Genomic DNA, 144,179 nt, shown 5'->3' on the forward strand with positions numbered 1-144,179 from the left:
CCTCCCTATCTCCCACTCTCTCCCCCCTCTATCCCTCCCTATCTCCCACTCTCCCTCTCTCTCTCCCTATTGCCCACTCTCTCCCTCCCTACTTCCCCATCTCCTCTCCCTATCTCCCTCTTACTCCCTCCCTATCTCCCACTCCCTCCCTCCCTATCTCCCACTCCCTCCCTCCTTCCCTATCTCCCACTCCCTCCGTCCCCATCTCCCACTCCCTCTCTCCCTCCTATCTCCCACTCCCCCCCCCCTCTCTCCGTCAGGGCTCATTCTCTCGTTCTCCCGCCAGTTTCGCCCTCATGCATATTCATGTGTGTGTCCATGGGCAACAGAGGGTTGCCACGGGAGACATCAGCGCCAGAGCATGACTAGCCATCTCAGTTTGTCCTTACATCTCTTCCGCTCATCCCTCCTCTCTCTCTCTCTCTCTCTCTCTCTCTCTCTCTCTCTCTCTCTCTCTCTCTCTCTCTCTCTTACATCTCTTCTTTCCCTCTTTGGGCAATCCCACCATTCATTTCTCACATATCACTCCTTATGTAACCTCGCCGCTCTCCTGTCTGTCTTCAGTGTCGCATCAGTGTCTCAGTGTGCTTGCATGTGTGCAATATCCAGAAAATTCAGAAGATACAAGAAATTGTTGATATGATGACAGGACAAGTAGGCCTATAGAGCTATGTATATACAGTATATAACAGAAAATCATTTTACTGGAATTAAGCCGTTAAGACGAGTATAAAACGCAAAAAGCTACATTTTAGCACAATGTACTCTAATAACCAATTGAGAGGGTCTATTGATGTGTGTGTAACACTCTCTACTCTAGAACAGTGTTTCCCAAACCTTTTAGCTTGATTGATTGATTGATCGATTCAAAACTTTATTAGAAGTTTGATAGACTCTGTTGTGCAACCGTCCTGGGGATTGCGGGTGGGGGAGGTGGGATAGGGGATGGGTTTTTTCACTCCCATAATGCATTGATATTATGTTTATGACAAGATATATGCACCTGAGACTGTCTACCCGCCTCTGGGCTCCTTCCTCTTTAAAAACGAATACAAAGATTTGAAAAGAAGAAGTTTTCATAGGAAAATGTACAGTTTCATGACAGTACAGTTCAGTGGTACAAGGTCAACTAAAAGGACACACCCCAAAAAGACCCTTTTTTGAACTCGTAACCAGGGGCGTCACAAGGGGTAGGAAAGTGGGACTGAGTTACTGGGGCCCAAGGTGGAGGGGCCCTAATAACTTTATCTATTGAAAAATAGCAGATATACAAGCTCACAGCGCGGCACCGAGTGCCGCGCTGCGAGCTTGTAGATCTGCTATTTTTGAAAAGTTGTGAAAATCTTTGAATATATGTATTTTTTACACAAGCGAACATTTCTAACTCAAATTTTGCTTCTGGGGGTCCCTGGAACTAAATATTTTGAGATCGGGGTCCGTGGCCAAATACATATCATCTTGGGGGTCCTTGACATAGGTTTCTTGCACACATTTTCACGATTTTTCAAAAATAGCATGCCGCGCTGTGAGCTTGTATATCTGCTATTTTTCAATAGTTATCATTCATGGGGGGCCTGCAGTGAATCCTTGTACCCAGGGCCCAGAATTTGGTGTGACGCCCCTGCTCATAACATTGAATGACAGACAGATAGAACACAGTACTGTATACTGTATGCAGAAGATATAATTAAAAAAGAAAGGAAACAAAAACAGTTGTAAAACACAATGCAAAATAAATGGTATTTAGAATATAAGGTCAGGGGAGGGTAAGGATTGGCTTTGTTTTCATTTACCAGTTTCGTGTAGCAGCAGCCTCTAAGTGGCTTTTCAGTGACATTTTTAAGGAAGGAAGGGATTTACACTCCTTTAAGGCCTTCGGTAGGGCGTTCCACATTTAGCGGCATAGCATGCAAGAGAAGCACATTTTATCCTTTTTTTTTAAACTGTTTCCCTTCTCTCTTTTACAGGGACAGTCTTCATGATGTTTCCACCTGCTTTTTTGCCTTTATTATTTTGTTGATTGACTAACATGATTTTTGTACTATTTACACTTCATATTTGGCATTTTGCCCTTATTATGTACTGTCATGTTTTTAAAATTTTGAATAACATGGTATTTGTGCACAGATGTATGGAACTTTGTTCTCTTGAGAGCACCTATCACCTTAAAAATGTGATGTCATAATGTTGGTGCGTCCTGATTGGTCCACCATAGGTCTGTCAGCCTTTAAAAAGTATCTCTCACACTCTGTACAAAAGTTTGCCTGATGAAGTTTAAATACCGAAACGTTGCATCCCTTTATTAAATTCCCTTTTTGCATTTGAAGACAGTGTGCGTGGAGTTTTTTGCCTTTTCAGTTCACCGACCATTGTTTGGTCTCTCCTCGACAGCACCTGTCGCTGTAGGTGTGCATAAGCCTTTCGTTTCATTTACCCTTTTTTTTTCACCAAATCTGGGTTGGACGTGATCTGTGGAGCTGCCTCTGGTTTTATAAATGGGGACATCCTTGAAGTTTTGGAAGTATTTTGTCAGATGTGGTTATCTTGGTGGTATAGCATATCTTGTACACCATGCCCATTGCAAGATGCTGCAAGCTCAAGACCCAAACGATAAATGAGATGCTCTGATGTCACTGTGATGTCAGGGGAACCAGAATGGGTTTGCCGCTCTGACATCACACTCTGGCTTCACTGTGATGTCACACTAACAGTAACAGAATCCCTTTTATGCCCAAACTGTAAATGGAATTCCCTGATGTCATCAATATTAAGCCCATATCTAACATGACTTCATATGGGAATGCCCATATATGGAGGCCACATCACCTTTCCCCTCACCGCAAAGGAGCTCTCTCCACATGCACCCTGCTCAGGCCAATTCTATCCCATCTCAAGTTTCTTCTTTTTTTATCTCCTCTCTTTTCCCGTCCTCCTCTCAGGAAATGAGCGACTGAGCGAGGGAGGGAGGGAGGGAGGGAGAGAAAAGAAAGTGAGAAATAATGTGTCCTAACGTCTAATTATCAGTGGTGAAAAAGGTACTCCCATTTTTTACTTAAGTAAAAGTATCAATAGCCTACTGCCATGTAGAATATAGGTTACTCTGTTACAAGTAAAAGTCTGGTATTCAAAATGTACTTGAGTAAAAGTACAAAAGTATTTATGCAAAAAGTATTCATTACGCAGAATGTTTTCAAATGTTTAAAATGTATAAAAAATCTTTTGAAAATAGCAGATCTATAAGCTCACTATGTATCGTGACGCATTGTGAGCTTGTAGATCGGCTATTTTCAAATTGCTGAAATGTATACAGAGCTGAAGTTAATGTGTGTTTTGTAATAATATTACAAAATAAAGTAACGCGTAGCTAAAGTTGTCAAATAGTGGAGTAAAAGTATAATATACTGTCTATGCCTCTGAGATGTAGTGGAGTAAAAGTATTGAAAATCAGAAATACTCCAGTGAAGTAAAAAGACTACCTCAAAATATTACTTAAGTACAGTACTTGACAGGGACGTGTTGGCCATTGGGAAAAGCGGGACAACTCCCGAACGGCCGGTTCATTCCCGGCCGGTCCAGGCCGGCCATTAGAAAAAAATTAAAAATAAAATGTCGGCCTTTGTTCCATTTTGGGGTCTGGGTGGCCAACAAAGTAAATCGTCACTGTCGGGCAGTAACCTCGTATCTCCAAGTTTCAAATTTGTAATTTTTTTCGCAAAGCAAAGCCCTGCTTCATTATACAAGGCACTCTCACGTGCGAGGCGTTGTGTGCTTGTAGATCGGCTGTTTTCACTAGTTTAAATCATTTTTAAAATGATAAATACAAAACTAACGGTTTTGGACATACAAGGTTTCCACCCGACAACGACGAAATAGAACTCATGTTATTGGCCCACTTGTCATGATCTGAAATGGCAAAGTAGCAGCAGCAGCGCTATAGAGAGATCTCTCTCTATAGCGTGCAATGAGGGCCTCTCCAACTCTTTTTCCCGGGCTGAATCAGGGGCCCAGCACGTCCCTGGTACTTGAGTTAATGTACTTGGCTACTTTATCCACTGCTAACGTCTAATTATCACAGCTGATGTTCACGCTACACGCACCCAAGATGCTTTTTTGATACACGCTGTTTACACACACAGAATGAACAGTGGGCCTGGAGGAGGACTGGCATTCATTACAGCGATAGATCAATAGGCTCATTCACCTGTCACCACATGCAGGCCTGCAGGTGGTCTATAACAGTGGTTCTCAACCTTTTCAGGCCACAACCCCCAAAATAATCATATTTTAACTGGGGACCCGACCCCCCCAACCTGACGAGCGCTAAGAGTTGAGACATTACATTTTGTATAACACGGTTCTATTGTGAAAATAGCAGATCTACATGCTCACCTTGAGCATTTAGATCGGCTATTTTCACGATTACTGCCTCTGATATTTGACAATTTGGCCAATGTTCAATTTGTCATTTTAGAGGTATTAAAAAGTGTTTAAATTGTCACTTTAGAAATGTGCAGAACTTATAAACTTTATGTTGGTTTGTTTACTGTTGAGTGAGAAAACAATGTTGCACATTAAGTTAATCATCTGGAGCCCCCCCTGGGGGTCCCGACCCACAGGTTGAGAACCACTGGTCTATGGTAGGAACTAGAAGGAGAGATCATGGGGTCACTCACACAGGGATATCTCGTTCTTTCGAACGACCGTCATTTCGACAAAGGAGCGTCGGGAGGGTTAGCGACTCACCCCACGGAGGTTAGGTTTAAGGTAAGGGTTAGAGCTGGGTGTCGAACAGATGACACGTAGTAACAGTGAAACGCTCCCCACTCATCCTCCGGGGAGCATGAAATAAGCTCTGCACGTTTTGTGGCAATCCACCTGTTCAATATCTTGTGTGCAAGCGGAGATTTGGGGCTAAGGGTGGCACTAGACTAGAGTCCCCCAAAGTCTCTGCAAGGCCACGGAGGCAAGGCCACGGAGGTCACCAAAATGATAGGGTTCATCCTCGGGGGACAATGAAGGTGCATGCATAGCAAATTCAATGGCAATCCAGCCACTGCTGGTTTGAGATATCTTGTACGGGACCAAATTGTTGGGCGGCTGGACAGGACAGACATCGGCATCCAATCTTTGAATGTATTACTGTATAAGCGCTGTGTTTACAAGTACACTATTTCATGGATTTTATTGTTCATGGATGTCAAATGGTTGTAGTGTCAAATGTGATATGCATGCCCAGCATGATTACTGTAGAGTTTTTTCCCCAATGAGAACGCCCTACCACACCCATGTGCTAAACCTGAAAATGTTTGGGCAAAGAAATACAATATTCATTCATTCATTCATATAACAGGAGGACTGCGTTTCTCTCTGTTCCAAATGCTGAGAGTGCACTGAGAAGAACAATAGATAGATAGATAGATAGATAGATAGATAGATAGATAGATAGATACCTTTATTATCCCAAGGGGGAAACTCAGTTGCCCAATGGTAGCACAGCAGTATACAGTTATATACAAAGTTACAGAGAAGTAAGAAAAAGGTAGGAAGAAACAAGAAGAGTACTGTAACAGTAAAGAGAAGGTGCATCAAGAGAGGGGGGGCGAATAATATATAAATATAAATATATACATATACATAAAGTGTCTTAGGGCACAACTATCAAAATAGTACAGTGTCCACGGAGATCCAGAGTCCAAAGAGACCATAGCAGTCAATGCTAGTTAGTGCAACAAGTATCTCACTGTCATTGTTAAACAAAGCAAAATACTCAGAAACTACTAACACAACCTACTAGTGCAATGTCAAAAATCAGTGCGAAAAAAAACAAAAAACAGCTCAAAGAAGAAGAAACTAGGAAGCGTGTCACGGCCAGACGCACATGAGCACCCTCCCTGGAAGGTCCTTAGAGGTCGAAGTCAATACAGCTAAAGTTCCGTCATACTAGGTTAGGAAGGAAGTCCTTGTCAATCGTCCGTTACGTCTCGTTGTACAGCTTAAGGGCAGCCGGTACAAAAGACTTTCCTAGTCTCTCGCATCTCCGTCCTGGGTAGGTAAAACGGTCGTTTCCTCTCTTACTCCAGTAACTGATGATCTCCAGATGGAGGGGGTGGGAGGAGTTCTCCAAGATGGAATCCAGCTTCCTAGCCATTCGCACCCTGGTTACTTCCTCCACCCCCTGCAAAGAGTAATAACAATAACATTCTGCAAATATATTGAACATGAGTTGTGACGTGTTGAACGTGACATCCTGTAAAATGGGAGGTCTAGACTCTTTCTAAAATTGAAGAGATCATCTCTGGAGTGACTGTTATTACAATATTAGCCACTCGGTTGAATCTTAGTGCCAGACAGTGAGCCTTCAGTCCTGAATTATGACCCGGAATGAACTTTTCCAGGGGCGCAAAAACTTTGACTCTTGTCGCGCAAGAAAACGTCGTCGTCCGGACGCATGGGCGCTAATGACCCTGTCTCTATGGTAGACTAATGGATGAGCCACCCGTGGCTGTGGGGTCTCTTAATCATTAAGATGGAAAAAATAAGACAGGAGGAGATGAGAGAAGAGACTGAGGGAGAACACGTGGGAAGGAAAGGAGGGGGCGGCAGGCAACCATGACGATCACCTCGATTCATACGACGAATCCAGTTCACTGGCTTTACTTAGAGCAGGGGTCTTCAACAGGGGGTCCGGGACCCCTAGGGGGTCCTCAGAGTTACTACAGGGGGTCCTCCAAATCTGTGTGTGATAAGAACATTATTTTTTCTACACTAACCACTTGAACCCTAGTATCCCTATTGGGTAGTGAAAAGAAAAGCAGACTACGTATCGACGGTTCAAGTCGTTCAATGTCGAAAAATATACAATAAACCAACAACCCACACTGATGATTGCTGTCAAACAATATAAGCTGTCTCAGAAATCTATGAAAATGTTTAATCTGCAACACAATTTTATACAATACGTAGTGGGGGTCCCTGCTTTATCTCTCTCCCAGCTAAGGGGTCCCTGGCCTGAAAACGTCCCTGACTTAGAGAGATGAAGAGAGAGGGATAGGGGAGGGGAGGCTTATGGCAAAATGAGCCTTAGAAAAGTGAATAAAGAGAGTGTAGAAGGAATGGAAGCTGCCGTAAGTCAATGTGACACATCCCTAATTACTTGTGGTAATGAGTTAGAAAGGGAGGCCGGAGAGGAGCTGGGAGGAAGGGAACAGTAGGATTTTACTTTTTCTTTTTTTCATCCACCCATATGTTCAGATGATATAAGGCTTATACTCTCGGCTCAGGACAATATGGCACAGATCCCGTTCAAACAGAGGGAGCATTGACCCCTATATGTGTTGGTGCACAAGTGAGTGAGAGTGAGTGTGTGTGGAACGCACACACACACGCACACACACACACACACACACACACACACGCACACGCACACGCACACGCACACACACACACACACACACACACACACACACACACACAAACACGCACACACACGCACACATGCACACACACTCCTTTTCATCTCCTCTTGTCTATTTCCATGCCTCCCCAACCCGCACACACCTGTCAAACGCCATTTGTCCGCCATGGCTACCGCGAAGCTGACCCAGTTTCCATGGTGACAGGGATGGGAGGAGGGCTTGTTGCCGTTCCAAAGGACAGGAGGACAGTCCTTCATCTCATGGAGAGAAGTACAGAGGGCAGAGACTTATCTGACACGGAGAGGAGAGGAGTGGAAAACTAACTTCTTTCCCCAAACGAAAGATGTCTGAAGAAGACGAGTGGGAAAACGACTGCATAAATAAGTGATGAGTTAGCAGATGAAAAGAGGAGATTTATGACTGCAAACATATATATATATACCGGTATATATATATATATATATATATATGTGTCAGTCAGTTTGGGTTACTCAGTGAGATTGGGGTAAGAAGGTGTTTAATTTAGGAGAACATTTTGGAGCAAGAGGGTGAAATCATGAGGGAAACGTTGTCCTATGGGCACAAGTACTTTTAAAACAACATTCTCCTGTGTCTGTACACCTTCTGCTCATTATCAAGTCTGCCAACCCACCCCACCCCAATCTCATCCCATCCCACTCCCAGCCCAGCCCAGCCCACCCTATCCTGTCCTGTCCCAGCCTCGTGCCATGGACACAGCAGGAGTGAATGAATAATGTTGCTTATACTGGTGTTGTTTATTGTGTATTGTTTATTAAGGATCCCCATTAGTCTACAGTACACTGTAGTGGCGACTATTCTTCCTGGGGTCCAGGCAAAAAAATAAATAATAATAATAATAAAAAAATATATATCACAATACACCTCATGAAATGTAGACTTGAGCATGGTCAATGTTAGTGAAATAAACACTAAATTAGAGAACAAAATGTATATTAAAAGTAAAATAAGAATAAAGAAATCTGGTTTGTCTGTCTGAAAATATCAATAATATCAACCTATAATCTTATCAAATTTCCTGTCCCGTCTGATTATTGCTTCCTTAAGTTTCTCGACTACTTTCGTGCACAGAAAGTAGCTGATCTATTATAAGCTCACAACGTGTGGCGATGTTCTCTTGAGCATCAGCAGAGGAACGTCTTCCATTTATCTTGACAGATAACGGGTAGCACTAGCAGCCATTTGTGATCTGATTGTAATAATGTTTGTGTGCATATGGTCTGTGCGTTCACTCTATGACTTATAATTGTGTTGACCCGCATGTACATGGAGAGAGAGAGAGAGAGAGAGAGAGAGAGAGAGAGAGAGAGAGAGAGCAGAAAGGAGAAGAGGAAAGGAATCAGTGAAGGTGACAGGGATTTTCACTTCAAACGTAGACAGAATCACCGGCCAGATTAAAGCACAACGGGAATCAAAGACCATCAGGTGGTAGGCAATACACAGGTGTCCTCTGTACAGTACTGTGTGTGTGTGTGTGTGTGTGTGTGCGTGCGTGCGTGCGTGCGTGCGTGCGTGCGTGCGTGCGTGTGTGTGAGTGAGTGAACAAGAGAGAGAGAGAACCCATCTATTTTCATCTCTCTCATCTCTCCACTCTTCTCTTCTAGAGGCTGTGTTGATGGTTCTTTTGATCTGTGTGCAGAGCTACAGAGAAACTGAGAGATTGAGCACCAAATTGCTTTACCTTTTGGGCATAAAATCAGTTTGTCTCTACCGTACTGTGCAGTATGTATGATTCTCCATCTAAATAAAGTGCATTTAAGACGATATATAGACCTTCATTAATACTCGTGAGGAAATTCAGGTGTTAAACAGAAACATCAGTACAAATGAAATACAGGAGTTGAGAGATAAGAAGAAGGTGAAATAAAACATAGACTCAGACTTTGACACTAGAATTACCATACTGTTTATTCAGTATATTATATTAGTAAAGCCAGCCTTCAACAGTTGGTATCTGGATGACATTTATGCAAATGTTAGTTAATCTTAACAGGCATCTGTCAAGGTGCTGCAGTAGCCCATGTGCAAATGAGTCAAGCAGTCTGTCAAGTCAAGTCAAGTCAATTTTATTTTTAGAGCACATTTAAAAACCACCAGGGTCGACCAAAGTGCTGCACAACATACAAAAAACAATAGAAAAATATGCAATGTTACAGATAAAATACAGTGCAAAAAACAACAATGTTACACAGGTAAAACCTGTCAGTATAGCCTAAGCTTTCTAAAGAGCAGAACATAACAGAATAGAACAGGCTTGGTTGTGGAGCCTGATGGCTACTGGCGGGCACAAAGGCCTGTTCAATTCACTTTATTTTGTGCAGGGAGACGATGAGTTTCTGTGGCTGAATGTGCTCTCCTCAGGAGGGGTTCATCAGGATCGTGTCCAGATTCCTCTGTAACCACAACTACTGAGCCAGCATCCTACCAGCTTGTTCAGTTTGTTGGCATGCCATGTGTTGATGTTAGCCCCATAAAATAAGAGGACAATGGCTACTACAGACTGCTGGAACATCTTTATGGAGTAAAATAAATGAATGATGGGGATCATGCTGTGAAACATTTATGAAAAAAGACACGCAAGAGAACTATTCTGTTCACTTCACCTCTTTCTATGAACGCATGCACGCACACACACACAAGCATGCACACACTCACGCACGCACGCACGCACGCACTCACGCACGCACGCATGCATGCACGCACGCACGCACGCACGCACGCACACACACACACACACACACACACACACACAGAGCGACATCAACCCCACCCCCATTTAGAGTACTTTTCAACCTCTCTGTCCAGCTCAATAATTCCCAGCTATCGATTCGCTGGCCAGAGGAGATAGCGTGGAAAAATGGATGGAGAGAAGTGGAAAGGGAGATGTAGTGAAAGAGAAGAGAGAGTAGTGTGAAGGGTGGGGGGTGATGGGGTGGGGGGCTTGGGGGAATATTCAAGATGAATTGATAAACATGAGGTTGGGAAAAGTGAAGAGAATTGGATGAGCCGGAGGTGCGGACCAAAGGGGATATTTAGTTTTGCGTCTGCTCTTCCTCCTTGTCAAATACCGGTATATTGCATTATTTGGACAATATTGCACTGCAGAAAGTAGTTGTGAAAGAAATGACAGTTAACATTAACCATTATGACCCTAAAAAGTATATCTCTCTTTTAGAGAGACTGCAAATAAAGCCAAGGTGTTAGTGAGTAGCTGTAGCTTCCTACACCATCAAAAGGCACTTTGAAAGTCTGACAAGAAGAGGTCTGACAGACTCAAAGCCAGCCCACAGCCGTGTCGAAAGACAATTTTCTGAGAGTCAACCGTTTAAAACACAGACACAAAGTTGAAGCATGTCTACTGTAAGACTGCAGGTTTGACAGGCTTGCTTGAATGGCAGTATACGAAAGACATTGCTGATGAAAAGTGGAGATGTGAGATACTGTAGAATAGATAGATCTTTATTGATCCCACACATTCAGTTGTCATGGCAGTACCACTGTATGAAACACCGGACAGATACAGACAAATATATGATAAGAATAAGAATAAATCATAAACACAATTGTCAACAGGCAATAATGTACATGGAATAGGAACGGTCCATTGAATGAATAGGTGAAAGGATTTATATAGTGCCTTTATCCAAGGCACTTTACATAGATTGTGCATTGCATTCACCCATTCACACACACACATTCATACACCGATGGCAGAGGAAACCATGCAAGGCACCAACCTGCACATCGGGAGCAAGGGGTTCAGAGTCTTGCTCATGGATACTTCGACACTAACTCTGGGGGGAGCCCGGGATCGAACTGGGAACCTCGCGGTTGCCATCCGTCCACTCTACCGGCCACTCTACTACCCCTGAGCCAATGCCGCCGTTTGTCACCAACTGTCAAACAAGGAGGAGGACGACGTGTGATAGTTGGTCTGGGGCTATTTTGCAGAATCCAGAGAGTGACTGGCACCCTGAACCAAAAGCGCTACCATAACTATCATGCCATACAATACCCTATGGTCCATGCCTGCTGTAGTTGGCCAGGGGTTCTTCCTACAGGCAAGAAAATGACCCAAAACATAAATCCAGGCTATGTTGGAACTAAAGAATAAGACTTAAATCCAATGCTGAGCTGGGATGAGCTGGACTAAAGGGTGAATGCAAAGCAACCTACAGCCTACGAGTGCAGCACATACAGTACTGTAGATATTGTGGGAATGTCTGTAACAGTGCTGGGAAGAACATTCCCAACAATACTTGATTTCCAGACAGTGTAGAAAGAATGCCACAGGCATGTCTGGCTGTCATGCTGTATCTACAAATGGTTGCTACTTTGACGACACCAAAGTAGTTCATTTCAAAATAATAGAGAGAGACATTTCTCGATTGTGATCACACCTGTAATGGCTGTGTGGGGAGGCAGGAACCTCCTGCCAGACGGCAAGCCTCCTCCATCAGAGGACGTGTGAATTTGAAACACGTTCCTTCTGTTTGAATGAGAGAGGTGATCATGACAGCAGGGATGCCTGGAGCTAGATGAGCTTACAGGGGGATTCTATTCACGTATATTTTACAGTACATGTCAGGGACGTGCAGAGAATGTTAGAGAGGCAGGGGCTGAAATTTCTCGAATGTGAAAATGTCGAAAATAGCAGACCTGTCCTGAAAGCATGCGCATCACAACTGGCTGGTGTGTTCACGGATATCTTTAATCAATCCCCTCGTGAGAGCAAGGTCCCATCCTGCTTTAAATCGTCAATAATAGTGGCGATTACCAAGAAAGGCAAGGTGACTGGGTTGAATGATTGGAGGCCGGTTGCACTTACGCCAATAGTGAGCAAATGCTGTCAGGAAGATGATCTATGTCAAATTGCCACCCACACTAGACCCACTGCAATTTGCCTATCGTCGGAACGATGCCATTGCCACATCTCTACACACGACCCTCTCACACCTTGAGGAGAAGAAATCATATGTGAGAATACTGTTTATTGACTACAGCTTAGTGTTCAATACCATAGCTCCCCTCAAATTAGACACCAAGTTGAAGAGTCTGGGTCAAAATTCAAGCCTTTGCGGCTGGATCCTCAACTTTCTGACACAAAGACGTCAAGTGGTGAAGATGGGAAAAATGACCTCTCCCCCTCTGACTCTCAGGACAGCACTCTCAGCACTCTACTCCCTGTACACCCACGACTGCGTGGCCCTGTTCAGCTCCAACCAAGTGATCAAGTTTGCGGACGACACCACAGTCATAGGCCTGATCACCCACGATGATGAAACAGCCTACAGGAGAGAAGTGGAGAATCTGGAAGCATGGTGCCAGGAGAACAACCTATCTCTCAATGTGGACAAAACAAAAGAGATTATCTTTGATTACAGGAGGCCTCCCAAGAGTCCACTCACGGAAAACGACTTCGTAGTCTCAAAGCTACTAGCAGCAACAGACTGCAAAAGAGCTTCTTTTCACAAACAATCAGGCACATGAACAAACTGTTAAAGACGAGAACGGTCCAGGGCAAAAGAAATCGCTAGGCCCCCCCCAACCCACTCGTCCCTTCCATGCACTACTATGCTCGAGCCACTGTGAAGTTGTTTACAAAAAGTTACAGTAGCTACTATGGGAAAATAATGCCATTGGTGTATAACATACACCAAACTTTATGCACATGTACAGCTGAGGATGCTTTTTTTCATTCTCTTTGCTCTTTTGCCTTTTGCACTCTCTTTCTTTCCTACGTCATTATTACTTATTATTTTTATCTTTAGATGTGTTGTTTTCTGTTGTTCTGCTTTATTTTATATATACCACTACATTGTCTGTAAGGAAGCCGAACAAGAATAAGTTTTACTCATTTTACTACTTACTTATGTACGGTACCTGTACAAAAGACGTAACAATAAAGTACAACCTTGAACCTTGAACCATATAGTGAAAACTGCATTCGTGGTCTGGAGAAGGCATTTTTTACAGACGGATAAAAGGGCAGGCGCTCAAGCTCCCTTTGATTGTCTATGTGTACATGCGTCTGTGTGAGAAACCAGAACGTGAGCGGAATTTTGCTTGTGTACTGGTTACTGATGCCAGGTAATTTGTAGACCTGGCATCCTATAGGCGTATTGTTTCAATGTACATCTTTTTTTACATTATAGTGTTTAGACTGATGATGATCCTAGATGACTAGTATGTTGATGTCTTACCTCGTGCTGTCCTTGCTTACTGTACCGGTAGGTCGCTCTTGATGAAGAGCATCTGGCTTCTGCTAAATGCCTACATTTTCCATTTAAATTGTACCGAAACCTACTGGTCAGTGGGTGTCTGTTCAGTTGATAGGGGGGCTGTAGCTCAGGATGTGGAGAGCCATTGTGGGACCCTGAGGGACCCTGGTGCGATCCCTGACTTTGTGTCTCCTTGAGTGTCCTTCAGCAAGAGGGGGCGAAAGCAGCTCGAGGTAAGTAGAGTGGCCGCTTGGGAAACGGAAGGTTCCCAATTAGATCCCGAGCTCCCCCGGAGTGTCAGAGTGTCCTTGAGCAAGACACTGAATCCCTAATTGCTCCCTATGAGCAGGTTGGTGCCTTGCATGGTTTCCTCTGCCGTGTGTGAATGGGCGGGTCAATGTAACGTGTTTGGATAAAGGTGCTGTATAAATGCACCATTTATCATGACATGCTTTCATAGTTTTCTCCACTGAATGTAACACACATTGTAAAGCTCTTTGGATGAAGATGCGATAAAACTCAGACATCATTTGGATGCTCTCATGGTCAGGCCATTGTTTTAGCTGTGCTATAGCCTATATACTGTAGGATCTCTTTCGTAACCCCGCTCTGTGACAGAACTTTGTCTGCGGTCAAGTCATCCACATCCCACACTGATTACATCACAGCCCCGACACTTCCATGGGTGAGTGTGTGTGTGTGTGTGTGTGTGTGTGTGGGGAGGGTTTGCATACTGTGTATATACGTCTTGTCTTGGAAGTTAGATGGATAGACAGACACAGCAGTAAAATGCTCAGTGTCATCCATTTGTAACTCCAAGAGTGTACAAAATGTACATTCTCAGATGAACTCAGATCATTTTATTGCGTAGAGGGTTCTGTGGATGAAGGGGATGAGAGGCGATGCACAGGCTCTTTGGACTGTTGACATTTACTTTGCATGGCACATTGGAAGTGGAGAGCGCAAAGTGACTGTAGGTGGATAGGAAGATCTAATGCAAGTAAACACACACACATGTGCACGCACGCGTGTTACGTAAGTACATAAATACTTTCCCCGGGTGAACCTCTAAAGGGTTTTCCCTGTTGGCACTTCTGACAGTCATAACAACCAATCGCTCCACTCAACCAGACAGCGATCATGGATGGAACAAAAACAGGGCTGTTGTCCTCCCACTCCGTCCCCTGGCCCTGACCCCCCTGGCCCTCCACTCACGCCCACGCGCCACTCATCGCAACGCAACCGCACAAGAGTGCGTGAACTCCATTTGACACCCACTCACTCCGGCAGTATTGTGCAATGCTAAAAGTCAAAAGTAGCTCGCGAAAGTGTCTCTTTGTAGCCTACTTGGTGCAAGGTGGTGCCCATGTAGATACACGTACACGTTCACAAACACGCGCGTGCACACATACACACACACACACACACACACACACACACCAATATATTTGCGCAAGCTGAAAAGTGTCTGCTTCAGTGCAGGTTGTCATAGCAACACCTTCAGCAGCGTGCTTGCACTTTGGCATCATTGAGCATGACAGCTAGAATACTCTTTGAGCGCACACGCACCAACACACAAGCGCGTGCGCACGCACGCACACACACGTTTACTTGTGAGGATATTTTAGGATGGTGATTTATGCTTTACTGTTTTTTTGTTTTGATTTTTACTGCAAAGCTATAATAGCTGCTGAATACCAGTCTGACCATTTTGAGCCATTTTCTTTACTTTATTTGTATTTGCCATGTGAGTGACTAGCAAAATTGTCCTCACAATGTACGTATATTTTATCAAATTCAGCTATACTTTTGACCCTCACTAGTAATACAAGTAGACTGGCACACACACAAACACACACACACACACACACACACACACACACACACACACACACACACACACACACACACACACACACACACACACACACACACACACACACACACACACACACACACACACACACACATGCACGTGCACATGCAAATGGCCTACATTAAAGATTCATGCTCAGTCATTTGAATGTATTTATGTGATGGTATTGCTGTTATATAGAAACTAGACCAGGTCAACCTGGTTGTGCCAGACCCCCTGTCTGTCATCATAATTTATGACATCATGCCTTTTATAGGCATGTCATCATCATGTCATCATCATATATACCCTTTATATAGAAAAGGGACAGACCGACATTTGCTTATGTAGGCCTACCCATTTCATGGGTCTGGCAATAACAATACTGCAGATCACACTGTTGTGTCCTTTAAATAAATAGTGCTCTCTGCTGGTGAAACACTGTAAGTACACCATGCAGGTAACAACGGCCAGGCCTCATTCACAAAGATTGTTCAGCACCATGGACAGTGACATACAAAGCAGCTGTAATGCGCACACATAGCCACTAGAGGGAGACACACTCACTGGTTAGAGTTAAATCAGTGTCTCTGTGTATTTTTGTACACACTATATAAACCATAGATTGCATGCACTTTTATGAATGAATGGTTGCCATGTGATTCATCATCAAAGCGGGATGTGAACCACATCCCCACGCAGGGGTACTTACCCCCTTGAATTATTCAATGAATACATCATAATTGTATTGCTTAAAGGAGTAGTTCACCCCCCCAAATGACTTTTTTTCTATTGATTACTCACAGCATGGAGACAATAATTCAAACACTATTTCAATAATATTTTTTATTTTTTGTTGCATTCCTAAGACAATAATGTTTTACAATAAATGTACCCCCATTGATTCCGGATGGGGACTCAAATGCATTCAGGTCCCCATCCAGAATCAGTGGGGGTAAATATACTAGAATCATTTTTTTAACAAACAAACATACATACATACAAGTCTCCATGCTGTGAGTAATCAATAGAAAAAGTCATTTTGGGGGTGAACTACTCCTTTAATGTATGAAATACGTGTTTCTCATAATCAGACTGCATGTGCTCTAGCTAATATATAGCCTATAGGTTTCATTGATATTAAAGATTAGCCTAATTCATTATCATAATCCTGTAAATTAAAAAACACATGGCAATGATCACTCAATGATAGGGATATAAAGAAGTTAAAGAACCTTAGACAACAAAGCTTTTCGTTCAAGTTTTGTTTTTGTATATGAATATACATAGACACAGCAACTCTCTAGTCTAAAACAAACAACTGCAACTATGGAGATTATTCTGTGCTGTGATATCTACATGTATGTATACATTTTTATAGAACTGTGTTGAATAGCTCTTTAGTAAACAGAAAGTGCATTTTCCGGTCAGGAACCCAACTTCATCCAGTCAGGAAAGAGAACTCATACAGGATACAGTCATGTGAAAATTGGAAGATATGAAACCAAAATGAGAAGTCAAACATTGGAACATAAGCTGATGAAATGATATTGGTGCGGTTCTCTTTCCTGATTGGATGGAATTTGTATGAAGTTTAACCTTTAAAACAGGGGTCTTCAACGTTTTCAGGCCAAGGACCCCTTAGTTGAGAGAGAGATGAAGCAGGGACCCCCACAATCTGTTCATAGATTCCATATACTGTAGTTTCATTGTTTGACAGCACAATCATCAGTGTATTTTGGATTCATGTCAATTTGTGTTTTCATATATTGTAACCACTTGAACCTTCAATACTTAATAAACTTGACCTTTCACTCGTACTTATGTCTGCCCTTTTTCCCCTCTACACCATGGCTCTTTGCCCAAAATAGCAGATATACAAGCTCGCGAGGCGTTGTGAGCTTGTAGATCTGCTATTTTTGGATAAAGTTCTCAGAATATGGACGCTAAGTGGTTTATATAAAAAAGGAGAAAAAAGTTTCTATCACTCAAAGATTTGGAGGACCCCCTGTAGTAACTCTGATGACCCCCTAGGGGTCCCGGACCCCCTGTTGAAGACCCCTGCTTTAAACAATAAACTTTTTGTTTTAACCACCCACCCACACACACACACACTCACCATCAAAAGACAATCAACATCATTGTACAGACGAATACTCCAAATGTAAAAGTTGTATCCCTCACGATTATAAGCATATTGTGAGGATAATATAAGTTATTTTACTTTTTTCAGCAATTTTCTTTTAAAGGCGATGCATCACAATGCCTTGTGAACTTATGTATCAGCTATTTCCACTCTTTTTGAAAATAAGTTGAAAATTAAGTTGTTAAAACTAGGAAAAGACAACCCTTATATGGCTTAAGTGGCACAATATGCAAAATTCCAGACGATATCTTAGACCCATAATCACGATATACGTATAAATACTGACCATGCAACCCCTTGTACCATGGAGGTATTTTAAATCTACTCAGTGGTGAAAACCACAACATCATCCTTGGTATTTAAAATGACCAAAAGAACTTTTGGTCATTTTATCGTCTAATAAGGCTTTTGGGAACACCCTGAACAGTTTTTAATTTGCTTCATTCAGTATTTAGATATTAGATGTACATGTTATCCACCTCCACGACCTTTCCCCCTACACACCCATTCTAACTTCAAACTCCATTTTAACCATAATAGATTAATTCGAAACACCTATTTTTTATACCCTCCTAATATGTGAGCAGGCCGTGTTTTTTCAATAACTGTTTTCAATTCTTTTTAATATTTTTTGGGGAAAATACAATAAAACTAATATTAAAGATAGTTGAAAAAACACGGCCTGCTCACATATTAGGATGGTATTATGAGTCACCGGAAAAATAATAGGTGTTTTGAATGAATCTATCATGGTTAAAATGTAGTTAGTTACAAAGAGTGTACGGGGAAAGTAACATGTACATCAAATATCTAAATACTGAAGCAAATTAAAATCTGTTCAGGGTATTCATAAAAGCCTGATTAGACAATAATATGACCAAAAGTTTTTTTTTTAAGTGAAACATCCCTTTAAAGCCTCGATCAGAGTCGGCTCAGCGGTGGAAGGCTATCCACCGCGGTGTAGTCTTCTTGAGTCATGAAACTACAACGTTATGTCATTCCTCGCGGTGAAGAGCTTTCCACCGCGAGTCCCGACACTTCTCTCTGTTTTTACTTTCAGACAGATAGGCTCTTCACCCCGTTCACTGATTGGTCGATCTAGACCAGTCAGTCACGGTGAATAGGACTCCACCGTGACGGACTATGATGGCCTTTACTTATTTTCTGACTTGAGGTGGAAAGCTTTCTACCTCAAATTTGCGGTGGATAGCTCTTCACTGCAGACTCTGATCGAGGCTTAAGCCTCTATTAGGTTGAGTAGTGCAGAGTAGTCAAACCTTTATGCATTTAATTATACACACTTCAGTATCATTTTCACTTTTATGTCCGATAGTTAAGTCACAAATGACTATAGTGTATGTAGGCCCACCACAAAATGCCTAAAGTTGTCTTTGAACCTTCAACATGGTGTGTAGTGCATTGGTTTTCAACCTTGTCTGGATCAGGGCCCACTTGAAAATCTCTAAAGCGTTCCAGGCCCACCGACTGCCGTGTTATTTTCAGAGCATGTTTACTTGAATGACAAATATTAGCTGGGTCATTTATGGCACTTCTGTGACCACGAGAGCGAAGGTCCGTTTCTCAATGGATTTGTCATCTAGGAGGGTTATTAAAAAAAAATGTCCAGGGTGTATTTTTCAAAATGGTGGGGAAAATGTTTGACAATAGGGTAATTTTCAGTCTCATTCACTTACAAAGAAATGGACCCACAAAACGATGGTTTAGTGATGAGTCATCAATTTTCACAGTCTTTTGGGGTCCGTTTTTTGCACAAGGAATGTTTTTCATGCAAAACAAATGCTTGCAATGGATTCAGAATAATTAAAAACCCCTAGTTTGACCCCTCACATCCCACTTAAAGCAGATCTTTTCAGAGTCATTTTTTCCTTTATAGTGTAGGCCTATCTAGTAATAGTAAGTGAATGAGACTGAAAATTACCCTAGCTGTCAAACATTTTCCCCGCCATTTTAAAAAATACACCCCGGCCAAATTTGTTTAATAACCCTCCTAGATGACAAATCCATTGAGAAACGGACCTTCGCTCTCGTGGTCACAGAAGTATCGGATTTCCCCCAACTATATAGTGTTCCAGCTTGGATCAGTGGAACCTTAATGTAGTATACTTTAAGTTCCTATTCATGGGTATCACAATTAAATCACAATTTCCAAGGTGTTGAAGAAGAAAATATCATGCCGTTTCTAGTAATGTTATGTTATCAATTATCCCTACAACTAATTGACAGCGATTATTTTTCGATTACTTTTAGGCAACTCCGCGATAGAATCACATTTACACTGCTTCTAAAGACTCCACCTTTTGCACAAAAATCGCGCATTTTTACCCGAATGTTCTTAGCTGCTTCTCCTGAAGCTATGGTATTTGCACGATGTACACTTTGTACAAAAGTAATGTGTAAGTTTACTGAGCATATCTTTCCCGGAAGTTCTCCGACGCAATTTTCGTCACGAAAGTATCAGGTTACAGTTTGCTTCAAGCCTCAAGCAGCGACGCAGCGAGACTGCCCCCCCCCCCCCCCCCCCTTCCTCCGAGAGAGAGGGAGAGGGAGGGAGGGAGACAGTGAGCTGGAATATAGGCTACCCCTCTCCCACTACTTACATTGCGCGTGGAATGGATCCAAGTACAACATTAACCTCTATGCTGGATGTGTGAATCACCTAAAAACAGCGATGGTTGACGAGACACACGTGTGTTTGTGTAGTCCGTTAATAACAAGCATGGTACGTTGGTAGCGATACTTTTGTACTTTTACTTGAGACCTGAAGTTGGGAAGTGTTACCGAATATGTGTCGTGTTTCTATGCGAGTCTAGAACGTAACTCGACAAGTGTTATCCTTATGCATAGATTAAAAGCTGCCATTTCATTTGCCTTGATGTTGAAAGTGAACAGGTAACGTGTGAAATCAGTGGTGGACATTTTAGACTGAAATCAAAGTATCAATGAGCAGAGTGAGACCAGCACAACAGAACAGAGTAGCTCAAACGGGACCAATAGTTTGTCAATAGACAGTGTCCACTCTCTTGCTGTAGCCTCGCGTAACCCATGAGTCCCTGCATGGGCTATAGTGCGCACACATGACAGATTTGGTGAGAGGCTGATAGCCTATTCATTCACTTCACCTATATACCCAGACAGTACAGCGACATAACGCCGATACCTACTCAACCTCTGTAACAAAGGAGGTTTGCTCATTGGGATGATGCATTTGCGACGTCGCTTGCCACACGGCACGGATATTTTTTAATTTTCAACATGTTACACCCATAGAGTTATAATAAGTCGGTTACACCACGGACAACCGCTTTTCGCTTGCGTCGCGTGTGTGAGTGAGTGAATGAGTGAGTGTGCGTTCATGCCTCGGAGATAGAGAGAGCACAGATACAGACAGCGTCTATAAAGCTGCGTGAGTATGATGTTTTAAGCATTGTTTCCCAAGTACTGTGTGGGTCTCGACCCACGGGTGGCTCGCGAAATGGGACTGTGTGTGTGTGCCAATGTTGTGTATTGTAACTGCGTCTTCTATTGCAAACAGTGCGAAACTCTTCAATCAATCAATCAGTCTACATACAACAACCTCGCAAATTTGCCTACAGCCCCCCCACCCCCACCCCCACACCACTCAAAAGTCCTCAATTCAACATATAGGCTACGTCAGTAAAAGTACAAAAGTATTGACTGTCAGCCCAGACTACACTGGACACCTTACACAATTGTTCCTGTTTCCTGAGTTATTGGTGTCCGACCAAGTGTGCCTTTTTGTTCATGATAGATATTGACAATAAGGTATTGAAAACATTTTTATCTGAATTAAAACCTAAACCCTTATGTTGATCAAATATAGAGCAGTCCTGCCTGAGCGCCCCTAAACCCCTTATGTTGATCAAATATAGAGCAGTCCTGCCTGAGCGCCCACAGGGCGCGAAGCCTTTCTAGTAACAATTATTTGGGGGCCCACTTGCAATATTATCACGGCTCCGAAACACACAGTTAAATCGTAGAGAACATTCAGCTGACAGAAGAGGTATGTAATGCTTTCTAGTTCACTGTTTCACCTCCAGTGGTCCAAATGGATCCTTTACGGGTCTGTAATAAATCCATGGCCTAAATGCATATCAAATTGGGCGTCCTTGAAATAAAAAAAAAGGTTGAGAATCACTGAACTAAACTATACTGGAAAGTGGAAACCCCAATCTACGCCACAAAATCCTCAGTTATTATTTCACTCAAAGAAAGTGTACAAATGGCACCAAAATGCTATTTGGTGCCATTTTTACACTCTGAGTTATAGACCCATAAAGGATCCAAACCTGGTCCCTGGAGCTGACGTTGAGAGACAGTGTTCTAGTCTATACAAGTATTCCCAGGGTGAGTGTCATTTGGAAATGGATTGATGCTGCGCGTCCGTCCCAGCTTGTGACATGAGGTCAGCTACGTTCTTCTCCAGGTCATCGATGCGCGTCCCCATCTCATCTAGTGTCAATGTTAGGGAACAGTTTGCAGGAGAGACATGGGGTCACACAAAGACACACATCAGTGGTTCTCAAGGTGATGGTGTGGCCAGGGACCCTATTATTCCTTGAGGGTCTTCCATTGGGCCAAAAGGAACCAAGTTTCATGACAGTAAACAGTTCACTGGTACACGGTCAACTAAAAGGAAATTCAGTAGGTTTATTTCCAAGGAGATCCTTCTCTTTAACTTTAACTCATAACATTGAATGACAGACAGAACCCAGTAGACTACTATGCAGTAGATAGATATCATAGCATCAGATAAAACAACAATGAAAAATAAAAGGTATTTACAAAGAAGGGTCAGGGGGAGGGTAAGGTGGTTAGGCTAGGTTTATTTGGTTCCAAGTTTTATTTGGTCCATTTGTACACTCCCAGAGTAATGGGGGACCAAGAAATTTAAAGGTTTGAGACCCACAGTTTGACACAAATCATCCAGAGTCAATTATATTGGTCTTTTACACAAGGCTACTTGAGAAGAACATGTACTGTAGGCCTACATACTACCATTTTGCAGTATTGAAGAGATTCTTTACAATACTTCATAGTGCATATTGATATGATATCTCATGACTACAGCATGTATCAAGAGTTTAGTTAGGACTGTCACTGTGAGAACCTCATTCACAAATGTAGTGACACTGAAGGATATTGTTTGATAGTAACTTATTGGAGATTGTTTGGAATCTTCCTTGCAGTCGCTGCATCGTTTCTTCCATCTAAAGAGATAAAACAGAGCAGCAAGTGAATAGTTTGTTCAGAAATGTGTTTGTCTTGTGGCAATGTAAAATGTTTGTTTATTATGTTGACCGTTCAACCTACTTTTTCCGTCAAGTCTTTAGCTGCCGTGGATTCTGTGTTTGACATCTTTTCTCGATTATGGACGCCTTTCTTCTAAACGGTTTCACGAATCAAAACCTCGAGTCGAAACCTCTTCTGAAAGTCAAATGAATGAATGCTAAATGTGTCTACACCTGATAGAGATTGCAGAAAGTCCCATATGGTGGTGACTGGTGATCAAACTTTTCTGACTACAGACAGACTAGCCTACAACTTTGCTTCTTGGCTACATTAACCCTTTGCAAAGTTTTATGAAGATCCCTATAAACTTTATAATCCACATTTATTTGGTCATCTATGCATTCATTTAGAATGATCAAAGTTTTAGATTGTGGGCTAAATATTTCTGTAATTACATATTTTATATTGTGGAACCATAATCCTACACACTATTTAATATTAGCTAACAATACTACAATTAATTACTACTACGACTACTACTACAATAAAATAATACAATTATAGCCTATATAATTATAGATTTATAATATATGATATTAAATACATTATCGTCCTTCAATTACTTCAAAGCAAATAATAATAATAGACTTAATGTTCAAAGCTCATCACCCTCATCAAACAGGTTTACTTTAGGACCCTGTTCGATGGGAGTTTTACATCCCATGGCGCGGGGGACCGTCCGTCATACCGTTGGTTGCCAGGCAACAGCTCACGATCGACAGCGTGACCAGCGTTTGCCTGACAACCAACCAGCCAATCCCTGTCCGAACATCCATTCGGTCTATGGGAAGTATAGTCAAGTGACTTCCTCGTTGACGTAGCAGGAAGTGTTGTTAGTGTCCACTCTTCAGTCAAAAATAAATGATCAGAATTAGACACACAGAAAGAACATTGCAGAGACCAGATTTCTATTTAATCTCGGTACTTTTGAGACATTAATGCGTTTTAATGCCTCCCAGAACGCTTGGATCTTCTGTTTGGCTTTGCAAACGAATTCACCATCCAGCCTTTTTTTTACAAAACAATTAAATGAGACAATGGAATGTGTCTTCTAGAAGCTGGTATGTTGTGTTATTAATCATCGGGGCGGGGGTGTTGCAACTTGCATTTCGTTACGATCCGTCCGTCCGTCCATTCATTCATTCTGGGGTTTATTGTCTCGTTTATTGTCCTCTACTGTTACAGTAACTATATTAACCCCGGCTGTGATCTTGCAGAGACGTGGGTTTGTGATGGCGTGGCGTGGGTCTGTGGACATCAGCAGACACTGAGTGGAACGACCACTCTGTGCCATCATAAATGCTTTGATCACAATTAACATAATTATGGGGTTTAGGACCAACTGAACCCATAGATCTTTAACAGAGGACATCATATCTAAATCCTGCCAAAGAAAGCATCCCTCATCCATCCATCCATCTTCAACCGCTTATCCGGACTCGGGTCGCGGGGGTAACAGTTCCAGCTGAGATTTCCAGTGTTCCCTCTCCTGAGCAACTTTAATCTTTAGCCAAAAAGAGAGACTGGGGTCGCCATGGAAGATGAGGTGTTTGAGCAGATGCTGGATGTGTTCAACTGGATGGTGTCGTGGATCGCCGCTGGTGCCATGGTGTTCGGAGGAGTGGTGCCTTACATCCCCCAGTACAGGGACATCCGCAGGACGCAGAATGCTGAGGGCTTCTCCATCTACGTGTGTCTAGTTCTCCTGGTGGCCAACATACTGAGAATACTGTTCAGGTAATTATCAGGACAAAAGTTGTTTTCCTGTGTTATTACCTTGACATTTTTGCAAAGGACACCCACTGAAATCCTAGGTGTTTATTTAACTTTGAGAATATACTGTTCAATATCAGTCAGTTACAACAATGGATAAATGAATTGCAGTTACTTTGAATGAAAATACAAAATGACAATCATAATTCAAGGGAAATTCATTCCCATCAATTCTTTAAAACTTTTCATATCGAGGTCCATTATTTATTGGGCATTTGAGCCACAGAACATCATTCAATGAGATTTAGCCTCTCAGACCCAACATGTAAAATATGTTGAAATGTCTCGTCTGGTCCAAAAATAACCAAAACAAAGGTATCTGTGGCAAGTTGAAAGCTTACTCTACTTAGTGGACGCAGTCTGGGCCCTAAACACAAGCCTAAAGTACATTCCTAGGGCGAAATGACGCTGGAGACACTACTTCTTCTAGTTTTTGAGCGGTGGTCACAGCGCTCCTATACGTGGCCGTGTGTGTGGGTATGCGTGTCTGTAGCCTGCAGTAACCTTTTCTGACCACACATGTTAAGGGAGGGGCGCTGTTGTTCAGACTCACATTCACACACACACACACACACACACTCACGCACGCACGCACGCACACACACACACACACACACACACACACACACACACACACACACACACACACACACACACACACACACACACAGCCTCCACCGCTCAGTTCACACGAGTGTGATTTTTATTATTTGTCCTCGCCATCATGGCGCAGCTGCCAACTCACTACTGCCGTGCAAGTCAGAGGACCACATTAACAGAATTAGTCTCACTGGGTGTTATTCGGCTCTGTGACGTTGGATGCACTTTTTCGTAAAAACAGTCTTCAACCATGAAGAGTGTCTCCATCCCGTAGATACTTTTTCATTTTGCCCTAGAAATGTATTTTAGGCGTGTGGTGGGGGGCCCAGGCCCCAGACTGCGTCCACAAAGTAGAGTAAGCTCTCAACTCGCCACAGATACCTTTGTTTTGGTGAGAAGCAAACAGTTTTATTTTTGGACCAGACAAGAGTGAGTGCAGGCTTGGGACCCGCCACAGCGGATGGTTCCCAACATAGCGTTAAGATTTGGTTTCATTTTACACTCTCAAAAGTTAAAGATCTAAGGGTCCATTTGGTTACTACTAACTCTCCATAATTTAGCTGGGGACCACCTGGAACCCCCTCAAGGACCACTTGTGGTCCCCGGACCACTGGTAGAGAACCACTGCTCTAAAATGATACCAATACGCACACACACATGCACACACTTATGTGCACACACACGCATGCACACACACACGCATGCACACACGCACACACACACACACACACACACACACACACACACACACACACACACACACACACACACACACACACACACACACACACACACAAACACACACACAAAACACACACACACACACACACACACACTCATACACACACACTCACACACACACGCGCACACACATCTAGAGTTGCAACACTAACCATTGACAGCCCATATATCCAAACAGAAAAGTCCTATCTGATTGTATTAAACAGCGTTAAACTCGCCAACTCCTGCACGGAATCTATTGACGGAAAGTAGCTCATGTCTATGGTGGACTTTTATGAAACAAAACCTTGGCAAATATACAAAGAGGATAATCCAAGCTTTCCATACAGCTGCAATGTTGCAGAGTTTAACGTTATCAGATAGGACTTTTCCATTTGGATGCATGGGCTGTCAAGGGTTGGTATTGCAACTCTAGATTCCAGATATTAAAATAGGATCTAATCTAAGAGTTGCTTGAGGCTAGATCTTGTCCAAGTTGGATCCACATAATGGATGAATGGTGTTGAGAGGAAGTGAGCAGAAAGGGTTTTGGGATGAGCCCTGGGCCAGCTATCAAGTTTCTGAGTTTGACCCATTAAGGGCACCAAATGTGCATGCATCCTCCTCCCAAAAAGATCAGAAGAAAGAACTAAAGAAGCACTCCGAAAATGAGTAAAAACGAAGAAGAAAATGTTGATGTATTTACTGTATTTACAGACACAATGATATTTTCAGGTCGCATGCATGTTTGCACAGGTCATTTACAGTATTCCTTATGTGGACAATATTGCTATGTTTGTGTCATACACTCATCAGCAGTATAGTCTTGAAAAAAGAAAGTATTGATAGTGATACATTTTCTTTGAAAACGTGGTAGTTTATTCTTGAATGCTGCAATCTATACGATTTTCGTGCATGCGATCCGAAGCTGTCTCCCCCACGTGGGAAACTACCAAACATCTGCTACTACACCAAGATGGAATACCCGCTTGCTCAGGGGAGAGTGCGGCGGTCAGCTTCAGGCAGTGCTACTTGACAACCAATAGGTCTAAGTTATGTACGCTACCGTACAGATTGGTTCAAATAAAAATGTATTTACTAAAATAAGTTCCAGATTGCAGCTTTTAAATTCGTCTTGTTTTGTTTTTGTTCCAGGTTTGGACGTTACTTTGAGACACCTCTGCTCTGGCAGAGCATCATAATGATTGCTACCATGCTGGTGATGCTCTCTCTCTGCACGGATGTCCGCGTGGCCACGGAACTCAACACCAAACGCCGCTCGTTCACAGGTCAGAATCCATCTCCAAGCCATCTTTATGGTTATAGGGAGGTAGTCAGATAATGTTCACTGGGGCATTCACAGCTTTGTGTGTGTGTGTGTGTGTGTGTGTGTGTGTGTGTGTGTGTGTGTGTGTGTGTGTGTGTGTGTGTGTGTGTGTGTGTGTGTGTGTGTGTGTGTGTGTGTGTGTGTGTGTGTGTGTGTGTGTGTGTGTGTGTGTGTGTGTGTGTGTGTGTGTGTGGGGGGGGGGGGTGAGAATGAGCAATGCATACATGGGCATGGGCGCTGGTAGTAGTACTTAGCATGTTGTGAAATTGCCCCTTCTCCCAATGCCCCTCACATACTTATTTCCAAGTAGACATAGGGTTACATATCAGTTTTCTGGTTCGTACCTGGTATAGACTGCTCTAAGATTCTAAGGCACTACACAATTCAGTACTAGAACCAGTAAGACTCCCTAAGCGACCGTCAAAATGTCATGTACTGCATGTTCTGCCAGACAACTGATGGCTGTGGGCGGCTCTGTGCATATACAACATTATTTATCTGAGAAGGATCTACTGTCGGTAGGTGCTTTGTTTCAAAAACTGTCTCAATTTAGTTTCACCGAGTTGACACACATTTAAAATTAATTTAGTTCCCACATAGATAGAGAGTTTTGGAGAATAAAGGAGGACTGTATTTTGGGTTTGTATACAATAATGGTGTGAAAGACAATTAACTTATAAACGACAACATATTAACTGGTAAGGTATCTATGCCAGGTGGAATAAAACCTAAAATATGATCTTGATTTTATTGTAACAAACACCCTTCATTGGTTGAGCCATCATTATGGCCTATCTTATCCCAGAATACTTGTGGGAGTCATTTGAAATGGAGACAGATTGTCCAAAGACAGAAGCTGTTTCCACAGTCTAAACCTTTCCAGTGGTTCTGCCAAAGTTAACCGGACGGATGCTTCCAGTTACTGTACCACTCCTGCTTCCATTTCAGAAGCTGAATGACTTGCATGCTTAGTTCCTCTTTCGCACAAACAACTGTGTTCTATGACAAATATGCAATATTTTCACTCAAGTGTGCTGTTTAGGACCCACAGGTTCCTCTTTCAGCGTTCTTAAAGGTACTGCTGAGCTTATCATTATAGTTCAGCTGCACAATAACAAACTTGTACAAAGATAGACTATAGATAAAAGGTCAGGGAGATGTGGACAAATATCTTTGACCAAATAACTTGATATTCATATTGTGATGATATTGTGCATGAAACAAAATATATATATTTACACAATGAGAGTTTTGATAAATAGCGGTAATCATCAGTACAGTAATTGCCTAAAAAGTGGGTGAAGGCTTCACTGATATAACAATAACGCTATAATTGATACATTGTCCAGCAGCCCTAATAGAAAAGTCCCATAGTGGCTTGAGGTTGTAAGTGTAGCCTGTATTATCACTGACTGTGGTGTGTGTGTTGTAGTTAGTTACACGTCTTAGCATTCTGTCATGGTACAGGAGAGGTTTGAATGACCAACTGGCTATGCTTGGCGTCTTCTAAATCAGTGTTTCTCAAACGTTCAAATTTCAAGGTCTCCCCTTTACTCTGACAGCGTACAAATGTAACCAAATGAACCCGTTAGGTTCCATGTGTATGCTGTCAGAGTTACATACTTGTATGGGTCAATTTAGACCCCCATAACGGAACCCACAGAGTCCCTGGAATCCACTTTGAGAACCACTGCTCTAAATGAACCAGAGAGAGCTAATGAGGACAGATGGAAATAGAGGACATGACAATGGATGCTATTGTCCATCAGACCAGACCAGTGTCAGATGCTCCATAGACTCCATGCAGTGGTAACTTGTGTTACTTACTTCATAAAGATGTTACAGTATCTTTGTTGTTGTGTCTACTTCCAAAGTGTTTACAGCAGGGGCCTTCAGGCCTCGGACCCCGGCTTAATAATTGAGAGCGAGACAAAGCAGGGACCCCCCCGGCCCCCACAACCTGTTCATAGATTCCATATAGTTTCATCTTTTGACAGCACAATCATCTGTGTATTTTGGATTCATAGTCCGGGAAAAATGGGGGTGAACGTGGATTCGCCTGTAAAAGTTTTTTTCTCAACTGATTCTTGTAGCTTGGGGTCACCTCTTAAGGATTCAAGAGGATGACCAGTGATATCCATTGAGCATTTTTTATTATTAACCCCTTAATGCCTGAAACATGGGCTCCCATTGTCTTTCTATACAGGAGGAAAATACCCAGAAAAAGATTATTTTTCGGGGTATTTAAGGAGGATCTGAGGGGTCTAACTAGGGGTTTGTCATGATGCTGAATCCATTGCAGGCATTTGTTTTGCACAAAAAACATTCCGTGGGCTAGAAATAGCCTCAGAAAACAATACACGTATGGGTGCGTATTCATGTTAGTCGGAGGCCTTAGGGTTTTTTTTCTTGTGCTAATCAGTCTAAAAGTGCAAAATTTTACACAGATGTAGCTCAGGGCATGCTCTAATGATTTAGCTAGGTCGGCGACCTTCGGGGTCACCACAACACCCACAAAACTCTGAAAAGTGATGACTCATCACTTTTCATCACTAAAGTCGATGGGAGCCCAACTTGATTTGGCCGCTGTGGCGACCCCGAATGTCGCAGACTCGGGCGCCCTAGCTAAATCATTAGAGCAAGCCCTGAGCTACATCTGTGCAAAATCTAGCACTTTTAGACTGATTAGCACGAGAAAAAAAACCCTAAGGCCTCCGACTAACATAAATACTCACCCATACGTGTATTGTTTTCTGAGGCTATTTCTAGCCCACGGAATGTTTTTTGTGCAAAACAAATGCCTGCAATGGATTCAGCATCATGACAAACCCCTAGTTAGACCCCTCAGATCCTCCTTTAATACCCCGAAAAATAATCCTTTTCTGGGTATTTTCCTCCTGTATAGAAAGTCAATGTTTCAGGCATTAAGGGGTTAATAATAAAAAATGCTCAATGGATATCACTGGTCATCCTCTTGAATCCTTAAGAGGTGACCCCAAGCTACAAGAATCAGTTGAGAAAAAAACTTTTACCGACGAAACCACGTTCAGCCAAAAATCACCGTTTTTTTCCCGGACTATCATGTCAATATGGACGCTAGGGATCAAGTGGTTAATATAAAAAAGGAGAAAAAAAAGTTTCTATCACACAAAGATTTGGAGGACCCCCTGTAGTAACTCTGAGGACCCCCTAGGGGTCCCGGACCCCCTCTTGAAGACCCCTGGTTTACAGGAAATGTAAAAGTGGACCCTTACAGGACTTTGCTGTGTTGTCTCTCTGGTCCAATGTTATTACCTAAGTACTGTAACTGATTGGGAGAGTGAGACAGAGAGGTATGTTTACGTTTGGTAACACTTTCTATGAAGCCCATGTCTATCATGCTTTATATTTACAATGCATTATAATCTGCTCATAACAAAGTGCAATTAGTTATACATGTTTTTACACTAATCATAACATATTTGATATTGACAGTTTCTAATGACACTCAATATTACTATAAAACTATACACTATCACAACGAAAAACTGAGTGATCAGAAATTATGAAATATTTTCATAATATATATCTGTGGAACTCAGTCAAACACAACGTAATTCTGTAACTCCTATAGTAGAAGTGTTTGTCGGGATGTAAGGTCCCCAGTTCAAATATGATTGATTATGTTGGGGGGTTGCGGCCTGAAAAGGTTGAGAACCAATGCAATAAAGCATTGAGTACTTTTGGGTGCTTAGTTATAACTGTAAGTATAGTGTTAGAAGCGTATGATAATGCATTTATATGACCGGCTTGTAATTCATTATAAAATGCTTTACAATGTGTTGATGATTGTTATAAAGCATTGTGAGTATTTCATTATGAGTGCTTAACAGAGATAGACTCTGGCTGATACCGATGATAAGCGTCTCTGACCAACCTACTTTTAAAGGAGCTATAGTCAACTTTTTCTTGAAAAACGGATGCTAAAATGAAAATAATGTTTCGAAAATATTTTATAAAAATATAAGCTTCATATATGTGTTTCTATTCAAAAATGACCACAAAAAGCGTAAAATAATAATAAAATAATCATTTTGGCCATTGTCAGACCAACACTTTGTTTACATTCTAGTCTATAGACTAGAACAAAGTGTCGGCCCTACAATGAAAAAGTTGACTATAGCTCCTTTAATTATACAGTTTTATTAGCAGATTATAATGTATAATACCTGTAGTATTGCATTATAGACATGGGCTTCATAGAAACGTTATCATACTGTCTGGGATACAGTTCCTACCCCATCTACTCACTCATTCCACTCTACTGGCCTCATGGGGTCTTTTGAACTTTGCCTCTTTGAGGTTTTTTATAGCCACTCATAGTAATAGTGGACAGAGAACTGAGGAAACCGGCTCAGAGTTCTATACTTTGAAGACTGAAGACTTTGTGTGACCGTTTGCTATGTATGCTTTTGCCTTAGTGGGGATTAATCTGACTTAAGACTTACATAAGTAGACGAAGAGGTATTACAAAATCAACCTCCCTAGTCACTAAGGCAAGCCTGGCACGTCACGTTCGGACACGGCATGGATTGGTTTGGGTCAGGGACGTGCAGAGAATGTTAGAGCGGCAGGGGCTGACATTTCGAAAAGGGACAAAATATCGAAAATAGCCGACCGCCAAGCTCACAATGCATCGCAGCGCGACACTTTGAGCTTGGAGGTCTGCTATTTTCGATATTTTGGTGCTTGATACCACCATGAAATTAGCATAATCAATTTCTTTCACCATAGTAAAAACTGCATTCCTGGTCTGGAGAGGGCACTTTTTTACAGACTGATAAAAGGGCTGGGGCTCAAGCCCCCTTTGATGTCTATGTGTGCACGTGCCTGGTTTGGGTGTTCCAAATGAGAAACCAAGCTTTCTGTCTGTCTCTTTTCCCCTTCCCTCTTATTCTGTTCTCTTGTTTGTGTCTGTAGTGACAGACATTAAGGACGAGGAGATCAAAGTCCCTAAGAGGCTCTTTCTGGGTATGTACGATACTCAACTCTGTCGACCACCAAAACATCAGTTGTTGTTCACCTCCGCCTCTCATCTGTTCTCCTATCTGCATGACCCCAAGTGTGGTTCTTCCTCTGCCCAATCAGGTCTAATAACTGAGGACTAACATTGTCCCTCCTTCATGCATTTATCAACCCTGCATCCGTTTCAACTGCATGTAAACCCTGGCATGGTATCAACGGTGTATGCGATGCATTCATTCTTTCATCGTAGTGTTATTGCATCTGATTTACTCAATGCATGTTACCCCAAGAAATAAAATAACAATGAATAAATAAGCTCTATATACGTTGTTGTATGGCAAATAGCAAAGATGGCATATCTGCAAGCTCACAATGCGAAGCTTTTAGATATGCTAATATTTTATTTTTTGAAATGTTCTGACATTGTTGAAAACCTTTGAAAGATATAATAACTTTTGAAACAAATTATATTAATCCCAAAATAGGAATGCCTGGGTGAAAACTGTAAAAATAATCATTCCATACACTGCTTGCCCTATATTGGGGTGATTTGCATGTATTGTACTGTTTGTGCATAACTCTGTCATTCTGAGGTGGGACATTTACATTATGCATCGCACAGCAGTGTTGCTTTTCACCTTTTCAGATAGATCTATTTTGGATTACTGTCTGCAAGTGTTTGTACTTGTATTTTAGTTTAGTAGTTACTAACCACTTATCGTGCGTAATGCACTCACTCCCACTTACAGTATGTAGCTCGAAAAATAAATGATAACGTGTACTGCCTTTTGTCGCTTTAAAAAAATCTATTGTGAAATAGTGCATTGTTACTGCCTAATTTGCTTGCTTATTATCTGAACAGCCGCGGAGTGTGGAATGTGTACTTATCTCATACCAGCTTGCTGTTGTGTTAATGTGCCTGTAACGTGTGCTGATTTATATTCCTACTGTTTGTCCCGTGGCAGTAACTGTCTTTGCTTTAATGCATTCTTCTAACTCTTACGTGTTTTCATTGTGGCTTTGTTTGCACTACACTTAGTCTGAACTCAATACTTGCTTGCCCTATGTCTGTTCTGTGTAGTAAAGGGTGTCGCCATTCAGATGTCACTGAATGGCGTAATGCGGTGTTTGTGCCAGGGACCCCATTAGAGAACATTTTGTCAAAAGAAATAGAAAATAGCAGATCTACAGGCTCACAAAGCGTTGCACCGTGAACCACTAAATGTTTAAACTGTACTTAATTTAGCTGGGGACCCCCTGGAACACCCTCAAAGACCCCTGGGGGTCCCCGGACCTCACTTGGAGAACCAGGGGCTTAATGTGTCAATATTATCACCATACTGTATCAAATAGCTAAACATAAACTCCTGCACATTGTCTTCCTCACTTGCATGGAGAAAACCTTTATTTTGACGTTTCGATCGCATCCGACCTTCACCAAAACATTGTCTAAATAAAGGGTCTATAAGCATGTGACTAAGACAGTGACTGTGCAGGACTTTATTTTTATACATGAACGGCAGCCCATCTCCTCTTCCACAATCTTTGAACGCTCCAGAGACAGTCTGTACTGTAATTCTACCCCATGTTCCACCCGGTAAAAGTTGAGAAGAGGATACTGAAGATGGCAGCTTCCTCTTTCTGAAATGTGCGAAGTACATAAAGAGTCAAATCAAAAATATATTTGTGAATGACATTTCTGCAAGGCAGCAGCAAGCTAGCTAGCCTTCCCCTAATTTGTTTTCCACACAGAGTTATTTACGCCACCGCCCATGCGAAACGGAACAGGAGAAATTAGGGAATATCCAACATTTGAAAACTGCGGGAACCAATATGGCTTTTTTGAGAGACTACTTATTCCTCATGTTATAGCCTTCATATTTCCTGATAAATGTTGATAAGATTTATATTTAGTTTAATATTCAACCGTAATATTCAACCGTAGACTGATCCATCTATAATATAGAAGGTTTTAAAATAATATTATTATCTTAAAACCTTCTCGTCACAAGGGTTTAAGAGGGGATTAAGCTAACTTTAAAGTGAGTCAACAGTTGTTTTCTATGCTCTATTTACTAGCTACTAGCTTGCTGTGATGATACACTCCACCTCATTCACAGTGACATTTGCACAGGGTGGGAATTTAAACAAACTTTGCACACTTTTGGTCCACTGCAACCTTTTTTTTGATTTTTTGTTTTGGGGATTTTATGCCTTTATTGATAGGACAGTAGACTGACGGGAAATGGGGAGAGAGATGGGGAGTGACACACGGCAAAGGTCGTCCGGATTGGGAATCGAACCGGCGACACCGCCAGGCATCCATGCCTATGTGGCAATACCTAAGTGGTATGCCTGGACCAGTAGGAACAGCTCTCATGTGGCTAACAGCCACTAGATGGTGTTAGTAGACAACATTTACATGATGTGAAGTAGTTTGCTACATGGCTTGCACATGGATCTGATGTGATTTTAATATGCTTTAAATGGGTTTAATTGAATGGTTTGATGGTTTCATATTCATATTTTTCATAGTGCATAATATTGCCGAGAATGCCGACCCAGAAATAGTCTAGAAAGGAATTTCAAGAAGAGGAGAGTTTGGCCCCCAGTTGGTTTCATTTATCCATTTGTCTCTGAGAGTCTACAAATGGAACCAAAATGTACCCGTCCCTTATGGGAGTGGTTCTCAAACTATTTCATGTCAAGGACCCCCAAATTGACACTTATTAGCCTGCGGACCCCCATTTGAAAAGATAAGCCAGGGACCCCCATAAGAGAATATTTGTACAACTCGAGCAGTGATTCTCCTGGCCTGCCCCAATTCTAAAGCTCTCCACCCAGTGGCAAGGGCTGCTGGCTGTTAAGCTCATCCCCCCAGGGGTAGGTTCATCAATCACTGAGCTCTGGTGAGGCTCATTACGATTGACAGAAAACCATTTCCTTTAATTGCAGCTTTACTGCTCTGCGATCTTACAATTGAAATCATGACAGAAGCCAGACAAGATGTTGTCTGTTACTGATGGTGATGCTTGACAGTGGTCAGTTGGAGGTGCTGGGTGAAGAAGCTGGAGATGTGGATAACGGTGGATTACTGTCATTCACCGAAAGCTCTTGAAAATCGTTTTGTATTATTTGAGCGAAACGGGCATCTTACAGCAAAACGGGCATCTTACAGCAAAGTATAGATTAGGCCTTTCTGGGATGCATTGACCAACAGTGATTGAAATTGGATCCTAGAATAGGTCTGTTTACTTAAATTAATTGTCCATCATATGCTGTTCATACAAAAGGTTTTTGGCGCATCAGCCCTCTCAGTGTATACAATTTATCCCCATTTCAATGGGGCCATTTCAAAGGGGGCCGGACGGCCAAAAACGTTTTGTATGGAATGGCATACACAGTATGATTGACTATTAAATGAAGTAAACAGACCTTTTGTGAGTTTGATCCTTTCCTTTTTATAAATGTTTACAGTATACTTGGACAATGCACCAGGCAATTGGAGCACAGTGGAATACACACACATTGAAATGAGACACTACAAAATAGAAGGAGATTTCAGTAGGCTAAAATGAACACCAGTTAGTGTTGTGTAGAGCATGCTGTTCTCAATGTGTAGTCCAATGTGTAGTCCGAGGACCCTTGGGGTCCTTGAAGGGGTTCCAGGGGCCAGGGCATCCCCAGCTGTATGATTGATAGTTAGGAACCAAATGTACCCTTACAGGTCTGTAACTCAGAGAGTATGCAATTACAATTATACAGTTAGTTAAATGAACTACAGTGAATGATCTACAGTGTACTGTAGATTGGATTTTCTTAAATGAAATGGATGCATAATGGCCATATTAAACTGGGGATCCTTGAAATGAAAAAGGTTGAGAATGTCTGGTATTCATTCATTCAATCTTTAAAACTTTATTTCAGACCCAGGGAGATCATTTTATAATGAACGATTTACTTTTCGAGCAAGTGGGCATGACCTTTGGGCAAGTAGAATATGACCTGTACTTGCCCGATGGACAAGTGCCTCTGAGGCCTTAGCGTAAACCCCTGTCATTATAAGCCCCCCCTGTATCATCATTATAAGTCGTCTGATGCTGCCTTGTCTGTAGCGACACCAAAGGTGGGCAGTATATTACAGAGCAGCTGTGCATATTAGAGTTTGTCCAAATGTACTGTGACAAAAATAACCCCTTTCTTTACCCTTTCACTTCCTACTATTAAGGGCACCCATGTTTGTCAGCATGTCTGCATCTGGGCCTGTATGTGTCTTTGACTGTTGACTTGACTCATTGTGTGCTCTGTCATCCATCACAAATTCACAGGTGGATCCACTGCCTTAGAGGCGTACCTTAGCATCATTATAACGACAGGTGGGCCACATCAGCCATAATTACAGGTTGTCTGCTCTGGAAAATCTGCCCATTATGTGCCATTAAAGGTACTTACTGTGGTGTGGGAATAGGACTTCTTTAAAATACTTATTTCTGTGTGTAATACAGTACATTCAAGATTCCATAGCTTTGGGCCGATATTGGGCATACACCAGTAACACCCACCAACCTACTGTATGAACTTGATTGCATTTCAAAATGAGGCATTTCACACTGCATTTCACGGGACAGCTGTGCTGCATCTCGTTTTGAAGAACAAGTATGGTTATAACATGGAGCAGTCCTGTCCACCAAGGCATTTTCTTGTGTTTTGTTTTCTTCCCCAACTGGAAACACAAGGCGCTCCTCTAAAACGTACATTTTTCAACTCTCGTCTCTGCGACCGCATAAAAACACCAGACGTCCACGGCTCAGCACAGAATAGATGCCCAGTACCTGCTGCTGGCATTTCTAGAAACACAGTGCTCCCATTAACTATACTAGAAGCTGGGCCGCCCTTCGGGCGGCCCAGCGTCTAGTCGGCGACCTGGCCAACTCGGAACAATGTAAATAGGGAATGAATGCCCCGCCCTTTAATGCAAACCCCATTATACCTGTTTTTACCTGGTCATAGGACCCGTTTTGACCATCTGTCTGCCTGTGTCCATTTATGCCCATATATGGAGATATTTGTATCTGTCTGTCTGTCTGTCGGCGTCCATTTTATGTCCATATATGGAGATCACTGCAGTTATAGTTCTGGGTCCATTTTATGCCCATGCATATATGGAGATATCTGTCTATCTGCGTCCATTTTATGCCCATATATGGAGTATCTGTCTGTGCCTCCAACTGTGTTGCAGACACAGTGCCGGTTCCCCCTTTAATGCAAACCTCATTATACCTGTTGTCATAGGACCCGTTTTGAACATCTGTTTGCCTGTGTCCATTTATGCCCATATATGGAGATATCTGTATCTGTCTGTCTGTCTGTCTGTCTGTCGGCGTCCATTTTATGTCCATATATGGAGATCACTGCAGTTATAGTTCTGGGTCCATTTTATGCCCATATATGGAGATATCTGTCTATCTGCGTCCATTTTATGCCCATATATGGAGTATCTGTCTGTGCCTCCAACTGTGTTGCAGACACAGTGCCGGTTCCCCCTTTAATGCAAACCTCATTATACCTGTTGTCATAGGACCCGTTTTGAACATCTGTTTGCCTGTGTCCATTTATGCCCATATATGGAGATATCTGTATCTGTCTGTCTGTCTGTCTGTCGGCGTCCATTTTATGTCCATATATGGAGATCACTGCAGTTATAGTTCTGGGTCCATTTTATGCCCATATATGGAGATATCTGTCTATCTGCGTCCATTTTATGCCCATATATGGAGTATCTGTCTGTGCCTCCAATCTGTCTGTCTGTCTGTCTGTCTGTCGGCGTCCATTTTATGTCCATATATGGAGATCACTGCAGTTATAGTTCTGGGTCCATTTTATGCCCATATATGGAGATATCTGTCTATCTGCGTCCATTTTATGCCCATATATGGAGTATCTGTCTGTGCCTCCAACTGTGTTGCAGACACAGTGCCGGTTCCCCCTTTAATGCAAACCTCATTATACCTGTTGTCATAGGACCCGTTTTGAACATCTGTTTGCCTGTGTCCATTTATGCCCATATATGGAGATATCTGTATCTGTCTGTCTGTCTGTCTGTCGGCGTCCATTTTATGTCCATATATGGAGATCACTGCAGTTATAGTTCTGGGTCCATTTTATGCCCATATATGGAGATATCTGTCTATCTGCGTCCATTTTATGCCCATATATGGAGTATCTGTCTGTGCCTCCAATCTGTCTGTCTGTCTGTCTGTCTGTCTGTCGGCGTCCATTTTATGTCCATATATGGAGATCACTGCAGTTATAGTTCTGGGTCCATTTTATGCCCATATATGGAGATATCTGTCTATCTGCGTCCATTTTATGCCCATATATGGAGTATCTGTCTGTGCCTCCAACTGTGTTGCAGACACAGTGCCGGTTCCCCCTTTAATGCAAACCTCATTATACCTGTTGTCATAGGACCCGTTTTGAACATCTGTTTGCCTGTGTCCATTTATGCCCATATATGGAGATATCTGTATCTGTCTGTCTGTCTGTCTGTCGGCGTCCATTTTATGTCCATATATGGAGATCACTGCAGTTATAGTTCTGGGTCCATTTTATGCCCATATATGGAGATATCTGTCTATCTGCGTCCATTTTATGCCCATATATGGAGTATCTGTCTGTGCCTCCAACTGTGTTGCAGACACAGTGCCGGTTCCCCCTTTAATGCAAACCTCATTATACCTGTTGTCATAGGACCCGTTTTGAACATCTGTTTGCCTGTGTCCATTTATGCCCATATATGGAGATATCTGTATCTGTCTGTCTGCGTCCATTTTATGCCCATATATGGAGATCTTTGACCATCTGTTTGCCTCTGTCCATTTATGTCCATATATGGAGATATCTGGCTATCTGCGTCCATTTTATGCCCATATATGGATATATGGAGATCACTGCAGTTATAGTTCTGGGTCCATTTTATGCCCATATATGGAGATATCTGTCTATGGAGAACGCGCGTGCCCGTGGGACGAACGGTTCTCGAGATACGCGGATTACCTACATACATACACACTCACAGATATTTTTTGTTGACTCATGTGGCGTACGTGATGTCAGAGCCTTTTATGAAGTGATGTCACAATGAGTCAGAGCTTTCGCCGATTTCCTCAGAAACAGCCTGATGTCAACAATCAACCCCGCATAAGGAGATTCCGAACGTTTCGCGCCGGTTCGGGAAAACCGCGCGTCGGGTCGGGTCGAGACCCGGCACTGCACTCCGTGCCGCGGCGGGGAACGCGCGTGCCGAATCTGAAGCCGGTGGGACGAACGGTTCTCGAGATACGCGGATTACAAACACACACACACGCAGAGACTTCTCGCATTTATAGATAGATATATACAGTATATAATATATATATATATATATATATATATATATATATATATAAAAAAACAACCCTGCCCTTAACACCTCCATGTACTTTATATGGAAGACTTTTGGCTTGAAGTTTTATCAGAATAAGCTGCTTATTATTCTGTTAGAGGTATATAAGTGAAATGTCCATACTGTATAGACACAGGACTTGGAACTTCTTTCTAACTTTCTGCTGCTGTTAGATACTTGTTACCTCTGCCAAGAAGGTAACGTTTTCACCCATCTGTCTGTCCTCTGTGTGTCTGTGAGCAGGATATCTCCTATATACAGTATATCTATAGATTTTCACAACACTCTGTGGAAAGGTTGGTCCTGGGCCATGGAAGAACCGATTCACTTTTAGCTGAATCTCCCTGTCACTAAAATGATCTGACGTTAGAATAACACATACTTTGATGAGAGTTTTATCTTGGGCACAGGAAGCACTAATTATAATATTAACCACTTCTTGAGCCCTGTTTTATTCTGCATCATATGATGATGTATTGGTGTGGCATTGTGAGAGTCCCTTAGTTTGGCTATTTTCTCTATTTTGGAAAACAGCAAAACAACAAAATACTTTGAAAACAGGAATATCTTGGATCCAGGCAGGACTGATTAACTGGTCAAAAGCGTCATGAAGTTTTATTCAAGGTCTGTTGACTTCTAGTACTATATACACAGTTAATTTTTCCAGTGGGTGGGAGCATCAATTGCTCTCTGTATTTAAAGAAGAATGGATTTGCAGTTGCTTTCATACCAGTTGCTGACATTGCAGAGACAAAAGTAAACGCTTGTGAAATGTGCCAGCCATCCTTTACAAACGGCATCACAGGCCTCAGTGCCTCTAACATCAGGTCTGTACGTCTGATGTGGGAGCAGACATGAGAACATAACCTCAGACGGTCTAATGTCTTCATTCAGGCACAGCCACCAGCCTGACCTAATATTAAGCTTACTGAACACATTCAATAATATGTAAACAAAGTGTCGGCCCTACAATGAAAAGGTTGACTATAGCTCCTTTAAGCTTACTGAACACATTCAATAAGCTTAACAAAGATAACATTTTGAAGGCCAAAGAGAATAGTAATTGCATAAGAAAAAGTGACTTTGTACCTTATACCTTATATACTATATACAGTATGTATAATTTATTTATTTTTAACATTATATCGTCACTGTCGGGCAGAAACCTTGTATCTCCAAGTTTCAAATGTGTACGTTTTTCGAACGGTCTTGGTCTTGGACATACAAGGTTTCCACCCGACAACGGCGATATACATGTCAATAATTTCAAAGGGCCATGGGCGGTGCTGGGATGCATCGATTGGTTGATATGAGAGAAGAATATACCGTATATTAAAAAAGCATGCTGCTCCCTGATTGATTTTCCCTCCGTGCACATCTCTGGGTCGCTGTAATCTCAGGACCCTGGATAGCTCCTCTATTAGCCTCCCTCTGATTCCCTCCGCAGCACTGCCATTACCCTCTCACCATGCTGTCCGCCAGAAAGCTCTCTGCGCAATCACAAAATCACTAAGACATCACTTCTCTAGGCAATGTGTTTATGGCTAAAACCCCTTTGTATTATATTTAGTCTGCATCACTCCTAAACAGCTGTAATTCTCTTTGAAGGTAATATATCCCCTTTTTTGAAGAATCATAAAGTTTGTGTATAACAAGTTAACGATTTTAACTGCTAACATGGCTCAATGTGAAAATGGGCAATTTGTTTATTAGTAACACAGTATCCTAGGGATGGGACGATATGTGATATTATCGTTTATCGTGATGAAAAACAATCACGATAATTGTATTGTGGAGATATAATTAATCGTGATATCGTTCTCCGTCATGCACTGGGATCAATTCACCTTTTATTTGCCAAGCTGCATATCCGGTACCACTTAAACCCTCTATAATTGGTAAAAGGTACTTATATACAGTCTCTATCAAATGTCCTTGCCAAAAAATAGCCGATCTACAAGCTCACACCACTTATAGATCGTCTATTTTGATTATCGTGATAATATCGTAAATCGTGATTTCTTTTGTCACAATAATCGTGGTATGAAAGTTTCATATCATTGTCCCATCCCTACAGTATCCATAACACTTTGCTTGAGTGCAACTATCAGAAAACAGTGTTGTGTCAACACTTTTCAACAGACTCGTTTTTTGTCGAGCATCACTTTTCGAAAGGCTCATGCGACAACCGATGAAGTACTGTACAAATTAGCCTTAATTATGGTACAGAGGCACATTGGCAATCAATTATTTTTTTCTGTTATGTTCATTCTTTATTCTGTGCCCTTGGGGAGAACATATGCTGCTGTGCTCTGTTTTTGTAGAAAATCTTTGCTGTCGATGCAGCTCTTTCTCCCTAGGGATTACTGGAGACCTGGCTTAGACCTTGAGACCTGACCTGGTCATACATGGAACATTCAAATCCCTGTTCCTGGTGTTTTTTCTGTTCAATAAATGTATATGTCAAGTATTTTTCTTTACGCCAAAAGCCCCTGAAGGATACAATTCGATACCCTTTTCAATATGGGGAGATGCCAAGAAAAAAATACCAGGATTCTCACGAGCAAGCTTCAAAAAGATATTAACACATTCATTGCCGGGCATTAATTAATTAACAACCGCTACCTCTGCAAGCATTTTTACAGATTTTACCTTATCTTTTGAGGTCCACAATTCCTTTTTCCAACATGGATGTAAACAAAGGTTGTGGACAGACCCATCTCTCTCCTTTCCACCGGAAAAATAACATTGTAACTGCTATTTTCTGTTCTAAAGTTATGGGCAGTTTTTGGTGAAAGTGACCAATGCTTGTTTTCACCAACATCAGATTTCTCTAAATATGATAACATTACAGTCAATGGGGTGGAGTTTTTTAGATTACATCATTTCTGGTTGTATTATTCTTCTAGAGTCCTGGGATATCTCGCAGTTTGCGGAAGAGCGCCCTCGGAATAACTGGAAACATGCTGGGACAGTGAGACTTGACAGTGGGATGTGGATCCCCAATGCTCATTATACACAATAACGATTGCTTTGCATACAGCTCAGCATCTGTTTTACATTCTCTCCTGTTCTTTATGGACAAACAAGCTCTCATGTTTGAAACATTCGAGAATGAAGCTTGTTGGCCCAAACACGAAAATCCACCTGTTTCCTTTCTTCTCCTCCCAAAATGTGTTCTGGCTCTCCCGTTGAGTGACAGGCGGCAAACGATTATACCAACCGCCTCCGCGACATTACAACTTATTCTCGCCAAAGTTGGCAGGGAACAGTAGGTAAATAAACCAAATGCATTCTGTTACTCTGACCCGTCTGCCTACACGATGTGCCACAGCTCCGTTTGACGGAGAGCAGAGCTGTGCACAGGACGCCTGGGCACCACCACGTGGGCCCTTTGTAAGCAGCACTGGGGTGCTCCCACACAATGACCAAGCCTCTGGGTTGGGAGAGGGAGATGAGGGTATCACAGTGGTAGTACTGTGATAAACACAGCTTAGTACTCCATGTGGAGTATAATGGGCCTGTTATTGTAACCCCTGTTTGAAACCGGCCTCTTATTGCACACCGTGTTAGGCCTTATTCCCCTGCCCAACCCTCTCGCTTTCTTTTCATACCAGTACTGTAACTCTTTCAGTGTTTCTGATGTGGGGGCAAAGCCCAGTGATTCTCAACCAGTTTGATATGCATTAGGGCACGGTCGACCCCCTTTTGATATGATTAGGGATCCCAATTTACACTGTGAAGTCCTCAGTGACTCTCTGAGAGTGTACAAATGGAACCAAATAGACCACTAAGGGTCCATTTGGTTTCATTTGTACACTCACAGAGTTTCAGACCCGTAAGGGTCAATTTGGTTCCTCCTAACTATCAATCATATACCTCTGGAACCCCTTCAAGGATTCCCAGTCGTTCTCTGGACCTCACGATGACAACCAGTGCCATAGATATCTTCTCATCTGTGAGATCCAATACCTGATGATGTTTGATTTAAGAAGATAACACAGAACCATACGTTTGATAGGCAACATCATATAAACAAGCCTTGTGTGTGTAGGAAGCTTTATCATTCGTTTGTGGCCAGGTTGGCGTTTGACACAGTTTCTACTGTCACCAATCCTTGCTTTTTCTCGGTGCCAGGCTGTTATCAGTAGAGGCCAGGCATCCTCCACACAGGGGTTACTGTACCCTCCTTGTACAGCTGCCAGAATGGGGGGGGTCCACAGCTGCCAGGGCCCTTGAGAACTGAAAAAATGATGAACTGAGTCATGAAAGGGATTTAGACGACATTCCATAGCGATGGTCCCGCTCAACAGAAATAGACCGGTAACAACCGGTGGGAATGAATCAGCGCTGACAACTTCTGGCGATAGGAATCTCTTTTATGGTATTACTCACATAAAATGTGTCTCTGACAACACAGTTAACCCATTTAGGCCTAGAATTATTGAGTGCTTTAACCAGTGAAAAATAGCAGATATACAAGCTCACAGCGCGGCACCGAGTGCCGCGCTGCGAGCTTGTAGATCTGCTATTTTTGAAAAAGTCGTGAAAATGTGTGCAAATCTTTGAATATATGTATTTTCAAAGTGAACGTTTGTAACTCAAATTTTGCTTCTGGGTGGTCCCTGGAACTAGATATTTTTAAATGGGGGTCCGTGGCCAAATAAATATCATTTTGGGTGTCCTTCACATGAAAAGGTATGAGAACCACTGACATAGTAGTCTCTCAAGAACAGACTAAATGAGCTCCAGTTAAAGTGAAAAGGACCTTTTCTTTGACGATGGCTGGCCAGATTGCTGACATAGAAATGTAGGTTTTTTCAAAAAACCTTACAAGGATTCAAAAGACACTTATAGAATCGGGTCAAAATTCTAATTTTCGCGATGTTTCAAAAATAGCAGATCTACAAGCTCGCAGGGCGGCACTCGGTGCCGCGCTGTGAGCTTGTATATCTGCTATTTTTCAATAGTTAAAGCATAAAATAATGAATGGGTTAAAATAGGAAACTGGAGACGGGCTCATCACGGCTAGTTACCGCTCTATATCACGGGGACGCAACAATTAAACATTTATAACAGCATGTGCTGTTACACATGTCATGAACCCCATGACACATTATTAAACCCAATTAACATCCCCTTGCACGCACTAACTAAATAATAAAGCGCAATAAAACATAACGGACACACACTGCTGAGAAATCCCTGTGCAGCCAACTAAACAGCCTGGAAGGCTAAGATATTGTTATTGTTAGACTGGTTAAAACCTCCGTTCTGCAGGAACATCCATTATAGTGGCTTATCCAGTTCATGCTCCGACCACGTAACCGTGACCTGCGGGCAAACAAATACACACAAAAAATCAATATAGCTAAGTATCGTGATACTTTTCTCAATACTGTATCTGTCTGTTAACTTCTTCGGTGCCATATTTAAAGTGGGACCTCTTATATTGCCGGTTCGCCAACAAAGGGTTAAAAAAATAGTGTGCACGCTGGTGCACACATTCGTGCACAGATCATGCACTATGCATGTGCATGCTTTTCACAGCTTTCAAACAAAAAAATCCGCTTGGAAATCCGTTCAGGCATTCAGGAGAAGGCAGCCCTTATGTTTTCTTCAAATGTAAACAAACATGGCTGCCATGTTTGAAAGATGGGGTTGGTATGGGGGTTAAACATGCAATTTCGCGATCGCGATCATGGCTAGTACACTGTTGGAGGTCCAAATGTTTTTTTTTATTTTTTTTAAAAAGACGTCCAGAAGACGTCTGGCAGGGAGGTCCATAGTTAAAAAGACGTTTTTATTATAGAAAACGTCTTTTTTGGCAGGGTATGAGTTAAAGCAGTGTTTCTCAAACTTTCACATTTCAAGGTCTCCCCCTTAATTAACTCTGACAGTGTACAAATGGAACCAAATGGACCCGTTAGGGTTCATTTGGTTCCATTTGTACACTGTCAGAGTTACAGACTTGTACTGTATGCCTGGGTCAATTTAGACCCCCCTAAAGGAACCCACAGAGTCCCTGGAATCCACTTTGAGAACCACTGTGTTAAAGGACCATTTCCAACTTCATAATTCACTAATGGACATTTTAAGATGGCACCATCAGTGATGTCATTACGTGCGCATCCCGCATCAAAAACTCATTCAAGTCACCCAGGGACCCATTCATGTCATGGTCCTGGGGTCCCGGGGATGCGCCTCCATTGGAGTCCATGTTAAAATAATTTACCGGGTCGCGGTAAAAGAAAAACATTTTAATATTCCACAGACACCACCATTGTTCATGGGTGAAAGCATCCTACTTTACCCTACGTTAACACAAATAAAATCCACGTAGAAAGTCTTAAACGGGCGATAGAAACATCAATGTTTTGATTGCACCGACGTCCGACGCCATTTTGCGCGCCCAAATTCATTAGGGGCACATGTTTTAGTAGTTTTAGTAGTTCTAAGTTCAAACATTAGCCAAATTGTAAAATAAATATAAGAAATAGGCAAACATTTTGAAAATAGCTGGTCTACAAGCTCACAGCGCTCGAAAACATTGTATTGAGGACTCATAAAACTTTTCTGGGATCCATTTGAATGACCACCTGTGGGTCCCGGGACCCATTACATTGAAAACCTAGTAACATCACTGCACCATTTCTGTCTACTTGTTCTGTGTCTCAGATAGGGCTGTAGACCGTTCAGAATGTTTTATTCCAGAAAGACCACACTGGCTTCTAGTTCTGACTAACATTCCAGGAAGCGAAAGGACGTAGTTTCTATTCGCTTGGAATCCCCATTGATGATGTCATTGGTAGGCAGCTTTCTGATCTATCCCACCAATGATAAGCAGAGTAAGTAGATGAAAATGGTGCTACAATGAGCATTAGTGGGGCTCAATTTCAGGAAGATAAGTTTGAAAATGGTATTTCATGGAAGTAAATCTTGCTCAACTAATACTATATTTAAATTGTGTATGTCTATCCAGGGGGTATGCAGTAGGTTGTATTTTCAGTTCTATTCGTGGCCCAGTTTGCCTACTTGGTAGTGTTTGCTGCCCAGCCACTGACCACTTAGAGCAGCACTGTGTCACTTTTTTAATGAATAAATTTAAAATGTGTCCAATCTGCATTTTGTCTATAGATCTGCTCTTCTATTGAGCCATTTAGATCGTGTCAAAGGTCATGTCTCACCTAGACACGGGATCTGACACGAATTTTGACCTGATTGATCCCCCGGCCGTGAGCAAGCAGGTCGGCTCTATTAGCTCAAAGGTACACAGCAACTCATACAGCTGTCACAATTAGTACATACTCGTCTAATCGCAAATTGTTTGAGGTAATGGTTTTGCATAATCGCCATAATCCTTTCCATGTTGAAAAATGTTCATATATTTTCAAACATTCAAAACAGTGGAAATAGCAGATCTACAAGCTCATCGCGATGCGTTGTGAGCTTGTGGATTGGCTATTTCCGCTATCGATATTTTTGAAGTATAAAGTTGTCAAATATGTCTGTAATTTATTTTAATATTTAGGTTATGTGTCATAATTGCCATGTGCAACTTCAAAGCCTAAAAACCAAACAGAAATGTAATTGTCAATGACAATTATTTGAGTGACAATTAATTGTCATGTAAAATGTCATAATCGTGACAGCTCTAGTGACCGTTTTTCAGAATGTTTATATTATTGTTCAATCAATACATTTTGTTCTGGCTTGGATTGATGGAACCAACGTAGTTTGCATTGTATCATCAAGCATCTATACTGGACCAATTGGTGGCAAACCTAAACCAGAATGTTTAGCTACATATTCTCACAAACACCTCTCACAAACATAGCCACCACGTCGAACAAACAGGAAAATGTACAACTGTCCACATTTTAAACATGCCACTCTTTGAACCGCATTTATTTCAATTTAACAAAATTCGCCTTACGCATAGCAGCCACTCCTGACGGAGTGATCCAAAGTTGACCGGCGACGCGATTTACGTCACAAATGGGCGTAAACACAACGCACTCCCAACTGCCTGCTAGCAGAGATGGAGCAAGGGGGAGGGGGCAGTTCGAGAGAGCACCATCACGCTGTTCTGCTTCACACCAAACACTACACAGGGACACACACTGCCATTGGAATATGATAGGAATAGCGTGTTTTAAACCTTCAACTTTACCCTTTCTGCAATGACAACCTTAAAAATGCAGCTTACAGCAGAAAAATGACTTATTTAAGCCACGCGTGTGTGTCAGTTCTCCATGTTCTCAACAAAACATTGCTTCCCTCCATAAAGAGTAGATTATGCATGCGATGTTTGACCAGACACGCGTGTGTGTTTGTGTAGTCCGTTAACAAGCATGGTATGTTGGTAGCGATACTTTTGTACTTTTACTTGATACCTAACGTTGGGAAGTGTTACCGAATAGAGAGAGAGAGAGAAAGAGCGCGAGAGAGAGAATCGTATTTCAGAGAGAGAGTTCAACTTCTGACGTAATTCTGGAGAGCAGATCTGCAAGCTCACAACGCCTCGCGCAAGACGCACATCGAGATGTTATCTGCGTGAAGATCAGCTGATGTGTGTTTGTCTCCCGTTCTGTCCAAGCAAGAGAGTGAAAGTTTTTTTTTCTCTCTCTCTTTTTTTTTCAAGCCGCTGCCTGCTGTGAGTGCCGTGCTGTCAACATAAAACGAGCTGCATATCCTCTGTGTTGCTAAAGCTCCCCTATAAATCACATGTTTGTGCAAGAAAGAAAAGATTGTAAATCTGTTGATCCAAATGAAGACTGAGACTGTACAGCAGCAGCTCTGCAATGAAGCGCAAAGTAGGCTACGCTGTAAAACAATAGGGTGAAGTCAGGTAAATTGGGACACTTTTTGGAAGCGCAAAGTATAGGGTGAAGCAGGGCCGTGCAGCCCATACAGGCAAAATAGGCAGCCGCCTGGGGCCCCCTCACAGCCTGGGGGCCTCATGAGATTATTATTATTATTTTATTTTTAACCAACATGGCCATCAGGGGGCCCCAGTTGAGCTCTCAACTGTGAGACAGAGAACAGTTGAAGTGAGGGTGAGGGTTAACATTAGCTCATTAGAATCTGAAAAGAAGTCAGGTAATTTGGTCCGCTTTTTGGTAATTGGCCTAGGAAACTAAGAAAAAGCAATGTGTGATACTGAATTTGTTTTTATGATTAATAAGGACTGTTGTCAACATGTTTAAGTTAAATTTATGTAATAAAATAAATTCGTTTTGATCCTACAGCTTTTGAAACAGCTGTCACACATTTTCTTGATTAGCAGTTTTCAGGTAATTTGGGCTGCCATATCAGCTGAAATGACGGGCACTGTTACGATGTTAATATTATGGGCTCATTGGGCTGTATGCAGACAAATACATTTACTGCACCCATCATTTAGCTTGTCAGAGTGGTCGTTGGAGCGCCTCAGTGCTGCTGCAGAAGTCACGTGCAACTTCTTCCAGAGAGATTGATTGATTGATTGCATAGGAAATAAATGAGTCAACTGTAACTCCATCAGGTGCTTTTGTTTTACATGCTGCTAGGAATACACCATGGAACAGTGGTTCTGTTCATATCAGGAACCCTCAAATTTTTTCTAACACATTTTTGGACACTGTTCCTACACATTTTGCCCAGTAGCTAGATAGATACATACATAGATAGACAGACAGACACATAGATACATAGATATAGAACTCTGGCGGTGTGGTTCACTTCAAAATCTACATTAGTGGCATTTACCTGTCGCTCTTGCGCATTAACATCATACCTTATTTTAACACACCAAGCCAACACAGAGCAAGCTTTCCTGTACCTGAGGGGTTTGAATAGTAATAAAGTAAATGTCATGTTTTCAAAATGCATAACTTAGAGGGGAGATTCATAATAATTACGGTCAGCCTAATGGTGGTGCTATAACAGCCCACTTCACATTTTGCCCTATAACTCTTTAACCATAGGTCGGAAAATCAAAATGTATTTTCCCCAGGATTCCTTGGGTCATGACACATGTCCCCACATAGGCCACACCCATTTGCATCAGGATAGATTTTCCGCCATTTTAAATTTTCTTCAAAACACACTTTTTGCTCCTTTTCGACATATTTCCTCCAAATCTCACCAAAATCGGTACACATGTTCTCTGGACCCATGCAATAAACATATTCAAGCGACAATTTTCATAGTCCATATTGTTCACCTGTAATATGCTTCCAAAGTTAGTGGGAGGGGCCTATTTATCAGAAAAGGCCACAAATCACAAACAAAACATCCAGTCAAGACTAAATTCGAATCACATGTCAAGGGTTGTATGCTCAACGAATTCCCAGAAGCAGGGCGTGCCACAAATGCACAAAATGCAACCGTTTCATGCCAAAACATGATTTTTGGGGGAGCAATCCTCCCAAAATGAAAGTTTGCTTATTTTGCTGACGCAAACATATTTCTCACATAAGCATATACTATACACTGTATATGCTTATGTTTCTCCATTAGCATATATGCTTATGTTTCTCTGGCAGTGTGAAAGGACTGACAGATACAGATCTCCATATATGCCCATATCAGTTGGAACACTGCTGCAATTTAGCTGTGAGCGCCCGCGAAGCGGGCGCGATCTCTAGACGTGAGCGGCCCGAAGGGCCGCGAACTTCTAGTATCTTTGTCAACACATGATGAAATGATTCAATCAGTTGATGTTGTTCGCACTTAAGTGTGAAGGACATTTTAGTTGCAGATGCCCATATAAAAGGAATTTGCTCGAATGCCGGAGCCAGGGGCTGAATTACCTTCAGAAAGTTATTCACTTTACTTAATCGTGGGATTTGTTGACCTTGTCCATCGCAAAGCCTTCCATTCACTTCAATACCACAAAGACTCTCTCTTGCAACTCCAACCAAACAAAAGCGAAAGCTTTAGAATAATTTCCGTTATTCAATGACCTTGGTTTGGAGGAGATTAGCACGCATGCACCAGATAAATGTCAGGATGTCTCACCAGCAGTCTGCTAATGAAACAATATCCCCATGGATCAGAAGCGCAAATGTCCTAAAGCCTTTCAATTGCTTTTGCTTTTGATATATTACCCACCCTGTAATATCACAGGACATTGTATAACTAGATTTTAATTAAACATATTTCAGTGGTGAGGTAAATTGAAGCTGTAGTTTGAACAATGCCCTTTCCCTTGGTTTAATCTCTTTAAAAACCCATGTCTCCTATTAGCTGTCATGTATGTGCTTGTAAGGAGAGCAGTTTCCAGATGTGTGTTCGTGATAAGGAGAAGCTCATTTAACACGATTAAATGAATTGCATCTGGAGCACTGTACGAGTCCCTAAGATACAGCAGAGCGGTAACGTGATTAGATTTTCTTGATTTATTCTACTCGGTCCCCTTTTTCCTATTGGACCAGCAGGAATACATGTGCTGCCCCAGGAGGAGCCTAAAGATATCTAAGAGGGAAGTGTGTCATGGTAAATGGTGAATTTGTTATCGTGCCTTTTATCAAAGTGCTTTACAATGTGCATTACATTTCACACATTAATCCCATTTAGGCCTGGGATTATTGAATGCTTTAACTATTGAAAAATATCTACAAGCTCACAGCGCGCCGCGCTGCGAGCTTGTAGATCTGCTATTTTTGAAAAGTCGTGAAAATTCCAGCAAATCTTTGAATGTATGTATTTTTAAAGCGAACGTTTGTAACTAAAATTTTGCTTCTTAGGGGGTCCCTGGAACGAAATGTTTTGAGATGGGGGTCCGTGGCCAAATTCATATCATTTTGGGGGTCCGTCACATGAAAACCACTGACATAGCAGTCTCTCGAGAACTAGCATCGGAAACCCAGACTTTTATTTTGGCGATAGGAAGAAAAATAATACTCGAGAACAGACTAACTGAGCTCCAGTTAAGTGAAAAGGACCTTTTCTTTGACGATGGCTTGCCAGATTGCTGACATAGAAACATAGATTTTTCCAAAAACCTTAGAAGGATTCAAATGACACTTATAGAATCGGGTAAAAATTCTAATGTTCACGATTTTTCAAAAATAGCAGATCTACAAGCTCGCAGCGCGCGCTGTGAGCTTGTATATCTGCTATTTTTCAGTAGTTAAAGCATAAAATAATAACACACAATAATGTGTACCCGTTCTGAATGGGTTAACACATTAACACAGACCACGGAGGACACCATGTATGGCACTGTCCTGCTCATCGGGAGCAGTTAGCAGTTCATTGTCTTGCTCAAGGACACTTCCGCAGTAACACAGGGGGAGTCGGGGATCGAACGGGGGAACCTTCTGATTCTCGAGTGGCCCATCTACCTCCTGAGCCACTGCCACCCCTGGATGAAATATTGAAATTTAAATTCATGGAAAGTAGTGCATTTAAAAGGCTCCCTAAATTCAACAGAGTAGACTTTACCATCTGTCCAAAGTACTATGGAATATTAAAGGACAACTTATTTTTTTTTACAACATGGGTTTTAGATTGTAATTAGAGAAAATAAAACAAGTCTTAAAATGTTTTAATTTAATGTTGATTTCTTTGGGTGGGGACATGCATACAAGTGGCTAAATATGTCTTTTTAGACACAATAAGCCGATGTGACTTATGGGAGCTAGTAGTGTTACTGTAAACAGTATTAAGGAAATCACTGGCTTATTGTGTCAATGAAAGTAAATGAAAACATTTTAACGCCCATCTTTTCTTTTCTCCGCACGGATCATGCACGCCATTGCACCACGTGTGTGCACGCTGTTCATAGCTTTCATTCATGATATAGCAGCCATTATGTTTTCTTCAAATGTAAACACACATGGCTGTTTGAAAGATGGGGTTGGTATGGTATATAATTTTTTTTATTTTTTTCTCAAAAACGGCCCAACACTTGGGAAACTCGGGCCAGGCAGCCTGGACATATGGGATAACTCGGGGAAACTCGTGTTAAAATTAACAACATCTTATCCAGCAAACCTTTCCATTGCTCCTCCACTCTCACAAGAGACGAGACACGAGTTGCCATTGCATTTTGCACTGCACTCTGTTATTTGAACTGAAGCCTATCTTACAATTAATAAATGTCTTAATTGAAAGTTGATGCATTTTTCATACTTGCTATGTAGCTTATTGTAAGTATCGGGTATTGGGAAATATCACAATTAATATATCGGATTGGATCGAAATTGGAAAAAAAACCTGTATTGGTGCATCCCTAATCTGTGCCTCTCACTCTCTCTGCCTCAAGACTTTGACTGGAACCACTTCTGGTCGTGGAGTCGCTTCGTGGACTACCTGCAGTGCGTGCTGACCTTCACGCTGCTGGCGGCCTACGTCACCTACCTGCTGCTGGACTCGGCGCTGTTCGTGGAGAGCCTGGGCTTCCTGGCCGTGTTCACCGAGGCCATGCTGGGCACGCCGCAGCTCTACTGCAATTACCAGAACAAGTCCACCGAGGGCATGAGGTAACCCACCCACTCGCTATTATTGAATCCGTAGGAGACGGTGGGGGAAGGAGCGCTTCTTTTCGCTTCACCAGCGTCGGCAGGTTATAGCTAGTCACCAGCGTCAGGGTTACTGAGGTTAGGCATAGAGGTTAACGTTCAGGTGGTCACCTGCGCGGTCCAAGTGACCACAGCCGAGCGCTCCAGACCTCCACTCCAGCCAAATGAGCCAATCACAAGCCGCGCCTTCTAATTTATTCAATCCCGTCTCCTACGGATTCAATTATCGCCACCCACTCTATATATAACCATTAAAGTTGGGGTGCCATGATATTTTCCATCAGGTATTATGACTATACTTGTAGGAAGAGGAAGAAAGAAAAAAAATAGCAGATCTACAAGGTTGCAGAGCGGCACTCAGCTGAGGTGTCCCGCGTTGCGTTTGTCAAATTTACCAGAATTGATTCAGCAGATTTTTGGAGCCACTTCCTACTCTTGACTTAAGGGGAACCCACACTGGACGCGGAGGCGGCGCGGAGGCGGCGCGTCAAAACATACGGCCCCGTTATTTTCAATGAACTAACCCACACCGGCGGCGTCAGACGCGCGCAGTCGCGGCTCTGCCGCGTCGTCTGCCGCGCCGATACACCACTGTTCTATTTATCCAGCGTTGCCGCGCGTTGAACATGTTCTCCCATGGTTCTCCCCACCGGGGAAATGGAAGTACTGTTTGGCAGCGCGCCGCATCCAGTTGGGGTTACCGTGCGGCACTTCATGTGCGTCGATACCGCGGCGCGACGCTGCGCAGCCGTTCGCGTCCAGTGTGTGCTCCCCTTGAGTGTGTCCGGTGTCCATTGTCCCTATGCAGCACGAACAGCTGCAATGCCCCTGGGTGAAATCTGTGTTTTCAATCTCTCTTTGTTCATAAGCCCCCTTCAATTGATTATTGAGGTATTTCAGTCTAGAGCCATTTTTCTCTTTCAGTGCTTGTTATTTTCTGTAATATTCCATTCTATGATCTCCTGTTGTTGCATCCTCATGCTGTGATGGATAACCTAGTCTAGACATAAAAGGCCTCTTTTGACTCGTTATGAATGGAAAAAACTGCAAAACACTTTAATTTCCTCCTCCAGATGAACAAGAAGTTGTTTTCGCGCCGTAATCTTGCTCGAACATTACATTCTCGTTATCGCTGCCATTATTCATTGATTCGCCAGAGCTGCTTCTGTCGTTGTCAACGGAGGGTCATGCGAGGTTCTGGTTATTGCTTGACTCTGAGTTATGGGTTAATATGACGCACATACACGCACACGTTCACACAACAAAACAGGGCGTTTAGCGATTCGGAGCGCAGGTTGTTAGGAGTAGGGCTGTCACGATTATGACATTTTACATGACGATTAATTGTCACTCAAATAATTGCGATTAGCGATTTAATTGTGGATTTGTTGTTGACAATTACATTTCTGTTTGGCTTTTAGGCTTTGAAGTTGCACATGGCAGATATGACACATAACTTAATATACAAAGAAATTACTGACATATTTGACAACTTTATACTTAAAAAAGAACATTGATAGTGGAAATAGCTGATCTACAAGCTCACAACGCGTCGCGATGCGACGCGTTGTGAGCTTGCAGATCTGCTATTTCCACTACTTTTGACTTTTAAAAAAATATATGAAGATCTTTCAACATGGAAACGATTATGGCGATTATGTCAAATAATCACGATTAGACGATTATGTAATAATTGTGACAGCCCTAGTTAGGAGGTAAAAGGAAAACGATTCCAACTCCCAGCCTGTGTTGGTATTATTACCCATCATCCAGCTGCTCTCCTGAACAAACAAGCCACCTTTCACCTGACCAGCAGTCTGCAATTAATCAGGTCCAGTTAGCCTCTGCTCTATGTAAAACCTGTTGGCCCTGGCTCTGTTTTAACCCATTCAGAACGGGCACGCATTATTGCGTATTATTATCTTATGCTTTGACTATTACAAATGAGCAGATCTGCAAGCTCACAGCGCGGCAACGAGCTTGTAGATCTGCTAGGTTTAAAAAAAAAAAAACGTGTTTCTACGTCAGTGGTTCTCAAACTCTTTCATGTCAAGGACCCCTAGAATGATATGTATTTGGTCACCGTCTCTAAATATTTGGTATCAGGGACCCCCCAGAAGCAAAGATTTGAGTTACAAATGTTCACTTTAAAAATGAGATATTCATAGATTTGCACACATTTTCATGATTTAAAAAAAAATAGCAGATCTACAAGCTCGCAGCGCGGCACTCGGTGCCACGCTGTGAGCTTGTATTTATCTGCTATTTTTCAATAGTTAAAGCATTAAATAATTACTCTAGGCCTACGTGGATTAATGACCTGCCTCTGACAGGTCACCCGATCCCCAAGTTTTCATCCCATAGATTGGGATGAAATCAGCAGCAAATCATCCCATAGATCTGGGCCAGTTGGGCCCAAGCGCCCCAGCTAGATGGGGCGTTTGGTTGATATCTGCCCATAGATCAGACTGTTTGGGCGTTTGGTTGATATCTGCCCATAGATCAGACTGTTTGGGGCAAACCAGCTTTTGTAGGGGGTCACGTGACCGAAAATGTCACATTGTTTTAGCGCTGGTTCGAATCTGGGAAGGGGAAAAGAATAATAATAATGACATTATTTAAATGTACTTTTCTCCATGGTAAATATATGATAAGGTTATATGAATATGGGCATTGTATGGCTCAACAGTTTAAAGTTTGTTACAGTTGCTATGGCAACCATAACAACGTGATTTCTTTTTGTTTATGTTTCTTTAAATTAATTCCCCTCCAATCCACAAAATGCAGCTTCTGGGTGATTCCCCCACGGGATAAATAAAGGAATCTATCTATCAATCAATCAATCAATCAATCAATCAATCAATCAATCAAGTTTATACAACACAGCTTTTTTTTTTTTGTAATCTTTTTCGAACTTGTTAGAGTCTGTTTAGACACTTCTCTTAGTATATGAAGGAGCATGGTAGTCTACTGGTTGAGACGCTTGACCTGCAATCCTTCTACTTTTCCGCAGGGCAGAGGTTCAATTCCCAGAAGGGGTTGTGAATGGAACATAATTATTTGAGCACATGGTTTCCACATTCGCTTTTTTTTGCTCAAAGGGGCTTTTCTAAATATATGTTATATAAATATTCGTCCATAATACGGTTTTATATAGGTTTTACACTAAACAACCACTCGGATATTCATGATTATTCTGTCCAAAGAAATCACAATTTACAATATTATCGCGATAATCCTATCCTAACATCCATTATCCTGGGGCGGAACATTAAACATGCTAATTTAATTGTTTTATTGGCTATATAGACTATTCTATATCACCCCTAGCCCATTGGTTCTCAAAGTGGGGTCCGGGGACCCCCAGGGGTCCTTCAGGGAGTTCCAGGGGATCCCCAGCTAAATGATAGTTAGGAACCAAATGGACCCTTATGGGTCTGTAACTCAGAGAGTGTAACTCAGCTAGCCTACACTCTCCGAGTTCAATTAATATTGATTTTACAATAATTAATGGGGTCATAGAGATTAAATGGGGGGTCCGTACCCTAATGGAAAGGCAAACTGGGGGTCCTTGAAATTAAAATGGTTGGGAAAATCGGCTGAAAAATCTTCTCTTGTGTGTGTCTCCGGCATATCTTTTCAAATGAGGGACGACGGGCCAATAAGTGTCAATTTGGGGGTTCTTGACATGAAATGGTTTGAGAACCACTGATGTACTGTACAGGTACATAAGATTAAAACCTATTTTGGTTTGGCTTCCTTCAAACAATGCAACAGCACCAGATTTGAACCAGCTTCCACATAGGGTCTCATTGCAAAAGGCCCCCCCTCAAATCCTGACCTAGAGTTTCATTTGCTTTTTTAAGATCGAAGGGGTCAAATCACGATTTCGGGGTCTAAAAAAATACCCTATTTCAACTGCGTAAGCTGAATTAAACATTTTCCCAGATAAAAGACACTTATTCTGACACGCTTTTTGACGCTGAATCCAATGAACCCGGTCTTGTCTCTCTACGACACTCCTAACTCTAAAGGTCAAGGAAAAAGGTCGCTTATGGCTCCAAAATGGGCCTTTTGGCCTTAAAATCAATAAAATATTCAAATAAAATCTGGCTGTTTCAGGCAGGACACGCCTTTCATATTTGAAGTATGCCCGATCCAATGGAATGGGTTTCGGGAATCTCCGACAATTTTAACCCTTTCCTATTGCGAAAAAGACACGAAATTTGCACGCCATGAACACGATTACACATTTTCTCGGATAAAGGACACTTATTCCGACTTACTTTTTGACGGCAAGTCCGTTGGTGCTGGTGCCGTTGTTTGAAAATATTTCGGTCCGTTTCTAACACTTCTAGAAGGGCTAGCTCGGGTTCTAGGGGTCGTAGAGACAAAAGGGTAACAGATTATTGATCTGCTCACCGAGGCGGACGCATTGATGTGTGTGTCATTTCTGAGCGACCCCTAGGGGGCTAACCCTAATTCCAACTAGGGGTATGTTTTACTCCGTACACGAATGTCGTAGAGAGATGATAGACACATCAGCGTGTTCGTATCGCAGAGACGAACAAGCCTATATAACTCTCCTCGCACACAAACACTCCTGTGAGTTGATTGGTAACTTTGGTTTGCTGGCCAAAGGGCTCTAAGGGGTATACACTCTATGACCCTTGTGAAATTGGAGATCCCAGGGATAAGAATGTCGTAGAGGGACATATGAGATATCAAAATGTTCGTCTCGGAAAGCACTACAACATATCTCAAAACGGAGTTCTGATATCTTATCGTCTCTGAGTTATTAAGGCTAAAAGGCTAACCCTAGGCTAACTAGGGTTGGCTTTTATTCACGAACCAATGCATCTCATGGGCTCATCTTTTAGTATGTTTTAGAGCGCATTGAGACGCACGCTTTGATATGTGTTTCGTTTCGTTGCGACATTCGCTGTGCGACGCTAGGGTTAGCATTCTTTTAATTACTATAAAATCACAATAGGATATTCGCCTTACTAATTTCAACCTTAGGGCTAAAATTACGTGTAGTTTTGGATAAAAAATATATCGGAACACCTACTGACCTGGAACTGCCTGAAACACACCAGGAAGTGGCTATTTGAGGCACTTCCGGTTGTTATAAAGACATAAGACTGGTACCATTCAACTCTGCGTCGCAAAATTAGTCTAGGGGAGTGGTAAAATTCCAGGGTTACTTCCGGGAACTGCCTGAAACACACCAGGAAGTGGCTATTTGAGGCACTTCTGGTTGTCGTACAGACGATGGTGCATCGAAATAAAACCTGCATATTCGGACTTCGCACATGTGATTTGGGGGGGGGGGGGGGGGGGGGGGGGTAGCCAGAATCCTGGAGCAGAATAATAAAATGGCGTCTCAAAAATGGCAATGCCTTTGCAAGCAAGCTTGTAGATCTGCTGTTTCACAACATGTAGCCTATCTGTGGAACTGAGTCAATGTAATGCCGGGGACCCCCATAAGAGAAGATTTTTTCAGCCGATTTTCCCAACCATTTTAATTTCAAGGACCCCTAGTTTGCTTTTCCATTAGGCTACGGACCCCCCATTTAATCTCTATGACCCCATTTATTATTGTAAAATCAATATTAATTGAACTCGGAGAGTGTAGGCTAGCTGAGTTACACTCTCTGAGTTACAGACCCATAAGGGTCCATTTGGTTCCTAACTATCATTTAGCTGGGGATCCCCTGGAACTCCCTGAAGGACCCCTGGGGGTCCCCGGACCCCACTTTGAGAACCAATGGGCTAGGGGTGATATAGAATAGTCTATATAGCCAATAAAACAATTAAATTAGCATGTTTAATGTTCCGCCCCAGGATAATGGATGTTAGGATAGGATTATCGCGATAATATTGTAAATTGTGATTTCTTTGGACAGAATAATCATGAATATCCGAGTGGTTGTTTAGTGTAAAACCTATATAAAACCGTATTATGGACGAATATTTATATAACATATATTTAGAAAAGCCCCCTTTGAGCAAAAAAAAGCGAATGTGGAAACTATGTGCTCAAATAATTATGTTCCATTCACAACCCCTTCTGGGAATTGAACCTCTGCCCTGCGGAAAAGTAGAAGGATTGCAGGTCAAGCGTCTAAACCAGTAGACTACCATGCTCCTTCATATACTAAGAGAAGTGTCTAAACAGACTCTAACAAGTTCAAAAAAGATTACAAAAAAAAAAAAGCTGTGTGTATAAACTTGATTGATTGATTGATTGATTGATTGATTGATTGATAGATAGATTCCTTTATTTATCCCGTGGGGGAATCACCCAGAAGCTGCATTTTGTGGATTGGAGGGGAATTAATTTAAAGAAACATAAACAAAAAGAAATCACGTTATGGTTGCCATAGCAACTGTAACAAACTTTAAACTGTTGAGCCATACAATGCCCATATTCACCTTATCATATATTTACCACGGAGAAAAGTACATTTAAATAATGTCATTATTATTATTCTTTTCCCCTTCCCAGATTCGAACCAGCGCTAAAACAATGTGACATTTTCGGTCACGTGACCCCCTACAAAAGCTGGTTTGCCCCAAACAGTCTGATCTATGGGCAGATATCAACCAAACGCCCAAACAGTCTGATCTATGGGCAGATATCAACCAAACGCCCCATCTAGCTGGGGCGCTTGGGCCCAACTGGCCCAGATCTATGGGATGATTTGCTGCTGATTTCATCCCAATCTATGGGATGAAAACTTGGGGATCGGGTGGACAGGTCGTTATAACAGGGAAGTGTGAAGCCACACGCTGACAGTGACACGTGGCTTATTATTAAGTATTTCTGGTACCCGACTTGCTGTCCGTGCCACCAGGTCTTCTGAGAGCAATTTGTTAACGCTGACATGACATCGCGTCCGTCCTCTTCATTATCCTCAGAAATTGATAAAGTGATGAATCACCCGTTACATACGTATTCAATATTTATTCACATATTATTTCTTTGTACCACAGCGAGGGTTTCTGTTATGATTGCCAGGAGTGGTTCACCGAAGCTACTTCTTCGGTGGAAGATGGCAAATACATGGTAACTGGAGTTCTGCAGAGCAGGGGTTCCCAAACTTTTTTGTCTCAGGGCACCCTATAAATATTTTTTTAATCCGAGGCACCCCTACATTATAATTTTCACTCGCAGCACCTTAAATTTATAGAATATCGTCGTTGTCGGGAGGAAACCGTGTATGTCCAAGACCATTCTTTTTGTATTTATCATCTATAAAATGTACTAAACTAGTGAAAACAGCCGATCTACAAGGCGTTGTGTGCGAGGCGTTGTGTGCTTGTAGATCGGCTGTTTTCACTAGTTTTGTGCGACAGAGGTTTCTGCCTGACGGTGACGATATTTTAGTGATTATGTTGCGAGGAAAACGTTGAGATAATAGCCATTTTGGTTAGAACTGACTGAAAATAACTTTGTACTTCAAGTTTAAAATGATACTAAATATTTCTTCAAGTGATAAATTCCAAATAATATTATTATCAAATGATCTTGCGGCACCCGTGGACTGCCGTCGCGGCACCCCAGGGTGCCCCGTCACCCACTTTGAAAACCCCTTCTGTAGAGTGAGGCAGCTCGATGTATAAGTACACACATTTTCCTGGAAGTCATGACCCTTTTCTTCATCATCATCATCATCATCATTATCTCATAACCATCTTCTATGCTTGGACCCTGTTGCGACTTGTGTTATTTATTTATTTGTATGTTTGTTTATCGTGATAAAAAAACGCTCACGATAATCGTATCGTGGATATTTAATTTATCGTGATATCGTCTTCCGTCATGCATTGGGATCAATTCACCTTTTATTTGCCGAGGTGCATATCCGGTACCACTTAAACACTCTATAATTGGTAAAAGGTACTTATAATACTGTATATGTAGTTGATAAAGTATTTTTTTTCACTCTATCAAATGTCTTTGCCAAAAAATTGCCGATCTACAAGCTCACAATGAGCTTGTAGATCTGCTATTTTTTGGCAAATGTTCCACCCCAGGATAATGGATTTTGATTATCGTGATAATATTGTAAATCGCGATTTATTTTGTCACAATACTCGTGATAGGCCTCGATTTACTATATTATCGTGATGTTAATGCCGGCGATTCAATTAATCGATTTTCAAAGTTCAGAATCGATTTTCCCGATTTTATTTATTTATTTAAAAAAAAGGTGAAATTAACCTGAAGGTGAAATAACCACTTTCAGTCAGAGTAAGTACAGGTCCTAAAGGAACAGTTTTAGGTCATGAGGATGTCATGTTATTATGGCTAAAGCTAGCACAGTGCTGTAGGCCTGCAGCACAGCAATTTGTTTTCTTCTTTTTTTTATGACTGTTGTGTTCTGTGTTTTCTGGCATCTTGACCAGGAACATGTTGTTGTAATGTTGTACCACTGGCACTTTGGCTGAAATAAATGTCAGAAAGATTGACTGACTTTATTTGGCTGCATTGATATGAAGTATATGATTCAACTTTTAATATTTTATATTGTTTAGAATTGTTTTTAAAAAAAATGTTAGGGAAAAATCGCAATAATCGTGATTCGAATCGCAAATCGCAGGAAAACGCGATAATCGTGATATAATCGAATCGTCACCCTATGAATCGAAATCGAATCGAATCGGGAAAAAGTGAATCGTCACAGGCCTAACTCGTGATATGCAATTTGTATATCGTCCCATTCCTAGTTGGTAGCCATGGTTGCCAGTTCCCACCTGATGTCATGTGGGAGTTCAGACTGCTCCAGACCATGCTGAGTGACTGCTAGCTTGCATAACATCTTCAGGCTGGGATTTAAGTCTAGGATGTACAGGCCACCAGAAGTGGAGTCTTTGTGTCCTCCATGGATGATGATAGAATCTCCCACCGTGCAACAGCACATCCCAGTCATCCTACAGGGGTCTTTCCCCTTGGGCTCAACCCGCTTCCAGGAAAAGGTCTCTGAACTGAATTTCCACAGATCATTGAAGAGCTGGCTCCCGTTCCAGCCACCAAATATGTACAGCTCTCCATTGTAGGCAAAGGCTGAATGATACGTACGTTCACCTTGGATAAGGTGTCCAGAAGGCGTGCTCTGCCAGCAGTTGGTCTCTGTGTCAAACACTCTGATGCTGTTGTAGTAGTCGTACCCATGGCCCCCAAATACAAACATCTTTGTCCCGATGATGGTGGCAGAGTGACCTTCTGAAGCAGGTGGTGGAGTTCCTCTGGTGTTAATTAAAGACCAGGCCATAATGGTGGTCTCCAACTTGTATATGTCATTACTATAGTCAGTCAGGGTGAATCCTCCATACACATACATGACCTTCTCCAGGACACAGGCTGAGTGGAACACCCTTGCTCCTGGAATAGTCCCCGAAATATTGGGTTTGAACCAGCTGATTCTGTCGACATCAAAGGCATAAAGTGCATTGCAGTAAGGCCTTCCACCCCAGATATAGACACTTTCTTCTACCAGCACAGCTGTGTGGCCATAGCGCCCGGAGGGAACCTCAATGGGACTTTGTCCTCTTCCATTTGTCACTAGGGGCAACTTGGGCAACTTCCTCCAACGCAAAGACAATGTGTTGAAGACCTGGACTTCAATCTGATCCCTGTTGTTCTGGTAGTAGTAGTATCCTCCAAATGAGTACAGCTTGTGGCCGACTACCACGGCAGCATGGAAGCAATCCTTATGTCCTCCATTCAGATGTATCGTCCAGTGAATCATTTCACGCACAAGCACTGAATCAGTTCAACTAATTTACAATGGAGGTCGTCAGAAGGTAGTGAAAATTGTTCCCAGAAGCTGCTGAATGGTGTTGTGTTTGAAAATACAATAACGGCAATTAAAAGGACAATTACATCTGATGTAATAATAACGCGTGATGACATCATTATATGACATACAGTAGCTAAAGACCTTATTCAATCTGAATGGCCATTTTAGCTAAATCTATAATCAGAATATTGTCAATACTCTTTGCTTTATCGATAAATGTGTGTAATCTCTGTGTTCATGTCAAGGTGTGGGTTTGTCCATATGTGTTGAAATATAAGGTCCATCATCCATGTATTTGCTAGAAAATCAGTGTTTATATCCATAATAATAGATTTTACCCTAAAAAAACACAGATTTAATTTCTTTGCTAAATAGTTACTATATCAATTTTAAATCATTGAATCGAATCATATCGTATCGCCACAAATGAATTATTTACTGAGAACCAATGTCAATCCAATGCTATGGCACCTGTCAATACTATCATTCCATCACTAACAATCTGTCAATTGCACAATAATCATGTGCTCTTCAAAAGAGACAGAATCATATTTTTTTTTCTTTCTTTAAAAAAATGATAATAATAATGTAAAAAGTTTTTTTTTTCTTTCTTTTTTTCAATTTCGGGGGCCCCCTGCAGTATCTCTGTGGACCCCCTGTTGAAGACCCCTGATTTAAAGATATGTGGAGAACCACTCCTCTATCCACAAGGCCACTGAGTGGACCACTGAACCACCAACGTGGGGCAACTTTTACAACACCTAACCCTGTCTGGTCTCATGTGGTGTGAGTCTTTTATCCATCACCTGAAAGACGTTAGGTTTGTGGGAGAGGACTAACAAATCAACTCCCCATTTAGCCTCAAATGGACACCATTCATCCCTATACCTGAGACACAAATCCTATACTTCCAGGGGCAGGAGTCCCCAGGACCAATGCAGTCTCAGGCTGCATTTGGTCCAGTCTCTCTTGCATATGACTTAAAAGACTATTAAAAATAGAGTTCTCAACAACCTGAGATGTGCCGTTAAGTCTGTCTTGAAAGGTTTGTGTGCGTGCGTATGTGCGTTCCATTGTTCACAGAACAAACAGCCTCTGAAAGTGTGTGCTCTACGCCACTGGAAAATGTGTCGCAGACACATTTTTATGGGACCCTTAATTATTTGTTTCCTACATTTCATTTCTAATTATTATTATTTTAAAACATTTTCAGAAAACATTGCCCAAAAAAGTTACATTTTCATGATTGAAAACAAAGAAACAACGATTTTTTAAGTAATTTCATGAAAAAGAAAAATAGAAGAAATTCAAATCCAAACTAGAAAATATATGTTTAAGAAGTGGTTAGCATTGCAAGCTTGTACATCTGCAGTTGTCACTAGTTTGGGTCCCAGGGCAAACGTCCAATCTCTCACTGGGTCACTGGCTAAAAATGTTAGGGAACCACCGCTCCACTCTACTGTACCTCCCACCAGAGTCCATCCCTCTCTACTTGGGTGTCTTCCTGGCTGGCTGTCAGCCAGGCTACCTGTCCTCTTTAACCCGTTGAGAACTGGAATTATTTTATACCTTAGCTTTTGAAATAGCAGATATACAAGCTCACAGCGCGAGTGCCGCGCTGCGAGCTTGTAGATCTGCAATTTGCACATTTTTGAATATATCTTTTTTTAAAGTGAACCTTTGTAACTCAAATATTTGAGTATATATCATAATATCATAATATTTTGAGATGGGGGCCAAATACATATAATTCTAGGGGTCCTTGACATGAAAAAGTTTGAGCACCACTGACCTAGAAACATGCGTTTTTTCAAAACCATAGAAGGACATTTATAATGTAGAATTGTGTCGAAATGTTCAGACTTCCACAAATGTTCGCGATTTTTTCAAAAATAGCAGATCTACAAGCTCGCAACGCGGCACTCGGTGCCGTGCTGTGAGTGATTTTTCAATAGATAAAGCATAAAGTAATGGTTAAAGTAATAATGCGTTAATTCCCGGTCTAAATAGCTTAACCCGGGCACTACAGCAACCAGCTGGTCCTGTTCCTGCCCCATACTGTTGGCTGTTTGTTCCCCTCTGTCATCCCTGCCTGCCTGACACTTTAGTGACTCCCTGACAGTCCACAGAGCCGTCCCCGTGCGCCTCCTCCGTTTGGGCTGCCTGTGCCTTTGCTGGATTTCATTATGTCCTCGCTGTTGGTGTGGAAACCTTGTATGTCCAACACCGATACTGTCCAGGAAAAGAACCGTTGTTCCAACAGGATCCAGTGCAGTTATTGGATCCGTTGAGCTTTGTCAAAGGACAACTTAGTTTTTTTTTTACAATAAGGGTTAATTGCGACCGCCTGGTCGCAAGTTACTATGAAAAGCTCCACCGGCTGTCTGTCCGTTGTCTGTCAGTCACGTCACACTTTTGGCCCTACTCTTATCTCCGGCACCGTTGCCCCTATCCATAGCAAACTTTGCACACACACTCCTTCGCTGGCAAGCCACAACCTCCAGCCCTGATTTCTCACATGGCCCTCTTCTAGCACCACCATGAGGCCGATTCTTGCAAGACACATTTTTGGACACTGCTCCTACAGATTTTGCCCAAAAATCACGCAAAGCGGTACACAGTATCTCTAAAGTCATGTCATCAACTTTGATCTGTCCCATTTCCCATATTCCCTGCTGATTGGCTACGATTGCCTTCTAATGTTTGTGTATGCGACCTGACAGTCGCTTACCTCCCGATTAGGGAGTCTTACTGGTATTTTAGATTGTAGTTAGAGAAAAGAAAAGATGAGTGTTGAAATGCTTTCATTTACTGCTTTCTATCGTTTTTGTGATTTTAACGATTTTGATTTCGGTGGATGGGCGCATGCGTGCAAGTGGCTTAACGGAGAAAAACATAAAATGTTGAAATATGGAAATACCAGGTTTCTTCCCGACACTGACCATGTTTCTCCTCCTTCACCTGGCTGCTCACCAGCTGTCCCCCGCCGGTCACAATGTGCAGGTAGCTGCCATAGAAACCAAGTGGACAATGTCATTTGCAGCTCTGGTTTATTGTTTGTTATCCATCTATCCTCCCTCTGCGCTCAACCTGTTGAGCCGGAATATCGCCCGCTGTTGCTAGGTTACTTTATTACCAGCGCTGTTTTCCACATTTCTTTCTCTGTGTGTCTGTGTGTGTGTGTGTGTGTGTGTGTGTGTGTGTGTGTGTGTGTGTGTGTGTGTGTGTGTGTGTGTGTGTGTGTGTGTGTGTGTGTGTGTGTGTGTGTGTGTGTGTGTGTGTGTGTGTGTGTGTGTGTGTGTGTGTGTGTGTGTGTGTGTGTGTGTGTGTGTGTGTGTGTGTGCAGTAGCTACCATCCAGCCTTCAACTCCTCAATTGTGCTGAGATTTTTCCAGAAGAGAGGTGTGCGTGCGTGCGTGCGTGCGTGTGTACGTGCGTGTGTGCACGCAGATACTTTACCACCCAGTCATCAACTCCTCAGTTGTGCTGACATTGTTGATACTGTATTATGTGCATGCAGGCGTGTGTGCGTGCGTGTGTGTGTGTTTTACCCATGTGCCACACGTTTCAGTACACGTGTAACTGTAAAGCAAGTCAGCCACAAGCCTTACCTGTCATGGCTGAAAAAAAAACTAAAAAAACAAAACACACAGACAGTGCTGACTTCCTCCCAATTAAATCCTGTCCAATATGACCATGCTGTGGCTAGAGTAACGCTTTTATGTGGCCACGCTTCTCCCGGAACCCGTGCTATTTGCATAGGTACTTATGCATGAAACACTTAACCCATTCAGAATGGGTACACATTTTTGTGTATCATTATTTTATACAAGCTCACAGCGCGGCACAGTGCTGCGCTGCGAGCTTGTAGATCTGCTATTTTTGAAAAATCGTGAAAATTTGAATTTTGTCCCGATTCTATGAGTGTCTTTTGAATCCTTCTAAGATTTTTTGAAAAACCAATGTTTCTATGTCAGCAATCTGGCTATAGCCATCGTCAAAGAAAAGGTCCTTTTCACTTAACTGGAGCTCAGTTAGTCTTTTCTTAAGAGACTACTATGTCAGTGGTTCTCAAACCTTTTCATGTGAAGGACCCCCAAAATGATATTTATTTGGCCACGGACCCCCATCTCAAAATATCTAGTTCCAGGGACCACCCAGAAGCAAAATTTGAGTTACAAACGGTCGCTTTGAAAATACATATATTCAAAAATATTTTTCAAAAATAGCAGATCTACAAGCTCGCAGCGCGGCACTCGGTACCGCGCTGTGAGCTTGTATATCTGCTATTTTTCACTGGTTAAAGCATTCAATAATTCTAGGCCTAAATGGCAGAGCGCAGGAAGTTGTCAGCACAGGAACTGTTCGTTCCATGGACAACAGACCAGGACGAAGACCATCTTTGGAACTGGAATGTTCCCTATTCAATGCCCGGCTCCTGCTGGCATCGCGTCAAAGTGTCCTTGAGCAAGACACTGAACCCCTAATTGCTCCCGATGAGCAAGCTGCCACCTTGCATGGTTGCCTCCGTGTTTGGTATGTGTGAATGTGTGTATGTGTATTTTGTACGCGAATGGTTGAATACTAGACACTGTAAACAAACAGAACCCCTGGCATGACAGCTGCAGTGTGTTATAATAAATACAATAAAACTATCCTCGAGGGCTAGGGTTAAGGTTACAGGCTTGGCAGCAAATAATCTGAGTTCCCAGAAGGCAGCAACCAGTTGTATATATTTTTAAAAATGTGAATATACAACCAAGCCAGCAGAATTAGCACATACTGGTATAATTAAGTACGGGCACGCTCTAGAATAATATCCCACAAGACTAGTAGTCATGACTTCAGTTTGCCCTGGAATTCTCTCTATTATAAATGGCTCCCTCACCACTTAATCTGTCTTGACCTCCTGTGCCCTCATCAAACCATTTCTTAAAAACGTATTAACATTTATTAACGTATTAGTGAAAGTTGTGTATGAACAGCTTTGTGACTACGTTCTCGCCATGGCACAGTGCACAAACTGCTCTATTGAAAGTCACTAATGATCTTCTCTCAGCAGCTGATGCAGGAAGGACATTGCTCCATTTTAATCCTTCAGATTTTGCCGTATTTCTGGTCATGATCAGATCAGGCCTATCAGGCTCTCCTCTTGAGTGGTTTTCTTTAGGGATGCACCGATACAGGTTTTTTCAATTTTGATCCGATATATATATTTGGATATTTCCCGATACTTTACCGACACCCGATACAGTAGGCTACTGTATATAGCAAGAATAAAATAACGCATTACCTTTCAATTAAAGCCATTTATTAATTGTAGGATAGGCTTGAATTCAAATTACAGAGTGCAGTCAGTGCAACTGAGTGAAAAATGCAATGGCAACACATGTCTCCTCTCAAGAGTGGAGTAGCGACGAAAAAGGTTAGCTGGATAAGAGTATAGTACTGTATATGCTAAAGCGTTTGGTTATGTGCTTACAATTGTGTGATTATATTGCATATTTATAAGCCAGAGACATTTTAATTTGTATCCGTGACTTGGATCGTGACGTCGTGTCCGATATCCGATATCCCAATATGACTTAAAGGGGAAGACCACCCATTTTCAATATTGAACTATGTCATTAATATACCTTAGAGGAGTTGTGTGGAAATAAAAAAAAAAGTTCCCCCCCTTCTGTGTTGCCTAGAACTGGATTGTAAAGTACAATGTGTGATGTCATCAAGTTGTAATTTGCAATACAAACCCAAAAATCAATCCTCCAGTTCTAGGCAACACAGAAGAGGGGGAACCTTTTTTTTATTTTCACACAACTCCTCTAAGGTATATTAATGACATAGTTCAATATTGAAAATGGGTGGTCTTCCCCTTTAAGACAGTTTTTTGTGCTTTTAGGCACTGGTGCATTACGGTGGTGCAAGGCTCTCTTCTCAGCCCCATTTTATTCTCTCTACATGCTTCCATAAGGCCACATTATCCATAAACACAAACAGTTTCCACTGTTCTGACGATGATAAACAACTAACCTGCCCATTACTTATCTGAATTATCTGAAGCATTTTTGATGATTTACACCAGGGGTCTTCAACATTTTCAGGCCAAGGACCCCTTAGCTGAGACTGGGAGAGAGATGAAGCAGGGACCCCCAGATTCCATATACAGTAGTTTCATCGTTTGACAACACAATCATCAGTGTATTTTGGATTCATGTCAATTTGTGTTATCAGATATGTAACCACTTGAACCATCAATACTTAATAAACTTGGCCTTTCACTCTGTACTTAGTGTGCTCTTTATCCCCTCTACACCAAAACTCTTTGCAGAAAATAGCCGATCTACAAGCTCACAGCGCCTCGCAGCGCGAGGCGTTGTGAGCTTGTAGATCTGCTATTTTTGGCTAACATTCTCAAAATATGGACGCTAGGGTTCAAGTGGTTAATATAAAAAAGGAGAAAAAAAGTTTCTATCACACAAAGATTTGAAGGACCCCCTGTAGTAACTCTGAGGACCCCCTATGGGTCCTGGACCCCCTGTTGAAGACCCCTGATTTACACTGTTGGATGGCTCAAAATGTTTTACCGCTAAATAATATCAAATTGGAAGTAATTATTTGATTTAACATAGTCTTGCTGAATTAGTGACTGTAAACCCTGCAGTCAGAGCAGTGATCAATCATTAAACACAGTTCAATAAGGTGGTCCAACCTTTTTAACAGCTTAGAAACATCTCTAAAATTAAGTGTTTTGTAACTCTTGGCTGAATCATGCTTTTATCAATCAGATCACTGGCATTCCACACATTTTGGCCTAAAAAACTAAAAGCTACCCCATCTCCAATTAGTTCCGAACACGGCAGCCAGACTGTTAAACCAAAACCAAAAGAGCACAGCCCATTACACCTAGCCTTCCTTCATTGATTACCTATTCGTTTTAGAATTGATTTCAAGAATGTATTGATTACTTAGACGACAGGGCTCGGTCAAGACCCTTCCTCCATCACAGACCTTTTAACCCCGTATAAGTTATGGTCGTTCATCCAAAGTCTAGACGGAAGACAAAAGGCCCTCAGACCTTTGTCCACTAGACCAGTGGTTCTCAACACTGAGAGCACTATAGGAATTACAAGTTAATTATTATTGTAAAATCAATGTACAAATGGAACCATTGTACACTCTCAGAGTTACATACCCATAACTAGAAAAATATTGTTCCTTCGAAACAATTGTGGGCTCGCTTCAAGCCGGAAAACAATGGCTATAAAAGTACAAAATGTCAAGATCGCAGGCAGTGCTCTCTTTGACGTTACTGACGTCAAAGATTGGTCCATTTTGTTCGAAAAATGTGTTGTGCAAAAGTTGACCCGCTGGTGGCGCTATAACAGGCCAATGTAAGAAGGGTGGTATCTGTTCCTTGACCTATTGGGAATGTGCTTGCAAGATTTCACACCCATTGCAGGCTGTGTTCATGATTTGAGGTGTTTTTGGCTTTGGCCACTTTATCGCTGCTTGCAGCTATATTCATTATTATTTTTTATTTTTTTGTGTGTGTGCACTTCATAGGCATATTAGATAAAGGTCCTTAGATTGTGTGTAGAATGTTTCATGCAAATTGCAAAAAAAAAAATCCTAATGGGTTTAAGCGTTTCACAAACTGCTCAAAATGATATAGCGCCCCCCTTTGGCCAATTGGGGTAAGATTGGTTTTAGTGATATTTGGACTAACACTCTACATCTTTGCCAAATGCCATGAACATGTTACTTTGCATGTATGATTTAGAGGCAGAAGAATAATTTGCATAAAACTGCAATATTCATTGAATTTATTTAAAAAAGCATGTTTCAATTTTAAAGAAATCCGATCTGACAGATCTTTAGATATCGGTCCAAAGTTCACGTAAAAAAGATTTTTGTGCACGTGGAGCGAAAATTCCAGAATAAAAGCGGGTTTACGCGTTTTACAAACTGCTCAAAATGGCGGAAAATCGAAGGGCGGAGCTTACTTAACAACGACACAGATGTCTTCCGCTCGAGTCAAAGCACGCGTATAACAAGTTGCATGTCTTCAAACGAAACGAGTCATGACTTATGCCCGTTTGAAGTTTGAATTTTCAAACGCTTCGTATAGCGCCCCCCTTTGGCCGATTGGAATAAAATTGGTTTCAGTGATACTTTGACTAACCCTCCACATCTTTGCCAAATGCCATGAACGTGTACCTTTGCATGTATGATTTAGAGGCCGAAGAATAATTTGCATAAAACCGCAATATTGATTAAATTATTAAAAAATTATATTTCACTTTAAAAAAAATCTGGTTGATCAATCTGACCGTATTGGTCCAAAGTTCATGTGAAAAAAGTTTTGTGCACTTGACGCGAAAATCCCAGGAGGAGATAGATTTTTACTGTTTTTCATATAATTCCGAATTGTGGGAGACCTAAAGGTCAGAGGTCAAAAGTTAGAGGGAAAAAGTTGTTCGGCATGAGGAGACGCATAAGTGTATACAGGTTTCATGGCTGTATGTATAACACAGCATGAGCTATACCTGTTCAAAGATCGCACTTTCGAAGGCTTCCTACAGCGCCACCATTTGGCCGATTGCTATAAAAAATAATAGCACACTTCGCCACTGTAAACTGAACACATTGATGTTTTTATTTTCATTTTCTCACTAAGTATGTAGGAGTAGAAAGGAACCGAAGATCCCGTCTACTGATTGCCTGATAGATAAATAAATAATGACAATATCTAAAGTGTGCTCGCCTTATAGGCGAGCCCACAATTATGGGTATGTAACTCTGAGAGTGGGTCCATTTGGTTCCTAACTATCATGTAGCTGGGGACCCCCTGGAACTCCCTTCAGGACCCCTGGGGGTCCCAGGACCCCACTTTGAGAACCAATGGGCTACACCACGGCCTCTGTGCTCGTCCGTGCGATCAAATAGACAGCGACAAATGCATAAAAGATTGATGACAAATGGCGAGCTGAGTGAGCAGGTGATGAGTCGCGTGTCTGTAGTGCTCGGTCCCCAGGGTGTGATGGCTCTGAGTCTGAGGCAGCAGTCAGTGTTATATATCTGTTGTTAATTCAGCCCCCTGGGTCTGCAAGTTAACCTTACTTAACCTTAGCAGTGATGGTAAACTACCATCACCGTAATGGGCCATTAGAGGGTTGCATTAGCAGCAAGACTCATACATATGTTATGATGCTGAACCACCACATCCATACCTCCCTCTCTCTCTCTTTGCCCAGTTATGGGTCCATACTCAGAGATGACCCCTTCAGCCATATACATACTGTAGTTTGTAGTAAGATGAATGGGAACAAAATAGACGATCTACAATGCATCGCGTGTGTTGTGAGCTTGTAGGCTATTTTGACTAGTTTGGAAAACAGCATATTTTGTATATATATATATATATATTCTAACAAACACATTTCCAAACTCCGCCAGGTCAGGTATGTTATCGTGGCCTCCTGGTGGCGCTATAATAGGCCAATGTGAAAAGGGTGCCATGTCTTCTTCTGCCTGTAACAGCAATCGGACACTGCATTCATGTTTTGCAAAAATCTGTCTCATGGTGATGCTAGAACAGGCCCATGTGATTTTTTTTATTATTTTTTTTCACAATAAAAACGTATTATACAAAATTCCTCTACTCTTAGTGCTCGTCAGGGTGCGGGGGTAGCATACACTACCTGTCTTTGGGCATTGCACATAGGAGTAAGCGACTCGTTATTGAGCTGAATTATTGTTATATAGTCCTGGAAATGGTGTTAAATATTCTGGAAAAGTTTTGGAAAAGGTTTGGAAATTAATTGGTAAAGATGTGTGGGAACCCTGTAGTGTCTACCTTTCCCAAAAGGAAAGGTAGACTATATTGCTAGACTGTGTTGTTTCATTCAGTCTAGCCAGAAGCAGCAAATTAATGACCAGAGGAGTGGTATCAAAAGGAGAAGCATTGATCCCCCCCCCCCCCCCCCCCCCCAGGAAATTGAACCATGCTCATACATAAAAATGAAGAGATTGGCTCACAGACAACTGACTGCCAGTGCCCTTGTAAGGCCTCTGGCCATGAATTGCATCCCGCCATGCCAGATAGCTGTGCCAAAGCCTTATTTAGCCTGCAGACACGGAACACACACACACACACACACACACACACACACACACACACACACACACACACACACACACACACACACACACACACACACAGATCCTGACATCCACAATGGAGCAGTGGTGTTTGGAACCTTTTTTTTTTTTAAAACACCTTCTAAATCCTGATCTAAGTTTTCTGAAAAACAAAATATTTATTCAAAATTAAAAATAAATAAATGTTGCTATATACTGTACATACAGTAGCAGCAAGAACCCCAAAACAGGTTCCCGTCTTGAAAGGTATTTAAAATGGGGTTCCTGTCCTAAATGGGTTTAATAATAGGGAATTAAACGGTACCCCATTTACTGCAGCAGGGGACCCATGGAAACCCCTCAGGGACCTCTAGGGATCCCTGGAGCAAGTAGGTCGGGAGTGGCTTATTGTCGGTATCAGCCGGTAACACGCGGGAGTCTGTCCCCGTTACAATGCGCTAGACCCCTGGGAGATGGACTGCTGAGGTGGAGCGCCACACCTACCATTAGCTCCCAGTACTTGCCGCACGACTTGCCAAGCCGTGCTACTCATATGCTGAGTTGGCGGTGCCCGGAATCGAACCCATGACCTTGCGGTACAAAGGCGAGAGCTCTACCGACTGACTGGCCTACAGCAATTGAAGACTATAATAACCCCCTTTCCTCTGCAACTTGAACTAAACTTGAGTTCAGGGAACCTATGGTTCTGGTTTTGTTTCCATTGCACACGGCCCGGTTTCACACGAGGTTCCTGGAACCATTTTCCGGTCCTGCTCCCGAGGTAGAACTAGACTTGAGTTCTGGGAACCTATGGGCGGGGCCAGCAGCGCTGCTGCTCTTTTTTGGGACCTTCCCAATTAGTTCTGGTTATATGGAAACGTAAGCAGAACTTGGTCCCGGAACTTCACAGGTTCTTGAAAGTTCTTGGTTCTGGAAAGTTCTGGTTCTAGTTCTGGGTCGGCCCTACAGTGGAAATGTGGCTAGTGTGTGGGTGTGTCGCCCCCCCCCCCCCCCCCCCCCCCCCACTTGCTTGACTATGTGTACTACTAGACATTTCCCTTGCTAAAGAGGATAATATCCTTTATATGGACTATGACGTTATGAAATTGTATCACTTTAGAATGGAGGAAAATGCCCTCACAAAATTAACTATAGTACAAAACAAATGATGCAACTTGTTGCAAAGTGTTGACTGAGTGATTGAATGGATGCTTTCACGGACTGGATGTGTTTGCATTTCTACTGTAGGTGTGTTGAGAGACGGAGCGGTCATGGTAGGTTTTCATGTGACATGACAGGAAAAGGCCCTCAAACTCGACCCGGCTGTCCGGGCATCCACCTGGAGGTCACCGTGTCTGTCCACATTCTGAATAATAAGAGCACAGTGGCCCTGTCCTTAATAATTAACAATATGGAGGCAGCCCGCTGTAGAGAGCCGTGTAGTTCGAAGCAGCTGCCCATGTCCACCTCCACGAATTCGTCCGGGGGACATGGCTCGCCTTGCCTCTGCTCGGCCACTCTTGTCTTGCGAGAGAAATGACACGATGGGGAACCAGGCGTGTTCTCACACCGTCCATCTCTGACCCTGCCTCTTATATTAGGCAGGCGGCAGAGGAATTGATCCACCCTAATTCCTCCCTCTCTTATTATTAGCCACCAGCGGTACACACCGTAATAACTCAGGACAGCGGCTGCTGAGCCATACTGAAGGTGGTGTTTCGAAGGTGGTGTTTTCGTTATGGTGCTTATTTAATCACTTGAAACCTGGCATCCCTATTTTGGGCATGTCGTTATAGGACAACTTTTTTTTCTTTTATTATTATTTATTTATTTTTAGATTAAAAGAAAAAGAAGAATTGGGGCTTTTTATGCCTTTATTGAAAGGTATCCAGTAGGTTGACAGAAGGGGGAGAGAAATGCCTTGCTTAGGCTATTGGACAACATTTTCAAAGGTTTTAAAATCATTTCCAAAATAGCAGATCGACAGTGCGGTGCAGTGTAACACGTTGTGAGCTTGTCGATGTTTGAACATGGTTTAATAGGGCTTAAGTGGATACATAAAAGGTTACTTGTGTATATATCTATTTTTTATTTGTTCTAGCCTATAAGTTAAACATTAATCGAATCAACGTCCTTTTGCAATTTTGTCAAAATATTGGTCGAAACATGGTGGTCTAGTTCTCTTCAAAATCGACATCGGCATCGGACCCAAAAGTCTTGCTTTAGAGCTAGAGCTGGCTTGGAGAGACAGAGATGGAGAGAGCTGGTGGGAAGATTAACGGATGGCAAGGAGTCTTTACAAATGAAAGGGCCAAGGTGAAGCCTGGGTTATGAATAATGCACAAGGAGATTTGACAAGCCTCGGCCGCAAGGTCTGCCCCTGCTCCTCTGGCAGACAGCCCAACACAGGGGCGCGGGAAGGGGCTAAAGGGTGAAGCTCTCCTTATACAATCAGTCAGACCAGGAGGAGACGGCACTAAATTACTTTCCACCTCTCTCTTACATCTCTTAAGTGGCCTCTGCTGAAGAGAAGGGACCTGTTTAAACACAGAGTGCCACTAAAGATCAGGAATGATTGTCAGGCTCTTGCCCCCATTGCTGTTTCACCTGCTAAAGATTTCTTTGGGGGCTTTTATGTCTTTATTGGATAGGACAGTAGACTGACAGGAAATGGGGAGAGACATGGGGAGAGACATGGGGAGCGACGCGCGGCAAAGGTTGTCCGGATCGGGGATCGAACCGGCACCGCCGCCAGGCATCCATGCCTATGTGGCAATACCTAAGTGGTATGCGCCTGGACCAGTAGGCCAGCAGGCACCTCAGTGTGTTTTCCTTTCAAACGGCAAAGTTCTTCACAGTGCACAGTTTTAGAATAACCTCAGGAACGGACTGAAGTGGACCTAATGACAAATTATTGTTATGCGTTTATGGGCAGTGCTGGAGTGCTGTTGTAGTATAATGATTGTCGTACCTTATAAGATTATGGCTCTGATTAACCTATTTTCTTATCGATGAGCTATTTCAGTCAGACATATGTCATCTGACTGAATAGGACAGAAATGGCTGATAAAAAAAAATCTTTGAAAATGTTTTCTTTTGCCTCAAATCTTTGAGGTTTCCCACATTTACATTTATGTTAACTCATTCTGTGCCTATCCCGAACATGTTCGGCTTTATTTCAATCCAATACAATTTTTTTTGTATTAATTGACTTACCCTGAGCTGCTTGTAGAGTCGTGGGTGGTCCTGGCTCGTCCTACGCTAGCCAGCTAGCCATTTTACATGGTCCGACGATATATTCCATTAAAAATGGTTTAAAATACATTTTTGAGCCCCCCAATGTTCACCAAATGTTCAGCGCCGCTTCCGGAACGACGTCCAGTGTGCCTATCCCGAACATGTTCGGCTTTTTTAATGAAATGAATAAAATGATCCGAGGCCTTCTGAAGCCTGAGCCTATATTTAAAATCCAGTGTTCCAAATCCGGGGGCCACATCTTTGGAGGCCCATATCTCTGGATTGTGTTTTTAGGGATGTGGCGCGAGGTTTATTTACGGCGAAATCGCCTACAAATGAAAAAAAAAAATGCTAATAGCTATTCTGTAGCCATTTTCATCCGGGACCTTTCCATGACGTGCACGAACGTGAGCACGCGCGTCACTGCAACGTGAGTCCCCGGATGCTAATGCGCTCGCCTATGGGACAAACCCTGGCATTCTTTGGTGCCCTCTAGGGGCTGGCACTGGAAGCGTTAAGAGTTATATTCAGGATAAAAACTAAATTCTTTTAATAATTTAATACATTTGGAGATAATAAAAAGTGAGTTGCCAGCCCCCCCCCCCCCCCCCCCCCATCTGTTCCTAAGAGTTCAAAACAATACACAGAGTTGAACAAATTAAAGGGGACAGTGTTCAGTGGAAATAATAGCATTCTGAAGTGCTTTGAGATCATTCATTGTCTTGAATCTTCCTGTGGTAGTGAGAGTGTCTGAAGAGAATTCCAATTGTTTTTATCATGCTCTGGGAACAAACCAGCTTCGTCATGTAGAATGCAATGGCCAGTGTCCCAGGGATCTCCGGTAATGAATCTGAAGGAGAACGATAAACTGAGTCGAGGGGTTTGAGAGTGGAAGCAGTATGTCTGTGTCTGTAGATTATATCAGCAATAGTCGAGGACTGATAGAAAGGCCGTCTCATATATTTACTCTTCCTATAATTCAAAGAGAAACAGGGTCAGTTCTCTGTTCACTGAGTTTTTTCTGCGGTTTGTTGATAACATTTTCATTATGATGTGTAAGATTTATCAAGCCAAATACCTAAACATCTGTGAGTCTTAATATTGAATTGCTCTTGCTGTAGAAAAAAAGCATGAACATTGTTTTGCTTGCGTAGAATATTAATTTACAACTGACATCTTGAAAAGGAGTAAAATATGTTTGTTAAAAAACATTTTAGGCCCAGAACTGATCCTTGTGGAACACTTGTATTACTGTTAAAAAAAATTAAAGGATATTTCCAACTTTCAATGGCTGAAATCCTTAGTTAGGTGATAGGCAGTAGGCTGAAAGGGCTTAGTTGAACTGTGATAAAAGTATCTGACCCAGCCGTTGAAAACTCTGAATGCTTTGGAACGTGGGTATAAAATCTTAGCATAAGCCTCCTCACCGCAATACTATATGAGCCCGGGGAGGAGGACTCAGGTGGGTCCATTATAGGCCAGAAGGTAAAAGCCTACAGGCAGGGACGTGCAGAGAAATGTTAGAGAGGTAGGGGCTGACATTTCTACAAGGGCTTTGGGGAGAAAATATTGAAAATAGCAGACCTCCAAGCATACAACGCGTCGCAGTGCGACACGTTTTGAGCTTGGAGGTTGGCTATGTTCAGTGCTTGATACATACCACAGTGATCTAAGCATAATCAAGTCAATACAATACAGGAGATTTCTACACAGAGAGGGCTATACCTTCAACATAAGGTGCTGCATTCAAGTTCGGGAGGGTTTGGACGAGACAATTCTCTTGAATGCTGCCTTCAGGTTACAGGTATGGCATGGAAAGAGGGCATTTGCATTTCTTTCACCATAGTAAAAATTGCATTCATGGTCTGGAGAGGGCACTTTTTACTGAGGGATAAAAGGGCAGGGGCTCAAGCCCCCTTAGATGTCTATGTGTGCACGTGCCTGCCTTCAGGAATGCAAAGTCAGTTCATTGTTCGTTGATATAAAAACGGTACAAGCCTTCCTGGGATCTAGTTTAAAAAGCTGAGTCATATTTAAAAAGGCAGCAAAATTGTTTGTGCAGTAAAATGTCAACTGAATTATTTATTGGTTATTTCTAAACACGCACACAAAGAATAAAAAGAATGGACCTTTTTGCTCGACACGACATTACGTGCCAGCCCCCATTTGCCCACAGCGTTATAATATTAATAACATGTATTTATAGAGGTAGTCCTATTCGCTTTTATAAATCCATACATACATTTAAATTTAGATTAATCTTCAGTCCCCCCATAAATGAAATCTCTTGCTTGGCTTGGCGTTATGGGAAAGTGCTGACAGGCCAAAAGGACATGGCTGCAACACTAAGCATGTTGCAGTGGGGGAAAAAAATAAAAATAAATGCAAACGTTTTCACTCTGTGTTCGTGCGTTTCCTCACCTAGGTCATTGAGGCAAGCAGTCTGAAAAGCTGTGAGAAGACTTGTGCCAGTATATGGGAGCACACACACGTGACATCCAGTATGCATGCATGAGTGCCTGCACATTCGGTCACGCTTTGTGTTTGTGCTTTGTACATGTAAAGCAGACTCGGTTCCTTCTTCCGTCAGCAACTACAATTTACAATTTAAGCATATATTATCAGACGCTCTTATCCTGCGCAATTTACAAAAGTGCAAGATGAGAATGGAATGGCTTGAACCCTCATCACAAAACGACAGGGTGTATGGTCAAAGAAATGGAGTGGAAAGAAAGTGCTACAAAGTAGCCAGGATATCGGGTAAACATCAAACCTAGCGTCTGTCTAAGCAGCGTGTTATCTAAATAACATTCTTAGTATTCATGGGAAAGCAATCGGTCCAAAGCTATCTAAATAACATCTCTTTGTGCTTCCCCTGCAAACCGTTTACGCGAGGAGATCAGCGGGAGTGGAACGGTGTTTAGAAGCTGTCTAAAACTTCCCCCATAGGTGTCACTCAGTCGATCTGAGGCATTTTGACGACAGAGTTTAAAGAGAATACACCAGTGTGTGTTTTAGTTTGAAGGCAAACAGTCACTCAAAACTTTATTCATATAGCACTTTTCACACAGTCGGATGCAACACAAAGTACTTGACATATTAGAACAGTGGTCTTCAACAGGGGGTCTGGGACCCCTAGGGGGTCCTCAGAGTTACTGCAGGGGGTCCTCCAAATCGTTGTGTGATAGAAACATTTTTCTCCTTTTTTATATTAACCACTTGAACCCTAGCATCCATATTCTGAGAACTTTAGCCAAAAATAGCAGATCTACAAGCTGGCGTTGTGAGCTTGTAGATCGGCTATTTTTGGCAAAGAGGTTGGTGTCGAGGGGAAAAGGAGCAGACTAAGTACAGACTGAAAGGTCAAGTTTATTACTTATTGACGGTTCAAGTGGTTAAATATATGAAAACACAAATTGACATGAATCCAAAATACACTGATGATTGTACTGTCAAACGATGAAACTAGGCCTATATGGAATCTATGAAAAGATTGTGGGGGTCCCTGCTTCATCTCTCTCTCCACTAAAGGGTCCTTGGCCTGAAAACGTTGAAGTATTAAGTAATACCTTACCCGTTCGAAGATATGAGCTCCGAAATTATTTGCAGTGTGTGGGTTATGGGTTATGGGTTGTGCACTGTGCACACAGTATATGAGGGATGGAAAGTAACTTTAACTGGTGCTTGCATGATAATATGTATAGGAGCACCAATGTAAGAAATACCCGTTTGGTTTAATGGCTATAGAGATACTGTGTACCGTTCTGTGTGATTTTTGGACAAAACCTGTAGGAGTACTGTGCAAAAATGTGTTTTACTCAAACCCGCATCTTGGTGGCGCTGTAACAGGGCCAGACACACAGACACCAAAGGTGTGTCTCATGCTAGATGTAGAATAGATATGCCTCATGCTAGATGCAGAATTAGATATGCCTCATTGCTAGATGCAGAATAGATACACCAGACATTCGGAAAATTATGTGTTTGATGTAATAGAACATAAAATAATCAAACGATTCAAGAACCGTGAAATGAAAAACAAGGCCAATGAGGAAACACCGGAGACAGCAGAGAGACCGATACATACTGTAGCACAATGTACACAACAACAAACGACACAGCCAAAGGCAAACACAATACTATCAAATACCTTTTGATGAATAGATTGCAGTCAGGTACTAAGGGATAAACAAATGGAATAAAATACAGATTATGAAGAAAGAAATCATGGAAATGATGTGGCTTCTTGTACATGAAAAAGAAAATATAGAAATGATGTGGCTTCATGTGTACATCACTAGTCTATGACGTACCTTTTTTTGGTGAGGTCTCAGCTCAACCTCAGCCCCTGAAATCAAAGTTAAATATTTCAAACAATATAAAATGTATGTTGGGGGATGTATGGGGCAGGTACTAAGTTAGCCTACAGGCAGCGTGCACAATTACATTTGGTGCTGACCAGTGCAGCTGTCTGTGCACTCTGGACAAACTAATTGAACACACACACACAGACTGCTAGCCTATGCTAAGTTATAAACATAGCACATATAAAAGAAAGACTTTGATTTTAAAACTGGGACACAGTGTACACTACACTAATGAGAGGAAGTAAAAGTAATGCAAGTGAAAGGAACAACTATAAAAGTTGTGGTTTGGGCCGTGGGACTAGGTGTAATTCCCCATCTCCACAATTCACTGTCATTGCTTCTTCCTCCTCTCATTAGTTTAGTACACAGTACACACACACACACACACACACACACACACACACACACACACACACACACACACACACACAGTGTGTCTTCCCTGTACCAGGAAGGCGACACAAAGTACAGTACATGCCTAAAGTGTTATGTATTCTCCTGCCACCAATCGTTATGGGTACCTTTTTAGAATGACTTCTAAAGCAATAGGTTTATTAGTCCACTTCTTACTTACTTAAAGGAGTAGTTCACCCCCAAAATGACTTTTTTTCTATTGATTAGTCACGCCATGGAGAGTAGAGTTCAATAATATTTTTTGGTTTTTGTCACATTCCTAAGACAAAAATTTGATTTGAGTAAATTTACCCCCATTGATTCCGGATGGTGACCCGTTTCGAAACGGGTCACCATCCGGAACGAATGGGGGTAAATTTATTGTTATCACATTTTTGTCTTAGGAATGTGACAAAAACCAAAAAATATTATTGAACTCTACTCTCCATGGCGTGACTAGTCAATAGAAAAAAAGTCATTTTGGGGGTGAACTACTCCTTTAAGCCCTATTTTATACTTAGATTTATTTGTATTTATTTCAAAAATATTGAAGATAGCCATTAGCCAATCGACATGCTCACAACACATTGCATCGCAATGCTTTTTTTGAAAATTTTTGGCTATATTGATTTGCCCAAAATAGACGGTGGTTGAGACCAGAGGTTGAAAGCATGAATAAATCCTTAATTTAACCAATCTGTATGGTAAATTATGTTAACTATGGGACCTCTGCTCCCCGTCGGAGCCATATCAGCCTGTCGGGATTTGTAATGACCGCTGAGCAATACGTTATCCCGCTTATTACACGGCTACGTAATAAATACATTAATAATTTGACTAAAAACTAAAAAACAAAACAAAGTATGTCCTTGCTTACAGCAGTGAAAGTATTCCACACGTGCTAGTTTGGACATGGCAATCACCTCTATCTGTTGGAAGAGAATATAAAGCTTTACACACTACAGCTTTAACTTATTGTTTAGCTATTAGTTCTTGTATGGTTATGATTCTACTCCAACTCTTTCCCCTGATTTTGCTATACCCACTGTGGTGCTGCATGCGCTGCCTGGCTGGCGGCACCATAAATATGAGTTTTACGAGGAGCTGGCATAAAAGAGACGATAGTCTGCTCTGCTCCTGCACCCAGGGGAATTTTCATTATTTCAATTTCAGATATGTCTGTTATTGTGCAGTTTAGTGTAGTCAATCATTGTACCACACACACGTGCCTCCCTGCCAGGTCTGTTATGTTTCCTTTGTCTCTGCCCGCAGCCAGTATGACTCACTACACAGAGTAGGTATTATAACTGTATCAATCTCTCTCTGTCTCCCCCCCTCTCTGTCCCTCTCTTTCCCTCTCCCTCCCTCCCTCTCAATTCAATTTCAATTCAAAGGGCTTTATTGGCATGAGAAAACATACGTTTACATTGCCAAAGCAGAATTGTACACAATACAATACAATCAGAACAAAATATGTACAGGTGAAAACAGTTTTCATGCATCACAGTAACATGCAGGCAGAGCAGGGATATATACAATGTTTTTTAAGGTGGTTGGGTTCCATTTATTTGATTGCGACCGTTAGGGAGCAGTTTACTATGAAAACCTCCACCGGCCGTCCGTCCGTCCGTCCGTCCGTCCGTCCGTCCGTCCGTCACACGTCACACCTTTGTTTGTGTACGGTGTGATGTCATATATCTTCAGTATGACATCACACGACATGTGTACACAAACCTTTGTGTACGTTGCTGTGGCAACAGTCTGTTGTTGCTGGTCTGTTAGTGTACGTTAGCAACCACCTTAGCAACCATGGTTTTACCCTAGCAACCAACTGTTTACCCTAGCAACCAACTGTTTACCATAGCAACCATGTTTTTTTACCCTAGCAACCAACTGTTTACCATAGCAACCAGATACGCAGAGCAGGGATCTCCATATATGGGCATAAACAGGTGACATCACACTGATGTCAGATACTCAGAGCAGGGATTTCTCCATAATATATGGGCATAAAAGGGATTCTGTTAGGGATCTCCATATATGGGCATAAAAGGGATTCTGTTAGGGATCTCCATATATGGGCATACAAGGGATTCTGTTAGGGATCTCCATATATGGGCATAAAAGGGATTCTGTTAGGGATCTCCATATATGGGCATAAAAGGGATTCTGTTAGGGATCTCCATATATGGGCATAAAAGGGATTCTGTTAGGGATCTCCATATATGGGCATAAAAGGGATTCTGTTAGGGATCTCCATATATGGGCATAAAAGGGATTCTGTTAGCTGTTAGCGATCTCCATATATGGGCATAAAAGGGATGCTGTTAGGGATCTCCATATATGGGCATAAAAGGGATTCTGTTAAGGATCTCCAAATATGGGCATGAAAGGGATTCTGTTAGGGATCTCCATATATGGGCATAAAAGGGATTGTATCCCAGATGATGCCCTGTTAGGAGATCCACACTAACAGAATCCATATATGGTCCTACCGACAGCTGCTATAAGCCAACCCTGGCGATAAGGTCTGAGTCGAAGAAATGCTTCTTTCCTGGCAAGAATTGCCCCTTTATACTGTAGGGCTCGTTTGTGTATTGTATGACATCACGCCACATCATCGGCTGAGGACTGTGTGTTGTCATCATATCTCCATATATGGAGACATAAGTTGCTCATGCCCAAATATGGGCTGGTGAGGTCAGACTTAGTGTGATGCGTAGGTTATCTCCATATATGGAGATTCAACTTCAATGAGTAACCATGGCAAACTGTCAACTGCCCGTATGTCTTGATAATTGGTAAAACAAACTTTTGGCCTATTTGTGGAGATAAGCGACCAACGGTCGCTTATCTCCCGATTAGGGAGTCTTACTGGTATCCTTCTCTTATCACAGCAGCTCACGAATCTTGCTGCTGTGTTTGCACATTGTTTTACTTCACCCAGCAGGTATGGGAGTTTTTCATCATTGGTCATATTTTCAAACTCTACTTGGGTGGTTATGATCTGTGGAAAGTATGTGTCTCTGATGTCTTGGTACAGCGGACAGGTGGTTAGAAAGTGTAGCTCAGTTACCACTTCATTTTGTGTGCAGTGGGTGCAAAGTCTGTTTTCTCTAGGGAGCCAGGTATGCCTGTGACGTCCTTTCTCGATTGCAAGACTGCTCACTGACTCTCTCTGTCTCTCTCTCTTTCTCCCTCCCTCCCTCCCTCCCTCAGCATTAAGATGGTGTTCATGTGGACCAGTGGGGACACCTTCAAGACGGGGTACTTCCTGCTCACGCAGGCTCCCGTGCAGTTCTGGACGTGTGGGCTGCTCCAGGTGTGCGTGGACTTTGCCATCCTGTTTCAGGTGTACTACTACAGCCGCTACCCGCAGAAACCCGTGTCCCACACCGTCTCGCACACCACCAGCGCCAAGGCCCTCTGAAAGCACCCACCCACCTCCCCCTGGCTCTGGCAAGAGAACGCCACCGTGCTGGTTAAAGTCATACTGTGCAACTTTATCATTTTTACATAATATTCAACTGGGATATTTTCCACAGCAACCAACAAACAAACAAACAGTTGTCACTAAGCAGCATGGAGCATTGGCTTTGGAGTGGTGCTCCATGTGGTTTTGTTCTGAAAAAACGCAGTTCGAACAGGCCGTAAAACGCAGTTCGAACAGGCCGTAGACGGATGTTGTAAAGACAACGGAGCTACCAGAAGTATCTGCAAAAACACGACCAAAACGACAGGTTACACAGTATGACTTAAACTCTTGCATAGGCTCCGTTACAGCCAATCAGTGGCTTACCGAGACACGGTGACATGCGCCTCAGACCCTCCGTCGATGGAATTGTTTTCATAAGATGTTTGGGTCTTTTACCGTGTGAGACTAAATCTTACACATAACACGGCACGCAATGCACAGAGGGGCTTCGAGTGGTGGTGGTGTGATTATGCCACACGTGACGTTGCCAAGACAAGTACAGACAAGCACCCCGTCTCTATGTACACACAGATAAAATCCACACTCATAAATAAGGCATGCACGTGCGCACACACACACACACACACACACACACACACTTGGTAGTGTTTGACTGTTTGTGCTGCCACACAGGATTGATGAAGGACACTTGTATACATTCAAATGAATGGGACCTTTAGCTTATTTATTACTCAGTCGACGAGTCTGTGTATGCGTCAGTGTGCTTGTGTGACTGGTGAAGAAGTAGACGTCCTGGAATATATACCTGTGCATGTATACGGAATATTATGCACATAAAATGAATATATTTTGCAGCTGTACGCACTGAGAACCTGTGCAGACACTCCAGGAGATGCGGACAAGCTTGCGTTTCCTTTTACCCTGAAGAATGTTGCATGAAAAACCTCTGCCTTAACAGATTTTTCAAACATAACTCTTGGCTGGCAACTCCACCAGCAATATAATAAAATGTGAATACAGTAGGTACACAACTTTCACTGAATGTATAAAGCGGCATTGTTATTTTCCCCGCTGTGGAGAAAAGTTGGCCAGTCTACTCTCCCGCGGATTGGTGAGATTGACATCTGTGTGCTGGAATTGGCAATCTGAAAAAAATCTGCTTTACCAAAAAAACAAACAAACAATCATTTATAAATAAATGAAAAGGCCTGGGAACTTTGGGAAGCCAGAGTGCAATCTGGAGCTTCACTTGACCTAAAAAGTTGATGACCTTGGAAATGACAGAGAAACTTTTGCTGTACTGCTACACTATCCTAAAAAGTTGTCAGAATGCAGAACGTTTTGAAACTTAAGGCATTTTCTTTTTTCTTTTTTTTTTTTTGTGGTACAGTAACACTGTGTAGTGCTGCGGCAAGAAAATGTTTTTGTTAAAAAAAGGCACTCTTTGTTCAGTTGGGTAATACATTAGCCGCTTTCCAATCCGAGGGATTCACACTTTGAAGTGCACATTTCAAGGGCTATGACATCACTGGGCCGCGCCCAATAGCGTACAAGCTCACAATGCGTTGCGTTGCGACGCATTGTGAGCTTGTAGATCTGTGACCAGTGACGTCATAGCCCTTGAAATGCGCACTTCAAAGTGTGAATCCCTCGGATTGGAAAGTGGCTATTGTATCCAATCAGGAGAGAGAACCCCACTAAACGTGTTCCAGTTAAAATGTTTTGTACGTTCATATTGTATGACACTCTGTTTACTAAAGACGGGAAGACCCCTGTTTTGAACAAACACGCTAAGGCAATGATTACTATCAACTATCAGACACTTATTTTTTATCAGTGTGATGCGAGGAAACCCATTATTTTCCTGCTTTGAAGTAATGGCAGCCATGTTCATCACCCACATCCGAGGCATTTCTTTGTTTTATCTTAGTTTGTGTACAGAAACACGTATATATGTAACCTCTGGTCATTCACTGCCATTTTTCTCCATTTGTCAATAGGGCGCAGTAGAGCTAGTTTAACATTCTGCCCTCGAGCAGTAGGGTTTCACTTTTTGTTCAAAGGGAGACTGGAATGAATTCCCTGTGTATGTGTCTTTTTTTCTCTACTGTTTAATATTTCAGATGTCTCCTGTCAGCTGCAGGGCAGACATGGTAGAATGGTTCACAGTGGAGGAGGTACAGTACATTATGTAGCACTTGTGCCCACACATACTTACAGTACCAGCCCTTTTATTCAATGGCCAATTCATTTTAATGTAGTCTTTTATAATTGTATTATCTTTAACCACACCTATTTGTTGTACGCCAAATTGTGAAAATAGGCAATCTGCAATCTCACAAAGCAGTGCGTTGCAGAACTTTTTGAGTTTGTAAATCAGCTGATTTCACAGAATGTTATGTAATAATGTAATGACATTATTGAGCACAATAGGGACGCTTTAGCGTTCATGTTGTTATCCCTGGCATTTTTTGCTTGTTTTTTTGTTTTTGTCGCATGACAATGTATAGGGCTTACTGACAGGTTCAATGCAAAAACAATTGTCCTCTTCGTCCCAACTACATCCCAGGGGAGGTTAATATTGTCTTCCCAAATACATATTTTTACGTCCCCAGGATGCCGTTAGTCTTGAGCCCTGCTGGTAACCTGACTCCGCCAGATGGTGGCGTATTGAGTTCCTCACTAGCCACCATCTGGAACCACTCGGAGACTGTTGCTACACCGCACAGCGCCCGGTTCCAACCAATCAGCGGTAGCTGCGGACGGGATATGACCGAGACCGGGTGTGACGCGATCAAGAAGCGCCTGTTGCAGTTGCAATGTAGTTCTTTCACTATTCATCTTTGCCGTAACCACAAGCTGCTGCGAGCCTCTTTTTGCAAACGTCACGGTCCCCCGCAGCCCGTGTCCCATTGGGGGACGGCGTCGTGAAATGCGTTTGAAAAAAGAGGCTTGCGTTCAGTGTTTACTTTCCTGCCGGCGCAGCTACTATACGCCATGCAGACACGTCAATATGAGTGGTTGGAATTAGCATGCCCAGACTGTGATAGACAGACGGCCCCATCCAATCACCTGCCCAATGGCTTGAAAAAATGGACCGCCTCCTTTAGCGGTTTGCCCTGAGAGGTTCCAGATGGAAGTGTGAGGAACTCAATACACCACCATCTGGCAGAGTCAGGTTACCCTGCTTGCTGTATTTGGTTAAATACTTGTATGACCTTAGTGAGTCTGTTACGCTAGTCTCGCGTAGCCAGACAACTATTCCACAATCTCCGAATGCTATATAGAGTCTGGAACGGCAGCTCCCGAACGGCGAGTATCGGAAGTAGCCGCTGCTGCACTGAACTCAAGTCCCATTGGAAACATAACAGAAACACAATAGCTCAGACAAAGTCATTCGAGCGGCCTATTCTTGTTATGGGTGTATAGTTTAAGAAAACGTATGAAAACATCATGGAGGTAACACCAATAACAGCAGAGAAAGACGAAATAACGCCCCCAGAAATATTGAAATGAGACTCAACGCTTCCAGTAGGACATGTTATTATTACTGCACCAAGGGAGCGGTTGCGTCACATCCGCTTTATCTCACACTCATCGTTTCTATTTCCGTTTGCCAGACTGTATGCCGGGAGCATTTGCCCAAATCCGGAGGCAACAGTCTGGCCTCGCGAGACTAGTTTACGCTAACAAATGTCAAGATGGTGATGATGAAGATTATGCATTGTACAGCAAGTTCAAGAAGTTGAGGCGATAGAATGACAGGATAGACACGATAACGTTACACTCTTGTTGTACTCGACAGGACCAAAGTCCAAAGTGACCTCACAGTTTCTACATGGATTATCACTGTTCCTTTATGTACTGTATGTGATCTTTCTGTATGTGATCTTTCTTACTTTCTTACTATTTACAGAAACAGAAACTGCCATTTTCTGTGTTCAGTTTTATTCGTATTTGTGTTGTTTGTTCATGTTTACTTCACTCCATTACATACATCACATGTATCCATTTAGATTTCATAGTTACTGGACATTTCTGTAAAATGTATATTATTCTTTCATATTATTTTCTATTATTGATCCTCCATCTACTGTTTTAGAATTGAAGTCCTCCAACATTAGACGATACCACCGGTGTTTTTAACTGTTGCCTATAACCCAGAAAAGAGAAGAAGTACATATAGTACTTCAGTGATGTCAGAGTGGTATCGCTACATTGACTTTCATAGCTAATCAACTGATGTCACACACCGGCAGTATCCCTTAATGCTCTGTCTTCACTAGCTACAGGAGAGAAGCCAAATGTGGTATTGTTGCCAAATAAAGAGGTCATGGAAAGAAGGAGCGTTGTTGAACCATTATTAAAACTTGGGTTGATGGAGATGTTTTTCAGCTGTATTTCATGTCTCAACGGTTACATTGCTGTCCCCTCAGGATGCTGGTCTGGTTAATGTCACTTGTCATGAAATGTAAGCCCACCGGCCGTGGTCCTTGTTTGGACGCAATAAAAAGCACATAAATTATAAAGCACCGTGCTTTCACATCATGCACTCCTTCGGTGTCGAGAGAACCGTACAATTCAGGACATTACAGCTTACTTCTTTTAAAGTATTATGCAGACGAACATTTTAGTCTAAATGCAGTGTTAGAATCACTAACCACTATCGTAGTCTGGTCAGTTACATTTCTGTCCATTTATTTAATTTAATTGTGATTATTTAAGACATAAAGGACTCACAATTTTCTTCTATTGTCTTTTAAATTATGCCAGCAACATTGACCCATAAATGGAAACTCACCTCTCAATCAACATAGCTCTTCCTAGCGTCCGTGCTTAAATGTAGTCCCCACTTTCGAGAAGGTGGCATAAATATTTCCTGTTCTGTGTCAGATTCTCATAGCTTCATTTGATTGGCTCAGCAGCCGATTTTAACTAGAAATGCATTTTATGGTGTTGTCTTGTGTTTCCAGTTCAAATCTGCTGCTGAGCGATGAAGCAATGGTAAACCGATCCGGAACAGGAAATGTTTATGCCACCTTCAGGAAAAGGGAACTACAGTTATGCACCCAGTCTCATGTCGATCGGATGAATGGATCATGAGTTATGTGAAGGACCGACATACATATAGAGATTCCTTGAGTTGAAAGATTAGCCACAGGTTTCTTTACACTGCTCTGACTTTGAAAAAGGACCATCGAACAGGTCAGTGATATAAACAGGAACACAGGACTTATTTGTAAAAATTCACTTACCTTCAATTCAAGTCATGTATCTGTTGGACGTTGTTTTCTATTTTAAGTGATGGCTTTTCTAAAAGATAATTCTGACACAATTATAAAATGTTCCAATCAATTACATTTTTTACCCCTTCTACATGGAGTTGGCTTGCATGGGTTTATTTGTTTGTCTCCCCGTAGATTACCAGCTCGGTGTTCACCAGCCATTCACTCTGTAATAGAAATGGTAAATGGTGCATTTATACAATGCCTTTATCCAAAGCACCTTGTACAATGTACATTACATTCACCCACCCACACAGCAGAGGAAAATATGCAAGGCACCAGCCTGCTCATCGGGAACAGTTATAGATTCGGTATCTTGCTCAAGGACGCTTGCAGTAGACACTATAAGCCAGGAGGAGCCAGGAATCGAACCGTCGATAAACCAGGAACCTTTCAATTCCCTAGCGGCTGCTCTAACCCCTGAGCCACTGCTGCGCATATAACTATATTGACTGTGTAACGCTTGACAAAACACTACAGCAGTCCCTATAGTCCCTATATCCAAGTGTCCAGATCGACTGAGACGCGTCTTTTAAAAATCTGATTTAAAGAGGTGGTGCTTTGGTGTTTTGAATGTGTCTATGGAGTTAACATTACTCTAATAGACCCCCAGGTGTGGTTATAAGATGCAAATATGTCTTCCCTGTGTATTTTTGGTTACTTCCTAAAAGCTGAAAGCCTCGGAGTCAAAAGGCCCAACTGAAAAACACTGAGTTAATGACATCACACAATCATTCCCTCCCCTTTTACCATACACCCAACCCTGTGGGTGTGGCTAACCTCAGCTGTGTCACCTGACAACCAGGCAAACTTAATGAACTGGTGTGTGTGGCCACATAAAAAAAAAAAACACTTTCTGTACACTTTGGGGGGAAAAAACCTTCCTCCTAGTATAATCATAATACCTGATCATCATGTTTTAGGGGGGGAATCATTGCACCCCATCTTTAATCACAATACAAACCACCAAGGACTGGTACAAATCTGAATTGCAAAAACAGGTTTATGTTTGTTTCTGTTTGTTTGTTTTGCTGTTGACTTGATAAAACCAGTATGATTCAAATGTAGACTATAGGCCAGGGTCTATATTCTGTGGTGTCCTTCACTGTAGAGGTGTTGGTGGAGTAGGTATAAACAAGGTATAAACACTGTAGCTTGTCAGAGAGAGGCTCAGGTTGGATGTTACTGTATGTCAGCTGTTGGAACCTGCTGTTGTCTGTTGTGCCTGTGAGACTGTATTATTATCCAGCAGCCTGCCACATACTTTGTTACACAGAGAAACTTGGGTGACTTTTAGTCGGCACTCGGCAGTAAAACAAAGATCTGAGCTCTGAAAAATCCTTTTCATCCTGTTTGTAAGGGTTCACTGCCATAACAACTGATATACTGTGCCCACACTATGGGTGCTATCATGGTGAATTCGCTTGCTGCTGACTTTGGTGTTTGAACTTTTCGTGCAGTTATCTGATAACAAATTGGTGCCATGCCATGAATTATAGTATTACTATAAGCTCGGCTGCCCGATATGAAATGATAATATCCAGCCCTACTGGTAAAGTGAATTTGTATTTTATTTCATCATCCCTTCTGCATTATGTTCTGTAAAAACGGTGCACTTCAGCACATAATGGACACTTACTGATACATCTTTTATAGGCCATTATCAGCCTATTTTATTGATCGATCAATAAATCATCTTACACTCTCAGAGCTAAATTAGCCTATCCCTGGGAAGTTAGTGCACTGTTGGCATCCAAATAGACAGTATGCCATGTACTGTATCTATCAGCCCCAAGGATTGCCCTTTTCTTTCGATTGGAAACCTGGCTCTCATGTTTGTAGCTCGTGTGTGATTTGTGCAATTAAACTGTAAATGACTAAATTCTATTAGGATGCAGTTTTCCTCGTGGCGCTTTGCTTAGTTGGCAGTCAGGCAGTGTAGCGGTCATGATCTCACAGGACTCCATTTCAAAAGGTCTTTTCTGATCTAAAGCTATAGCCTATGCTTCATTAAAGCGCCATTGGTACTTATTAGATTTACAGTGTCTGGAGCCAAGATCGTTCCTGGAAACAGAAGCCATTCATTATTCATGGCGGATGTGGAAAGATCGTGGGAGAAGCCACGGGTTGAAATGAACTTGGAGTTGGCATGTACTGTACCAAATGGAGGAGCAAAGCTGGCACAGTGCCGGCGGATTCTCCCTGAGTCTCCCTGTGTAATAAATTGTCAAAATGACGTGAGCCATCATCACACACTGTCGAGTATATAACTTTCATCACATTTTTATTGAAAGAAGCTGAATCCTGAGTCTGTGGAGTCACGAAGCGAAGCATAGAGAAAGCTGTTTTATGTTCAAATGATGTCTTTGCGCTCTTCAGTCTTCAGCAATACAACAGAGCCAGACCAAAGAATCGGTTTGGCTTTTTTTTTTATGACACCTTTATCTGCGATGATGATGCATACGATGTGTCTTGAATTTGAATCACTTTCAACCTGGCATCATTATTTTGAGCATGTCAGTATAGGATAACAATTTCAAAAGTTTTCAAAAAATGTAAAAATAGCAGATCTATAAACTGATTGTTATGAGATAGATTGGCTATTTAATACAACATTATATGCGATTATTCGTATTCTTTTGAAAGTTCTCAGATATAAACCTTAATCAAATCAAATCTTATATTTTTGTAACAATATATCATTCAAAACAATACTGTTTTTTTTTTCTGTTTTCTTTTTTTCAGGGATTTCTTAAATCCTAAAAAATAGTAGCTCTAAAAGAGTGATGAGTGCACTGCTCGCTTGTGTTTCCATGCTTCCATGCTCCTTTAAAGGGATATTTGATCCAATGGCTGTGATTCAGAGTTGGCAGACAAGTACATAAAACAAGACATCCATAGAAAGCGGCTGGATTCAGAGTTGTGCTGAGAGGCACATGAAACATGTCGCTGTCGGGCGTAAACCTTGCACTGTCCATTTTCACAAAATGGGGAAAAAAATAACCATCATAACAGAAGGGGAGACCTTTCTTAGACTAGTGGTCCTCAACCTTTTCAGGCTGCGACCCCCAAAATAATCATATTTTAACTACATGCTTGTGAGCATGTAGATCGGCTATTTTCACAATTTCCGCCTCTAATATTTGATAATTTGGCCAATGTTTAATTAGTCATTTTAGAGGTATTAAAAAGTCCTTAAATTGTCACTTTAGACATTTGCAGATACCCTCTATACACTTATACTGTATGTTGGTTTGTTTACTGTTGAGTGAGAAAACAATGTTGCACATTAGGTTAATCATCTAGGGACCCCCAAAATTAATATGGGTCCCGACCCACAGGTTGAGAACCACTGTAGACAGCTTCACCCAGCTGATAGCTGTGGTGTGATGAGTGTTCGACAAAGTATAAAATAGGGCATTAATGTTTGAAAAAAAACATGAAAAGATATAATTACGTAGCCTATACAAGGTTTATGCCTGACAGCGATGACATTTACGCCCAAATGACAGGCCTCTAGCGTTTATTCCCTGGTTTATAAGGGTAAGATTCTAACACAACATTGTGACGGAATGGTGGACGTATCTTATGTACATGATTCAAAATAACTTACATTTTATGATGTTGCACATTAAAGACAAGTCTTTAAACTGCAGGACAGGTCCATCATTTCAGCAAGGAGCTCAACACCCTCCTCCAACGTGCTTCTACCTGAGGAGCTTTAGTACTGTGAGATCTGAATAAATGCGTGCAGTCGTGGCAAAACTTAAATTCCCGCTGCACAGAATTAAAACAGACTCAAATCTGAATCATAACCAATGAGAGGGGGGTCATGGTCAAACATTTAAAGGGATATTTCACTTAAAAAAAAAAAGTTTGGTCATTTTATCGTCTAATCAGGCTTTTATGAACACCCTGAACAGATTTTAATTTGCTTGATTCAATATTTAGATATTTGATGTAAATGTTATCAGGCCTTCCTCCTGCAGGACCCTTCCCCATACACACACATTGGTAACTTCAAACTCCATTTTAACCATGATAAATTCATCAAAAACACCCATTATTTTTTCTGGTATGGGGAAGCGTCTTGCAGAAGGAAGGCCTGATAACATTTACATCAAATATCTAAATATTGAATCAAGCAAATTAAAATCTATTCAGGGTTTTCATAAAAGCCTGATTAGATGATAAAACGACAGTGAAATATCCCTTTAAATCATTTAATTGACAATATATATATATTCTTTTTTTTACCTCAGCTCTTTGATCACAAAGCTGTATTTCATCCATCTCACTGAATGTGGCCACATTTTGTAAAAAGACATCTGCAGCCCTTCTATAAAACCTATGAAAGTCAGACATGCTCTGGTGCACAAGAGCCCCACGGGCGGTCGAAACAAGAAACCCGGGCCAGAACTCCAGAGGGGACGTTCTTATCCCTGTTCAAAAACCCTCTAGCGTGTCAACTTTGAAGACCCAGCGTTGTGCAGGGAGGGCAGCCTCCGAGGACTGCCACTTGGAACACAGACAATCACACAGAGTGGCTAAGTTTGCGCTGGCTTTCTGATCTCGGTGGCCCGCTGAGAGGCGATGGCCATTGATTTCCTCCGCTGTGCCGCGAGGATGGCAGCCTCCGTGCCGGCATGGTAACTGTCCATGTCCTGTGAGTCCTCGCTCTGGGACTTGGTGCTGTCCTGGGAGTCCATCTTGAGCCTCAGGGCCCGGCTCTGCTCCTCTTTCAGCTCCAGATAGGAGCGAGAGAAGGTGTGAAAGATCGACGTGACGGGGAACGCCATGAGCAGGATGCCGCTCAGGATGCTGGTCAGAGCCACCATCTGGCCGGGGATGCTCCTTGGCACCATGTCGCCGTAGCCCACCGTGGTCATGGAGATGACCGCCCACCAGTAGCTGCCGGGGATGCTGGTGAACTCCTGCTTGGCGCCCAGCTCGCTCTCCGCCAGGAACACCAGCGGGGAGAAGAGGGCCATGGCCACGCACAGGAAGAGCAGCAGCAGGCCAAACTCGCGCGTGCAGCGCCTCACCGTCAGCCCCAGCGTCTGCAGGCCCAGGGAGTGGCGCGCCAGACGCATCACGTAAAATATACGCAGGGCCCGCAGCACGCGCAGGACCAGGCCCACTTTCTCCAGGTAGTTTTTCTCAGAGCCCTTGGGCTTGTCTCCAGAAAGGGAGTCCACGATAAGGGTGATGTAGTAGGGCAAGATGGCCACCACGTCGATGAGATTGAGCGGCGTGCGCAGGAACTTTCTCTTGCTCTGCGCCTGGATGAAGCGCAGCAGGAACTCCAGGGAGAACCAGCCCACACACACCGTCTCCAACACGAAGATGTTGTAGCACTTCTGGGAACACTCCCCCTGAAGAAAGAAAGAAAAAAACTCATTAAAGAGAGACTTTGCTATTATTCAACAGCAACAGTACATTTATGTATGTGGCTCACTGATATGAAGAAGAAAGGACTATCCATTATGCCTTTTATTTAATTAAGGATGTTAAGAAAGGCACAGCGCACAGAAATCAAGAACACATTATCTTGTTTGATCAACAGTTTGAGCGTGGGAAGTGACAGTCTATTCCTTTGATCTCACAACCGGAAAGCTGATACCTTTGTTTTTCATGTCGGTTTGAGAACTGAAAGAAGAAAATGCTTCTGTGACAATATCTTGAAGAATTAATCAGTAGGATCAAATAATCAAAAGACCATAGGCTGTTTATGTTTTTGAGCGGTGGTCACACCGTCTCCATAGCGTGGCCGTGTGTGTATCCGTGTATGTATGTATGTATGTATGTATGTATGTGTGTCTGTATGTAGCCTCTGGTGTAGCCTCAGTACCCCTGGGTGACCAGAGAGGTGCTGTTGAGTCTAGCCTGCCCTGAGCATCAACTGCAATAGCAGTGGTGGCCTGAGTGAGCAAGTATGGCTCACACTCTCAGACACACGGGCGCACCCCCCCCCCCCCCCAACACACACACACACACACACACACACACACACACACACACACACACACACACAGTGTTTTGTTTTGGAGAGAGGAGAAGAACACTCACGCACGCACGCACGCACGCACGCACGCACGCACACACACACACACACACACACACACACACACACACACACACACACACACACACACACCACCGCTCACTTCAAACTTGGGTTTCATTTTTTTTTATTAACTTACTGTAATTGAAAGGAATGAATTTCCTTACTGCAAGCAGTAAGGGCAGAGGCCTGTAACATTATATTATGAGTCTTTTTAATTCACTTGCTGGCCATATTTTCACTTTTGGTGATCCATTTTCATGGGCTGATTCAATGAGTGTCATAAATATTTACCCTGTGCACTTGCGTGCGTGGTAGGGTATTTTTACATTACATCAGGGGTCTTCAACAGGGGGTCCGGGACCCCTATGGGGTCCTCAGAGTTACTACAGGGGGTCCTCCAAATCTTTGTGTGATAGAAACTAGTTTACCCCCCCCCCCCCCCCTTTTGTATTCACCACGTGAACCCTAGCGTCCATATTCTGAGAACTTTAGCCAAAAATAGCAGATCTAAAAGCTCACAACGCCTCGCGCTGCAAGGCGTTGTGAGCTTGTAGATCGGCTATTTTTGGCAAAGAGGTTTGGTGTAGAGGGAGAAAAGAGCAGACCAAGTACAGAATGAAAGGTCAAGTTCATGAAGTATTGCCGGTTCAAGTGGTTAAATATCTGAAAACAAAAATTTACATGAATCCGAAATACACTGATGATTGTGCTGTCAAACAATGAAACCATAGGGAATCTATGAAAAAGGTTTTGGGGGTCCCTGCTTCATCTCTCTCTCAACTAAGGGGTCCTTGGCCTGAAAACGTTGAAGACCCCTGCATTACATAATGCAGTGCACGACACGTGGTTCTCAGACTTTTCTTCTCAAAATTGGAAGTCCATTTGGTTCCATTTGTACACAGTGCTTCTAGGAGCACCGCTCAGAAAGTAGAGGATAGCTATATTCCTTCTTTGTTGAAAAGGCACTTTTCAACAAAGTTGCAACGGTATCAGTCATTGTGATGGAAAGTAGCATGTCCTTGGAGACGGCAGGCTCTCTGCAGGAAGAATTTTTCATTTTATTTTTCTACTATTATTTAGTCACAGCAGCAGCAGCAGAAAGGTTCCTTTGACAGGAGCCAAGAGTGGAAATACAATTTAAATTCACTTTAGGAACCTGGCTGGGTCTCCACATCAAAACAGCTGTGCCTTCTGAAAACTAATGTGAGTTCTGGCCTGGCAGTGTCTACAGTGATTTCCTACCAAAACCACAAAATTAAAAGGTGGATGTTTGAGGGGATTTTTTTCCTTCCAAATTGGACTTTCAAATTAATGCTATTATCGTATTTTGAATATTGAGATTTTCATATAATAGTGTGCTTTTGGTTGTATTGTCGCCAGCCGACTCAAATTTGTCTTTTTAGTGTATTCGTTTAGACCAGGGATGTCAAAGTCAAATACACAGAGGGCCAAAAAACTAAATTTGCTACAAGTCGAGGGTCGGACTGTTTCAATGTTTATTTAAAACTCACAATGTGTCTGTCACGGATCGCGGAAATGCATTGTAAGCATGCAGAGTTTATTTATTTTGATGGGGAAATTACATTCTTCTCATTGAACTGTACATCGTTGCTTGTGTTGCTTTGCTTCGATGTGGAGGACGGCACGAGTCCTACACAACACATGAAAGCACTGTTTTACATCCTCCATTCTAAATCCAATCTAATTCCCTTTTTGGTTTGTGATTGGTTGGCTTCAGCTGTCTGTCTAAGGAAAGCATGAAATGTGGTGTGGTTGGCTGGCCTTATCTGTACATTTAGCATGTTGTGTTACGCTGTTTTGTGTGCGGCTGCGACCTGCGGGCCGGTTCTAATAGTAATTAAATATCATCCCGGGGGCCATAGATAATTCATTCGCGGGCCGGATCTGGCCCTCGGGCCTTGACTTTGACATAATGTGGTTTAGACTGAAACAGGTAATCTGTAGTCAGCTTGCACTCTGCATGTGTGACATTAGCATTTTCCTGCAATCTGGCCACAGAGTATAGCATTTCTCTTCGCTCATAAAAGACTTCTAGTTGAGTGCATTTTCCACCCACTCTGCCCATCTCAATACTGACAAACCTCAGGCTACAGGAAACCACCAAGGATCATTAAAAGCAGACAATTATCCATTTCACCGTCCACAGCACTCTGACCCCATCACACCAGGAGGAGATAAGCATACAGTACAACTAGTCCCAACCTCTGATCCCAAACACATGTTCACATGACTACAGTACATACAGTACATATAGTACAGTACAGGTTTATAGTGAGTGCATCATTAACACATTAAAGGAGCTATAGTCAACTTTTTCTTGAAAAACGGATGCTAAAATAAAAAATATTATATATATATATATATATATATATATATATATATATATATATACTATATAGCTTCATATATGTGTTTCTATTCAAAAATGACCACAAAAAGCGTAAAATAATGATAAAATAATAATTTTGGCCATTGTCAGACCGACACTTTGTTTACATTCTAGTCTATAGACTAGGATGTAAACAAAGTGTCGGCCCTACAATGAAAAAGTTGACTATAGCTCCTTTAAGACTTACAAATGCCTTCTATATCAGTACTAAATCAGCAGCACGAAGTGATGCACTGTGAGCTTATACTGCATATCCAACAGGTTCTCACCCCTATTGCGTCATACAACTGACGCGATCTTAAATACCGAATGCTTCTCACCATAGACGCGGACGGATTGCCTAATGTCTCAAGGGACAGACGCATTGGGTGGTCTAAGAAGAAAGAAAAAAAAGTAGTTCCTGATGCGGGATTCGATACCGCTCTGAAGGCTTCTTGGTTTACCAGCCACCCGTCGCTACCGTTCACGCCACTATAAACGACGGAGCGGCGCCGTCTCAGGCGGCGATGACCCCCGTGAGTCGCCACCGAGGCGAGCGATAGCGAGCCGAGTTGCCGCGACGAGCGGTGGGAACGCCGCATGAGCCGACTCAGCCGCGTTACCGAATTACGTGCCGTTATGGACAGAATAGTAAATCTTGACCAGGGGACTGCTTCCGCCTCCGAATGTGGCTCAAAGAAGGGACTACGTTAGCATTCCACGTTTTGTCAAAGGTAAAAGCACAAAAAAAAAGTAACTTCCCAGTCACTCTGGTTAGCTCAGTCGGTAGAGCGTGGAAATACAAATCCAGGGACCGGGGTTCGATTCCCCGTGACGGCCGTCAGTGAAAAATATTCCAGTAAACACATGTCGGCGCATGCGTACTAAGACTCTGTCTCGTCCAAAAACTCTCCGTCTCCGTCGCACCCTAGACGCAATAGTCACTCCCAAAAGGAAAGAAAGACACGGCGTCGGGGGGGTGAAGCAAAGGGGGTGAGAATGGGTTGGCATATCTGATATTTTTGAGTAGCCAACATAAAAATCTAAAATGACGCAGATGCTTTAATGGGTTTTAATTACTGAATAAAATGCTCTAGTGTACTAGCACAACTCTATCCTTGTATAATGTCTTAGCTGTTTTGATAGATGCTAGTTATTGCGACCGAAGGTCGCAGTTTAGTATGTGTAACGGCACATGCTGCTGACTCTGTTCGTCTGGACGTGTACACTTTTTACGGTCTATGGGTTTGCCGCTCTGACATCACGCTTTGACATCACTGTGATGCCAGGGGAACCACTCTAACAGAATGGGTTTGCCGCTCTGACATCACGCTCTGACATCACTGTGAGGAGAACCATACTAATAACTAATCCCTTTTATGACCATATATGGAGTTCCCTGATGTCATCAATATTAAGCCCATACCAGGGGTCTCCATATACGGGTAACTGGTCCGATATATATTACTGGCCAGATTGCCAAGACATTAGTTGCGTTTCCATAAAGCTTATTCGAATTAGGAAGCAAATTATCAAGTCGAAAAAAGAAAATGTGCATTTTGCCTGTTTCCATTCACTGATAAAATGCGATTCTTGGAAGATAGTTCATGAAATGAGCAGTCGGACAGGCGCTATTTTTTCAGTCAAGTGAGACACATTATTGAACAAAACCTCCTATCTGCAAATTTCATGATTTTTGGATTTCACTTGAAATGAGGACAACAGGCTATGCTGCACATGGTCAGTCTGTCTGCAAGATCGTTCTGCCCCTCATTTAGCCAAAAATGATAAGACAGAGAGAACAAAGAAGAAGATAAGACGCTCCACTCCACAACACCGCAACAGCATTGAGCACGATAACAGCTGATATACAGTACTGTACAAGCTCATCACAGCTTGTTGCGGATGTGATGTGAGCTTGGAGGTCTGCGGTTCTCGGCCGTTCTGTGCACGCGACGCCGTCGCGGAATGGAGAATAATAATGACGAATGGTTTTACTTTTGAGCACAACTTTGAACGTGTTGGTAACTCGGCCGCCTCTTAACCAAGAGGTGGCCGACCCCCACCAGCCCTTCCCGCGGGTTCAATGCATTTTAATTCAAACATAATTCGCTTTAGTGTTTCCATTCACTAGTGCGCATTAAGTTTTTTCGATAAACCTCAAAATCCACCTCCTCCAAGCGCATAAATGTTTTTGCGAATAATGAAAGTTTATTCGATTTTTTTATGGAAACCCTGTTTCCATAAAAAGATTTATGCGCAAAAGCCTTAATGCGCATTAAACGGCTTTATGGAAACGCACCTAATGTCGCCCTGAGGCGTCCTGCTAGTACTATAGCCTACAGATTATGTTGTTGATTAGTTGTTACTTGCGCCAGCAGACCGTGCAAGTACTGCGTTCGTCAGCGTATGTATGTCGGTGTCTGCCCGTGTTTAAGCCCATAGCCCAATCAGGGACCAGCATTTCTGGCAACGTCATCATTAACAGCCGATGAGGGACCAGCATGGTGATGCCAGTGGTGATGTCACTGGCATCGCCACTGGTGAGCGCACCTCATGGCGTGCTCTGCTGGCGCACAAGTAGGCCATACTTGTGCACAAGACGCAAGTTGGCACCTCGAAAGAGTGCAGTTCTAGTTCACATCTGCATCTGGTTTGATGTTTCCCTGGTGTCCTAGATTCTTTGAAGCACTACATTGTTCTCTTTTTTTTGCCCACCTTTACCTTGTTGTCATTTGAGGGTTCATGACATTTACTGAGAGTCTGCTAAGTTGTGCAGAGTTGTTATGCACCACAAATCCAGAGCAAACTCCCAGAAAAGGGCAGGTCTGCTAAACAACTTGTTCTTTTACATGAAAGCTGAAGAGCTGTCTGTTTGCCGCTCTCTTTTACTGAAGTGTTTTTTAATCATCCGCCAGAAGGGAAAAGGAAGACCAAAGACCACCCGGAGGCGTACTGTTGAGAAAGAAAAAAGGAAAGAAGCACGATGGAAATCATGGTCTGAACTCTGAAGTGAGCACTGCAGCGGCTGACCATTAAGAGTGGCGCTCCCACTCTGTGAGGGCCTTATGTGCCACAAGGCACGAAGTGGATAGGTAAGAGCTAACAGGTTTTTGATCATTAGTATTGTTGCCTATTAGGGCAACACACTATTATTCTGTTCCAACTAACTTTATGGAGTCATTGTTAGCCAATGAGGAACCAGCATTCTCGGTGGTGTCACCTTTATTGACCAAAAAGTTTCTGCTGCTTCCTCATTAGCTAAAAATGACTCCATAAAGTCGGTGAGGTCACCTTTATGCAGCAACCCCATTGGCTTGAATGGGAAAATGCAAAAACGACAACCACACTCGCAGAGGGGGAGAGTGATTTCTTCCGTTTGGTCTGTTTGGTGTCTTTCTCCCTGTACGTAGGCTAGCGGACAACACCCAACCCGACGTATTAAACCCATTTAGGCCTAACCTATAGAATAGGGCTAAATCAGAAATTAGCCTACAAAACAAATATGTTGCTACATACTGTACATGTACTGTAAGCAGCCTCCCAAACAGCAAAATGTGTTCCTGGCCAGAATGGGTTAAAACTGATTAAAACGTACGTACGCATGAACTACCCGTGAATGACAACCCTGTGTGAGAGATGGTGTAGTTGTATAAAGATCTGACTGTCAGTGCAGAGGTCCCATGTTCAAATCTCAGTCCTCCCACATTGCTGTAATACATTTTCAACATTAAAATACAAAAGAACTGTATTGGCATATGCTTTAGCGGACTGGTGATTGGACTCCATGTGTTAAGAGTGGGAGCACTCTGTGAAGGCCTTATGTGCCACAAGGCACGAAGTGGATAGGTAAGAGCTAACAGGTTTTTTAATCATTAGTGTTGTTGCCTAGTGTTTCTCAACCTTTTTTCTGCATGGGCACACTTTTCATGTCCCAAGAATCCATGGGCACACGAACATTTTCAACATTAAAATACAAAAGAACTGTATTGGCATATGCTTTAGCGGACTGGTGATTGGACTCTTAGTTCAAAGGATCCATGTTCTAATCCGAGTCCTACTAGGAATAAAGTTAATACCTCTGATAGATGGTCTACCTTGTCAACCCTGTTACATTAGAGTCAACCCTGTTACATCAACCCTGTTACATTAGAGTCAACCCTGTTACATCAACCCTGTTACATTAGAGTCAACCCTGTTACATCAACCCTGTTACATTAGAGTCAACCCTGTTACATTAGTGTCAACCCTGTTACATTATAGTCAACCCTGTTACATCAACCCTGTTACATTAGAGTCAACCCTGTTACATTAGAGTCAACCCTGTTACATCAACCCTGTTACATCAACCCTGTTACATTAGTGTCAACCCTCTTACATTAGTGTCAACCCTGTTACATTAGTGTCAACCCTGTTACATTAGAGTCAACCCTGTTACATTAGTGTCAACCCTGTTAGATCAACCCTGTTACATTACAGTCAACCCTGTTACATTAGAGTCAACCCTGTTACATTAGAGTCAACCCTGTTACATTAGAGTCAACCCTGTTACATCAACCCTATTACATTAGCATCCCTGTCATTCATTGTAATTTCTGGATTCATATAAAGAATTAAAATGTCTGTGAGTGTACGTGAGTGTGTGTGTGTGTGTGTGTGTGTGTGTGTGCGTGCGTGCGTGCGTGCGTGCGTGCGTGCGTGCGTGCGTGCGTGCGTGCGTTCAAATCTCACTCCTCCTATGTTGCTCTTTTATTTTAACATTTCTTTCAAGGTTAAAATATAAAAGAGTAAGTCAAAAGCACTGGAAAATGAATCTAGTGGTCTAAAGATCAGACCCTCAGTTCAGAGGTCTCAGTTTCAAATCCGAGTTCTCTTACAGATCATTGTTACTTTTCAAGGTTAAAATACAAAAGAAGTATTCAAAAGCACCATATAAAGTCTGCTGTGGGAGATGGTGTAGTGGTCTAGACATTTGACTCCCGGTGCAGTGCTTCGGTGTTCAAGTCTCACTCCTCCTATGTTGCTGTTTTACTTTTACATTTCTTTCAAGGTTAAAATACAAAAGAGTTAGTCAAAAGCACTAGAAAATGCATCTAGTGGTCTAAAAATCAGAGTTCTCGTACAGATCATTGTTGTTGCTTTTCAAGGTTAAAATACAAAAGAAGTATTCAAAGCACCATATAAAGTCTGCTGTGGGAGATGGTGTAGTGGTTTAAACATCAGACTCTGAATGCAGAGGTCACATGTTCAAATCCATTCCTGTAGTGCTTTGACCTTTTCATGGCTAAAATAGAAGAGAACAACTCAAAAGCACCAGGAGATACCTGTTGAGGGCCCAAAGGTGCCTTGGCTCAATGGTATGGTCGCTTGATCGGTTGTCCCTGTTACAGGCAGGTTTCAGACAGGTTCAAGTCCCATGCCCAAGGTACACGGAGGACCATTGTGGAGGGGTGTCCCTCCCCCTGTTTCCTGAGAGCTAAAGGTGGGGGGTTATATCTGAAAGAACCCTGTCCAACAGAACTTTTACAGAAAGAAATTCTTACCTACATGCCTTGAGAGCACTTGAAGAATTTGAGAAAATTGAGACAATTTTAGCCTTAAAAAGGTCAATGTACTCCAGATATGGACTGTAGGTTGAGTGGGATTTGAACATGGAACCTCTTAGCTGAGAGTCTAGGCATTAGACCATTAGGCCACCTCTCACTGTAAATGTGTTCTGGCGCTTTTGAGCACTTATCGTGTATTTTAACCTTGAAAAGATCCAAGTGTTAGAGCAGCAATTAGTAGGGTGACTGGGTTTTGAACACAGAACCTCTGCATCTAAAGTCTAATCTTTAGACCACTACACCAGCTCCAACCTACAAAATGTCAGGTACTTTTGAGTAATTATTTTGTACTTTACCCCATGGAAATGTCAAAGTAAAACAGCAATGTAGGAGGATTGAGATTTGTACATGGAACATCAGCAATGAGAGTCTGATCTTTAGACCACTACTCCATCTCTCTTGAGTAATCCTTTTGTATTTGAACCTTGAAAAGCTTAAAATACAAAATAATTACTTAAAAGCACCAGGAGCCATCTACGTTGAGAGATGGTGTAGTGGTCTAGACATTTCACTCCCGGTGCAGAGCTTCTGTGTTCAAATCTCATTCCTCCTATGTTGCTATTTTACTTTTACATTTCTTTCAAGGTTAAAATACAAAAGAGTTAGTCAAAAGCACTAGAACAGGGGTCCTCAATAGGCGGACCGCGGTCCATGTCCGGACCCAGGCGCACCTCTGTCCGGACCGCGGCACATTTCTGAGAAATCTCTGCACAGTTGTATCTGACGATCGGACGGACTGTGTGTGATGTGTGTTTGTTTGTGTGTGCGTGGGTGTGTATGTGCTCATTCGCTCAAACACATACACAGGCTCACAAGACACACCCCTACGCCAATTTGCAAGCCCACAAAGCGTCGCGGGTGCAACGTGCTGTGGGCTTGTAGATCAAAGGTTTTCCTTCCCTCCGACTCAGTCTGCTCTCCATGCTGCTCCCTCCTCCCCTCCCCTCCCCTCCCCTCTCCACACACTCATGCCGCTCGCTGCCTGAAAGAGTTGCTAAAACCTCTTGGAAACCATTGCTCCCACTGGATTAATAACTTAGAGATCTTCTACCTTTGGCTGTTCAATTGGAGAGGACAACAGCAACACATTAATATCCACGATGTAAGGCTCCAACTGCTTGCATTAGACGAGAAATGGTCGCGAAACTCGCGATGCGTGATCATGCGTCTTTAACAATGTGATGTGTCGTCGCATTCGCATATTATTGCCAGCTATCCTAGGCTGTGTTAGGTTAATAACTATGACTCGTTGACCCTGATTTGACTGGCCATTTGACATAGGCAATCAGCACAGTATGGCTTGTGCAGTACGTGTGTCAACTGAATGTCAAGTAATCCTCTCCCCCTCACGCTAAGTTCCACTTTATTTTCCATTCTGAACGACAAGCCTAATATTGCATTTATGCTCTTTAGTTTCCAATAATTAAACTATAAGCCAGTGTTTTATTGCTACACAATAAATGTAAATAATGTAGCCTACTCTACATGCATAAATAATTATCCATTCATCCATCCATCCATCTTCAACCGCTTATCCAGCATCGGGTAGCAGGGGTAACAGTTCCAACTGAGATTTCCAAAGTTTCAAATAATAATAATAATAATAATTAAAATAAACAATTCTAATGATTATAATAAACATATACATACAGTACATACTGTATAAATGTATCCGCCTTATTTCGCCTTCGCCTTTTTTTTCCGGACCCGGACCTGTTTCAAAAAAATATTTCTGGACCTTCAAGATTTGTATTTGAGGACCCCTGCACTAGAAAATGCATCTAGTGGTCTAAAAATCAGAGTTCTCGTACAGATCATTGTTGTTGCTTTTCAAGGTTAAAATACAAAAGAACTATTCAAAGCACCAGGTAAAGTCTGTTGTGGGAGATGGTGTAGTGGTTTAAACATCAGACTCTGAATGCAGAGGTCACATGTTCAAATCCATTCCTGTAGTGCTTTGACCTTTTCAAGGCTAAAATAGAAGAGAACAACTCAAAAGCACCAGGAGATACCTGTTGAGGGCCCAAAGGTGCCTTGGCTCAATGGTATGGTCGCTTGATTGGTTGTCCCTGTTACAGGCAGGTTTCAGACAGGTTCAAGTCCCATGCCCAAGGTACACGGGGGACCATCGTGGATTGGTGTCCCTCCCCCTGTTTCCTGAGAGCTAAAGGTGGGGGGGTTATATCTGAAAGAACTCTGTCCAACAGAACTTTTACAGATTTTTTTTTTTTACCTATATGCCTTGAGAAGGCCTTGAGAACACTGGAAGAATTTGAGAAAATTGAGACAATTTTAGCCTTAAAAAGGTCAATGCACTCCAGAGATGGACTGTAGGTTGAGTGGGATTTGAACATGGAACCTCTTAGCTGAGAGTCTAAGCATTAGACCATTAGGCCACCTCTCACTGTAAACATGTTCTGGCGCTTTTGAGCACTTATCGTGTTAGAGCAGCAATTAGTAGGATGACTGGGTTTTGAACACAGAACCTCTGAATCTAAAGTCTAATCTTTAGACCACTACACCATCTCCAACCTAAAAAACATCAGGTGCTTTTGAGTAATTATTTTGTACTTTACCCATGAAAATGTCAAAGTAAAACAGCAATGTAGGAGGATTGAGATTTCTTACATGGAACTCCTTGCAACAACACTGTTCTAAGGTCAACCGCACCAAAGCAACTCCTTGCAACTGCCATGATGGTTTCATGATGTTGCAAATCATTGGTGTCAGGGCATAACGAGTTAGCCTGTTTCCTGGGACAACTAATACATATTTAAACGCAGCCTACTGGCTTGTGGTTTCATCTCTAAAGTGAGTCCCATCAAGGCGAAACACCGGAGAAAAGTGAGTCCCAAAATCCCCAAAAGTGAGTCCCAAAATCAAGGCGAAACACCTGGAAAAAAGTGAGTCCCATCAAGGTGAAACACCCGGAGAAAAGTGAGTCACAAAATTCCCAAAAAAGTGAGTCCCAAAATCAAGGCGAAACACCGGGAAAGAAGTGAGTTCCATCAAGGCGAAACACCCGGAGAAAAGTGAGTCCCATCAAGGCGAAACACCTAGAAAAAAGGGAGTCCCATCAAGGCGAAACACCCGGAGAAAAGTGAGTTCCATGAAGGCGAAACACCTGGAGAAAAGTGAGTCCCAAAATCCCCCAAAAAGTGAGTCCCAAGATCAAGACGAAACACCTGGAAAAAAGTGAGTCCCATCAAGGCGAAACACCCAGAGAAAAGTGAGTCCCAAAATACCAAAAAAACACCCCAAAAAGTGAGCTCCAAAATCAAGGCAAAACACCTGGATAAAGGTGAGTCCCATCAAGACGAAACACCCGGAGAAAAGTGAGTCCCATCAAGGCGAAACACCCGGAGGAAAAAAAAAACTCATGCAAATGGTTGACAAGTTTTGCGAACTTTTGTCAACCGTGGGGGCAGTAGTGAGGAAAATAACTTCCTCTGCAAAAAGAGTGGAAAGATGCCGTTCTTCAACGTCCGGGGCTACTCAGTGAGTGTGGTTCATTCAGCCAAAATCCGTCTCACTTGCGTTTCGAATCGCTCTGTTCTGCAGCTCTGCTCTCGTGTGCTGCGAGGTGCAATACAGGCGGGCGGTCCCAACGGGAATGGAATTGGAGTGGAGGGCGGTTCGGCCCACACATAATGTAGAGGAACTATGCATTCCGACATAATTAACGTATGTGCTCTCTCACCCAAAACGTACACAAAATCAAACGTATGGAACTATAAACGGCCCTTTACTGGAGTCTCCGGCTTAGAAATGCAAGAAAAAAGAATCTCTATGAAATGAAAGGCTTCATGGGGTGTGTAATTGATAGAAAATACGTATTTTCAGGGGTGAACTACTCCTTTAAATGGTTAACGTCTTAATTATTTGGATTTTGGATTTGCCTTGTCATTTAAATGTGCTACACAAACTTGGCTTGCCTAAAGTTCTCCCACGCTTTCTGCTAAGGATTTTTTCAGTTTATTTACCCACTCTCATTATGTTCTCCTCTAGGCTCTACATGGAGAAGGAGAGTGGATGTGACAGTTGCTCTACCTTCCAGTTTATTGGGTTTCGAGGCGTTTCCCAGCTCCCACAGAACAACTATCCCTCTCGGCAAAAACAACAATCTCATTACGCTCAAAGACAACGGAGAGTGCAGTCGGGTATCCTGTGGGTTTTTAGATCAAGGGACTGCATTAGTGCATTAGTCAGTGGTGTTAAGTACACAAGTAAACAAGTACATTTACTCAAGTACTGTGCTCAAGTACGCTTTTGAGGTATTTGTTTACTTTAAAGTTATGTTTTATTTATTTTTTAACAAGTGCAATGAATTATGTTTTGTTACTATTGCCATGTCTGTAAATTGAGTGCCAAGGACTTCCAACTGAAACAAGACTGTAAAAGGCCTTATTTAAATGTGTAGGAACCAAAATGTGGTTTGCAAGAAACGGCCTCATGGTGGCACTAGAAGATGGGGGAAGATAGGGGCAACGGTGGCGGAGTGGGGGAAAAGTGTGACGTGACGAACAGACAGACTGACAGCCGGTGGAGGTTTTGATAGTAACTGCGACCTGACGGTACAAATACGGTGAGATTTTTCTCACCGTATTTTTTCTGGGTGTCTCTTGTTTGAATTCCAGGTAGTTTGCAACCCTAGCAGTCACTTTTCCCCGAGAAATAATTGCAAATGAGAGCTCTGTCATCTTGCTAGAAAAAGAAAAAGAAAAAAAAAATCATTTTCTGGAAATAAACCACAGTATGACAGCCAGAGAATGTGGCGCTGCGTGCTCCTGATCGCAGTCCAAACCCTTTCAGAAAAAGCCAATCATTTCAACATTTGTTCAGATGGAGTGGAGGAACATTTCCTTTTTCTATCAGTGGTCAGAAATAGTTTCCAGTGAGCTCAAAGTGAGTGTTTACAAGAACACAGGAGGATTCTGTTCATTTTGATCTTAGTCGAAGTCCACAATCAACAACTCAGGCACACATCACTTTAAAAGCTGCAGTCCGGTTCTTATTTTCATGACGAAAACGTCATTTGAAACAATCTGTATGGTGCGGACACTATGTTAATAAAATATAAAACCAGTACTGTACATCAGCAGTGGACTCCCAACTCTCTCTTCCATTGAGAAGACCCTGGTGTCGGTAGGGTTGCGAACTACCTGCAATTCTAACGAAATTAATGACTGGACATCCCTGAGAAATATGGGATGCCCAGAAAAAGATACAATTTCACTGTATAGAAACAGTTTTTGTTTTATATTAAATTAACCATTTGAACCCCAGCATTCATATTATGGGGAGAACATCACGACGTCACATGGCAACGAGAGCTCTGTCAGAAAAAAGCTGTCCAAGTACAGGGATAACATATATACTAACATATTATATATTATACATATAATATAAGGTATATGAGCTGTTCAACATGAACATGAAGAGTGTCCCTTACCAGTTCAATAAGTACGTGTTTTAGTTTACAAATAATTACGTATTTCAAGTGACGGTTGAAACACCCACCCTTTTTTCTGCCTTTGTATTTACGTGCTTTTTCTGCTTTTGAAATTGATATTATCCTAGATAAAGTACTATGTTCTATCCGTCTGTCTTTCAATGTTATATGAGATACTTAAAGTTAGTCCAGGCGTTTCGGGCAGTATTTTGATGTAATCGTGCACTTTATGACACATGCCATATGGAACATTTTTGGCTATAGGGGCATCGCAGATTTGTCTTGGGAAACTTGTGGGAGCCAATTAAAGTTGGGCTCTCATAGACCTTACTATAGAGTAAAATAATACAAAAAATACATATGCTTTAAGTAGCATGTAAGGGGTCAAACTAGGTGTTTTGGGGGATTCTGAATCCAATGCAAACATTTGTTTTGCAGGAAAAACATTCCTTGGGCTAAAAACGTCAAACGGACCCCATAAAACTATGGTTTAGTGATGAGTCATCACTTTTCAAAGTTTTGTGGCGGCCGTTTCTCGGAAAGGAATGTTTTTCGTGCAAAACAAATGCTTGCATTAGATTCAGAATCCCGAATAACACCTAGTTTGACCCCTCACATGCTACTTAAAGCATATTTATTTTTTGTATTATTTTACTCTATAGTAAAGTCTATGAGAGCAACTTTGATTGGCTCCCACACGTTTCCCAAGACAAATCTGCGATGCCCCTATAGCCAAAAATGTTCCATATGGCATGTTCTAACTGTGTGCCAAATTTCATGCTTCTTTCATAAAGTGCACAATGTTTGCCTGAAACGCTCGGACTAAGTGTGGTTCCTGTGGAAATAAGCCTCGGCTTTCTAGGATCTCCTTTTAGTTGACCTTGTACCAGTGATTTGTACTGTCATGAAACTGTACTTGTTCTATTTCAATCTTCTAATAAATTCTTCAATCAATCAAAAAAATCTTTGCCCCAAATTTGGATTCCAGTGTTAACATGGTTAATTCTGATCCTCTTCCAAAACATACAACATATAACGTTTATTTCCAAAAAGACATTCTGACATTCTAGTTTCCCAAGCCAATTACAGTAGGCCTATGTATGGATCCAGCCAGAAGAAAATGGCAGAGAGACAATCGCTGGAAGGGAGGGAGAGAGAGAGAGAGAGAGAGAGAGAGAGAGAGAGAGGGAGAGAGAGAGAGAGAGAGAGAGAGAGAGAGAGAGAGAGAGTAGATTGAAGCCAACCAGGACTTTAATGTCTGAAACCTCACGTCTTACTGTACATGAGGGCTTCCTGAGGATCAAAGCTTTGTGTGTGTGTGTGTGTGTGTGTGTGTGTGTGTGTGTGTGTGTGTGTGTGTGTGTGTGTGTGTGTGTGTGTGTGTGCGCGCGCGCGTGCGTGCGTGTGAGTGTGTGTGTGTGTGTGTGTGAGAGAGAGAGAGTCTGAGAGAGAGAGAGAGAGACAGAGAGAGAGTCACACTGACACTATAAAAGTCTCGGTTGAATTTCCAAACTGAAATTATACATTTTTTATCAGTCACCCTTTCCTTTGGCAGCTTGAAAGAATCTGCAATGATTTAAAATGTTTTAAATCATTAATATTAATTGCCGTATTTTTGTTGTATACTTTTTCAACATTGTTATAACTAGCCTGGTAGCTTTGTCAATATCTATTTATTAGGTTTGGCTCTTTGTTGGAGGGGGCAGCACAACACTACTGCATGCAGGCACGCTGAGCCATTTCCAAAAAGAAATTGAGATTTTTTTTCAACTTGGTCAAGTTTTTTTTAAATATTTCTTCTTTAAATAAATCTTTATTCAAAAGTCATGACATACAAGACAGACAGTGAAAGACAGAAAATACTTTTCACTGGTCTTGAACCGCCAACCTTGGGTTCTCAAGGCAAAGTTTTTCCTCTGTGCTATAGAGCCATACAATAAGTGTTTCGCCATTGCATGGCAGGCACACTTAACAAGGGCCTCGCATATTGTATTGTAGTGTAAGAACTCACAGAATACCTCCCAGTCCCAATGTGTTCTCTGGTGCTGAGAGTACATGCTAAAAGAAATGACCACCAGCCTTTGTAGAAATGTCACGTTTCATTGGGTTTTATAGGCTGTGGTGTTCTTTCCAGCACAAGCTCCTGACCATCATACACTGGGAAGTGTTAGATATTTTCATTTTTTTTGCATTCTCCTCACAACATAATGATATTAATAACGTTAACTATTTGGTAGAGTCCCCTTTAATTCTCTCACTCCAATTAATTCTCTCTTGTCTCACTTCTCATCTCACAGATGGATACGTGAGATGTTGTGAATGTTGAATCATACGAACGCAAAGAGCATCTTCGTGTTCTGCTCAGTAGGGTGTCCTCACCACTCCACAGGGGTGGGGTAATTACTGTACAGAACAGGATTGGCAACAGCTTGGGGCAGTTTGCCATCACCGCTATGGCCTTCAAGTTAATCACACGCCTTTAGAAACCACTGACAGTGAACCCTGACTGGGATATTTAGACTACGATTCTACCATCACCACAGGCACAGGGGGGAGGCCTCGGCCGTAGTCGAAACAACAGAATAAAAAGAAAAGAATTCGAGCACAAATCTGCAGTTAACAAGTTGAGTGATTGAACATCTCCGGAATCATAAACGGCTACATGCAAAAGACAGAGGAACGCAGCGACATGTGAATGATGATCTCCTGGTGTCAAGTCTGTCAATAAGACAATGGCTCACACAAAGTTCTGCCTACTTCGCCGCTGCTCGTTTCTCTTCCGTCACTCCTTACACTCTGAGCCCTAGCTGCACATTCATCATTACTGATGTATGGCGGTGGCTGGGAAGGGAAGGGCTGGGATTTATGAACGTGGATTAGGATGGATTGTAGAGGGCTCTAAGGGGGGAGCAGGGCTTTGCAGTGTTCAGATCTACAGCTCTGCCCTGGCCCTCATGGGGAGAAGGGTGGTCACAGGAGGCCACAGTTTGGAAAGATATCTGTACGAGGACTCGGAGAGTGAGGCGATCCAAATTCCAACTTTCCGAGGGGTGAAAAATGCAGAAATTGACGCTAGTTTAATCCCCCAGTAATCCTGAGTGTTGAAGAGGGAACATAAAATCGGAAATACTGTGTGTGTGTGTGTGTGTGTGTGTGTGTGTGTGTGTGTGTGTGTGTGTGTGTGTGTGTGTGTGTGTGTGTGCGCGCGCGAGAGAGTGAAAGGTTTTTTAGTTGATACACATCTGATCCCTGAAGCAGACATGCCGACGTGATAAAAGGCTATTAAGGGAGATTTAATTGGCTTAGATGATTATGATTGTATTAATTACTTTGAGGAAAATCTAGAGAGGTGGAGATATGCCCTGGAAAGGTTGAGGAGTGAAAGTTAGCAGCAAGACAGAATACATAACGTGTGTGAAAGAGAGGAACCCATGTGGAACAGTGAGGTTACAGGGAGTAGAGGTAAAGAAGGTGGAGGATTCTTTAGGGTCAACATCCCAGAGCAATGGAGAGCATGTAGTAAAAAGTACAATATATTTACTTTGTTCTGAGTATGAAAAATGGAACTACTCAAGTAAAGTAAAAGTACTTCAAAATTGTACTTAACACCTTGACGTCCGAAATAGAATGGTGGTTGGTAGATTAGCCGTGACATTTCTATTATTGTATTGTGATCTGAGACATAATATTATGTTTATAAACATGACCCCGCAGCCCCTCCATCTTGAACAGCGCCGCTGTTTTTTCTTTTTTTTTCCCCCCCAGGCCAGTAACTCACCATGATTTTCTCGATTTCCGTTGGGATAGAATGGGGGTTTTGGCCGATCGTCGATGTCCCCGTGCGTTTCGCGTGCGCGATCCTTTCACGTAAATGTCCCCGCAAATAGTCCATGTGTGACTGAAGAACAGAACTGAAAAGTTTCGCTAGCATATAGCCCCAAGCATGGCTGCTGTAGGAGCTCGAGTGTGCAGACAGCAAACGGATGGCTGGGAGTAGCCTTGGAGAAGGAGAGGCGCTGACATCACCTCTGCTTCATGCACGGTCTGCATGAGCTATCAGTGCACGAGTGGTGACTAGGGAAGGTTAGACGATCGCCGATTTTCGGATCAAAAGCTTTTATTCCGGTTTTAAAGACAAAGTCCGGGAATGTACGACGTGGCTGAGAGTCCCTGGGGGGATGTGCGATATAGTACGGTTTTAACATTAAGGGGCTCCCCGTGGCTTAGAAGGTGTTAAGTACAGTAATTGAGTAAAAGTAGTTAGTTACTATGCACCACTGGGTAAATATATAATCAATGTCATTATTAGCTTGACAGTTGCACAGTGTTGGCAGAGATGTAAACTACTGAGTGTATTCTTTCACGTTTTGGCTTTTTGTTTTGTTTTGTAAGATATATGTTTTCACATCAATTCAAAAGTTTTCTGAATTTTAGTCTCCTTGAGCTTTAATATTCATGTGGAAATAAAGTTTATTCAACTCAAGACTCAATACCTGAACTATATACGGTACCACAGTAACAGAGATAGCATTGCAAATCTATTCCTGTAGTTGCCCTTTTCACATCCAAGCCTTTGTGACAGGAACTCAATGAACTCTGGCCCATATACCTGACAGCTCCAAAAGATAGGTTTCATAGCTCCATAATAGCTTTTTATACTCCCTGATGAACTCAGATTATAAGAAGCTGCTTTTGTAAATAGTAATAATATGTGTCTCTTGCCGACAAGGTGCCGACGGTGCAGTGAAGAGCCACCTTTAGTAGCCTAATCTCACAAGTCACTGAAGTCTCATGAGGACAATGTGGACACAGTGGAGTAAAAAAATAAGACTGCATTGCAGAACCAATCCAAAGTCTTTAGGGCAGTTCTTCATACTGGAGCGGTGACATTATTGGTTTTCAAAGCAGTCGGGGTAGGGTTGTTGTCGTTCTCGCCGCTGTTCTAGTAACTACCTTGTGTTTATGCTGCTATTGCTGCTAATGCTGCTATTTGTCCCTAAGCGACTGCAAAATATTGCTGCTATTTGTTTAAAAAAGCCTTTTTCCTGTATGCTGTATACTGTGTAACAAGTACAGTATATATAACGAACGACGCAATGTGACATAGCTCTGTTTACACAATGCTGTACCCCCTCCAACTTCATACGTTCCCCATTTTCAACAGTTTTTATGATATTTTGACACTTGCTTTTGGCTAAGTAAAAGTTAACGGATTTTCACTAAAAAAATTCAGATTTACTATCTTGCGTTCCCAACCCCCGAAAATGCTGTTGTCGTCTGAACGGAAGGCATATCTGACATTTCATTTAGTATTTCTCGTGGAAACGGCGTCGTCTGAACGCCGCCTTAGATGACTTGTTGGAAAATAGGGCCCCTCATTTATATTACATTTCGCAGACATGTTCTTGGTCCACATTAACATGTTTGAGCAAAAATCCCAAAGTGTGGTTTGCCTTGGTTTATGAGGGTGCTGGCTGTCACATAATTTTTTGTTTGGAGTTGTATGCAATTTGCATTGCAAGTTGTACGTGGGAGGATACAGTCTTGGCTGCCTTCCCTGATGAGAACATTCAATTGGTTATGTTCATTCAATAACGTCTCCAGAACATTAATAGCACACAGTATATGTATTAAAGTGTAGAAATGGGTATCTGTTGAAAACGTAATTTCATTAGTTTAAATGGAGCCATTCTGAAAGGAAGTATGTTAATGCTTGGCTCTTAAAGCCTCCCGCTAATGGATGTTGTTGCCACATAAGAGAAGGATGTGTGGGTGAGTGAACCGAAAGACCCAGTGTAATTAGAACTGGAAATGCAAGTTGAGCTGAGATCCATTCAAGTGTTTAGCAGCAGTACTTAATTGTTGAGCTCATCAACATTACTGCAAATTAGGAAAATGCAGGACACGAAGCCTTAGGATGGAACATCACAATTTAGGCATTTACAGAAGCTCCTATTCAGTGTAGAGGGAGACAGAAGTGAGCTCCTACGTAGAAGATTTCTTTGGCTGTATCTTGTGGCATTTTCGTCATGAGCATCATATCAGCCAAGGCAATATGGCACCTTAACTCCTGTATCAGGATACCTCTCACATCGTAACTCCTGTATCAGGGATGTGTAATTATGTATCACACCGTGACTCCTGTATTAGGATACTGTACATATCGTACAGTATCACAAGTCACTGTATGACTGTCAACACCTAGCTGAACATGACACTTTGTTTACTATAAACAGCAGTGGGTGTATAACACAATAGGGAAATGTCCTTGTGAGCTTATCTGCAACTGCCTCAGGGCAGACATTTGACAGAGAGCTCAATCAGCGCCTCACAGACAGCATGCAACAGGAGAGAAGACTATTTACGCATCATGAGTCACCACAGAAGACAAGACTCAGTGGGCAGGTGTTCTCCTGGCTTGCATCAGCTTTGTCCTCCTGGTTGATTTAATCTTCAAAGTTGGTGAACTCTGCTTCACCCTCCTGCTCCACTCATGCAGATCCTTTGCCTGGCGTTGCCAGCCTCTATCACACACTTCGTTTTGGGAAGAGAGTCTGGGATTTCAGGAAGAGTTTTCATTTCTGGGGTTTGCCCCAAACCACGTGCCCCAAGCTTACAGAAACCACGTGCCCCAAGCATACAACCTTGATTGGCCAACCCTTGAAGCTGGTTGAGGAAATAGAATCTCAATGGATCGGTGCCAGACCGTACTACAACACCACTACCGCCAGGGGGTGTTGTTGTGTTCGGTCTGGTTTATTAACCAGGCAAGCAGATCCTGGCTCTTTGATAGTGGGAGAAGCTACTCTACGATGTTACGATGTAAGAATGGAGCGGTTTCATGCAGGTAGAGGATTTCTGCAAAAAAAAAACAAAAAAAAAACGCTACATTCTTATTGAAATGCATTGGCGGATTCCACTCTAGGTATTTTGGTGTGGCTGTAGCCTAACAGAGTATTTCTACATTGCAGTACTAATACTTTTACTTAAGTAAAACATTTGAGTACTTTTTACACCACTGACTCGACTTTTACTTGGTCACAGCAAAGTATGTTTACTCCATGACATTTATTTGAGAACTATGGATGCATTGAGCTTGAACTGTAGATCTGCTATTTTCAAAAGACTTGTATCTATTTGAAAAGGGACATTCTGCCTAATATGAGTAGGCTACTTTTACTTTTGGTACATTTTGATACCAATACTTTTGTAGTCTACTTTTACTCAAGTAACTGCTGCTGATTAACTAATTATCAACGGTTTTATTTACAGGAATGGCTCTCACCCTCTCCCTCTCTCGAGCGGCAATGCATCAGTCTGCGAAAATGGGTTTTGTTTTCTTCGTGCCATGTTGTAGAACGTTTGTATTAGGGATTGTGCTGTTTACTTGTCCTTGTGTGGTGTGTAGTACACTGAAACAGCAGTGATTGCGAGTTCTGCCCCTGCCGACCCCCCCTCCTCTCTCTTTCTCTCTCTCTCTCTTTCTCTGTTGAAATTTGATCTTGCCGTGAGGATTTTTGCGTCAAACCACTTCCAGGCAAAATTAAAATATAAAATGTTGTTTTGTACAACTGTACATCGTGCAAGTACAGTAACTTCAGGGGAAGCAGCTAGGATCCTAGATAAAAAACTGAGCGATTTGTGTGCATAAGGTGGAGTCTGTACATGCAGTGCTGTGAGAGCCCACTTCTTTTATGCATTACTGTGACTCCATGAGCTCCGTGATCCATTACTGTGGCAAGTCAGTCTCGTAACGTAACAATGCAAGTAAGTGTTAATGTGCTATCCATTACAGACTAGATTGGGGAGAACTGCTTATAATTCAAATATAACTCTCTCTCTCGCTCTCTCTCTCTCTCTCTCTCTCTCTCTCTCTCTCTCTCTCTCTCTCTCTCTCTCTCCGCTCAGTAGTCAACTCTATGCTGTAAATGCAAAACGCTAGTATTAGTCATGTCCTTAAAACCACTGGTTCCGGGGAGCCCCAGAGGTCCTTGATTGGGTTCCAGGGGGTCCCGACTTGACAAAAAATAAATACAGCAGAAGGATCAACTTGTTTGTTTCACCGTCTGTTTTGGATTTGGATATTAATAGTTGGACAATATCGGATGGAATAACTTCTCTTATGGGGGTCATTGGCACCCAATCTTTTCAAATGGGGGTCTGCGTACAAATACCACATTAATCAATATCCTAGTTTCTGACAAAATAAAAGAAATGCTGAATATTTAGATTATGTGTCATATCGAATTGAACTCTTTTGTTTTTCTGGTACTGTGCTTTATATCAGGCACTCGCACATTGAGAATAAGAATTATTCTTGCCAAGAAATTACCATTCATGATGTATTTTAATTCAATAGTTTAATAATTAATCAGGGTACTGTGACATTTCCCAGATCCTCCCTCTAGTTATCAGAAAAAAAATATTCACGAGAACATTTATATAAATTAAACTATATAACGTATCTCTTAGCAAAATGCACCCCTGCGTGTCCCGATGAAGCAGTCGATTTGACACATGGCCCAAGTGCATGCCACCAAAACTGAGGGAGTAGTGCGGCAAAACAGAGGCGTCAGTTCAGCAAAAGCTAGGGTATGGCAAAGATGGGAGTCCTCATGGAAAAGAGGCATTATAATAATTATAATAATTTATTTATTAGTCAGACACATTGCTGTAATTTGAAATTTGTTCTCCACCTTTGACCCATCTCTTGGAGCAGTGAGCTGCAGCCGTGCCGCGCTCAGGAATCAGTAATGGTGATCAGCCCCCCCAATCCAACCCTTGATGCTGAGGGCCAAGCAGGGAGGCATTGGGTCCCATTTTTACAGTCTTAGGTATGACCCGGCCAGGGAATCGAACCCCCGACCTCCCAGTCTCAGGGCAGACACTCTAACCACAAGGCCACTGAGCTGGTTAGATTTTGTATAACACGGTTCTATAGTGAAAATAGCAGATCTACATGCTCACAACGCCTCGCAGCATGTAGATGGGCTATTTTCACAATGTCTGAAAAAAACGAGTTTTGTCAGTTTTTTACACAGGTTTCTACGGTTTCTTGGGCTGGATATGGCAGCCTGCAACGGTTGTTCAAGTGCAGCTAAACTTAGCATGCTAGTAAACGTGCCACAATATACAATAATGCATTGCACCTGTGCAGCTGACCTGCGGAACCTGGGAATATACTATTTTGTCAAGCTGGGGAGAATACAAGTGTGGAGAATATAATTATAATACCTTGTTAAAGTGACCATTTTGTAAAATGTTGTATTTGTAGTTATTTTACTGTAATTTAACAACATAATAACCAGCGCAGATAGACAAAGAGACATTCATGGATTTATATGCAGGGGCAACCAGACTAATAATAACTAAATAACGAAATGATAGCTTATTTCTTCTTTTCTCTTTTTTCTCTCTTTTTTTTTTTTTGATGTGGGTCAATTAAAATGAATGGCATTGGAAACGTTTTCATCTGCGGGCTTTAGCTAAATTGGAGTTGAAGAGCAAAACTTTGGAGAGGAATCAAAGTAGAACACGTAATTATGCAAAAGATACTGTAAATACAGTCCATTCACCATATTGCATATTTTAAGCACAGTATAGGCCTACAGTACATCTGGGAGAGCATGGCATGGATGTTACAGTACATATGTTGCCGTAGAAGACACGGTGCATCAGCCGCAGAGCAGAGATAGTGAATAATGGGATATTCATGTGAAAGCAGTGGGAGCGTGTAGTTGTCCCAGAGCCATCTCCTCTGTCTCTGTCACCGTGATGTATTATCAGATCCACCCAGACTTTCCATGGGAGACGTCACATCTGCATAATCTGGCTTCTTTCAGATGTAAAGCAACATAAGTAATGTATGTCGAACCCACTGTTCCATGTGAATGTGAATTCGTGTGAATTCTGCACTTGTCTTCCTTTCCCTCTATGGTAGTTCTGTTATTAGAGAGAGACGCTTCAGTGTCATTTTGGCTATGGAATGGTCTGTTAGCTGCACTACAGTCATAACCCTTCTGTGAGCACAACCTTCCAAGCTATTAACCGCGTGCACGAACAGACATAACCATTTAAATGAGGTATTTCACTTTCAAACACTTTTAAGTAACGTCTACTCTGGCTTTTGTGTGCATCACGATATTTAGATATATGATATTAATTTGATCACACGTCCCCCTCCTGAATATGCCCAATCGACTTAAACTCCATATTAACCATGGAGTTTAAGTCGATTATTAAATACATGTCTTCTTCTAATGCATGATGAGCCATTTTTCAATTCGTTATTTCAGTAGGCCTATGTTAAAGGAGCTATAGTCCACTTTTTCTTGAAAAACAGACGCTAAAATAAAAAGAATGTTTCGAAAATATTTTATAAAAAATATTAAGCTTCATATATGTGTTTCTATTCTTAAAGCTATACTGTGTAAGTTGCTCAACTAGTGGTCAGTAGCAGTAGAGCAAATCGCGGTCGCGTCTGCTTTTTTCGGCCGTTTTTCGCCGCGGACCGGGCCTTCAGACCACAGCGTCCGCCTCGCCTCGCCGAGACGCATCCATCGAGGTCTCTCGTGTCCCTCTACGAGCAGCGGTTGGGGAGTTACATGCTAGACTCCTAGACCAGTGTAAACACTGCAGTGTACTTCCTGAAGAGCCCAGCAGTGTATGATCTGCGCTGTGATTGGCCGGTAGTGTACCATGTGTTTATGATCCGCGATATGATTGGCCAACGTATACACAACGTATACAGATGATGCAGATGACGTCATTTTGCTGCGAAATTCTCCCCCCCTCACGGCTCATAGAAAACATATAAAGAGAAGGCTTTAGAAGCTGAAATTAACGGAGTGGGGGTTCTAAAACTTTAGCGATTTAACAGTTAGGACAATTTTAAGATTTGTTTTATAAAAAAAGTTACATGGTATAACTTTAAATGACCACAAAAAGTATAAAATAATGGTAAAATTATCATTTTGGTCATTGTCGGGCCGACTTTGTTTACATCGGATGTAAACATTGTTTTTTCAAGAAAAAGTTGACTATAGCTCCTTTAATATTTTCAGTAATGTAATGTTGCATCAAGACCATGAATGAAATGCATGCTTGTTGTGACCTTGTTGATCTGGTATTTTCACTATTGTTTTTTGTTTTATTTTTTATGTTTGAATAATTGTGAACAGTTGTGGACCTTTTTTAACGTTCATACATCTTCACCTATACTGACAGGCCATGTTTAAAGTGGTTATGAGGCTGTTATTGGGAGGAGATACCAGCATTCACTGATAATATCGGTGATAGGTCAAAAGCATGGAGCTGCTAATGTACAAATGACTAGAATGATACAAACGGACGTGTCGTGTTTCAACCCAGCCATCAGCGTTGACCATCAGCCATCACCAGCAAATGATGGTTGCTGATGATGGCTGATACCGAACACTGATCAGCATTTCAGCCATCATTCGCAAACACTGATCTGATGGACGATGATGGACGCTGATGACGACTGTTCGCCTGAAACTAGTCCGTTTTGGAGGGGTTCTTTTTAAGCCTGAAACCCAAAAGAGAAATTTGTTGTCTCCCCGGAACCTGAACTTACAAAAACACATCAAGAAATAACCACTGGAACTAAGCCCTCTTAAAAAAATGTGAAAATAGCACATCTGAAATGTCACAATGCCTTTGAAAAATCTTTCTAAATCTCTGAATGAAATGAAACAGGAAATGTAAAAAAAGAAAATTAATTTGTGTTTTTCTGTGCTCCTCATCCTTTTGATTGCGACCGCCAGGTCGCAGTTACTATCAAAACCTCCGTCAGTCTGTCTGTCTGTCAGTCAGTCTGTCTGTCACACGTCACATCACACTTTTGCCCTACTCATATCTCCGCCCCTATCCATGCCAAACTTTGCACACACACTCCACCATGAGGCCGATTCTTGCAAAACTCTAGCGCCGCCACCATGAGGCCGATTCTCGCAAAACACATTTTTGGACACTGCTCCTACAGATTTTGCCCTAAAATCACGCAAAGCGGTACACAGTATCTCTAAAGTCATGGCATCAACATGGATCTGTCCCATTTCCCATATTCCCTCCTGATTGGCTACCATTGCCTTCTAAGGTTTGTGTATGCGACCTGACCGACCTGGCCACTTATCTCCCGATTTAGGGAGTCTTAAGCCCCTATCAGAGTCGGTACCGCGGTGAAGAGCTATCCACCGCGGTGTAGTCTTTTTGAGTCATAAAACTACAACGTTACGTCATGCCTTGCGGTGAAGAGCTTTCCACCGCGAGTACCGACACATCTCTCTGTTGTTACTTTCAGACAGATAGGCTCTTCACCCCGTTCACTGATTGGTCGACCTGGACCAGTCAGTCACGGTGAATAGGACTTCACCGTGACTGACTATGATGGCCTCCACTTATTTTCTGACTTGAGGTGGAAAGCTTTCCACCTAAAATTTGCAGTGGATAGCTCTTCACCCTGGACTCTGATAGAGGCTTTACTGGTAGATACAGTATGTACAAATACATGTTCATTTATACGCATTTGAGGCATCAAATCCTCTTTTGGGGAAACACCGCATCATCCATGCAGTGCTAGAACCCAAGAGCCGTGAACAGGCAGAGTAAACACAAGCGATGGGGTTAAACTCACCCTCTCCTCCTCCTCTCTGAGGTCCGGCATGGTGCTGACGCATATCGTCACCGCCGTGATGGCCACGAACAGCACCGACAGGCAGGCGAAGACCTTGCCGGGGACGCCCGAGTGGGGGTTCTCCACCATGTCCCTGAGGTGCCGCATGCAGGTGGCCGTGCGCGTCTCGTCCTCCGCGCCCTGCTCCCCCTGCTCCTCTGTGGGCTGCGGCGAGGCGGCGTCGGCCTCCTCGTCCTCCAGCCGCTGCTGCTCCTTGTACTCCTCCTGCCTGAAGCGCAGCTTCCTCAGGCAGCACCACTCCAGCTTGTTCTCCTCCACGCCCCAGTACAGCAGCTCCTCCTGGAAGGAGCGGGTGGGGGGCAAAAAATGGAAAAATACCATGTCACAATGTTTTTCCAAGTGGTATATCATGCTACACATCTTGTCACGATTCTTTTTCGTGTTGGTTTTTAATAGTTATTTTTCAAGTTACAACCACCCACAAGGTAACAAAAACTTTATTTCGATATTTACTCAGGTGGAGCCCGGATTCGAACTGGGAACCCTTCGTGCTCTAATGACGGTTTCTCTACCCCTGAGCTATGCCGGCCCTTTATGTAACTCTGACAGTATACAAATGAAACCAAATGGACCCGTCAGAGTTAAGGGGAGACCTTGACATTTTAAAGTTTGAGAACTACGGATTTAGACCAAAATGCAGTTAAATAAATTCTGCAATCTTTGTATTAACAATTCAACAGGATTTTTTATTAGGCTCCCTCATTGTATCACGATATATACGATATCTCTGAAAAGGCATATCACGGAGACATCGTATCGTCTCAACGACATTTATCACCATATCGCCCTGCATCTCCTCTGTCTCTGTCAACATACCTGGAAGTAGGGCTGTCACGATATGACATTTTACATGACGATTAATTGTCACTCAAATAATTGGCGATTAACGATCTAATTGTGTTTTTGTCGTTGATAATTACATTTCTGTTTGGCTTTTAGGCTTTGAAGTTGTACATGGTAGATATGACACATAACCTAAATATACAAAGAAATTACTGACATATTTGACAACTTACCACTTAAAAAATAACTTTGATAGTGGAAATAGCCGATCTACAAGCTCACATTATGACGATTATGACAAAATAATTGCGATAATGTCAAATAATCACGATTAGACGATTGTGTAATAATTGTGACAGCCCTACCTGGAAGGAGAGCGCGCACATCTCGCGCAGCAAGCGCAGCTTGCCCGCCGCCAGGAAGGTGACGATGGTGCGGAAGGCCGAGGGGCTGCGGTCGAAGAAGTACTCGTTGCGCGCGCCGTCGTAGTCGTCGCACACGTCCATGATCTCCTGCTCGCTGCTGCAGCCGCGCAGCTTCCCCAGCCGCGTCATGGGGAAGTCGTCCAGCGTGGACCAGGGGATGCGGTACTTGATGCCCCCCACGTTGATGATGGCCGCCCCGTCCGCCACGGCCCCCAGCTCCTCCCCATCCTGCTGCTGCTGCTGCTGCTGCTGCTGGGGGGGGACAGGGACGTGCAGAGAATGTTAGAGGGGCAGGGGATGACATTTCCAAAAGGGCCTTGATACCACACTAAAAAATCAAACCTCGGTTCGAAGTGAAGCGGTGAATTTTTATTCTATGTGTTCTAGAACTGTGAAATCTGTGTTCTAGATCTATACATTCTGTGTTCTAGATCTATACTTTCTATGTGCTTTAGTTCTATATTTTTATGAATTCTGAATGAATTAATGATTTTGTCTGGAGGGCCAAATTGTCATGTGAAGCTTGACCAATCCTCAATTCTGGACGCACGGGACATGACACGGACACGGGACTCCTTGGAAGCCTTTGAGACAGACTGTACGGGACAGAAAAAGCCACTCCTTGGAAGCGGCTTTTACCACTTCAAAAACTAAGCATTAAAAAAGCAATACTGGAGATGTGGTGTATTTAGTATTTCTACACAGAGAGGGCAATTCTTTTAACATAAGATGCTGCATTCAAGTTCAGGGGGGTTTGGACAAGGCAATTCTTGAATGCTGCCTTCAAGTATGGCATATGGAAAGAGGGATTTAGCATTTCTTTCACCCGAGTAAAAACTGCATTCATGGTCTGGAGAGGGCACTTTTTACAGACAGATAAAAGGGCAGGGGCTCAAGCCCCCTTTGATGTCTATGGTGCCGGCTACACGGAGCTGGATATTTCTGAAGCTAGACATTTTTTTGTGCGGTTGGGGCTTGCAGCCACACAAAGCTGGATTTTTTGGGCGCAAAGCTGGATATTTTTGAAGCCGGATAAATAAGTGGAGACATTGAAAAATATCCGATTCACTGGATCCGTGTAGACATGGAACCCGGATATCTCTGAAGACTTTACTGTGTGTGTGCTTGTCCCCCTAGTGGAGGTCTGGGGACTCCGATTATTTTAGACCTAGATATCTTTGTCGTGTGGACCTAGATATTTTTCTATGTGGATATCTGAAAAACCGGGACATATGAAAAATCCAGCTTCGTCTGGCCTAGGCCTATGTGTGCACGTGCCTGGTGGTGGTGGAGCAGGAGCTGGGCGCGCTTGTAGAACACGCCCTTCTTGACGCTCTCCTCCTGGGCGTTCCCCACGGGGTTGAAGTGGAAGGTGGTGAACTGGTGCTCGGTGCTGCCGGCCAGGAAGGCCACCTCCTGGTACATCCCTGCGTCTTTGTGGTGGGTGGGGGGTCGGCCGGACCCCCGTCCTCCGGCGGGCTGCAAGGGGAGGTGGCGGCGGCGGCTTCACGGGGTGTGCGCGAGGCGGCCCGGACCGCGACACCCATTCAGCAGCACGGCAGGAGGTCTCTGCGGGAGAGGAGAGGAAATGATTCAGAGCAGGGGCGTAGCCAGGATTTACCCACTGGCTAGGCCTGGCACAATGTGGGTGGGCACAGCTGCGAGCGAGTACATCGGCTATTTTAAAATAGCAAACATTGAAATATTTACAGGGACAAAATACAGTCACTTGTCATGGAAGTGGACTTCTCAAGCAATATGGAGACGTTTTCATTTTAGAAATTGCTTCATAATTGACTGAGCTATGGTCAAGTCAAACTGTGCTGTCTTTCTTTGCTTCCTACATAGCCACACACCGCTGCGTCGCGTTGTGCATCGCGCTGCGAATTTTTTAGTCATTTTTGGGTGGGCAGAAAAACAAAATGGGTGGGCCTAGTCTTATCCAGTCCTATCCAGGCTACGCCCCTGATTCAGAGCATTCTCACAATGCTGGGTGACAGGCAAGTTGGGACAGGATTTGCCCCATGCTGCTGCACCCATTTGACACAAACAGACTCCCCTGAGTTAGATATTGACATGACAGGATGGACCGTGTGCCGTCGCATGTTCTTAGTTCTCACGGTGTGCCTGCCTCGTTTTAAAATGGACATGTGTCAGCCTATAATGATTTGGTGTGAAAACGAAACCTCTGCATTCCCCAGTGGGCGGGACAACCGAGAGCGTTAAATAATGGCAGGGGGCACGAGTGGTCAGATTTTGCCTCAACTCGTCACCATAGTGCGACATGAGAGTGAAGGGACGTGCTGGGCCCCTGATTCAGCCCGGGAAAAAGAGTTGTAGAGGCCCTCATTCAGGCTCATTGCACGCTATAGAGAGAGATCTCTAGTAGCAGCTGCTACTCAAAGATTTGCCATTTCAGATCATGACAAGTGACAAGCCAGTGGGCCAATTACATGAGTTATATTTTGTCGTTGTCGGGTGTCCAAAACAATTTGTTTTGTATTTATCATTTAAAAAATTATTTAAACTAGTGAAAACAGCCGATCTACAAGCACACAGCGCCTCGCGGTGCGAGGCATTCTGTGCTTGTAGATCTGCTGTTTTCACTACTTTTGTGCAACGGCCTTGTATGATGAAGCAGGGCTTTGCTTTGCGAAAAAAATGTACAAATTTGAAACTTGGAGATACAAGGTTTCTGCCCGACAGTGACGATGTACTTTGTTGGCCGCCCAGCCCCCAAAATGGAACAACATTTTATTTGTATTTTTTTCCTAATGGCCGGCCTGGACCGGCCGGGAATGAACCAGCCGTTCGGGAGTTGTCCCGCTTTTCCCAATGGCCAGCACGTCCCGGTGAGAGTGGGAATATGTATGATTAGCTGCATGCGAGATCATTAAAATATCTCACTGACTGAATTTCAAAACATGCCAAGGTTAATCTATCAACTCAGACATGAATGGATGAACACGAACAGATAAACAATACCTCAGTGACTCATGCATGACAGTTTGCATTCTTTCTGGGCAACTGTCAAAATAGTTTCAAAATACCTTCGCTGAGGTTTAATTGTGAATGAAACTCAGAGTAAGGCAAATTGATGTCAGTTTGTAGCCTGAGCCTCAGGTGGGGGAGTTAATTATGTTGTTTTCCTACTTAACGCATCACCAGACGCTGGAATTAAGCCATTTAATGTGTTGTTTTGCAAAGTTTAGTCATTTGAAGTAAACTCATGGCAATTAATTAGACAGTGCGGACCTCTAATCAAAGCACCAAGGAGTTTCAAAGTTGGTACTCATTTTACAAAACAGAAATCCTCATATTTGGCAGTTAATTTATGTTAAAGAGCCATGAAACACAAAATCACTTTTTCTATAAATATATATTATATAAATGAGTCACTTTGTGGATTTAGAGCTTTCTGCTGTCTCTGTTTTTTAGCCATGGCTTGTTGTCTCGTTGTCTCGTTCAGAGCCGAAACCACCGTGTTTACATGCCGTGGCAAGCTTGTAGATCTGCTATTTTTCGTGCATGTGGACGTTGTGTCACCACACACACACACACACACACACACACACACACACACACACACACACACACACACACACACACACACACACACACACACACACACTACACATTCTGCTCCGGTTGTCCCCGCGGTAAACAGTCCAGAGCTGGAGAAAGTTAACCATGGATAAAAGCTCAGACAGCTTGTTTGTAATACACATTTCTACTGGTTATACAACATGGAGTTGCCGAATCTTTATACTTTTTACCCCTCCAATGGCTGGTTTTAAAATTTGTTTCCGAAATGCAAACAGCAACAAGTGCGGACAGCTTCTCTCTGAGTTATTTACTCCCCCCCTCCCCCCGGCCCCACAACAGCAGATAACCAGGGAGCGTGTCGCTGTTACTACTGTACATGTCATCTTTTCGACACCTGACTCTAACCCTCACCCTAACCTTAACCTCCGTGGAGTGAGTCGCTAACCCTCCGGTCGAAATGATCGCAAAAGCGAGATTTCCCCGATAACCACGCCTACATTTTAGATTTCTTTTCATATTCTGAAATCTGATAAAACAAATAAAGAGGCGGGGTTTCTCATCCATTCAAGTCTAGCAAGATAAACTAAAAGAACAGCAGTACAAACTGCATTCCAGTTTACTGACACTGAACATTGAGAGACCCAAACTTACCAATATTGTGAAGATGCTGTTGGACTGTAATAACAAACAAAAAAAGATGACTCAACTCAACACAAAATGCTGTTGGCATATATTTTACATTATTGATTTGTTTAAATTCAGTGTATTGACGTTGTACCAGCTGTTTTTAAAAGTGTTTGAAGTATTGATTGGGTGTGACTCGGGTGTCCCTCCCTGCATTACTGCCAGCAGCCAAAATCCTTTCAGTGGCATCATTAGTTTAAACTCTGTTGCAGGGACGTGCAGAGAATGCTAGAGAGGCAGGGGCTGACATTTCTAAAAGGGCCTTTTGGTGGAAATGTCGAAAATAGCCGACCTCCAAGCTCACAACGCGTCGCGCTGCGACGTCTTGTGAGCTTGGAGGTCGGCTATTTTCGGTGCTTGATACCACACAGAACTAAGCATAATCAAGTGAATACTGGCGATGTGGCGTACAGCATGGATTTCTACAGAGAGGGCAATTCTTTCAATATCTGATGCTCCATTCAAGTTCAGGAGAGTTTGGAGGCAATTGAATGCTGCCTTCAGGTATGGCATTTCACCATAGTAAAAACTGCATTCATGGTCTGTTGAGGGACAGATAAAAGGGCAGGGGCTCAAGCCCACCTTGATGTCTCCAGCATGTGAGCACGTGCCTGCTCTGTCGTACAACGGCACTGCACACCAAACATACCGGTAGCAAATCTACAAACTCACAACATGAACCTGTAGATCTTCTATTTTCACCATGTGACACGACCATACGAAGAAGAAAAGCATAACAGAGTACCGACAAGAGAACTGCCTAATGACACAACATGCTATTGCTATACCCTGAACAATGTGTGGTACAAGACTTGACATGAAATGATGAAAAGGGACATTATTTCACCTCAGGATGTGATTTGGTATGGTGACAGACAGGGAAAACAACGAGAGAGTGAGACAGGTGCAGATGGAGTGGAAGAGAAAAAGGCTGGAAGAACGATGGGAAAAAAAAAAGGTCAGTGTGTGTGTGTGTGTGTGTGCGCGCGCGCGCGCGCGCGTGTGTGTGAGAGAGAGAGAGTTTGTGTGTGTGTTTGCGTGCATGAGAGAGAGAAGAGCAAGACCAAGAGGGGTGGTTGTGAGTCAGAAAGAAAGAAATGATCAGTGAAATGGTGGGAATATGTGACAGACAGAGAGAGAGAGAGAGAGAGAGAGAGAGAGAGAGAGAGAAAGGGAGAGGCGGGTTGAGTAACTGTGAATGTATTTACACCACTCAGTTCTGCAAGCCAGGCACAACAGGTCTTGTAGAAACCTGGGTGATTTCAATCTGGTTAAATGCTATAACCCATTTTATTGACTGTTGACTGCTTTAACTATTGAAAAATAGCAGATATACAAGCTCGCCGCGCTGCGAGCTTGTAGATCTGCTATTTTTGAAAAATCATGAAAGTTAGACGTTTGACCCGATTCTATAAGTGTCTTTTGAATCCTTCTAAGGTTTTTTGAAAAACCTGTGTTTCTATGTCAGCAATCTGGCTATAGCCATCATCAAAGAAAAGGTCCTTTTCACTTAACTGGAGCTCAGTTAGTCTGTTCTTGAGAGACTTCTATGTCAGTGGTTCTCAAACTTTTTCATTTGAAGTACCCCCAAAATGATATGTATTTGGCAACGGACCCCCATCTCAAAATATTTAGTTCCAGGGACCACCCAGAAGCAAAATTTGAGTTACAAATGTTCTAATGCTTTAAAAATACATATATTCAAAGATTTGCACACATTTTCACGACTTTTTCAAAAATAGCAGATCTACAAGCTCGCAGCGCGGCACTCGGTGCCGCGCTGTGAGCTTGTATATCTGCTATTTTTCACTGGTTAAAGCATTCAATTCAACTAAATGGGATAAAAACCCATCCGCTCCCCTGACCTCTGTGAACAGGCTTAGTGAGGCTCTCCCCGTATCTCTTCGTATGACAAGTTACGCCACAGCAAACAAGATCTTCACATCTTCAAGAGCTCCAAATCAAATTAGACTTTCTCTCTGAAGCCTGCATTCTCCATATCTGCCGTGACATTTCTGTGTTTTATTCAACATGGGCACACTGGCAACCTCCCCCCAAACACACATCAGAGGGAAATTCTGATTGGTGAAACACATTGGCATGAGCAGGCTCCCCCCAGGGGAGGCGTATTGGATTTGAAGCACTGCGCGACCGCTGCAAGGATGCTTGTGGCAGAGATTCCCAAAAGTGGGATCCGGGGACCCCCACGGGTCCTTGAGGGAGCTCCAGGGGGTTGCCCAGCCAAATGATGTTTAAACAAAAGCCCTATTTAGTTTAGACGTATACAGCATTCAACAAGTGAGCTTGTAGATAAGTTACTTAAAATGTAAATGGTGCATTTATATAGCGCTTTTATCCAAAGCGCTTTACAGAGATTGTGCATTACACATCCACCCATTCACGTACACATTCAAACACCGGTGGCGGAGGAAACCATGCAAGGCACCAACCTACTCACCGGGAGCAATTAGGGGTTCAGAGTTCGATATTTACTCAGGGGGAGCCCGGATTCAAACTGGGAACCCTTCGGGAAACCTTCGTGCACTAATAACGGTTTCTCTACCCCTGAGCTATGCCGCCCCCCTATGTGTTCCCTATGTGTTCTGCCATCAGAGTCTCTGGCACAAAATATTTACAAATAGGGGTCCTTGAATGGAGGGCTAGCAAAAATAGCTGATCATTTTTATTAAGATTTTGAACAATTTTGAAATAATGCCCAAAAGAGGGACATCAGATTGAAAGTGGTTCAAGTGACAAACCTTGAACCCTTGCATCCCTATTCTGTGGGTGAATGTTCGACAAAAATATCAGATCTACAAGCTCCACAACACATCGCACCATGATGCATTGTGAGCTTGTCGATTATTGTTTTGTTCTTCTACCCTTTACAGTTGGGACAGTGCTCGCCACTTTAAAAACCTGTAGCTTATGGGCACTCCTCACAACATGGCCTCTCTCCATCCAGTTGTGAGCTTGTAGTTCGGCTATTTTCATTACTTGATAACACACTAAACTAAGCATACAAAAGGCAATACTGGGGATGTGGGGTAACGGCATGGATTTCTACACAGAGAAGGCAATTCTTTCAACATAAGATGATACATTGAAGTTCAGGAGAGTTTGGACAAGGCAATTCTCTTGAATGCTGCCTTCAGGTATGGCATGGAAAGAGAGCATTTTAATTTCTTTCACCATAGTTAAAAACTGCATTCATGGTCTGGAGAGGGCACTTTTTTACAGACTGTTAAAAGGGCAGGGGCTCAAGCCCCCTTTCATGTCTATGTGTGCCCCCCCTCCATCCATAGTAATAACAGGGTTTGTGGTACAGTGAGGCTAGTCATTCTGAGATCCACCAAAGCCTCCAGGGGAGGCTAGTGATTGGGACAGCAGGCAGCAGTTTATTGGGCATGACACTGCACCCAGAGACGGACTCACAGGGCGAGACACAAGAAGAGAAATCTGCTTTTTATGGGGTCCCGAAAATGGCATTTCCAATACTGGTTCATTCATCATTTAACGAATATTGGTCTATCACAATCTCATGTTTATAATTATCTGCAGGTGGCTTGCAAGGCATTTGAATATATTTTGGAAATGGTGGAATATATTTTTGACGTTTTAAGACAGGCTATGCATAATAGACAATGAGTCAAGCCGACTCGCTCTCTCTCTCTCTCTCTCTCTCTCTCTCCAGTATATCTCACAGCTTATAAAGCCTATCCCTGCCATTGGAGTTGGATTTAATCATTCCCTCTAGTGCAGCTTTATTACAACTTATTTGGGGACAGAGGCCTTCATTGGGGAAAAGGATTTTTGCAACAAAAAGCAACCACAAACTGAAACTATTCAAACTTGCCATCTGATAGGCTAGTGTTGGATACACTAGTAAGACCCCTCAGGGTGACAAGGTCGCGCCACAGGGATATGGACATCAGGGATCTCCATATATGGGCATAAAAGGGACTTGTTCCCCTGGCATCACAGGGATCTCCATTTCTCCATATATGGGCATAAAAGGGATTTGTTCCCCCTGGCATCACAGGGATCTCTCTAACAGGGCATCATTAATATTGATGACATAATAATAATAAAGTGATGTCAGAGCCCTGACATCACAGTGACATCAGAGCATGATGACATCATGATGACACATTTTTACGGTCCATGGGTTTGCCCATAGAAAATGTGTACACGTCTACATGTTTACACGTGGACAAGCTGTGACATTTCTCATGGTAAACTGAGACCTTCGGTCGCAAATAAACTTGCATGTCTTCCACTGGATCGATCCCAGAAATCTCTCACAAATGCCCTTGTACTGTACTTGTGAGGGTGTTTGTTTAGTGACTTGCCTAATCAAATGAAAGGTAAACTGGGATTTAAGCTTGTTATGCAATTGGCACCAGAGGTCTGGTCTTGTCTTGTCTGTGCCATGCACAGGAAATAGAAGACAGTAATTGGAATAGATGAACTGCAACTGGCGTGTGCGTGCGTGCGTGCGTGCGTGCGTGCGTGCGTGCGTGCGTGCGTGCGTGCGTGCGTGCGAGTGTTACAGGTCTCTAAGGGTCAAATGAACACAGACACAAACACTTAGGGTCATGACCTGTGTGTCGAGTGTCATGTCTTCTCTCTGCTATAGCTTCTTTTAGTCTCTTTTCCACTTTAATGCCTACTTAAGCAGAAACCGATTCAAAAGCTGGGAGATAACATGTTTCATAATGCACTGGGACAAGGCACTGTAAAATCCTGAGTGTTCTTTTAACTCTGAGAGCATTCAAATGTAAACAGGGTCGATTCATTTACATGTGTGCGCTCTCAGAGCTACTAATGGATACATTAACATAGGATTGTACTGTGTTGTGTCTACACTCTGCACTCGGTGGAGATAGCTCTCAGCCAGGGTTCGAGTTATGTGGGGGCCAATGGGGGCTTAGCCCCCATAGATAAGGTCTGGGACCCCATAGTCAAAAACCCCTATGGGGTCTCTTTTTTTTCCCAAGTGTTTTTTTTTTCTTTTTTTTTTTTTCTCCCCTGCGCTCTCTGGCTCTCATCAACACAAACGTAACCTCTCAGTGGCATGTAGGTGCTATTTGGCTACTATTTTCCAGGACAATTTCAAAATAAACATGTTGAATGATCGATTGTATAGATGAAAAAAATAAAATAAAGACTCTTGTTTTGAAATGCGCTTCTGTGCAGAGAGGAAATGGCAGTGCGTATCTTGCGCCCTGATGGACTCGTGGTGAAATTAACAACACACACAGGCATAAAGGAATATAACACGGAAACCCGAATAAAATGCGATAAAAACGCGATCAAAACCGCGAAAAACCGCCAATTTTCGCGCGCGCGAGACGTGCGCGTGCATGACCCCCCCCCCATGTAGGGCCCCCATAGTTCTGGGAGTATAACTCGAACACTGCTCTCAGCAACACACTTTTAAAGATAATAGCAGTTGACACACAACAAGTAGTGGTGGAAAGTAACAAAGGGCATTTACTTGAGTCAAAGTACTTGGTTAAGGTACTTTTACTATACTTGAGTGTTTAAACATTTTGATACTATAGGGCAGGACTTTTCAAAGTGGGTGACGGTGCACCCTGGGGTGCCGTGGCGGCAGTCCAGGGGTGCAATGACATCATTTGATAATATTTGGAATTTATTTGGACAATTGAAAAAATATTTAGTATAATTTTAAACTTGAAGTACAAAGTTATTTTCAGTCAGTTCTAACCAAAATGGCTATTATCTCAACGTTTTCCTCGCAACATAATCACTAAAATATCGTCACTGTCGTCCACACTCACTAGAAAACAGGTGATGGGCTGAGGTCAGAATCCCCCCCAAAAAAAATAAAGTCTGCACACTGGCTTCAAAAGCTTTCAAAATGTATTGGTTCCTTACAGCAGGGGTAGGCAACCTATAGGCACGGGCAGGGGCGTCACAAGGGGTAGGAAAGTGGGACTGAGTTACCAGGGCCCAAGGTGGAGGGGCCCTAATAACTTTATCTATTGAAAAATAGCAGATATACAAGCTCACAGCGCGGCACCGAGTGCCGCGCTGCGAGCTTGTAGATCTGCTATTTTTGAAAAGTCGTGAAAATGTGTGCAAATCTTTGAATATGTGTATTTTTTAAGCGGAGATTTGTAACTAAAATTTTGCTTCCGGGGGGGTCCCTGGAACTAAATATTTTTAGATGGGGGTCCGTGGCCAAATTCATATCATTTTGGGGGTCCTTCACATGAAAAAGTTTAAGCATCACTGACATGGAAACATGGGTTTTTTGCACACTTTTTCCACAATTTTTCAAAAATAGCAGATCTACAAGCTCGCAGCGCAGCACTCGGTGCCGCGCTGTGAGCTTGTATATCTGCTATTTTTCAATAGTTAACATTCATGGGGGGCCCGCAGTGAATCCTTGTACCCAGGGCCCAGAATTTGGTGTGACGCCCCTGGGCACGGGTGCCAACATTGGCACAGGGGAGGGAGGGTGATCACTGGCACACTGGCTGAAGTGTGAGAGAGAGGATTTTTATTTTTAAAACAGCTGTTGTTTTAAACATGGTCAATGAAATTAAGTCACCTAATTTGCAACAAATGACATCCTGCACATAATTTGACTGGGGAGGGAGTCGGGGAGATAGTTGGGTTATGGCTCTGAGTCTAATGATCATTATAACAATGTCCTGACAATCAATTTTTTGCTAGCCCTCCATTCAAGGACCCCTATTTGTAAATATTTTGTGCCAGAGACTCTGATGGCAGAACACATAGGGAACACATAGGGGGGCGGCATAGCTCAGGGGTAGAGAAACCGTTATTAGTGCACGAAGGTTTCCCGAAGGGTTCCCAGTTTGAATCTGAATTTTTGACGGGGTGTCATTAAAATGTTGACATGGCACACTGACTATCTCGAAAATAAAAACATGGGGCACTTCATTTCAAAAAGGGTGCTGACCCCTGCTTTACAGTTTACAGCATCATTGGACGTGGCGTTTGGAGATGGTCTGATGAGGAGCCGGTCGGTAGACGCCTAAGGCACATGTACAAAAGGCATATACAGCACAAATGCATCCTCCATTCCACACTCTTTCACCCCATTCAACTATTTTCCACCTCTTTACTGTCCTATTTCTTTCTGTCTTTCAGCTATGGCATAATTGTATATGTTCATTTTTGTATTTGTTACGTGGTAAATGTATAATAATACCTCAGTGTGTAGTATGCAGGGGCGTCACACCAAATTCTGGTTTCAATTCGTTTCACTGCGGGCCCCCCATGAATGTTAACTATTGAAAAATAGCAGATATAGGTCTACAAGCTCACAGCGCGGCACCGAGTGCCGCGCTGCGATTTTTTTTAAATCGTGAAAATGTGTGCCAAGAAACCAATTTTTCCATGTCAGTGATGCTCAAACTTTTTCATGTGAAGGACCCCCCATCTCAAAATATTTAGTTCCAGGGACCACCAGAAGCAAAATTTGAGTTACAAATGTTCACTTAAAAAATACATAGGCTACATTCAAAGATTTGCGCACATTTTCACGACTTTTCAAAAAATAGCAGATCTACAAGCTCGCAGCGCGGCACCGCGCTGTGAGCTTGTATATCTGCTATTTTTCAATAGCTAAAGTTACTAGGGCCCCTCCACCTTGGGCCCTGGTAACTCAGTCCCACTTTCCTACCCCTTGTGACGCCCCTATAGTTGTATGCATCACAAGAGAAACAGCAGTGTCTCTGCACAAACACCAACAGGTTAATGACCCATAATAGGACAGGTTGTGGTACAGCATGATCTACTACTCACCTATTGCCTTTTAGGGCTAACCCTAGTGGTAATAAATCAATATTATATATCATGACATGGGACTAGATAATATTGTCTGGTATTTTAGTAAATATTGTGACATGACATGTTTTCTGTTGTGTCTGGTTTTAACCCCTTAGCCCTTTAAACCAGGAACCCCTTTAAACGTGTTAAAAATAGCTGATCTACATTTTTTTTTTTTTTGGGGGGGGGGGGGGGGGTATTGATATTATCTTCACAATATGATATCATCGTCACAATATTGAAATGTGGGTATTTAGTCAAAAGATTGTGATAATTGATTTTGTCCATATCGCCCAGCACTACTGCCTCTTATACAATATAATTTGCATTTGAATGAAGGTGCTCATGGCCTACGTGTGTAGTGTAGCCAGTGTAGGCAACTGTAACTCATTAACTTCAATATTGACTGGATTGCCTGCAAATAATCCACGGGGAATTGTAAAGAAACAGGCAGCTTGTCTGTAGGGAGTTGCCTGGGTTACCACACATTAGGGAATAGGGATGTTCATTCTAAATGTTGTAATTAAACTTGATGAAGGGTCAGTAGTTACTCATGAAGCCATACAACCATGAAGGATCCCTAATAGTAGATATAAATGTGTAAGCTTTACTTTTGGCAAGATTGAAAAAGATCTCCACACTATCAGCAATGAGGTTTCACATAGGCTTCCACTTAGGCTGCATATCATGGGCTAGTCTGAAAAGATAACACAGACCAAGCGTACAGTAGGCTGGCTGGTTGGGATGAAATGAAGTATTAAGTCATTTTGGCAACGTACTGTACACATCAGTAGCAATATTGCACAGTAGGCTATGCGTAAACAGGATTTTACAATTGCTCCTCCGACAAAATGTTTGTTAAAAACTACTGCATTTCAAAATGTTTGTTAAAAACCCAAAAAGATGTAGGCTATGCGTAAACAGGATTTTACGCATAGCCTACATCTTTTTGGGTTTTTAACAAACATTTTGAAACAGGTTGTCAAATGCGCTTACCTGCTGTGATTGGCTTTTGTCCATCTGTTTGTTCGCATTTTAGCACTCCTCAATATTCATGCCCCAAGTTTCCATGCACGTGCCTCCTCGTGACTGTATAATGCAAATAACGCCAAGTGTTCCGTTGCGATAAGTATTGCATTCTACTTGAGACCCGCGGACTTAAAAAGTTGCGCTGGAAACACGGAGCTCAGCGAGGCGACAATGGTCCATAGCCTTGTAACGTATAACGCCGAAGGGACGATTATTATTCCACAACGAAATCCAAGTCAGTTGTCAGAGCTGTCGTCGGAGGAGCAATTGTGAGAAGTGAACGGTTAAGATCCAACATGACTGAAGGGTGGTGTCACTAATAATGACCTGTCAGTGCGGTGGTGATGTCCTGTCCTGCGCGTCTTTACGCTGCGCGCTTCTCTCTGCTCTGGAAACCACTGACTGAGCGCTGCTGGCTCGGTATCTGCCACGGTTCAGAGGGAAAGCATTCATTCGCTGCCTTTTGAACATTATTCAGTGTGGAGGATGGATGGAGGATCTGTGTCTGTGCAGAGTGCAGACAGACCTGCACAGATATGAACTTGGCATGAGCAGATCATGGCAGTGGCAGACAAGGCAAAACAAGACAAGACAAGACAAGACAAGACAAGACAAGACAAGACAAGACAAGACAAGACAAGACAAGACATCAATTACATATTGGTAAACATTTGCCGCATACTTGATTGATTGATTGATTGATTGATTTTGTTTTTGTTTGCAAACAGGTACAATGTTTTACAAAAAAAATGTCCCTGGGTGGGGAGACATAAAATAAATACATAGATAAGCTATTATCTTATGCCTATATATAGGCCTAGGCCTACTAGAAGCAATAAAATAAAAATAAAAGTATGCTACAGTAAACAACATGCATTTGGTTTTATTTGGTGTTAGTATACAGGCCCAATATCCCATATATTATTACGCATTTGATGTTATTAGCCTATATTGCTGTTGTGGTCGTTTTGATGTTGACTGGGTTATTCTATTCCTGTGCTGCTAGGATTTGCCCGCACAGGTCGCATGCAGCCTGCAGGGGACACACACCTGGATGACATGCAGGTGTGTGGTTTTGTGCAAGTCCATCATGGGGGAAAGAAAGGTAAAACTATTAAATCCCTCGTCACCGACTGAACGCTACAAATACTCACCAATAAGTCTGTCGACACGTGCCTTCATTAACCCTACTGAATGAGGCAGTGAGTGGAGACGTGATCATTGCGTTTGATTAATTGATGTCTGTCAGCCTATATAGCGTAGCTAAAAACGGTGGCCGCAGAATTGTCCATTTGTTTGTGGCATAAAGGTAATGTGGTGGCGACAGGGCAACACATTAGCAGCGTGTTCATCATAGCTCACTAAAGAGACTATTACATTGAGAGAAAAAAGGGAACCTAGCTAGGCCTAGCCTAACCCGTTTTTACATTGTGTAGCCCTACAACACAAGCTGAAAGTTCAAACAAGAGTTTTAAGTCGATTTTTGCCATCAGGCCATTAACCCTACTGAATGAGGCAGTGAGTGGAGACGTGATCATTGCGTTTGATTAATTGATGTCTGTCAGCCTATAGCGTAGCTAAAAACGGTGGCCGCAGAATTGTCCATTTGTTTGTGGCATAAAGGTAATGTGGTGGCGACAGGGCAACACATTAGCAGCGTGTTCATCATTCATAGCTCACTAAAGAGACTATTACATTGAGAGAAAAAAGGGAACCTAGGCCTAGCCTAACCCGTTTTTACATTGTGTAGCCCTACAACACAAGCTGAAAGTTCAAACAAGAGTTTTAAGTCGATTTTTGCCATCAGGCCATTTAAAAAAAATCAGAGCATTCTTTTCTAATTATTTCCCATTGAATAAGCCCTCTCCAGCTTGGTTATCTTGGGCTTGTTTTCACGTATTTTCATTAATAGAAGTGTAATGCTATTGACTGAATGTCATATCAATTAAATCAAGAATAGAATCAATTCAAAATATGACTAATGTGTAATAATCCTGTAACACTGCATTCAATAATTGAGGAGTCGGACTCGTCTCCTTACCACTAGAGGGCGTCAAAGCAGTCCTTCAATTAACCCTGAAGGCTGGTGGAACAAAGCTGACTAAACATGTAGGAACCAATGAAGTGCAGTGGTGTAAAGTAACATTTAGGTATTTTATTTGTACTTTAATTGAGTATTTCATTTTCAGTACTTTTACTTCTACTCCACTACATCTCGGATCCAAATATTGTACTTTTACTCCAATACAAATAGTTGTAAACTTTAGTTAGCCTACTAGTTACTGTAGACTTTGTCATCACAAAACATACATTAACCACTTATATACAATTTTGACCTTTTGAAAATAGCCGATCTACAAGCTCACAAATGCATCGCGATGCGACGCATGTAGATCTGCTTTTTTCAAAATATTTGTATACGTTTGAAAACTTGAAATGGGACAGTCTGCCTAATGTGTACTTTTACTTTTGGTCGTTTATTCAGCACATTTTGATGCCAATACTTTTGTACTTTTACTCAAGTACACTTTGAATCACGGACTTTCACTTGTAAGGCTGCGGTCACACCAAAGTACCTAGAGTGGATTCCTCATCCTGCCAATGTATTTAAATAGGAATGGAGCAGTTTCTTTGGTGTGACCGCAGCCTAACAGAGCAGGGACGTGCTGGGCCCCTGATTCAGCCCGGGAAAAAGAGTTGGAGAGGCCCTCATTGCGCGCTATAGAGAGAGATCTCTCTATAGCGCTGCTGCTACTCAAAGATTTGTGACAAAGTGACAAGCCAGTGGGCCAATTACATGAGTTATATTTCGTCGTTGTCGGGTGGAAACCTTGTATGTCCAAAACCGTTTGTTTTGTATTTATCATTTAAAAAATGATTTAAACTAGTGAAAACAGCAGATCTACAAGCACACAACGCCTCGCACCGCGAGGCGTTGTGTGCTTGTAGATCTGCTGTTTTCACTACTTTTGTGTGGCCTTGTCTGATGAAGCTTCACTTTGCGAAAAAAAAAATAACAAATTTGAAACTTAGAGATACAAGGTTTCTGCCCGACAGTGACGATTTACTTTGTTGGCCGCCCAGCCCCCAAAATGGAACGAAGGCCGACATTTTATTTAAGATTTTTTCCTAATGGCCGGCTTGGACCGGCCGGGAATGAACCGGCCGTTCGGGAGTTGTCCCGCTTTTCCCAATGGCCAACACGTCCCTGGGCCGAAGCCTAACAGAGTATTTCTATAGTGCAGTATTGCTACTTTTACTTCATTTATTTTTAGTAAGCCTACTTTTTCCACCACTGCTAAAGTGATTTTCTTTTGTTTCCTGCAGTGTGATTCAGGTAGTGTGGGCAGTTTGGGCACGTTGGCATCCTCTGAGGAGGGGAGACGACCCCTCAGTGGGACTGTTAGGCTATTCATTTTTGGTTAGAGGAAGAAGTCTTCTGAATCTGAGGGGGGGAAGTTAATTGGATTTTTTTATATATAGTTCTGGAAAGGTTTCAGTGTCAGCAAAAATGAGGAGGGAAAAAAGAAATTGCTGCTGTCACCAAAAGGAGTTAAAAAGTGTCGAAAGGACTCCTGCCTCCATTGTTTGTGGGACTCTAATAAGTTAAATTGGTGTATTGTAGTTAATTTTTGGCTCACACAGATTAATGTGCTTCTCTCAAGCCTGCTTTTGTCTACTGATAAATCATTAATCTTCCCTCTATTCATCTTTCCCCCTCACAAACGCCCTTTCATGCATGCCATGGCGTCCTCAGCCTCAAGTGAGATTTTCTGCTTGATTTCCTGGACGAAGTCAAGGCACTTTTATTCATTAGCACATTTCAACAAGGCAATTCATAGCGCTTTACACCAAAGATTAAGCATTAGGACAACATGTAACATAAACTTCTTCTTCTTTCGTCTACTTCTCATCAGGATCGCCTCATCTTTTTCCATCTGCTTCTGTTCTCTGCATCTTCCCTGTCACTCCAGCCACCTGCAAGATATTTGATAAAATTAAAATAGTTAGAAAAGAGTTAAATGAATAGAGAATAACAAGCCAAAATAAAACAGAAGTAGGCCTATAAGAACAAAGTTACAGTGTGCAGCACAAAAATGAATGAAAATGTATATAAAAGGCAGCAGCAAACAGAAAAGTCTTCAGCTTTGATTTAAAAGAGTTCTTGCAGATCACATGCAGCTTTTCTGGTTGTTTTGTAATTATGTGGTTGTTCTTGACTCTGCATGGGTTCAGAAAGCAGACGACCTTAGAGGTCTGGTTTCATGGTTCATTATGTGTCACGAGTTGAGAAATGTATTTTGGCTCTTAACCATTCAATGCTTCATTATTATCATTAACCAACAGTGTTCTTTTTTCCTAAGAACTGGAATGATACAATCCACTTTCTCTGTCTTAGTGAGGACTCAAGCCGCAATGTTCTGAATCAACTGTATCGATCGATCGATTTTGAACACTTTCACAGTAGTAGTCCACTGAAGATAAATGCATGGACACGTTTTTGAACCCATGATATATTCTTACGGTTATTGACTGAAAAATATGTTATTTTGTCCAGTCTGTAAGGCAGAGTGCAATATACTGTAACCTTTACAGTTGGGGGGGGGTTGTGTTTGATCTTCCTGCTCTTCTATTGAAAGCCAAGAGGGAAGCACGCACATCTCAATGAATTTACAGGTGCCAAACCAAGAATACACACCATGGAAGAAAAGGAAGTCCGCACACTGTTCCAAGGCTCCAGCGACAAATGTATTGGTATACAACGTTTCAACCCTTGCGGGACTTCATCAGGTATGGTCTCAAATCTCAATACAGAATGTAGGCGTATAGGGATCAAATACGCCTTCTTCCTGTATTGAGACCATACTTGATGAAGAAGGGTTGAAACTTTGTATACCAATACATTTGTCGCTGGAATTTTGGAACAGTGTGCAGACTTCCTTTTCTTCCATGCTCTTCTATTGAGACATTTAGATCCAGTGTCTGGTTTGACACGACCTTCCAAATTCAGTTTCTCCTTTGAGCAAGCAGGCAGGCTCTATTAGCTCAGTGGTAAAACCTTCAGCACTTGCACAGGAGACCCAGGTTCAAATCCAAGGTAGCACAGGAAAGATTCATAGTACTGTTGTGGCAGCTTTAATGTCAGATCGCCTTTAGATCACTTTATAATATTGTGTCATAAACAATTCCAATGCATCTGTAGTATGCCTGTAGTATGTCTTTTCTGATCACTCTACCTATCTATCAGTGGCATGACAAAATCACAATGACACCGGTAAATAATGTATTGCCATAATCAGCTTACACTCTCTGGGGTACGGTAAACATGAACCCTGTTGATACAGCTATTAACTGCCCCCCACGAGAGTCTGACATTGATGAATTGCTGTGGGGCCGTATAGATGCTGTGTCAGCTGAAGTGCTGCTGCTGGTACATAATAAACTTTGATTTCATCATCTTAGCGTCCTGCTCTACACATATACACAGTAAAATACTGCCTTTTCAATTAACAGTGAGTAAAAACAGACGCTTTCGGGTCCATTTGTACACACACATTAACATACAAGATTTCACTGTGTAAGATAAACTCACTGGGCTGTGAGCGATGAAGCAGTGATTATGTTTATGCACGCACACACGCACGCACGCACACAGGCACGCACACATGCGCGCACACACCGTATCCTTGGTCTTCATGGATCATTAGCCTTGTTTTCACTTCACAAAAAGAGGACTAGCCAGGCTCACGCTCATTATTATTAGACTGAAATAAAAAAATCACAATTATATTTGCTTCCTTCTGACTTAAGTCACATGGTTAGTTTTAGTCTGGACAGACATTCAAATGAACTGATATTTTATACTCATCAGGAAGATTTATTGTTAGTAGTTAAGGACCAAATTGATTTAGGGCTTTACATATTTTGAGTTGGCCTGCATACTAAACATAAAAGTGGTTATTTGGCTCATGAACATCTTAAAGGTGTTTAGCACAGACACCAAAGTGGTGTACAACATGCAACATGCTTTCATGCGTCGGTTTCTCAAAAATCGCAGATCTACACACCCACAAGTCTCATCCGCGACACGTTGTGGCCTTGTAGATCGATGATACCGTCGTGCGCCATACAACTTAAGCTGAGGTGGCCTGGGAAAGAGTCTAGGGTGATTCAAATGCTAGGCAGAAGAGGTGTGTTTCTTGATTTGAAGGTGTCCGTCAGTAGGCCTATCATGTACGGTTTCAAGTCAGTATCATGGTCAGTTTCATGTCAGTGTCATGGTCAGTATCATGGTTAGGTTCAAATTAGTCTTTATTGTAACACTTAATTGTTATGTATGTACTGTAAATGTTGTGTTTACGTATTGAAAATTGTATTTTTACTTATTAACTGTTAAGTGTTAGAGGACCTCAATGGAAACTAGAAAATATTGTTCCTTCAAAACAATTGTGGGCTCGCTTTAAGACAAAAAACAATGGTATCATATACAGCAGCAATAAAGTGGCCAAGCCAGGAAAAAGTAGGAAGGGAAAAAAGCAGTGGAAAAAAGCAGGAAAAGCAAAAAAAAAGTGGGAAAAGAAATCAAAGAAAAACTATAAGCAAGTTCTTCCAAGAACAGGTCTCCGGCAGGTCAGGTGGTTTTATTGGCCTCCTGGTGGCGCTATAATAGGCCAATGTGAAAAGGGTACCACGTGTTCTTGGGCCTTTCACGGCAATCGGACGCTGCATGTGTGATTTGAGGCATTTTGTTCCAAAAATGTGTTATGCAAAAGTTGACCCGCTGGTCTTTTTTTTTCTTCTTTTTTTTATAACAGGCCAATGTGAGAAGGGTGGCATCTGTTCCTTGACCTAGTGGGAATGTGTGTACAAAGTTTCACGCACATTGCAGGGCTGTGTTCATGATTTGAGGCGTTTTTGGCCACTTTATCGCTGCTTGCAGCTATATTTATTGTTATTATATATATTTTATTTTTGGTGTGCACTTTATAGGCATGTTAGATGAAGGTTCTTAGATTGTGTGTAGAATGTTTCATGCAAATTGCAAAAAAATCCCAGGATAAAAACAGGTTTAAGCGTTTCACAAACTGCTCAAAATGATATACCCCTTTGACCAATTGGGTTTAAGATTGGTTTCAGTGATATTTGAACTAACCCTCTACAGTATTTCATCATATGATTTTTTTAGAGGCAGAAGAATAATTTGCATAAAACTGCAATATTCATTGAATTATTAAAAAAAGAATGTTTCAATCTAAATTGAACATGTTTTTGTAAGTAGGTCAGAGTGGCTTATTAAAGAAATCCGATCAGACAGATCTTTAGATATGTGTCCAAAGTTCATGTAAAAAAAGTTCCTCAACCCAGCTCCTTTTTAGTGTGCTAATTTTCCAGTAAGAGAAAGGCTGTTTATTTGTTCCCAAAGCTTGAATTCCCCATCGATGATGTCATTGTTAACAGGTTTCTGAACTCTCCATAGCTCAACGTGAGTTGACATACACGGTGTGATCTTATAATGAGAATTAGTGAGTGCCAAATATACAACGTTGATGTTTAAAATAGGTTCCTTTAACAATGGCTGTTGGCCGATACCGACAATAAG

The 144,179-nt window shown here is 42.4% G+C and overlaps 3 protein-coding genes across 3 annotated transcripts; 1 reads left to right on the forward strand and 2 right to left on the reverse strand.

Moving 5' to 3' along the window:
- Positions 1-21,993: 21,993 nt before the first annotated feature.
- hsbp1l1 (heat shock factor binding protein 1 like 1) lies at positions 21,994-23,190 on the reverse strand. The gene is made up of 3 exons (XM_080735603.1): positions 23,029-23,190; positions 22,835-22,925; positions 21,994-22,167 (listed from the first exon to the last, which is right to left on the reverse strand). The coding sequence occupies exons 1-3, from the start codon at positions 23,071-23,073 to the stop codon at positions 22,070-22,072; spliced, it is 234 nt and encodes a 77-aa protein (XP_080591729.1). The 5' UTR covers positions 23,074-23,190; the 3' UTR covers positions 21,994-22,069.
- Positions 23,191-24,541: 1,351 nt separating this feature from the next.
- On the forward strand, positions 24,542-84,762 carry slc66a2 (solute carrier family 66 member 2; the record flags this gene model as incomplete). The annotated part of the gene is made up of 5 exons (XM_080734439.1): positions 24,542-24,744; positions 27,256-27,389; positions 32,387-32,437; positions 53,131-53,347; positions 84,552-84,762. 5 exons carry the CDS (start codon positions 24,542-24,544, stop codon positions 84,760-84,762), a joined length of 816 nt encoding a protein of 271 aa, XP_080590565.1.
- Positions 84,763-94,600: 9,838 nt separating this feature from the next.
- kcng2 (potassium voltage-gated channel, subfamily G, member 2) lies at positions 94,601-124,915 on the reverse strand (the record flags this gene model as incomplete). Its single annotated transcript, XM_080734987.1, has 4 exons — positions 94,601-95,428; positions 122,223-122,561; positions 123,431-123,739; positions 124,769-124,915. The coding sequence occupies 4 exons, from the start codon at positions 124,913-124,915 to the stop codon at positions 94,601-94,603; spliced, it is 1,623 nt and encodes a 540-aa protein (XP_080591113.1).
- Positions 124,916-144,179: the final 19,264 nt, after the last annotated feature.

The sequence above is a fragment of the Nannobrachium achirus genome (assembly GCF_963921795.1).
Source record: "Nannobrachium achirus genome assembly, chromosome: 10".
NCBI lineage: Eukaryota > Metazoa > Chordata > Actinopteri > Myctophiformes > Myctophidae > Nannobrachium > Nannobrachium achirus.

What these genes read in the sequence shown, in the direction of transcription:
- hsbp1l1 (XM_080735603.1), bottom strand. Translation starts at nt 23,073, where the DNA reads ATGTCAAACACAGAATCCACGGCAGCTAAAGACTTGACGGAAAAA. An exon ending in CTAAAGACTTGACGGAAAAA is followed by an intron (nt 22,926 to 23,028) that starts GTAGGTTGAACG and finishes TTATCTCTTTAG; the next exon opens with ATGGAAGAAACGATGCAGCG. An exon ending in CCTTCAGTGTCACTACATTT is followed by an intron (nt 22,168 to 22,834) that starts GTGAATGAGGTT and finishes CATTGACACTAG; the next exon opens with ATGAGATGGGGACGCGCATC.